This window comes from Panthera pardus, unplaced genomic scaffold (assembly GCF_024362965.1).
Source record: "Panthera pardus isolate Hobbes unplaced genomic scaffold, ASM2436296v1 HiC_scaffold_8, whole genome shotgun sequence".
NCBI lineage: Eukaryota > Metazoa > Chordata > Mammalia > Carnivora > Felidae > Panthera > Panthera pardus.
Window position 1 is genome coordinate 131744569 of NW_026527013.1, and position 144179 is coordinate 131888747.

Genomic DNA, 144179 nt, shown 5'->3' on the forward strand with positions numbered 1-144179 from the left:
CCAGTATCCTGTGAATATTCTTTAGTATATGAAAATCCTTTTAAGAAACTTCCTCTTGACTTTACCTCCCCCAACTCCATAGTATGTAACCAATTACTCTTCACAACCCCAGTGCAGCTCTTTCTGCCCATGGGTCTTGTCCCCATGCTTTAATAAAGTCACCTTTTTGCACCAAAGATGTCTTCAAGAATTCTTTCTTGGCTGTCAGCTCCAAACCCCCCTACCACTCCAAAATTTCATTACATCCACTCAATAAGGCAGTTAAATAAATTATTTCCAAGGTTGTTCTGGAAAATAACCCTTTTGAATCTTTCTGAATCAACCTGTGCCTTCTCTTACACAAAATTCTGGATTGTTTTCCCACTGCTTAGCTATTTTATCTGCAAAAAGAAAAAAATATATTGTTTTATGAGCTAACAAATTAATATTTTAGGACCGAGTAGATCTATTAGTGGAACAGTGATGCAAAAATATGACACCAGGCTTTCTTCTGAACTGTGACAGAACAGTAATGTTAGCTATCGCATACAGTTTTTGAACTAGTCTTCCTTTTTGCATAGATTGATGTATCTAATGTAACTAATTTTTCAAAGTTTCAAAGAACTATTTTCCAAACTATGTAAATTCTAAATTAAAATTGACCAAGCTGAAATTCATTGAATTTTAAAAGACAAAGTGAGGCATATTAAACATTTTAAGAGTTTATTTGAGCAACAAGTGATTGTAATATAGCAGTGCCAAAGAAGTGGCTAAGAGCATTCCATTCACAAGGGCTTGGGGAGAGACTTTCATAGAGAAAAGGTGGAAGCAAAGCAAGGAAACTATTTGATTGGTTGTATCTTAAAACCTAGTTGATGGTTTATTATTGATTATTCTTAGGTTTTTTTTTTAATTTTTTAACGTTTTATTTATTTTTGAGACAGGGGGAGACAGAGCATGAACGGGGGAGGGTCAGAGAGAGTGGGAGACACACAATCTGAAACAGGCTCCAGGTTCTGAGCAGTCAGCACAGAGCCCGACGTGGGGCTCGAACTCACAGACAGTGAGATCGTGACCTGAGCCCAAGTCGGACGCTTAACCGACTGAGCCACCCAGGTGCCCCAAGGTTTTGATTTTGTATTTATTTACAGGCTTAGAGTTTGGTTTGCTTAGTAGGTTGCCATGGCATTAGAGCCACCTTAGTCTAATGGTCTCCTTGTTTAATTAACTTAACAAAAATCAGTCTGTAAGCTCTCTGGAACAAAAGGATCATCTTTATTCTATCATTTCAAACATTATTTGTATTTCTTTAATATTTTTAATGAGGTTTTCTTCAAGCTAGTGTGATGTTTGGAACATATTTCTAGACCATAAAGCGTATCCTAAGCCTACCTCCTAGCAGAGGATTTTGACGATATATGCTCAGAAAACACTTAATAGAACAGAGACATATAAGATCTTCAAGAATTTGAGGAATTCTTGGGAAGCCTGAGGTGTAACATATCTTTAAATATTACCTCCTTTCTTTCACACTAACTTCTTAGTTTTCTCCAGTAATAATAGGAATAGATAAAAAATCCAGAAGGCAATCAAGAAGTCTTCTAAAGTGATTGCATTTTCAGGCAAAGTTATCAATCTAAAAATAGACTAGGTCTACTTCATGGAACTTTCCCAGGTGTAGGAAGAAAATCCCAATGACATTATTAAACACATTGCCTAATACTTTGCCATTCTGGGCGTTTGGCCGTTTGCTCTATGTGGGTATGTTGAATGCCTAAACTAGAAAGCTTTCACATATACAGATAACATCCCATTGAGTTTGTGGTTGAAATAGCTCCCAAATAGAGATGCTCAAATCAGGAATTGTAATTGCATGAAGTATTTTGATCAAAGAGGTGCCAATACAGAGTTAACAAGTCACCAATAACTAAATTGCTTATATTTACAAAAATGTCAGTTTTCTGCCCAACTTTTTCACTGCCACCACCAGACTTCTTCCCTAAAGGCAAGATCTTTTAACATTTTTAGCTCTTTCTTCAAGCATTAACTTAAATATTCCTAAATAATATATTTATATAGCTATGCTTAATTTATCAATATTATACAGAGCCAGCTTAATTTCTCAATATATGGCTAGTTAATTAGTTAATGTTTTTAAACTACTGTATACCTCCCTCCCTCACCTCTGCTCCCTCTTTGTTCTCAGTATATTTGGTTAAACAATACTCAGTGTATACAGTCAAGACTGTGCAACTCTTTTCTTTGCTGAACCGACCAAAATAATGAATTAGAATATCTTTTTCACAAGCTATATTTAATTTTTTTCACTTGCTTAGTTATCTAGGTACTTCTTAATTTTAATGATGAGTGATGCAGTTATCACTAATTTTTTTACCCAGTCTTTCAAAGATCTACCAAATACCTAAAATATTTTTTCAAATGTTCAATCTCATCTGAGGTCCATTGCCTTTCCTGGGAAAGATTTTCCTCTTATATCTTCATCCTCTGTCAAGTTTGGACTGATTCTGTCTCGGCCTAGAATAAAACTGTCATCCTTGGACTTTGACAATTTTCTATGTTGGATCACCCATTACCTAAATCCTAGATTTTCCCTGTTCTCAGTTTATTTCCATATTTTGCTGATACTTACCCTTTATTAGCTTCCTAAGAAAAGATATACTGGGCATATATATTTTTGCCCATGGACATTAGAAAGTATCTCTATTCTACTGTCATACCTGATTGATAGTTTTTGCTGGGTATGGATAGTGTGGCTGGTTATTTTTACCAAATATTAAACTATTTGCCCTCAGAAATTGGAAAATACTGCTTCATTGTTTTCTAATTTCCAGCATTATTCTTGAGGAAATCTGAACTATATTCTGTTTTTCAGTTATTGTTGGTGACCTGTCTTGAGTCCACCACTCTTTGGGTCTCCTTTATTCAGAAAATCTTTATGGTGTCCTGAAATGTCTTATGTGCCCTGTCCTGGGTCTGTTTTCATTCACCATATTTGAAGGAGTGTGACCTTTAGGGATAAAGGCTATCATAGCGAGCTTCACAGGAAGAATCAGGAGCCCCATGGACCTAGTTGCTCTAAATAAGACCACCATCTTATTTTCCATCTCCTGTCATAGCTCATGCTTTTTATCACTGTTTTTCAGGGTTTCTTGGGAGCAATTGTGCTGATTTGCTTTCTCTCTTTTGTTTTACCTTAAGACTGCCTCAATTCTACCTTAAGTTAGTTACCAATCATCCTTCTGATATCCATCTTTCAAAACTGTGTTGGAAAATTTCATTCATTTTTCACCTTTTCTGCAACTTTTTCTTTTTTGTCTAATACTTTATTATTTCTTTACTTTAACTTTAATGGAGTTTGAGTAGTTATAGGAGATAAACAGAAGAAGCTAGTCTATTATACTTAAGCAGATGCTGTAATTTCATTTTTAAAGGGAAAAACCAATGTACCTAAACCTTCCTAATGGTAGCCTTAAAATACAGTACTTTCTATCTAGTCCCCAAATAAAGAGGAGGGTATGAAAACTTTTAAAAGAGGAAGTCTTTTTTTCAATACCTCCTGCCTGTCTTCCGCTACTACTCCTGTACTTCTTGGTATATGCCTCTTCCTTCCTAGCACCTATCTCCACTAAGTTTAAGTTGCTTTCGTTTTAAATAATTTTAAGTTTATTGTATTTCTTTTTTGCTTCCTGGAATGTATTTTCTCCTTTCAATAACTACTTCTAGTAATCTTACTTTATATTGCTTTTGTCTCAAGCAAATGTAACTGTATTTATCTAGTCTTAAGAATATTGGAATGTGTATAATCCACTTTAGAAGGATATACACCAAAGAGACAAAGTGAGTAGTATTTCATAGCATATTTGTAAATATCATTTAGGTGAGCTTGTCATTTCTTTGTTCCCAAATGAGACAGACATCTCAGAAAAAAGAGACCAATGTGTTTCCTCACTTGGCCAGATAGTATACCAATAATGAGAATAGAAATTTAAATATTTGACCAGCAAACTCTCCATAATCATGCATATTCAAACTTCTTTTCTTTTGCTCCCATAATAAAAAAAGACAAACATGATGATAAATAAGTAGAGCCAATATTTCTCACAGCAATAGAACAGTATTTAATTTATACTGGCATTAATCAGGTGTGATCTAGAGTGCTAAATACATTATTCACACAGATTTTTGTGGGCTCTGAATAAATAGAGCATTATTCACACAATGGCACCTTATGCTATTATAAAGACAATTGAGCTAAAAATAAATTAATAAAAGTGCCATGCAAATACAACTGAGTCATGTGGACTTTTTATTGTCTAACACACACTATATAGTAATAATAGACCCTTGTATTTATAGACTGATTTTCTTCAAGGAACTCAAAAAATTTTCTACACATAGTTTTATTTTTATTTTTATTATTTTTTAAAATGTTTATTTATTTATTTTGAGAGACAGAGTATGAGTGGGGAGGGATAGAGAGGGAGAGAGGGAGAGAGAATCCCAAGCAGGCATGGTGCTGTCAGTGCAGATCCTGATACGGGACTTGATCTCAGGAATCGTTAGATCACGATCTGAGCAGAAATCAAGAGTTGGTCACTTAACTGACTTAGCCACCCAGCCAACCCAAAACATAGTTTTAATATGCATGTTTCACAACTACAATAAGACATAAAAAAGAGAAAACAGGTACAATATCAAAGAGGGATTTTGTTTATTCATCACCTCTTTAATAAGGTAACTGTATTTTGTAACAAAAATATTCAGTATTATAGAAATGATTTTAAAGGGTGTGGAATGTTTCCTAAAGCAGCATCTATATAACAAGTTGTGTCTTTAAATGATGAGCTACTAGTGTTAGTGACATACTTTAACTTGTTTAACTCAGTTCAACGATCTCCCTTTTCCACTCAACATTTTCCCATCTCTTACCTCCTAGATATTTTATATTGTATCTTGAACCTGAAAAACAATTGGTGTCTTCAACTTAAATAATTAAAATGACACTATTTACTCCCTTTTGTGTTTCCTGGGCTATGATGGGTATTAAAAAGGCCTAAGAATATTGGGGAGTCAAAGGTCCTTTGATCATAAAGTGGGCATGTGTCACATCGACTAATCTCCACCACAATACCTAACTACCACTATTCTCCCTTTAATTTTGGAATTATTAGTATTCAAGTGAGACCCCCATTGCACTCTCTAATTTAGCATTTGTTGTGTCCAACAGCCTCCAAACCATCAAAACTTCTGCTTCCACTATCTGGTATGGAAAGCATGCATCAGTTTCCTAGTGATTAAATGGATACAGCCAAGGATACTTGAATTTCAATTGTATTTTTGGGACCCAGCAGCAAGAAGCTAAGAGTGGGCTTTTGGAACTAGAAGTTTATTTTGGAAGTAGAAGACAGTTGGACAGGGCTAAGTTGGAGCTACTGCTAAGGCACATTCCCTAGAAGAGGACCAGCATGGGTCACTTCTCATACAGGGTTAATCAGTAATACCCCAAAAAGCAGCATTGCCCAGCAGAGCACTCAGTTAAGAAAAAATAATTTTGCCTTTTCTCTATAATCCATTCTTCCTGATTCCAAATTTAAGAAGCTAGAATCAGAGGCATGATAAAGAGTAAAGTAGCAAAACAATTTTCTTCCCCTTTCCCTGACTCAGGTTCTAGCTAGGAGGAGATAAACTGGATGATGAGTGACTGAGGTTTTAATAACTGTAGATGACTGGGAAGCTAAGGAAGTCTGCTCAGATATTCTTAGAAGATGTGCTGCTCATCAAGGAAATGAGATTTAACTTAGTCCTGGTTGGATGAAAAAAGCAAAATAATTTCATGTTATGTCCTACTGAGTTAAACATTTCAGCATCCTGGTTATACAAATCTATTCAAAGCTTTAGATAGTGAGGCACAGTTGTAGTGATGGGTTATTGTTTTCATTAGTATTTGATTTTTAAAACTCAGAGAAAGCTGGTAACTCATTATAATGGCACAAGTTATAATCCAAAAGGATATTACACCAATATCCTACTACTGCCTGAATATAAATCTCTAACTGCTTACAGAAGTGCCTACATAAGTAGATTCCAACCTTTTCAAATTACCAAATAAATAATTAAGGGCACACTTAATTATTTTTCTAGTTTGCACCTAGTCTTCTGTTCTCCAACCCATTTTGCTTTGATTTTTTTTACTAACTGAACTTTTGTTATTTATTTTTTTACTTGTCTATCAGATATCTCTTCTAAATATTACTCATAATTTTATCCCCTTAAAAGTGATAACATTGTCTATGTTGTTCATAGATATATTCCCAGCTCCTTGCTTATAATAGATATTTAATAAATATTTGCTGATTGAATGTAACCTTTGCCATACATTTTATATATAATTTCTACTAAACAAATGACATTTCATAAATTCTAACTATTTCATTTCCCATTAGCTCACCAGGATTGCTACACAGAAATGATGTCCTTCCAGGCCAGATCAGAGAACCTTAATAAATCTTTGCTTTATCAAGTGCTTAATGTAGAATTTCCCAAGTTGGAAATGACTGCTCAATAAAAATGAGTGATAACTATTGCCAAAATAAAATGAATGTGTTAGATCAAAACTCCATAGTAAATGTATATAAATGCTGGATGTCAAGATGATGATAATGTTAATTTTCCTCAATTTTCACTTTTACCTGGTAATATGAGCTATAATCTCATTTACTATATCTTTATAGATATTAGTTATGATCAGAATAAGCATCAATATCAAGTAGTACATCACTACATTATCATGTTTATCAAGGTCATAACATTGGATATACTATAATTTATTAATCTTTATTTCCAATGAGTTCTTGGAAACAATTCTAAACATTCATGAGAACTATGTTTTGTCTACATTTCTATTTTGTTTTAAATATGGAAATTCTAACATTTTATGGAATTTCATGATACTTTGCACTTACCTTCTGTATAAATCCAAAGCTATTGTTCTTTTTTACATTTAAAATGACTATGAGAATTATTAATATCACTCAAATACTTCTGTTTGACCCTTAGTCTAGCTTTGTAGGGCATCTTCAATTTATATTCAACTTTAATTTGCGAAAGAAAAGGAAAAAATAAATTTGAGAACCTTGGAAAACAATATAATCTCTAATACTTATTTTAATTGTAATGTAGTAGGTGGTAATATTTCTTACACTAAAATCAAGTAAGAAAACCTCTTGACACGAAGTTGAAATATTAAACCAGTCAAGATTCTAACCAGATTCCTACAAGATTCACTTGTAGGAATATGAACTTGAAGGATTTGAAACCTGGTTGAGATGGATCATATCATTCAGAAAGTGATAAATACAACTCACCAGGAAGAAAAAATGTAAATAATCAGAATACTTTGGAGTTCTTCTGAACATTTGTGTTAACTCTCAATGGCCACTAGATGGCACCTCGTATTTGGCAACCATAACAGTTCCTTATTTCTAGAGCTTAAAATAACTATAGCACCAGGTCAGTTCTGACAGAGCAAAAATTAATCCTGCCACGGACATCTAACACTTCCTTGTCAGATATCTAAATTTAAAATGCATGTGATTTTCTGGTCACACACAAAAATATATAATACCTTGTTATTGTTCCCAGGTGTTCTGACTTCTAAAGGAATTGTGAGATTTAAATTTTCTTAAATAGGGTATTTGATTTACATCATTCTAAAGTAGGGATTGGAACCATATTACCCTAAATATGTTTCATTCTTTAAGCATTCATTTTATTTTTCCAAGGCCAAATTAAGTTATTTAAAATTCGTTTTGTAAACTTAAAAGGCAATTGTGATCAATACTACCCTCAAAGGATTTAGAGTCATAGACCCCTGTTTTATTCATTTATTAATTCTTCAAAAACCATTTTTGAACAATATCTATGACAAAAGCATGTGCTGTGTATAGCAGCATCTGAATGTACTACTGTTTATCTTTCCAGAATATTTCATTATGGACTAAGAAATAAAAAATTAAAACTATCCATTTAAATGCATGTCTAATGCCTAATAGCTTATCTAAGAATGGCAGCTTTCAAGTAATTGTAGATTTCATCAGTGAATCCAGAATAATACAATTTAAATTAAAATAAGTTAATTTTAGGGTGAAACAAGAACATAGGTTTGTTTGTTTAAGTGTTAACTGTTACTGCCGAGATGTTTATCTTTTTTCACCTGGTTGTGTATTTTCTTTTTGTTGTTGTTTTTGGGAGGAAGTTTTTTTAGTTTCTAATTTTTTATAGTTGACACACAATGTTACATTATTTGCAGGTATATGACACTGTGGCTCTACCTCTCTATGCATTATGCTATGTTTACCTCTGTCCTAATACATCGTTACTGCAATATCATTGACTGTATTCCCTATGCTGTGCCTTTATTCCCATGATTTATTCATTCCAAAACTAGAAGAATGGTACTCTATTTTCATACTGAGGGACGATTTAGTTGTGATATGGCCAAGGGAAGACAAATGCTCTCTTGCTTTCAGAAATACCATTTTCTCTTGCTTCTTCATTTTTATTTCTTTTATATTGTTTTTATCTTTTCTTATTCTATTTTGCTGGCTCATTTCCTTTGCCATCTTCTTCTCACTCACCACATTCTCTTCTCTTCTCTTCTCTTCTCTTCTCTTCTCTTCTCTTCTCTTCTCTTCTCCTCTCCTCTCCTCTCCTCTCCTCTCCTCTCCTCTCCTCTTCTCTTCTCTTCTCATCCCACATTCCCTCAAGGTGCTCTTATCTATTTCCATGACTTTGGCTCAGAGATAATATATTAGGAATATTTCTCTGTTCTTCCTGTGCAGCTTTCCCTACTGGGCTCTAGATTAGAATATAAATTGACTGAGCATATCAGCTGACTATTTAATAGACAACTCAAAATCACCATATCTAAAACTAAAAATTTGCATCTTCTCGTAGAACCCCCTCGCCCTTCTGAAGGATCCACCCACACACCCAGGCCAGAACCCTGGAGTTCCTTAGATTTCTCCCTTGCCCTTGCCTGTTATATCACTAAGTCCTGCGGCAACTGTCTTTGAAATATCTCCTACATCTAATCCCTTCCCTTCATCCCCTTCATACTTAGTATTGCAAGTAACATTTTCTTCCATTGGTTGGCCATGTCTCTGCCCTTCAATACTCATCTTTGCTCTCTATCTTGACCTTAAACTTGAGATTGACTGAAATACTCATAGTTCCTCTGCTTTGTATTCCTCCAGCCTTTTTACACTGACTGTCCCCTTTGCCTCTCCACTTGCTTGATTCTTATTCTGGTCAACTTGTGTTCTCTTTTCAGGGTTTAGCACACCTGTGATGTTTTCCCTGTAATCACTAGGTAGAGCTGGCCATGATGACAAATCAATATGTTTACTCAATGGATATCTATCTGAGTTTTAGTTTTGTCATCAATAACATGAGAAAATAATGCGCTTATATCATTACATTTTTAAGAGCTACGAAATGAATAAATCACTTATGAAAGTTCCTGGTAAGTAAGTTCCTGGTTAGTAAGTATTTACTAAATATCAGGCATTAGTAATAATAGTATTACTAGTAGTAGTGGTGTTACTGCTCCTATTACTATTAAAGTGCCTTCTGTATCCCAGGTTCTGAAGCAGGTACTAGAAATATATGAATTGATATATATAATTTGCATGTCTACCCTTATTCTAGATACTAAGATCTGTCAGATTAGGAACTGCGTTGTACTTAATTTTGAATATCAAATGCCTGGCTTAATCCCTAATACAGACTAGGATCCCAAGTGAATTAAGGAAAGTGGCATGTCAAAGTCCTTTACCTTGATTATTTCCATCATCATGTCAGGATATCAGTCTCAGAACAGAGTGGATTCTCTAATCTCAATTGATGGCAGAAGTGGGGAAAAACTATCTTTTGCTCTGAAATGGAATGTATAGATTAGAATTAATATACAACCACTGTTATTACTTATGTGCACTATCCATTTGGAGACGAGAGTATAATAGGATCTTGCTATCATAGTATAATCTCGGGATTGATATTAAAGAAGAATCACCACTCTGAAATTCTTTTTTTTTTTTTCCTGTCCTGACAGTAATGACTTTGCTTGAATGTAGCATAAATTAAACCAGTCTTATATCAAATTCCACTTTCGCAGGGAATATAAAATGGGTCATGATATGTAAGTTTTCACTATATTTCACTATCTTATAAAGGTGTAAAGAACTGCATTTTCCAGAAGTCTGAATAGTAGATAATGGTATTGCTTTAAACCATATGTACTAAACGTTTCAAAAGGAATAAATGTGGAGGCTAATTTGATGGTTCCCTTTTTTTCCAGAAATATTAGTATAGTTTCATGACTACTTATTAATAACTGGAAATCTTTATTTTTAATAAAGTACTTTCTTGTCATTTTAATTATGTACTTAAAAATTATCTGATGAACTTTCATTTTTAAATATATTGGTGGCACTAAAAGATTACACAGTAAAAATAATGATGTTGAACTGAAAAAAATGACTTAAGAACTGGATATGGGCAAAATATTAGCATTAACTGCACAATGTGGACTTGAAATGCTACTTTTCCACTGATGCTCCATTTGTAATGCATTTTCTTCTTCTCCCACCCAGTCTTCACTGGTTAGTAGGAAAAATTAAAACTTGAATTACAATATATGTTTTGTTGACTTAAAAATGATCCTACCTATAACTGCTCTAAGGAACATATTAAACTAAAACAACATCTTCCAAATGTTAAAATTAACCCCAAATTAAAATTATGTATTTAGTTAAACATAGAAATGATAAAGAAAAACAAAACACAACAGGACTGCATGGAAGAGAAGAAGAATAATCTGTCTATTGACGTTGTGTCCACAAAACCCCTAATTTTCTTGTCTTGTCTAAGTACCTTATCAAAGATATCAATGTTCTTCTCATTCAAAGTGAGTAAAGTAAGTAAACACCTATATTTCTTTCCTCCCTTCATTAAGATTCACCAGAATGACTCTAAGACATATGAAGGGGGAAAAAAACATAAATGATTCAAGAATGAGAACTTTCCATTCAACTTTATCATCTGATAAATTTTTAACAAGGATTTTTTTGAATTACACAGTAGTATGTAGTATATGTACCTTTTACAGTTAAACATAATGATACTGTAATATTTATTTATTTTAATTTATTAACACTAAAGCAGGGATTTAAAAATTAATAAATTATTTTGTACCAGGTGCTCATAATAATATGTGAACAGTAGAGCAGAAATAATAATTAAATAATTAATATCAATTATTAAACACCAAATATTAATAATATTTAATACTATTATATAATTATATATTATTATTATTCTATAATAATAAATGTATTATTCAAATGGCTAGCTCATTTGAATCTTCTAATGTAAGAAATCAATGTTTTAGTCAATTCAGAAATGTTAGATAATTGAAATGCAGACAACCAGTGTGACCTCATTATATTGAGAAGGAAAAAAGAAGAATTTGAGTTATTCTAGAGTATTATGTCTAGCTCAATCTAAGATAATTATTCTTCAGTTAAATAAATTACTCATGAAACTATCATGATCATAGTTCTGAAAATTTGGGATATGTGCAACAAATGTTCTAAATCACTCATAACCTGCTATGTATGCATTATTGCCTTGCTGAATTTATCTCCAGGATATTGTCTCTTGCTGATTGTGCCAGAGACTCTCAGTTGTCTCCCAAACTTACTTTCTTGCTACAGGAAATGACTTTCCACAACAGAGGTTTGAAAATATCAAATGTCTGTTTTCTCAGACTTCTTTGCAGCAAGGGTATGTGACCCAGTCCCGGCCAATAAGGGCTGAGGGATAGTCTGATTAAGGAAAGGCAGTTGTGTTGTCTGGGAAATACTTTACTTCCTGTTAAAATAGAGATGTGTGAAAATTTGAAATGAGAAATGTTCAAGCATCTTACGATCAGGAGATGATGGCCAAGAGAAACTGACACAGCACTGACATTGTCAAACCAACATGTCTCTAGAAACAGTATGTCTCTAATGAGGTATATACTTATATACTTACTGCATTGAGAAAAAAAGAGGCACTTAGTTTACACCACTTTTATTCAGGTATTCTGTTACCTCCAGCCAAAAAACATTGTAAATGACATATGTTTATATATACAATTATGATCACAGTGTGTATCTTATTTTGTATCTTATTTTTGTCACATAATATTTTATTATCATTTTCTTATATTGATATATTCTCCTCAAAGCTGTTATTTAATGGCTATATAATGTAACATTGTATGAATATATCATACTGAGAATTTCCATAGGCTTCACGAATATTATGGCAAATAAAATCGTATTAAGACTAATACCTTCAGTCCCAGTATTTTTGAAGCCTCACTGCTTACATGAATGCTCTGTTTTATAAAGCAGGGATCTGTGCATGGGCTTCAGTTTTCAGAAAACCCCCTGTAATTATCAGCAGTATTTAGGGTATAGTTTGTGTCTATGTATACTCTTTCTAAGGGGACAATCCATAGTTTTTAGAACATTCTCAAAGAGAAATAATAAGGCTAAAAGTTTAAAAGTGAGCTGTTCTCTTATTCCTTAAGTCTCCTTAAAAGATAATGGAGTGCTTAAAAAATAACAACAATATTGTGTGAGGTATGTAACATGTGTACAAATAAAATACATGGCAAAAGCACAAGACCAGGAGAAAAATGGAAGTATGTAATTACGAGGCTCTTCTACTATATATGAAGAGGTATAATATCATTTGAAGTTACTCTCTGATTACAGATGTTTACTGTAAATTCTAATGCAATAACCAAACCAAATGAAGACCACCAAAGGAGATAAAATGCAATCATAAAAAATATCCTGTAATCTAAAAGAAGGCAGAAAAAGAAGAAAAGAGAAACAAACAACAGATGAGACAAAGAAAGCAAACAGCAAGATAATAGGCTTACACCCAATCGTATCAATATCCAGGTAAAATGGATATAACCTACTCACTCCAATTCAGTGATAAAAGCTATTAGAGTGAATAAAACAGGGAGACCACTAATATGCTGCCTACAAGAAATTCGCTTTAAACATAAAGACATAAATAGATTAAAAATGAAAATGTGAGAAATGTTACACCATTTTGACATTAGTTTTAAAAAGACAGAATTGCCATATTAATATCAAGCAAAGTAGATTTTAGAGCAAAGTTACTCCATAATGACAAAATGGCAGTTCATCAAGAACACAAAGCCATTCTAACCATTTATGCACTTGATACAGAGCCCCAAAATTCCTGTGGGCAGGGGGAAACTGGGAGACATAGGTAAATCCACAATTAAGGACAGAGATTTCAATACCCCACACTCTCAATAATTGATAGAAAAACTAGACAGAAAATCAGTCTGGATATAGAAGACTTGAACAACCCCATCAACTGATTTGACCCATTTGACATTTGTAGAATATTACCTCCAACAACAGCAGACACATGGAATATTTACCAAACATATCAAAAGCAAATTTTAATACATTTGAAAGAATTTTGGTCATACATAGTATATTCTCTAATTACAATGGTCAGAGAACAATCATTAGCAGAAAGATCTCTTTAAAATCCCCCAAAACATAGAAACTAGTATGTTACTTCTAAATAGCTAATTGAACAAAGAAGAAAGCAAAAAGAAAATTAGAGAGTATTTTGAAATGAACATAAAACACTACAGGCCGAAATTTGTGAGATGCTGCTAACACAGTAATTTATAGCACTAAAGGGTTTATAGCACTAAACTACAAAGGTTAGAAGATTGTTCTCAAGTTAGTAACCTCATCTTCCAGCTTAAGAAACTACAAAATAAAATGAAACTAAAACCAAAGGAAACAAAAGAAAATACATAATAATTAACAGCAGAAATCAATAGAATATAAAACAAACAAAAAAAAAAAATAGTAGAGAAAATCATTGTAAACAAAAGATTGCCCTGTGAGAGAAGATCAATAAAATTGCTAAACTTCTATCCAAGCTGATCAGGGACAAAACAGAGAAATCACAAATTACTATCAACAGGAATGAGCGAGGTAGTATCACTAAAGAATCTTTAGATATTTAAATGAAAAAATAAATTATTACTAATACCTTTAGGCCAATATATTAGACAGCTTGGTTGAAATGAACCAATTCCTTAAAAGACACAACTACCAAAACTCATTCAAAAGGGAAAACATGACCAGAATAGCCCATGTCTATTAAAGAAACTTAATTTGTAGTTAAAAACCTTTACATAGAGAAAACTCAAGGTCCAGGTGGTTTTACTGGTGATAGTCTAACAAATAGTCTAACAAATATTTGAGGAACAAAAACGTTGCCAATTCTAAATAAGCCCATCCAGAACATAGAATATCAAAGTATTCTATGGTTTTGGCATTTTCAGATTCTAAAATTGAAAAAAAAAATATATCAACTTCAAGAGAAGAATAAAATTATAGCCATTATCCCTTTTGAAAATTGATTTATACTCAACAAAATATTAGCAAATAAAATCTAGCAATATGTAAAAATGATAATATGTTACCAATAAGATTTATTCCTGAAATGCATGGCTGATTTAACAATTGAAAATGTTTTATTTTACCCTACATAGCCCACTAAACTTTTTAAAGTTTAAATCTAAACTTTTTCTTTTTCTGACCTCATGAACTTTTCATACCGTGGAATCAGAATCATTTTCCATCCATCCCTCAACACTTGGCTATTATGGACCTATCGTTCTAGGTATGGATATAATTTACTATTGACTGATCACCTACTAGGTGATCTACACCTACTAGGTGCACTACTAACAGTATTTTATTTAATATTCACTGGAAAACTAAAAGTGGAAAACTATTATGTCATAGGAGACAAAAATCAGGCCTAAGATGTTAATGAACTTACTTTCCCAGGATGTGAAAGCAACAGGGCAAGGATTTTTATCCTTTACAATTTGTAAATCCATGATCTTCCATGTCGTGGTGAACCTCTTATAACCCCCAAACACATATTTTTCATATTTCTTGGCATTCTCACCTACTGTTCCTTCTGTTTGGAAGGAATTTCTTCCCTTCTACGTTTGGTTAACTTTTATTCAACCTTCAAGAAACAGCATGTATTTAGAGAAACAGATATTATCAGACACTACTAGTATCAGTGTACTTGCTGGATGACAATTGGAAAAAATGTAAGAAGCTCAAATGACTTTTTTTCTACCAAAAGATTCATATATTTTAGTTTCTTCTAAGGAAAAGAAATTAAACTAGCGTGTAGAGAACACATGGAAAAATGGTTATTATAACATTACTATCTTATAATGCTTTCCAGAAACATGGAAATACGTAAGGTACTAGACAAAATAAAAACAAAATAAATCACAGCCAAGCTTAAAAAGAGAGAGAAAGAAAAGAAAGGGACAGAATAAAAGAGAGGGAAATTTCCTGGTGTCAAACCTGAAGGATATAGTCAAAGCCATACACCTATGTAACTGATGCCATGACAGAGCACAGGCGTATCAGACACGACAGAGCTCCAGAGCAGTGGGGAATGAGTTACTTGCCCTTAGATGAGACTAGGAGAGTACCTTTAAACCAGTGCAAGGAAAATAGTTAGAAACAAGTGTGCTGCAAACACGTCACAGCGCTGAAGGCAGTTGCAGTCATGTAAAGAGGCCTTGAAAACAGTCACAACAGCCAGAGAAAGTTGCAAAGTGTCTTGCTGAGTCCTGAATTTTAAAATGATGAAAAACAAAATTATAGTAAAGTAATAGAAATCTAATAAAGGATAGAAATAAAGGAAAAAACAGGGAACAAATGAAAAACAGCCAAATAGAACTTCTAAACGTGAAAATATTGTCAGTGATGTTAAAACCACCATGTTAAAACCACCATGTTAAAACCACTAAACCAACTAATGATAAAATTTTAGCAATCTAAGACTACACAGGGCTTCTTAACTAGATAATGTCCATCTACCAAAAATCTACAGCAAGTTTAAATCAGCAGTGGAAAATCTAGTGGGAAATATTAGTTACAAACTTAAGTTCATAATCAGGAATCAGAAGTCACAAATATTTGGAAACACCTATGCCATAAAGGATGAAACAATAAAGCCAACAACCTGAATTTACACCCGTGGAAACAGAATTAATAGAATAATTAGAATGGGACTTTTAAATAAGTAAAATTACTATCCTCAAAGAGAGTATTATACTATAAAAAATGAGCAGTTAGTTAAACAGAAGCTACTTGATGTTTAAGAAAACAAATCAGCTACTTAATGTTTAAGAAAACAAGTTGTTTAAAAAAACAAACTGTGCCTGGGTGGCTCAGTTAGTTGAGATTCCAACTTCGCCTCAGGTCATGATCTCACGGTGGTTCATGAGTTAGAGCCCCGCATCGGGCTCACTGCTGTCAGGGAAGAGCCTGCTTCAGATCCTCTGTCCCTCCCACCCCCCTCTGCACCTCCCAGCTTATGCTCATTCTCTCTCCCTCAAAAATACGTAAACATTTAAAAAATTAGAAGCAAATATTTTTGTCTTTGTATTTTATGTAAATATTTTATGTTTTAAACAAATATTGCTTAACAAATAACAATTATTTTCCTGGACTAACAAGCTGCCATACTTATTCTATCTTCTATCTTTTACTCCTCTATGGTTTTTTCAAAGCCACTTTCAGCTTTTCAGAGTAGGAAATGAAGAGGGGAAATCATGAGGATATAGAAGAAGTAATAGAATAGAAGAACAAATCCAGCTCTCTTAGCTTTAGTAAGGAGACAATTAAAACCAAGAGTGAATAATTTATCCAAGGTCACATAGTCTCTTGTGGAGAGCAAGTGTTGGGATGAAAAAAAGGGGGAGAAAGAAAAGGAAAGCAGTAGAGAACACCAATTTATCTCACTCTTCTCTCTGCTATCCCAAACCAAGTTTCCAAAACTATAGGGGAATCCTTTCTATAATTCTTAAGTAGGGTGAGTTTCATGTGGGGGAGAGGTTGTACGATTTCCAGTTAAGAAAGACATTCTGATCTTTGTTAGGTATTGATTAAAGCGATTTGTTGTTTCTCACGGTTAAGTGCCATTTATATTACATTCAGTGATAAGGTCCCTATCACTACTCAGAATTTTTCCCAGTTCTATCACATCTGTTCTTCAGGATGGCAACACCTTTGCAGGATGTATAATGTTATACATGGAAAATCTGAGGCAATAAAAACATCATCAGTGTTAAGCCTATCCATTAAGGACCTCTTTAATTCTTACTTTGCTTTTTCTTTTTGACAGATGATGATAAGAAATGATATATTCAGCACCATATTCATAATGAAGGCCTACAGCTTGCAATCAGACACCAGAGAAAATCAGTTTATATTTGATGGCTTAGTGCCATCCTAGGGTCACAAGTGATTATGAGGGTCAAAAAAAAGACGCCAAAGCTATTTCCCAACATGTCCAATTCTTTGCCTTTGTAAGATACAAGTGCCATTCTTTTCATTTATTTGAACTTTATAACTTGTATGTAACACATATCTGCATGTAAAACCAAACAAAGATAACTTATATTCAATTTATGTCATAATTTCTTGGGTTCTAAAATACCTGTGATACCATTTCTGACAAATTATAAACATTTTTCACTATAGTTCCAAATATATTTAGGAATTTGGGTTTTCTTAAGCCTGGTTCATAATTTTTATAAGCCATTAGATAGAATCTTCAACTTCCAGTCCATGTGAGCCTGGCAGGTAACAATGAGCAATGGAAGGAGTAATTATAGTAATAAATGGCATTTTTGGTCTTGAACTTCTTTATAAAACCTCGTAGTTCATATCATAGTCTTTTGGAACAGCAAACCTGGGTCTTCCATTTAAATCTGTGTGATCTTGGCCAACACTTTAATTTGTTAAGCCCAGGTTCCATAATTTGTGGAGTGGGCATAATGATAATAGTACCTACTTTGTAGTTGGTCTGTAAGGATCAAGAAAATAATGTATATATAATATTTGACAAGGTTTCTGGCTCACAGAAGGAACTTTATATGAAGTTTAGATGCTACATTATCACCATCATCATCACTCTAACTGCCTTATTGGAAGGTGGTTACTTCCAATAACAGGATTATGGAGCGTTCAGATGCCTTCCTCTTGGCAGCCATCATAAGCATGCTGCAAAAATGCATGCTCCTTTCCATCCACTTGACAGCCTCACGGATTTAGCTATTATTGCATGACAGTTGCTGATGACACTGGACCTCATGACTTTGCCAATTGCCACAACTGGAGCCTGCTAATGACACTCAGGTTACCGTCCAGTTGCCACCAATACCACTCACACTTATTTTGGCAGGCCTGCTCCACGTCTCCACTAGTGGTGCCCTTCTCACCAAGCTGCTTTCAGAGAAGTCTTGCTCTCTCAATTTTTAAACACTGTTACAGTTCTTCTGTTAGAGTCTGCCTTCCTTCACCTCCCATAACAATGATAAATGAGAAAATGTCTTTGTAAGCACATTGCTCAGAATCTAGCAGAAGAGAGGGACATATTAACAACTGGCTATAAAACAATGTGATAAGTTTCATTTGCTATAGTCTTACTTGCTTTTCTTTTCCTTTCACATGATGTTTATGTTTCTGTCTTTCCAGTTCCCATGTCACAATGATAGGTCAGATCATAGGCTTAACTGTCTAATTGGCCTTCCTGTCTCCCTCCTCCTTTTCATCCAACACATCACTGTTAGATTAATCTTTCCAATGGACTGTTTGACGCAAGAGATCTTTCACCAGTTGCTTAAGAAGAGGGGACTTTAAAGGAAATTGGACTCAAAAGTTTTTTAAACTAGTTGGTATGATTAAATACCCACTGGTATGTGAGAGAGTGCACTTATTACATCCCACCCTCACCTTATTACTTTTTTTCTGAAACTTACAAAAACATTAAAGTGATGGACTCCTCCATCTGCGGAATGGTGCTCTTGAGCTATCCTCCACAACAGCTGGCTCACCAGGATGGACTGCTCAGTGACCAACTGAGATTTAGGCGGGTGGGCAAACTCCTCAGGCCTCCGACTTACAGTTGAAATGAGAAGGTTTCTCTCTTTAGCAAGCCCCTTCCTCCAAACACGTAGCCCAAGACCTTCCGTTTGTGCTGCTTATCAAACTATTGTCTTTTGGCCTAAACCCACTGTTTTATGCTAGGCTCTGTGATGCTAGTGCTTGGACTCCACAAAGAATATTTCTACATTTTACCTCCGTGGTGAAGGCTCCTGTTCTCTGCCAATAGGGGTTACTAGAGAGATTCTGCTAGGTTGCTTTAAGAAGAGTCTTGGTCTCTTCTGTTTTGATTCCTATTCCTCTGAGCGTCATCCTAGCAATGATTCTTCATCCTGATAGTCATGATTCCTTCCTGTAGTAACAGCTGGATCTGGTTTGTAGATTTTCACACACTTGCAAAACCAGATTCATCATGGACCACTTCCTCCACCATGAAACAGCAAAACCAGCAGAATGACACCTCTTCTTCAGACGTTTGGGGTTTTAGGCTCATGGGGACCGTCTTCTATACTCTTGAGTCTCAACTCTATGGAACCCCTCTTCTAAATTTCATTGATTGAAACCACTTCCCTTCTTACCCTTTAGTTACTCATCCCTTAGTTGCTCAGTGACAGCATAGGATTCCCTTTTGGCCTGTAGATTTTCTAGTTAACAAGTTCCTACTGGGTTAGCAATTCTTTATATTAAATTTCTTTGTTTAGATAACTGGTGCAGTTTCTGTTCCCTGGCTGGACTCCTTCCAGTACACCATAATTAGACTATCCATCCGATGATTCTTTTTGCCTCCTCCCAATTTCTCCAGAAAATGTAGAGTGTATGTAAGGTAGGAGTAGGGATGGCAGGAGGCATAGCCTGTTCAGGAGCACCCCCCACTGCACATCCAGTTACACCACACCCATGGACAACTTTCTGTTAGACGGAGAGACTTGGGGATACTACATGTGTTTTTTTGTCCTTCTGCCTGTAAATTTTATCAATGAACCTGCTTTACACCTACACCATATTTCGTTTGTGGAGTTTGTCCCATCTCTGACCTAACAAACAGAAGCAGGTGCAGTATAGACGATATCCAGAATATGTTTAATAAATGGGTAAATTAAAATTCATTAGTTGTTTTAAGAGAGAAATTAAGATAAATTAAGATAGATAAATTAAGAAATTAAGAGAAATTAAGAGAGAAGTTAAGCTCATAAGTGTTTCAGACAAATAATTCAAACTTCTGTTGCTAGTACCAGCTCCTTCTAAGAATCTTGATTAGATCATCCCCAAATGCAGTGACACCTTCTAATAGGCTCTGCATATATAAGTTAATGTGTTGCATTATCGAACTATTTTTTCTGATCTCCAGAAACATCCTTATTACACTCAAATACACCATGATTTTCTGATATTTTCTTCTTCCTTTTTTTTTTTTTTTTTTCTGTTTCAGGGTTGGTACCAGCACTAACTCAAGTAATACCTTCTGAATATTATGATTCCTGCTTTGCAAGATCCTTCTTCCAAGTTCTCAGATCAGTAAACCTATCCTCATTTAATTTTGTTTGCAAACCACGTTTCTTCTTTGTCAGCTGGCTCCCTGTTAGGTTATTTCAACAGCTAAGATGACAAGAGAAGAAGTTTCCTTACTCCTGTTTGCTTGTCCCTCTCTGCATCTCCACAAGAGTTCTTCCCCTGGTAGTGACTGTTGGTTCTTGTCTCTCCCACACTCCCTGAAATAGACTCATGTAATCCCTCCAGAATACTAGCACCAGTTGGCAGGCACCCTTTCTTAGAATTCTGAATTCCACTTTCTGGGGCAGCCTCCTTTATGATCTTAAGATAGACGACCAGCACAGAGCACCAGCTAGATCACTCTCCCTCCACAGAGGTCTGAATTTTAGCTCTGTAGGATCTTTCCTCCATTTTGTTGAGGTACTATCACCAGCTAAGTAACCCACTCTGCTCAAAAGTCCTGCTCCTAGCTCTGCAATGTACTTTCTCCAAGCTCCCAAGGTACAGACCCAGCCAGGCAATATCTCCTTAGCGTTTTGAGTCCCAGCAATTTGGGGTCCCTTCTCTAAGCTTTAAGATTCTAATAATTGGGATGCCTGGGTGGCTCAAACAACTAAGTGTCTGACTTCACCTCAGGTCATGATCTTGTAGTTTGTGAGTTTGAGCCCCGGATCAGGCTCTCTGCTGTCAGAGAGCATCAGATCCCACTTAGGATCCTTGGTTCCCTCTCTCTCTCTCTCTGTGCCTTCCCTGCTCATGCTTGCTCTCTCTCTCTCTCTCTCTCTCTCTCTCTCAAACATAAATAAACATTAAAAAATTTTTTAAAAAGATTCTAATAACTCAACCTCTGCGTAACCTCTGTAATATTTCTCTTCTGTATTGTTTGTCCTCCAACATTCTAAACTTGCTGTTTAGCCAACATTCTATATTAATATTTCTCTCTTAAATGAACTATGTTGAAATTTGCTTTTCCATCTAGATCCTGACTGATATAGTCACATTCTTGGTACCAAATAATGATACCAATATTGCCACAGCTAACTGACAGAGGATGAGTGCTCGTCCCAAGAACTCAGGCCACAAAGCCAGACTACCTTGCTCCATATCCCAAGTCCAACTCTTGCTAGCTTTGTCAGGTTGAGTAAGTTACTTAAGCTCCCTGTGCTTTTCTTCATTTATTTTAATAAGATAATTATGATACCTTCATAAAGTTGTGAGAATTAAGTGAATTGATACATGTAAAACACTTAGAATAATGATTATCAGTAAGTATTAGCTACTATATTATATATTGTATATCTACCCTTCTAGGTTCTTGGCTAGAACCCCCATCCCACCGTGGAATAAGGGACAGATTAATGGGAGAAAAATAGAAGTTTAATAACCTTATACCTTCAGTATACATGGGAGATACCCAGGAAAACTAAGTAACTCTCCAAAATGGTCCAACCTACCACCTTAAATACGATCTTCAGCTAAGGACAAAAGATGTGGGGGGGGGGGGGGGGGGCGGTGGTGGCGAGAGAGAGGAAGGCCAATCATGAGAAGTTATCAGGAAAGGCACAGTAAACAAGGATAAAGTTATGGAGATTTCAGTTCTTGCCTTCTCAGTTGAGAAGTTTCTACAGGTTTGGTCATGCTTTTCTTCCTGGTACACAGAGAGAGAGATCCATACAAATGGATGTTTCCCTTATCAATGTAAATGTCTCTTACAAAAGGGTAACCTCTGGTTGGTTTTCTAAGCTTCTCTAGTGTCTGCGGTTTTAAAAAATAACCAGCTCAAAATAATCCTTGTGCCAAAGAGGCATGTTTTGGGGTGGTATATTTTGCTCTCCTTTAATATATTATTAAAATATTTCTTTATAAAGAGTATGAGTTATGAAAAAAAGAATATGAGTTATAGTGAACATCACTTGCTGAGTAGTGGTGTATACAAAAGCAGGAGAATGAGAGAATAGCAGAAACAAAGGAGTTGAGTCAATACTGTAGTCAGGGTTGGGTATACAGATTGCTTTCAGACCATTAGACCTACAGCATCCTGAATGCAAATGAAATCTGCTACCCATCCTCGTGTCTCTGCATTTTCCTGTCCTATCTTCAAAGAACTTATAATCAATTATACTACAGCGTGGTAACTGCTGGAATAGAAAAACGTGGAGATTTATAGGGTCACAGAAGAAAGGCTGGAGAATATTCCCTGAAGTTATGATGTAGAAAGGGAAACTCAGTGAAGAAAGGGGGAGGAGCATATGCAAAGACATAGCTCAAGAGAGCACAGTCTTTTAGATAAGTGAAAACAGTTATCCTGCACCACAGGATATGTGTGGGATGTGGGAGAAAATAAAGCTGGAGATGTAGACAGATGCCAGATTATCCAGAGTCATGGTTACAAAGCTAAGGAGATTGAAAACCGCAGGGAGTCCTCAATTTAGTCCCTTTCCCATTATCATGGTAAGGCTGAGACAATGCTATGTGTTTTACACACCTTTTCATTTTCCTCCTGTGTACACAGGAAACTACATTTCCCAGCTCTCCCTTTTAGAGCTAGATGTGACTGACTGACTGGGTTCAGACCAGTGGAATGTAGGCCAAAGTGGTATATAATACAGGTGACCCTTGAACAACCATGGGTTTGAAATCTATGGGTCCGCTTATATGTGGATTTTTTTTCAAAAAGTATATGTAAAGTATTGTAAATATATTTTCTCTTATGATTTTTAAATAACCTTTTCTCTAGCTTGCTTTGTTGTAAGAATATAGTATATAATATATATAGCATGCCAAATGTGTGTTAATGAACTGTTTATATTATCAATAAGGATTCTGGTCAACAGTAGGCTATCAGTAGTTAATTTTGGGGGAAGTCAAAAGTTATATGTGGGTTTTTGGCTGTATGGGGATCAGTGCCCCTAACCCCTACATTGCTCAAGAGTCGAATGTACTTAAAAACCCAGGGGTTACTGCTACCCAGGGGCAGGAAAATCTCTTAACTCCCTGTTGCAAGAAAAATTCAGCTGCCCCTGAGTGTGAAGAAGTTAGAGAATCTGACTCCTCTCCATCCATCCTCCACTGATCCTAGGAAAAACCATCTTTTGCTGGGAGGGACTCAGGAAATAAATGTATGCCCAGGATCCTGCACTGATACAAAAGTATATCTAAGGCTGCTGGGGAGGGGCAGGAAATTTATGCTTGCTAACTACCCCACTCATAGAAGACAGTTAGGCTGTCATAGATAAGAAGGAGGGGCACCAGGGTGGCTCAGTTAGTTAAGTGTCTGACTTCGGCTCAGGTCAGGATCTCACGGCGTGTGAGTTCCAACTCTGCGTCCGGCTCTGTGCTGACAGCTCAGAGCCTGGAGCCTACTTCAGATTCTGTGTCTCCCTCTCTCTCAGCCCCGCCCCTGCTCTCTCTCTCTCTCTCTCTCTCTCTCTCTCTCTCTCTCTCAAAAATAAATAGACATTAAAAAAACAAAAGAAGGAAATCTGCATGCTCTCTAGAATCTATGCTGTGTGGAGGGAGCTATAGACTGAATTCCTATGTTAAAGTCCTAATCCCCTGTGTGAGAGAATTTGGAGGTGGGGCCTTTGGGAGTGATTAGATCATGAGGGTAGAGTGCTCATGAATGGAACGAGCACCCATATAAAGAGACCCCAGAGCCCTTCTTCACCCAGACCCCGAGGTGAGGATGTAGTGAAAAGACAGCCATCTATGAAATAGGAAGCAATTCCTGACCAGACACTGAATCTGCCAGCACCTGGATCTTGGGCTTCCAGCCTCCAGAACTGTAAGAAATAAATATTTGTCATCTATTAGCCACCCACCCTATAGTATTCTGTTTAGCCACCTGAAGTGACTAAGATGGAGGAAGCTGTCTGCCACTGAAAGTAAACGAACTAGAACACTGCAAAAGCCCCACCCAGGGGGCTTTGGTGCAAGCCCCTTAGAACACTGAAATCTGCTTTGGTGCAAGCCCCTTAGAACACTGAGGATGGAGGACAGGTAGAACACCTCTTCCTCCATAGAGCCGTACATTTGTGCCTGAGTGACAAGCAACAACAACCTCTGCCTTTGGAGGGCACGAGCAAGGAGAGAAATATGTGACACAGGTGTGCAGGGGCTCCTGAAAGCTGTCCGAAGAGCAGGAACACAGAAAAACTTTTTGGCAATCACGGTCCTTACACTAAACACGGGGCGTAGGTGTCTACTACTGGAATAATTTGAAGCCTGTTCAACAAATTCTAAGTAAACTACTGACCACCTTGAGTCAGACCCACATCAACGGCCTGATGAAAGGAGAGATGAACAATTTCTGAACATAAAGATTATTTACCTTGGTTCCTACTGTTCATTTATAGGAATTCAGTTTTAAGAAGTGAGGCCCAAAAAGCAAGAAAATATAAAACATTTCCAAGACATAAAGAAATCAACAGAACCAGGAGCGCCTGGATGGCTCAGTGGGTTGAACGTCTAACTCAATTTTGGCTCAGGTCACGGTCCCACACTCGTGGGATCGAGCCCCGTGTCAGGCTCCGTGCTAGTAGAGCCCACTTGAGATCTCTCTCTCTCTCTCTCTTCTCTGTCTCTCTCTGCCCCTCTCCCCTGCTTGAACCTCTCTTTAAAATAAAAATAAATTTAAAAATTTTTAAGTAAGTCAACAGAACCAGACTTAGATGTTAGAACTATCAGAGGAAAAATTTCAAGTGACTGTGCTGCTATGATTACAGAGGGCCCACCTGGCTAATCCAGAATAATCTCCCCATTTGAAAATCCTCAACTTAATTACATCAAAGTCCCTTCCACCAAGTAAGGTTACATATTTATAAATTCCAGGGATTAGAATGGAACTTCTGAAGGCAGGTAAGGGAGGCATAATTTTGCCTAATACACCTAGATTCAAAAATTTCAAGCAAACTATCTTTAATTGCATTACATTTTCTCATCTTCCTCTTGTTTGCAGCTCTCTCTCTCTTCTTTTCTCTCTTTCCTTTTCTCCCCCACCCCCACCCCTCTCCCTAAGTGTTCTTCCTCTAAAATCTCTCTTGTTCTTCCTCTCCTCTTTCTACTTCTTCAGCCACTAGGAATATGGTTTATTTTTATTTGTAGGTTCCCCTTCCCTCTATTGCATGTCTTGCTTTTAGCTACATGAATTCTTTTATTTATTTATTTTTTTACTTTTTTCAACATTTATTTATTTTTGAGAGACAGAGCATGAGCAGGGGAGGGGCAGAGAGAGAGGGAGACACAGAATCTGAAGCAGGCTCCAGGCTCTGAGCTGTCAGCACAGAACCTGACACAGGGCTTTAACCCACGAACCATGACATCATGATCTGAGCCGAAGTCAGACACTTAACCAACTGAGCCACCCAGGCACCCCTACACGAATTCTTTTAAATCACTGACCAATTCATCTCTCACTCATATAAAATCTTCTACTGACTTCCTACTGCCCTCAAGATGAAGTTCCTTAGCAAAGTCCTTTTATAACCTGCCCTTTTCTACCACCTTTGCCTCCTTTACTGGCCCTAATTACTCCTGTCCATGTGCATTTAATGTTCCACTTACTTGATCCTGCTAGTGGGATTCCTGAACACGCCACACTGCTTTGCATGTGAGCTTCTGTGCTTTCTGCTTTTTCTATTTGAGGTGCCCGTCGTCTCCTGGGCTATTCTTCAAAAGCCAGTGCTGACTTGACCTTTGACCAGAAGCGCCTCCCCGCCTCCCTTTCTAACAGAGATAACCCTCTTTCCCGTGGTCATCTCTCAGTTTATCTTTTATATATCCTCTTATTGTATGTATAATTCTAAGTATTAATTTACTTATATGTGTTTTCTTTTCTACCCTTTGAGCATCTAGAGATCAGGAAGCATCCATTCATTATCAGTATGTGGCCAGAACCCAGCACAGTGCCTAACAGTTAAAAGGTGCTCAATAAATATCTGCACCTATTATTAGCACCTTTTCAAGATCCATTTTTTAACACCGCTCAGTATTTGAGATTTAACCTTTAACAAGTATCTCAGTATGAATCTCTCTGTCTGGTTTTAGAGAGTAAGATAATTCTCATATAATTAAGACTTCCTTAAAAAAATATTTCCCTTGATGGTAAAATGAATTCTTTCTTTACTCACTTTGTCCTATGATTTTGCCCTATGATTTTGAAGCCAGTGTTCTCATAATAATAGGACTGGATTGATTTATATATCCTGGATGCCAGTCTATTTCTCCTGATTAGATAAATTGGTAAGCAGGTCAGGAATTTGTAGGCCAAGTGATAAACACTTTGGGGGGGAAGTTATAACCAGTATTTATTTATTTTTCTGTTCTTTACAATGTAATTTCCTCTTCTGTTTTCAGCTTCAGGTATTTCTGGAAATCAGAAGACAGTTCCCATAAAACCTGGAAATTGGGAAAATATAGAGCCTATAGAATATGATACACAATATCACTATAATATTTTAAAGCAAGCAAAATATGGATAAAGTGAACACTGACAACAGAATTGAATGGAGAATGAGCTCAGGGCATATAGCAGAGGTAAGCAGAGAATGTGTTGTAAAATGGAAAGGAAAAGTCCTGATTTTGTTAAAAAAAAATTAGAGTTCATAAAAATAAGCATAATAGCCCCTTAAAGCAAACAAACACAAAAGAAAAGAATCAGTAGAAATTTCTAAATGTTTCCTTATACTGCTTCTTTCTTCCTGATTCATGTCCCAGTCACAGGCACACAGGCATATAGTAAAAAAAAAAAAAAAAAAAAACACCATTATTTTCCTTCCACTTGCCCATTCAGACCCACTCTGTAGGTTTATTTGCTCTACTGCTCAGATGAAATTGAGAGGAAATCCTATGACTTTTTGGTCATTCTTAGGTAATAAAAGGTCCTCCGATCACCTCTTGTCACAAAAGGAAAGTCTCGTTTCAGCAATTAAAATGTCTAGTCCGTGTAAAATCAAACTTCATCTGAGTCAGAGCTTCTCCTCACCCCAAGTTGGCCTGCTATAGGTTGTTACCTGAAGGGGGAAAAGGGCCTTGTGGGTTCCTTCTCTATTTCCTCTATTTCCTTGCAAGTCCTTCATAGGTGGTCTAACTTTAGAATATGGCAAATATTGTCTTGGGGCTTTAGCCAAAACAGAGTCAGAAATAGTTCAATTTTAACATCCTGTTGCATATCCTTGGTAGCACAACTAAAACACACGATTTTCATACGGCTTTCAACTCCATATATTGCAAGTTGAGATGGAGAATTCAAGAGCAGGCACTAGAATAATAAAGTAGGCACGTTTACACTCCTTGCAGGAAATACCTAACCCCACATGTCACAATCAACTGTAGTGTTTCCTAAACTTTCCCACCAACTTACCCTGAATCACTGAGAAAGAAGACAGACCTCTGTATGTTATGAGGTCTTAGTCTAAAGAGGCATTTTTATTTATGGTATTTCTAAAGAGATGTGTGTTTTACTAATTAAAGCACACAAACTTTGTATTCTGTACCATAATGTCTCTGCTTATTTTAGCATAAAAAGTATTCATTTTTTTCTAACATTTTCTTAAAATTGTTTCACTGGGGATATACACCACATTTAACCTCTAATTCCGGTTAAATTCTAGCAAAATGTCATATTCCCCAGTTTGATAATCATGAAACCTATGGAAGTAATGGTATTCATGTAATTCTAAAGAATGCTTTCAGATTTAGGTTTTCTTGTGTTCCCCTTATTAATATTAATATCAATGGCCATTCAAGCTGTTTTCAGCAGAGGACTTTAAATTCCTACTCAGGAGTGAGCAAACATTTGTTTGCAGTAAACATATTACTCAAGTAAATACCTGGACCCTTTTACAGACCTTGTTTTTTTCCTTCTAACATATCCCATTACAGTCTTTGATTAGTCTTCAATTTTGGGAAGCACTCAATTTAAAACAGAAATAAGAATATCTTTGGAAAGGGAAAGGAAACTTTAGAAATATTACTTGCTTTACTAGGTCAAAAGAAAATTGTTCCTGCAAGAGAACCAAGCTAAAAGTAGTACTGAGTGAGAGTACACTTACAAACATATTTCATGTCAGTTGTCCTGCTATTCCTATTGTGGATTCACTTACCTACCAGAGGTGTCTATAGTTTTTCTACCTATAACTCCAACTATCATGGGAACAGGGGACTCCTTGAACAACTCTATATGCTCAAGCTGATACTCTGGTGAGAAAGATATTCAAAGATAAGTAGAAATTATTCAGCTCTATTTCAGTTCCAAAAAAAAAAAAAAAAAAAAAAAAAAAAGTACTAACTTCTGTCATTCCGAGATAAATAGCCCTGAAGAATTATTGATGAAGTTAATACCACACGAGGAAGTAAATGCTGTATGACTTAGCTGCAAATGTAGATAGAGTCAAAGAGGAAGAACAATAAGCTAGCTTGCTGGTTCTATGTTCAAAAAAGCAACAAACTTCAAAATTCATGAGATTAAGCCTGGAACTAGTGATATTGGTAGTTTATCATAGTGAAAAGTGAACTAAAAGTCTAGAACAATATTTTCAAAGTTTGAATCTCAGAACTTTCTGTATCAGGATCACAAGTGAAGATGGGGTTAACCAGCTTGTTCAAATGCAGATTCTAGGCCTTACACTAGACACACTGAATAAAAATTTGAGAGTTGAAAACTGCCCCCAGGAGATCCTTTTTGATATTGAAGCTTGAGAATAATTAGCTTAGGATATAATGGATGATTAATGTGATGAGGGGGAAACTAGTAGTAATAGTACAAAAATTAAATAGTTTACAATTCTGAAATCTATAAAGCTTTGAAAACCAAAAACCTTTGCTTTATTTCCTTAATTATTTTGTTGTTTGTTTTGTAATATATTCAGAGATAATTCCTAGCATTATCTCTATGTATTTTTGGCAAAAATTTGTGCAATCGTGTATATGTTTATGTTAGATCATGTATAGCCTCTATTTATCCTACTTTGCATGCATGTTTGGATTTTACTGTATGGTCACTGTGGAGTGCCCCAAATGGGGTTGGTATATGATATAAGGTAGAATGCACCCTATTCTGAATTCAGAATCACATTTGACCCAAAGAATTACAGATAGGGGGATGGGTACCTCCAGTTGTTCAAAGACTTTCTTTCCTTTCCTTTTTTTTTTTTTTTAATTAGTTTATTTATTTATTTATTTATTTTAATTTTTTAACGTTTATTTATTTTTGAGACAGAGAGAGACAGAGCATGAATGGGGGAGGGTCAGAGAGAGGGAGACACAGAATCTGAAACAGGCTCCAGGCTCTGAGCTGTCAGCACAGAGCCCAACGCGGGGCTCGAACTCACAGACCGTGAGATCATGACCTGAGCCGAAGTCGGACGCTTAACCGACTGAGCCACCCAGGTGCCCCTAGTTTATTTATTTTGAGAGAGACAGAGAGAGAACAAACCAGGGAGGGGCAGAGAGAGAGGTAGAATCTCAAACAGGCTCCTTGCTGTCAGCACAGAGCCAGACGCAGGGCTTGAACTCCCCAGCCGTGAGATGGTGCCTAAAATCAAGAGTAGGCCACTTAACAGAGTGAGCCACCCAGGTGCCCCAAGACTTTTTAGTTACAAGAAAACACTGCACCTAAATGAGCCTGAACCTACAGCAAATACTAAAGGGAAAATCTGTGAAAGGCAAAGGAGAGAGGGAGAAGGAGATATGGGGAGAGCCTTTGGGCTACAGTCAGTTCTGAAACCTCTGGATGGAGAGCAGGGAGGAAGGAGGCGGGAGTGGGGTGTGCTCCAGATTGCAGAGCATCTCTGAGAAGTCTCAGTCAAGGCAATGTGGAGTCCCTGACCAAAATCTCCCACTAGAGGATTCTTGCTTTGGACAAAAATGGCCTGCCTCTGGTGCCCCTGCCATGCTTATTCATTGGCTAGGAGTAGCCTGGGCATTAGCGTGGCCTCAACATGAATATCTGTACAGATCTGAAGCTACAGCAGCTAGTCTCACAGCAGATTTTCTTTAATAAAATCTGGGTGGTGTACCTCAGTGGCCTCCACAATTCCTGGCTTACCAGATGGAGCAGAGTAGCCCAGAAGCCAGGAGCTTCACTTAGGATTGGAATATTGCAGCAAAATATACTTTGTTGTTGTGTAAACTTCTGTTTTGTTGAGTCTTTTTGTCTCAGACTCTAACTGTATGCTAGCCATTGCAGTTCACATTTCTAATGGTCTTTACCCATATATATTTGTCAAACCATTTGTCCTCGTTTAAGATTTGGAAAATATGATTACGATAGGTTAAATTTTTTCTTCTTTTTTTTGACCTATGATAGTCAGCCCTGAGGAGAAAAGCTATCAAAGGAACTGTTGGGCTCTAGATCTTCTGGAGAAACCTTGAAACATTTGACTCTCTGCTCCAATTCACATCCTGTTCAGTCCATTGCTGTTGAGGTCAAAACTGTCTTGGTTAACAAGGACCATAGCCAAGTGGCCCTGTCCTCTGCCTCTCTGACTATCTCCTGAGAGAAGCCTGACCTGGAAGAACCTATTTGGTTGCTATAAACCAACATTAGTAAACAAAAGTAGATTCTGTAAAATTTGTTACTAACCCTACCAATTTGGGTGTTTCGCATATCTTCAGAACCCAGCTTGGTCTTTTCATTTATAACCAGATAATGTGGAATTTTCCAGATAAGTCTTATGAGATACTGATAAAGGCCATTGTTTGACAAGAATAGAAGGATAAATTAGGACTCTGTGCTGACCTCTGTTGATAAAATACATAGAAAATCTGTTATGTTTTTGCCACGTCCTTTCAGAGAATAGACATTTATAGGGCCAATTTTTCCTTTCTTTTCCTTTCCTTTCCTTTCCTTTCCTTTCCTTTCCTTTCCTTTCCTTTCCTCTCCCTTTTTTCATTTTCTTTTCTCTTTTCTTTTCTTTTCTTTTCTTTTCTTTATAAACTGTCTTGTTAATAGTGTTTAAGTTCAGCCTTGCTTTTCCTTGTTTCTTTGCTGTTTCAATATAGTGATCACCTTGAAAATCAAATATAAAAAATTCCTAAGAACTTAAGTGTCTGTTATTCTGGTTTCCATGGGGGCTCCATGGGTTTCAGGTATAAGAAAATATGGGGAAAAATGTTCACTAGTCGGTGCCCTTGCCTCAGAGTTCAATTCTAGTTGTTCTCAGAGATTTTACCATCACACTCATTACTTATTTATATCTTCCCTCTTTTTTTCCACTTTGCAGATAATTGCTACTTAATTGATACTGCCTCTATGCAAACCTAGTCACAAGACACACTGCTAAATAGAGGAATCATTAATCTGCATGTATGTTGTAGATTTCCTTAAAAGGTTGGCTGGAATAAGCAAAGTCATTAGCAGTTTATTTGCAACAGTGCACTTATGAAAAGCTCTGTGGAGAACACATCAACAGTCAATATGTAACTGAGCAATTAACACGGGACTCCTGTACTTTGGGGTGTTAGCATGGGAGTAAACAGAAGCAGATGTGAAGTGTTTGTACTGTTAGCATGCACGGTCTGTTCTGACATATGCAAATACCACTCATGCTTACAGAACCCGCAACCCCTATTGTACCGTGACCTTACTGATGAAGCCCTATGACAGAAGTACTTCATTTGCACTGGGTGCTATTAATTATTAACAGGCCAATACCACCTTTCCTTGTTATTAGAGCTTTGCACAAAGCCAGGTAATAAAGCATCACAAACAAGTTGATAACACTCTGGTTCCCAGCTTGCCTTGACTACTGCTTTCTTGCCAGAAGAGAAAATAAAGAACAATTAAGGACAGAGAGAGAAGAAAGGGTCTCACAAGACTGACAGATGGGATCACCTGTGCAATCCAGACATGAGTTTAAATAGTTTTTTCCATGGGACTCAGGTGAACCCTGTGATGATCCAGTGGTTTCCATATGAAGGCAAGAGAATTCTGGTTTTGGGACAGGTTTGTACATAAGGACTTGATTTACCATTTTTCCCTTCCTTGACAGGGAGCTGGAAAATTGTTGCTGACTAGAACAATTAAAATTGGAGGGAAATGACATGACTTTCTTTCCTGTGTCTTTAAAGGACGTGTCATAGGCCTCACCTTTCATATCACATGCATTCTAGAAAAGAAAGCAACTTTTATAGTATAAAATGTAATTCCTTCCTCTCACTGTCAGTAAATGCTGAGATTTCTCATCGTTAAAGAAATAGTCAGTATTCCTAAAGTCATATATCCATCTCAAAAATGGTAATACTTCATTAAAAAGACAACTGCAAAAAGATTATTCTAGAGCTTTGTTATTCTGTAAATGGGCATCCTACTCATGAATGATTTGACAAAAGACACGTGGTTGATATTAACTAGTTAGAATTTTTTTTAATTCTCTAAATTACAATACAGTATACTTTTATAATGGTGAAGAGAAACTTGCCCTCAATTCATTTTATAAAGAGTATTTTTTGTCATCATGCATTGCTGGATATATGCATATATTCCATACTTCTAATGTTTTCCTATGACTGAGCGAGATGTAGTTTAAGTGCATCCCATTGGAATGAATTAATTTGAACCATTAGTGCATTCTGCTATAGATATCCTGACATTTACTTTGATCTTACACCAAAACCCTGGTTTTCCATTATGTTTTTGTGTAAGCATCTTACATGGAACCTGACTAAAGCTATTAAGGTAAGGGCTGAAACAACATATCTTAGAGTTATTGAATTGAAATTTTATCTCCTCTATAAAACTTAATCAGCTAAATGAAATGTGAGGCAGATTGCTCACTGTTCAACTTCACCCTATAATGCGGTTCTCATATTTGAGGGGAAATCACAATACTAAATCCTATGCACAGTGTAAATCTTCATTTCTCATAACCTTAACAATATTGTCTCCATCTTTATTTAATTTAAGTACAGCCCATATTTTTCTAGGTTTTTAAGTCGCTGTCCAGTATAGGGCAGGTGTTTTTGCTAGTCATGTTCTAAACATACTGAGTATAATATTTAATACAATAAAATCTATTTTGTTTATTTAAAAAGTACTTTAATTTTATGAATATAATCCATCAAATAAGAAACATTTTCCATGAAGAGGGTAAGAGGTAGAGTGAAAAGAAGTAGGAAACTAGAAAAGTGAATAAAGATTCATGTTGTGAAAAATAACTTTGCTTTGAATGCCTTAATCTTTAAACCGGCATATGGCCCAAGAGAACAGGAGTCCTGAAAGGAAATGTTTATTATCCAGGTGATATATTAACTATGGTGAGATGAGATAGATTGAAGCATTCTGAGTCCTGGAATTAGGTGCCCTGTTCCTGAACTGTGGTGGAATGTATAGAATGAAAAGTGATAAGAGAAAATCTCCATGGGTCTTTCATGTTTCTCTCTGTCTTGGGAGCAAAGCCTTTTGTTCTAAGACTGAATTTTTAAGGATGTTTGTATAGAAACAGCCTTGTAAGATAGAAATGTCATTTCTCTCCAGAGGAAGAGGCAGATTTGCTTGCTGTCCAGTATAATAAAGATAATGTCTCCCTCCAAGGCATATTCAGGTGTGCCTACTGCCCATTATAAAAGATTTGGGTTCCCAGGTTCAGAGTTCATCTCCTAGAGCACAACCTACTGCATATGCAGTTATCATCTAACCCTCTTTATTTGCTCTGGGAGAGCTTGGTCTCAGTTCTTCAACACAATATATGTTGACTTCCATGCTGGTTGCTGTGCTATGAGTAATGAAGTTCTTTGGGTTGGAAAAAGGAGTCTCACATCTATGACGAGCACCCATAAAATTGTGGCAGGCTAACACACTAGCTCCCAAGTAGAGTAAAGTCTCAGACCCATCACAGATCTCAACAGTTTGGTGGTGGGATACTGACAAAGATACACTTTCTGGAAGAGGAAAAGTTAGGGCCTTATGGGGAAATTAGTGGTATTTGAGAGAAACCCCTAGGAATTTTACCTATAGTAAACATAGCAATCAAATTGTATGGCCAGCCTGGCAGTAAATGGTCCTCTGTTTTCTTACCTCTTAATGAGGAAGTATTAGGGAGTTGTTTGTAGGCCAAATGCCAGGAAGTAGTCTCACAGACAGACACATGAATGGTGGCCTGATTGTTGCTAACTTTTCTCCTATGTTGAAGGAGGAGGATTCCTTGACAATACCGCAGTCAGTCTTAGGTCAACCCCATTGAAACAACTAGCAACTAATACTATGAGTCATCCTAAGTAAATAGAATTTCCAACCCATTTCAGATAATAACTAAAGAGTGTCCACTCCACTTGGCTGAAAGAAGGATAATCCATGAATAGTATGGGCAGGATCTAGGCAAATTATAGAACATTGGCTGGTTTACTAAAGAGATGAAGGGATGAGAAGCCAGGCACTTCCTGCTTGTTAAGAAAAAATGGCAACAACTGGGCAGTTTCATGGCTCAGTCTCTCCATAGTTTAGCATGACTAACTTAGTTCCATTCAGAGATGACAGTAAAAGGTCACAAGGTTTTTTTTGTTTTGTTTTGTTTTTTGTTTTTTTGTTTTATTTTGCAGTGGGTCATGGCTGCACTAAGGGAAATTAGGCCCTCCCAGGGAGATTTCCTGGACACATAAATTCCCTTGAGAAGCCACAGGTGAGATATTGACTAGACTTTGGACTCTTGCTTCCCTCATTGGGCTAACAATACCAAAGGAGTTTACTTGCTGGAGAATGAAAAATTGACCCAAAGAATTTTAGATAAATTTTTGTAGTCAGCCCTGACACCACAGAATACTCCCTAACCTTTCTACTGAAACTGGGTATAAACCTAAGGTATACTATTTTGGCCATGGGATAGCAAATGATACAGATTAAGATAGATTCCATTTAAAAGGATGACTATTGTTCAGGGGTGCCTGAGTGGCTCAGTCGGTAAAACGTCCGACTTCACCTCAGGTCATGATCTTGCAGTTTGTGGGTTCGAGCCCTGCCTCGGGCTCTGTGCTGACAGCTCAGAGCCTGGGGCCTGCTTCAGATTCTGTGTCTCCCTCTCTCTGTGCCCCTCCCCTACTTGCACTGTCTCCCTCTTGCTCTCTCTCTCAAAATAAAATAAAATAAAAACATAAAAAAATTAAAAAAAAAAAGATGACTATTGCTCAAATCAATCCCAAGTGAATCAAAGTGTACAAACCTGAAAGCAACAATCTCAAAGCAGTGTGCCTAGGGCTACCGAATCAGAGGGTCCCCAAAGTTGAAGTATGTGTGTAAGTGATGATAAACCTGGTTGATAAAGGCCTTTGGTGAACCACTAACATGGGAATTTTGTTTGGTTGAGCCATGAAAAACCACTGTGTCACTGGAGACCTACAGTAAGTGTGCCTTACTTAATAGCACAAGAGTACTCTCACCTTCTGCATTTCCTTTCCCTCCCTCCCTCACTAGCCTGATCTTAGCTGCTTTACAAAGAAAGATAATTAGGGAGAAAAGCTAAAGTTTCCTTGTTCCCAAGGGGGACTGAAGTCCATACCTATTCATCCTAGTAACATGCAGAACTTTGGAGAGGGTAAGGACCTAAATTTTTATAGCTCTTTTAGGTACAGGCAGAAAGTTACTGTCCTATATGATCCTAGGGTGAGGAAAGGGATGCCCAAATTCAACTGACAGGGTTTGGGAAAGGTTTGCAGTGGAGAAAGGAAGTTAAAATGAACTTGTGGATTGGACTCTTTGGGTTATTTCAGTGTACTATATTGTTGTGGCTTCCCTTGCTGAATATATAATTGATATTAATGTTTCACATGCTTGTACTATGAATGTTCATAAAGTCCTAGGGGGATTTTTCTGATCAGTAAGAGCACATCTGGAAAAATGCTAGTGGGAAACATAAAATTCTTCCTATCATCTCTTTCTGACATCTCTGCAGCCTAAAATAAAGCTACTGACTATGTGCCCTGAGTGGTGCCCTGAATTCACAGAGTTTCCCCTAAATATCTGGGCCTAGTTCATTGATGATTCAGATTAAGCAGAAACCTAGCAGTGTCTACTGATCAGCTCTGGCTCCTCAACCTTAGTGCTGGCCATACAGAACCAAAAATGACTGGTTGTTCCTCTCTGTGGGCAGAGCTTAAGACACTTTCATAGCTTTAGCCTTTACTACCCTTGATGAACCTACTTATAGATTGAAGGAATCTTGGACTGTTGCCTAGATGTTTGTTCTGCTACTTGTAAAACTATAGTCTGGAAGAGTGTAGGAATCTTTTTGACAGACTGGCTACAACTGGTCCTTGACCCCCCTCTTAGGGTTATCCATGGCACCTTACCACTATTGACACTTTTCACGTTATGAGGTTGCCTTTCCAGTCCAATCAGTCAACTCTGGCCACTAATAGGTGTCAGGCTTTCAGCTTTTCAGTTCATGTGCAGTTTGACAGTCATGCAGCTCTTATCACAAAACCCAGTGAATAAGGGGTGATAGCAAGGTTTTGGTTATCTTCCATGTACTTGACCATTCACAATCCTCTGATATTATTGATTTTTAGAATGGCCTCATGAAACATTGACTTCAAAGCTCTCTGACTTTAACTCCCCACCTCATCCTGGTCCACACAGTTTAAGGACAATTTGGTCACTGAATATGGCTATCTACATAAATGTTCATTGTACTTTGGCCACTTCCTGGATAATTGTCATAATGATCAGGACAAAAGGGGGGTTATATAGATCTATTTTGCAAATTAATATTTCTGAGATATTCCTAGGCATAATGACTTTTTTTGTCCCTAAAATCCACCTCAGGATGGCCTGATTGGTAACCCTCTTGGTGGCAGCCCAGCCAAAAGGGGACCTAATGAATTCTAACTTAATTTTGGTCAGCCACTTGGCTTATCTGATTGAATAACCATGGGCTTAGAACATAAGGATAATAACTACTTGGTCAAGTGCAGTGCTTTAAGTTTCCTCCGATAATGGCCAATTTGTCAAAGTGGGGAGCATAAGGGTTTTGATAATTTTTATAAAAATTCCCATGTCTCTCTTTCACCTGATCCTTCTGTATGAGTAGGAGATGGTTAGAAAAAAGGTGAAGATATAGCTATACACAGATTTTGTGGTAGTTGAGGGAAAACAGCATCTCTATTCTCTGGGGAAAGAACAGTTCAGACACCAAAAGGTATGAGGGAAAAAGAGCATTAATAAATTCTTTCTTTCATAATCACCCCTGCCACTTTATTCATGGGGTAAAATATCTTGTGTGGCTCTCCTAAGTTGTTGCAAACACTTTGAAAAACTGACTGCTAGATCTGCCATGCCCTGTCAGATGGGCCTGACCAAGATATGATTGCTCTTTCCTGGAACCCAGCTTAAAAAACTATGGAAAAGAACAGATTATGGTCCCACCTCAGCTAACAAGCACACAAAACATCCATCAACACCTCGGGGTACTTGCCTTTCTCCATTGCTGTAACTGTCAGTCATTCCATGGGACAGATAAGTGACACCTGGTTGGTGCTGTGGACAAATAGGGTGGGTCAGAAGAACTGCCTGAGAACTAGATTAAAAAATTCAAACAGAACCAGGAATTGTAAGGGTTACCAGCCAGTGGGAGGCCATATTTGATTACTGTCAAACTGGGCTCACAATTGATGTAAGTACTACTGATGGAGACTGACAATTAGAGACAACATGTTTTTTCCACGGACACCACACACACCTCTATGACTATACTCTCTGTGTTGAAACCAGACATTACCTTGCCTCCCTCCCCAAAATATGGTGACTTGTGCCTAAGGGGTGGTCATAAGACCTTCAAATGTTTAAAGAAACACCACCAATAGATTATTTTGCCCTTAGATGACTTAAAGATCTCTCAAAATTAGCCATCCTTGATTACCTGGGGAAACTTCTGGAGGGATTAATGCTACATTATTGTGTGTGCCCTGGAGACACCTTTAATAGTCATCATCTAATTAAAAAAGCAGCATGAAATTTGTCACTGGCATCAGCTGAAATGATTAATCACACCACTGGTCAGGGCTGTTATAGAGGACAGATTTTGATCTAGATGTAGCCATATACCTGAATTAATGCTTTCAATCTAGTGAGAAAGTCAAAATACAGCCTTGAGAAAGCCACCTGGCTTTCTAAGGTAGATCATGATGCTTTTGTGGGATTTATTCAGCTGGTATGGTGTGGGATTTGGGGGGCTATGGTTAATGTCAATCCTGCAAGCTAGCATCATCCTGCTGCTTAAAGTCCTATGGATATCGACCTGAATTAAATTCTATCTGAGACAAATTGAAAGAATCTGGCCCCAGCCTCTGTTGGTCAGATCAGAGTGGCTGATGCAGTCACATACTCATGGGAATATTTGCCAGAAGCCAAAATGGCTTAGAAACAAAGGATGAATTTTGTAGGAAGACAGTTATCCATGGGTCTCTCACATTTTTGCTTGTCTTGAAAAATGAGTCATTGACTGCCTTTTGCTCCAAACTATCATTTCAAGAATGTTTGTCTAGTGAACAGCTTTGAAAGATAGAGATAATGTCTCCATCTGGAGCAAAGAGCAGGCTTGCTTACAGTCTTGGAAAATAGTATCTTTCTCCAGAACAAAGGACAAGCATCCTTGCTCTCCAGTATAATGTCTCCCTCCAAAGCCAAAAGCAGGCACATTTCTCAGCCATGTTAGAAGATCCAGACTCAATAATCTCAGGGTTTCTTTGCTCCCATGCAACCCTTTGCATGTTCAGGTGTCATATGGTCCTCTTTGTAGGTACCCTGTGGACTTGGAGATAATTACATGAAAATATGAAGAGCTTTATGCACAAGGATGGTCTTTGGAACATTGTTTATAATAGTTTGTAATAGTAAAGATTAGAAATTTTGTCATATATATATAATGCAAAATTGGTAGCTATTAATATGAGCTATTAAAATTTGCAGGCATTTCATTTGATATGTAACTATGCACAGAATAGTTAAGTGGTGCTATAAATGGTAAGAGATGAGGCTGAAAAGGTAGGCAGAGGCCAGATTTAGAAGGAATTTAAAAAGGATATAGCAGGAAACTTCATTGAAGGGACTTAGACGATCATATTTTTGTAAAAACTCTGAAAGTATATACAGATGACATTGAAATCAGATCATTTAGGATGTCCTTACAATAATCTAGGCAAGAGATGGTAAGACACTGTAATACCACCTGGCAGTAATAATAGCAATGATGGGATGACTTCATGAGACACATCAAAGGGGAAATTCACAGGATTTGATGAATCATTGGATGACACTATGTGAGGCAGAGAAGAAAGGAGGCTGTGAGTTAATGGAAGGTGTTAAAAATGACATCCAGGGCAATTGTGATTATCGTGAGAGATGGAATCTGGGAGAATGAGCTGGTCTAGTTTCAGTTACTGGGGAAAAACAGCCTTCCATAGGAACGTGTTGAATAAGCAGGTGGATATGTCCTCTAGTATTAAAGGTGAAGAGGGAGGGCTGTGGTGGAGGTGTAGGTTTGGGAGCTGTTGATAGAAAATATTTCAAATTATGGTACAGAATGAGGTTCCCCAGCGAGATCATATGAAATATTACAAAAATCCCCAAAATGGAAATGTACAAAACAACAGTTTTTTTGTAGCCAATGGGAGAGATTTAGAGAACAAAAGGAGGGGTATTGAATCTAAAAAGTGAGTTTTAGAACAGATGACAGTCCTTAGAGAAATGAAGCCTCTCTTATTGGCACTCATTATCATCTTAAGTCATTGTTTCCATGGACATTTTGAAAAACTCAATGAGAGTACAAAGAGATTTATGGTGAAAAATTGTCAATGGGAAGTATAAATTATATATCTTTTTAATTCTCAAGATACAACACTTTTCTTTTGTAACAAAAATACCAAAACAAAACTCTACATTATCTTTTTGGGTAGAAGAAATGTGTAGGAGAGAGTTATTCTCGGGATAATTGACTGAGGGAAGATGTATTTATCTTCCTAGAAAACGATGGCATAGATTTTTAAATGTCTTGAAATTTGTCTGGTGGAAGGGGAAATCCACTGACCATGCCCATCAAGCCACAGATGAATGCTTTTAATTCAGCCACTCTGGTTCTCTCGGACAGGTGGGAAGAGTAGGCTAGGAACACAGATGTGTGTAACATATCCCTATGTCAGCAGGGTGGGAGGGGGTGTCTCAAGATATATTTTATTTCCTCTTTAAAAATAAGGTTTTTTTCTTCTTTAAAAAATAATGATGGCCAGTAATAAAGAATATTCAAGAGAAGTGCCAACTATCATGATGGGTACCTTTGCCAATTCTTTGCCCTGCTAAAAACCTGAAAAAGAGTATTAAATTTGGTATAGGATTACAAAGACTGCTCCTTCCATTCAAGTGATTAGAAACATGGAAGGGAGTTCTTGAAAACACAACAAAGCATTAAAAAATTAATTACAAAATATCTTCCCTTTCATACTCTCTGCTTTTCCATCCTCAGCCCGACCACCACTAGCATCTTGCAGAATTGAAAGTCAGAACAAAGGGGTGAGAAGAGACCAACAGAACACAAGACCTGACACGTCTGTGAAGAATGACAGGTAAAGGGGTTGCCTGTGTTATTTGGAGGAAGGTTCATTATAGGATGGTAATTAACATTATCCCTCACACCGGTAAGTTAGAAGAAGAGGGGCATACAATTCCTCTGAATTATTTCATAGTCTACTAAGACTTATCCCTTCTGTGCCCTCCTGACAATTTGTGCAATGTTCCCAGATTCTCTCCTCATCAATTTTCTTCTTGTTTTTTTAAAGAGAGAAGCCCAAGTCATTTTCCAGAGCTAGTTCTTTGTGCTTACTATTGCAGATTGCCTTAAAAGGTATGTGCCGGGAGACTGTACATATTAAGGACAAGGGAGGCTCACCGTATAATCTATGCATCACATGAAGGATTTATAAAATAAGAGGCTATTTATAGATGATGATCTAAACTCTCATCACGTTCTTTTCCCTCCCAGAGAATCCCACTTGGATTTCTCTCCTTTTTTCCTTCCTTGCTAATTGAATCTTCCTTTTTTAATGTTTCTTTCTATTGTCTTTTCTTTGCTTCCTTTGAAGAGAAAGTTAGGTTTTTGTTCTTGTTTTATCCCTTTTTATCTTATTTTCTATTGAATAGATGGTCTGTTGTTTTGTATCTCACCACTAAGTTGGGAAATTCTCCACACCATTTATTTAATGAACTAATTACAATTCTTCTGACTTTAATTTGGTCAATTACAATTTATGTTTGGTTACCTCAAGTTCCTAGACTGACACAAATTGTGTCACTTCTAGCAGCTACAAATGCCATTGAAAATAAAAATTTGGTGTCGTTCCAATCAGTCAGCTCTCCCTTCTCCTTTTTAATTATTTATTTTATTTTTAAGGCTCAAACTTCTGTCATTATGAAGAGGGTTGTTCATTATTCCAAAAACTGCTAAGAACAGGATTGCTACCCAAGCAGAAGAGAATCTGTTTTAAGTGGTGAGACATTTGGGTTGATTGTGGAAGAAAAAGGTGCCTCATATTCTTCCTTCCCTAGTAGAAATGCTTCTTTTTAGAATTCTCAGACCTGGTCCTTATTCACATTATTCTCAAAATAGAATGTAGTGACATTTATAAAAGGATGAATAAATTCTACTTTGTTGCTTTACACCTAAATACTTCAAAATTTAAACACTTCATGAAAAAAAGATTAAAAGTGTATCTATTAACACTAATGTACTTACTTTAGTGGATTCCAGGCTGTAGGATGTTAAAACAATAAGATTAAGTGTTGAAAGAGTCATTCTAAATATTTATTTAGCCCCATCTACCTATATCACTGTAATTGATGTTTCTCTGAGATACAAAGAAAGCACATTTCAATTTGATTCAACAAATATTTATTAAATTACTATTATTGCCAAGACACCGTGCTAAGTACTGCATGGAATACAAATATAGGAAATGTAGTCTGGTAAAAGCTGGAGTTCAGTTCTGTTTATCTCAGACAAGATTTATTGAGCACCTAGGTACCATGCAAAGTATTGAAAAATACAATAAGTTTTCTGTAGGCAAAGAAATGTATAGCCTGGCAAGTTGGGGTTGATGAATCCTTAAAATTCAATGTAAAATTGTGTGGGTCAGTGGTGTGTGTGTGTGTGTGTGTGTGTGCACATTCGTATTTTTTCTGAGAAGAAGGATACTATCTTCTGGATTCTCAAAAAGTTCAGTGACACCCCAAAATATTAAAAGTCATGTGTGCAGTACAGAGTAGATTCTCAGAGCTGTAAGAGAGATCCAAACAAAGGACTCTTTCGGACCCTGGTTCTTCAGTTGCCCACATGGTGCTTGGAACTGGGCTATGTGCTGAGATGACCACTAGCAGAGGATTTTACAGAGAAAAGGAAAAAGGTCCTCAGAACCAGAAGGAAATTTTAAACGTTACTGCTAAATAGAGGGATATTAAATGTTATAGGAGAGAAGGGAATCGTCAGTAAATCCTGGAACAGAGGCAGCAGGCTTTTGGATCCCTGAAGAAATACAGCTCTAAGGAGCCATGGAGGACATGTAGGGCTTAAGTAATTAGAAACAGAGGACAGTGCATGTCTGGTTTGGGGAGATGGCCTTAACAAAGCTACAGTTCAAGGAGTAAGCAGGAAATGGACAGTGATTCTTGATGTTTCTGGATGCACCCTGAACTTATGGAATCCTGGATCCAGACTCTTTGGAGTCCAGTTGTCCTTCAACTTGGCTTTAACAGTTGCCACACCTGTTATACCACTGCTGGCTGAGCCAAAAAGTAGAGATTTTTGTGTGCATAAATACACACAAAAATTCTGTTTGTATACAGAAACATGCAGACATGTTAGTGTCATATATATATATACACATATGTATATATATATATATGTATACTTGTATATGTATATATATGAGCGAATATATATATGAGTGAATATGTATATATGAGTATATATACATATATATTCATCTCTTACACAGCTTTTCTGATCACCATTCATTAACATATTTTTGAAGAGCTTACCTTTTGCTAAGTCTTGTGTGAGAACTGAAAAAGAAAACTAGCTCCCATGATCAAGGAGCAAATGTTCATCATGTGAAGAGAGAGAGGGGAAGTATTGCAGCAAGAAAGGCACAAATAAAGGCAGAGAGGCAGGTCACCTTATGCCTCTTCCTGGAAATGGCAAGTATTTCATTTGAACTGTTGTTGAAAGCAGAACCCATCAAAGACTGAATTTGATGAAGTAAGACCTCATGGAATACAGTGTATATCATGTTCAGAAGCTCAGGTTTTAGATACCAGGGAACCTTTGAAAGAGTTTAAGCAGAGGAGCAATATAATTAGATTTAGATTTTAGACAATCTCTCTGGCAGCAGTGTGGACAGTAAAACGGAAGATCAGGACAAATTTGCACAGTATTACAACAGATTAAGCGATAGAAGATGTCACATAGATGAGAAAATGTTAAAAAGTGAAATCAGTGAGAATTGGTCCTTTATAAGATGTGGGAAATGAAGGAAAGGGAGGAATCTAGGATAACTACTAGGTTTACAGTGTGGGTGACTGAATAGAGGATAGTTGTACTCAACAAAGCAGAGAACACAAAGGCAGGGAAGGTATTAGCCAAATTATGATCAAATTACTTGAGACAGGTTGAGTGTGAGAAATCTGAGGAGGTAACACAGTGGTCGCTTTTATAAAATGAAGCTTGGGGCGCCTGGGTGGCTCAGTCGGTTAAGCGTCCGACTTCGGCTCAGGTCATGATTTTGCGGTCTGTGAGTTTGAGCCCTGCGTCGGGCTCTGTGCTGACAGCTCCGAGCCTAGAGCCTGTTTCAGATTCTGTGTCTCCCTCTCTCTGACCCTCCCCCATTCATGCTCTGTCTCTCTCTGTCTCAAAAATAAATAAACGTTAAAAAAATTTTAAATAAAATAAAATAAAATAAAATAAAATAAAATAAAATAAAATAAAATAAAATAAAATAAAATAAAATAAAATAAAATAAAGCTTGAAAAAGACCTCCAGATCAGGCCTTAGCAAACTGGGCCCAGCAAGCCCTATGTGGCCTATTACCTGTTTTTGTACATCCTGTGAGCTAACACTAGTTTTGCCGTATTTAAATGGTTGAAGAAAATCAAAACAAGAAAAATATGTTGCATTAACTTGCAGGGCTGCAATTAAAAAGTACCACAGACTAGGTAGTTTAAATAACAGAAATTTATTTTCTCACCACTCTGGAGACTAGAAGTCTGAGGTGTCCGCAAGGTGATGGAGGGTTGGTTTGTTCTGAGGCCTCACAGATGGCTGTCTTCTCCCTGAATCTTCACATGGTCTTCCTTTTGTATCTCTCTATCCCAATTTCCTCTTTTTATAAGGGTACCGGTCATAATGCATCAGGGCTCACCATAATGACCTCATTTTCATTGAATTGCCTCTTTAAAGACTCAATTTCCACATTCAGCCACATCCTGATATACTAGGAGCTAGGACTTCAACATAAAAATTTGGGAGGAACACAATTCAGCCCCTAACGTATGTCATCACATGTGAAATTTGCATGAAATTCAAATTCCAGGGTTTTATTGGAACACAGCCATGCTCATTTGTTCATGTCTTATCTATGGCTGTGTCTGTGCTACAACAGCAGAGTTGGGTAGTTGTGACAGAGACCGTATGGACTGCCAGACTTAAATTGTCTACTATTTGGCCCTTTCAGAAAAAGTTTGCCATCCTCTACTCTACATAAAAGATGGGTTGGTAGCCACAGTTTAGGGCTTGTGATAGGAGTGATAAGATTACTAAGGGGGAGTGAGTTGTGTGAAAAGAAAGAGGGAAGAGCGCCCCTTAGGACATAAACAGGTCAGAGAAGGAAGAGGAAAAGAAGCTTCCAAGGTAATTGGGGACAAGAATGATCACAGCTGTCAGAGAGAAAGAGGAGCTGAAATGTGCATGTTGTGTTTCACAAAAGAGGAAGCAGCAAAGAAGACATCCACGTGGCTAACAGACACATGAAAAAAATGCTCAACATCACTCATCATCAGGGAAATACAAACCAAAACCATGATGATACACCACCTCACACCTGGCAGAATGGCTAAATTAAAAACACAGGAAATAACAGGTGTTGGTGAGGATGCAGAGAAAAGGGAACCCTCTTGCACTGCTGGTGGGAATGCAAACTGGTACAGCTGCTCTGGAAAACAGTATGGAGCTTCCTGAGAAAGTTAAAAAGAGAACTACCCTATAATCCAGTAATTGTACTGCTAGGTATTTATCCAAAGATACAAAAATGCTGATTCGAAGGGCCTGCCATTTATAGCAGCATTAGCAACAGTAGCAAAACTATGGAAAGGGCCCAAACGTTCACTGACTGATGAATTGATAAAAAAGATGTAGTATGTGTATATGTAGAGATAGATAGATAGATAGATAGATAGATAGATAGATAGATAGATAGATAGTGTATATGTATAGATAGATAGATAGATAGATAGATAGATAGATAGATATACAATGGAATATTACTTAGCCATCAAAAAATGAAATCTTGCCATTTGCAATGACGTGGATAGAGCTAGAGTGTATTATGCTAAATGAAGTAAGTCAGTCTGAGAAAGACAAATACCATATGATTTCACTCGTATGTGGAATTTAACAAACAAAACAGATGAACATATGGGAAGAAGGGGAAAAAAAAAGAGGGAAAAAATAAGACACTCATAAAAATAGAGAACAAACTGAGGGGTTGTTGGAGGAAGTGGGGAGGAGGATGGGCCAGATGAGTGATGGGTGCTAAGGAGGGCACTTGTTATGATGAGCACTGGTTGTTTATGTAAGTGGTGAATCACTGAATTCTACTCCTGAAACCAATATTGCACTGTAGGTTAACATAAATAAATAAATAAATAAATAAATAAATAAATAAATAAGGCAATGAACAGTGGCAAAAAACCACAAGGGTTCTAATGTGATAGAAGCCAGCATTTCGCATAGGAGGAGCTGGTAAATTAAAGGAAACACTATAAAGATGTGAAAATAATAAACATCAAAAATGGCTTTTAGGTTTATTAGTGATCTATTTGCTTTGAAAATGCAATATATATAAATAAATACTTTATTTTAATATTATTACTATTTTAATATTTTTATATTTTTGAATAAAGCATTAATATATATTAATGATATATAATGTAACTTATATATTTAATTTTATAAATTAAATTTTATAAATGTTTAAAAAATGTATCACTGAAGTTTTGCCTTTCATATGAATTGCAGAATGTTTCCAAGAAAATAATCAAGTGTGTAAACTGTAAGTATTTATATTTTGAAAACATTTCTTGTGAAATTGTCTCTAGAATAATACTTTAATCAGTGAGTAGTGTGAGGTAAAAAGAACAATTTCAAATACATTCTAAAACCATATTCGGCACACAGTTTATTTTTTTTTATTATTTTTTTTTTACTTATAAGCAAACAAAATTTATTTCTTGCAGTTCTGGAGGATGGAAGTCCAAGATCAGGATACCGGAGTGGTGGGGTTCCAGTGAGGGCCCTCTTCTGGGTTCCAGACAGCTAACTTCTTGTATCCTCAAGTGGTAGAAAGAGCTGGCTCTCTGGCCTCTTATAAAGGCACTGATTCCATTCATGATGGCCGCTGCCTCATGACCGAATTACCTCCCAAAGGCCCCACTTCTAAACCCTATCACACTGGGGGTTAGATATCAACCTATGAATTTTGGAGCGAGGGGCCACAGATATTCAGTCCACAACAGTAATTCTTGGAAGTTTAAGCAAGATAGTTTTAGCTGATTTATAAAACTCTAGCTCTCTTAAAAAGTCAGGAAGAAATTAAGACATATTTTTTGAAATTATTTCTTCTCTTTGCTCCTCATTATGTTGCTTTCTTCTCTTCTTCATCCACTCCTCTGCCCTTATTTTTGTCGATGTTGTAAAATTCAACTTTTACCACTAATTAAATCCATTAGGAGTTGAAAAGGCATCCCAGCTGTTGGATTCTTTTTTTTTTTTTTTTTTTATGTTTATTTATTTTTGAGAGAGAGACAGAGCGCGAGTGGGGCAGGAACAGAGAGAGAGGGAAACACAGAATTCAAGGCAGGCTTCCAGCTCCAAACTGTTAGCTCGGAGCCTGACACAGGTCTCAAACTCACAAACCATGAGATCATGACCTGAGCTGAAGTTGGATGCTTAACTGGCTGAGCCACTCAGGTGCCCCTAGGTACATACTTTAAAGAGCAAGATGTGTAGATATTTCTGCCTTGTCACATTTACCAGAAAAATACCAGACTTCCATTTCACTTCATGCTGAGAAAATTGTTGTAGTTTGTATTTTATTCCTTCAATGTTACTATCACATCCTTACTTAGTCCTTCTTAAAACAAACCAATCTCATATAAAGAGTGGATCTTACTATAAACTTCCATATTTTGTACTATTTCATATTTTATGCCTTGAATGAAGTTATTCAAAAAGAATGTTGCTGAGAATTTTATCACTAATAAAGAAGGGCATTTGAATAGAAAAGAGCCATACCCATGAACTAGTGGTTTAAATATTATGATTAGATTAAAACGGATGCACCCTTTGTATGCATTAATTAATGAGACTAGTGCCAAGGACCTATTTATGCTTATAAGTATCACTTACTATCAACAAGAAATAAACTCAAACATAAATTCAGACCACAGGAGCATGAGCATTTCACAAAAGTACTAAAGAAAGAACTGTCACTAAAATTTAATACAGTAAAGACAAATACATCATGGACATAGAGAATGACTATTGTTTTTTTTTTTTTCAGTGTAATTTTATTACTAATATATTCCCTGCACCTCTTATATTTACTCTTGAAAATTATTTTCCTCTATTATTTTTTATTATTTGGTTATTGTCTTTAAATCTGCTTATTTTCTAAAAGATTTTCAAGCCTTTCTGTATTTCTTGGCATATTATTTATGTATTTCCTAACCAATGTTATTTATTTTCTAGCATTTTGCTTCTTAGGAAAAAAAATGTATTTTGAAGGCAAAGATAGAAAATATTCCAGAGAACACATCCATCTGGAGTAAGTACTTTCATGCACATTCTAATATTTGTATTGGGCTGAATTTCTAATTACTTTATCATTTCAGGAGCAATGTAACAGAGTGGTCTGCACACACACAAAAAAGTATTTCCATTTTGAAGACCCAATTCTCTATTTAGAAATGGCTCCTGCCTATTAAAGTACTAGAAATAGATTTTTCATTAGATTATTTAAATAAATAAATCCAAATGCTAATGTGCTTGGTGTTTGTAGCTAACATAAAAGCATTATTATAATTGCTAAGATAAATACTTCTTCAGCCATATTCTTATTGTACTTAATGACTGTCTCCTTCATAGGAAAACGCTTGATTTCAAAGCAAAAATTTTACATTTTTTAATCCTGTAATATCAAGATAAATTTCCTATTTAATGTCTTGACATTAATTTTACCATGTGGATTAGTTTTAGTATCAATCCTTTAAAATGTGTTCTCAGTGAAAGCTGTTTCCTAGAAAATGAGATTATCATCTCTTTGGTCCTAGACAATTGTGTTAAATGGATACACTGTTGATACAACTTTTAGTTGCGTTTTGCTTTCAGGGGGAAAAATACTCCTAGCTGTAGAGGGACCAAAAAAAAAAAAAAAATGTGGTTAAAATAGTCTTAATACTGTCCTTCCACTCTAATTATTTCGGTGTTTTGATTTTTGAAATGCTATGCTTTGTTTTCTTAGAATGTGGGTACAGATATTGAATCCAGCATACACTAAAATCCCCAAAAGGAAAGCAAACATTTTATGAGAACATAGTGATTCTTCATCCAACCAAAATTTACGGAGTGTGTGCTCAGCTTAGAAAGCATTAGTCAAGACTGAACTCAAACTTCCCTGTGGGAAGCGACAGCTAGTCACTATCAATTTATACTCCTAACTCATTAGGTAGAGGGGAGAATGTAAGCCTAACTTTTGCCCAAAGTGCAGCAGGGAGAACAACTGTAGTCTTCAGCCTACTTTCCAGTTAATCAAGGGTTAAGTCCAGAAACACTGGAAAAAGACTAAGTAATCTGACTTTTTAACAAGTATCTTTACCATTTGCCAAAGTTTTTCAGAAATAAAACTTGTCAGTTTCTACATGTATTACTCATTTCTTTCTTTCCTTATTCCTTTTGTGTAAATCATAATCTAGAATTCAACAACGTCTTGTGAGTTATGTATTTTTGGTTGATTTGTTTGCTTATTCTCTAACTGTACCCTATCCGTCAACACTCCACACACACATGCTACACTAAGACTGCCAGGTAGCCAAGCAGAAGAAAGAAGGAAAGAAAGAAAGAAAGAAAGAAAGAAAGAAAGAAAGAAAGAAAGAAAGAAAGAGAGAGAAAGAAAGAAAACAGTCTCAGAAACTTGTTTCCTAAGTTAAGCAATATTTTCAACTTTCCTAAAGATGTTTTCTTTCATCACTTTTTGATGAAAATACCATATGTCCCCATGGCTCACATAATAGAAAATGTAATCATATACATCTGGGCAAGGTGAAGAATGCCAAGGCTGACCCAGGAGCCAAATTATGTTACCTTAATCTTCCACACTTAGTTCAGGAAAAAATGTTAAAACTTAATAGGGTCTGGAAGCACTAAAATGGTTCTATTTCATAGAATTTGGATTTGTAATTTTAAAACTTTTTCCAGTTTTTAAAAAGCTACCAATTAAGCTGCTAAAATTCAGAGGGTTTGTGCTTCAATATAACCTCCCCCCACCCATAATTTAATTTTCATCTGAGCAGTCAAGAAATATATACACAGGACCTGGGTGAATTATGAGCTCTGCCTTTTTATTTTTTTTTTTCCATTTACAGCCTCCACACTTTTCATCTTCCCCAACCCTATCCTTCCCCAACCCTGTACTTCCCCAACTCTATCCCTAAATTCCTTTCCGCTGCTGATAGTCTTTTCCATTTTGATATAATTGCATACTAACTGGGTCCCCTAAAATTCCAAAGGCATTGTCACATGATCCTAAATATAAAGGACTTGATAGACTGTGAACAAAGCCATTTCTCTCCTTAAATATACTCCAGTTATCATCTTTATCTCTAAAATAAAGTTTCTGTCTATATTGGTTATTGGGTCACAGGAGAATGGCTAGATGTATTTGGAAGGTGTGTTTGGGATGGTACAAACAAAATTATTATGGAGTATCATGGCCAGTGGTGGTGATAAAGGGCATCCCAAAGAGTAGGCAGTCTTCCACAGATGGCAGCTGAAAGTAGGGCCTTTAGGGCTGCTATGCAAAAAGAAAAAAAAACAACAGTGATTTCAACAGTGAACCCCGAGAACCAGGGGTTGACTTGCAATTGGGCTGTTTCTCTTGTGCTCATTCCCATAGGTGAGCAGTAGCAGGGACTTTTATATTTAAAGAAAGATTTTGAGGGGACACCTGAGTGGCTCAGTCGGTTGAGCATCTGACCCCCTTTTTTAAAGTTTTTATTTATTTTGAGAGAGGGAAAGAGAGAGTGAGGGAGAGAGCAAGTGAGCAGGGAAAGGGCAGAGAGAGAGAGATGGAGAGAGAGAATCCCAAGAAGGTTCCGTGCTGTCAGCATGGAGCCTAGAGCATCCAACTCTTGATTTTGGCTCAGGTCATGATCCCAGAGTCATGAGATTCTACCCTGTGTCGGGATCCACTCTGCGAGTGGAGCCTGCTTAAGATTCTCTCTCTCCTAAGGGCACCTGGGGGGCTCAGTTGGTTGAGCGTCCGACTTTAGCCTCAGGTCATGGTCTCTCAGTTTGTCACTTTGAGTCCTGCATCAGGCTCTGTGCTAACAAACATCTCAGAGCCAGGAGGCTGCTTCAGATTCTGTCTCTCTCTCTCTCTCTCTTTCTCTCTCTCTCCCCCTCCCCTGCTCATGCTCTGTCTCTCTCTGTCTCTCAAAAATAAACAAATGTCAAAAAAAAGAAGATTCTCTCTCTCCCTTTTCCCCTCTCCCCCGCTTGCTTGCTCTCTCTCTCTAAAATCAATTTTTAAAAAAATTTAAAAGATAGGTTTTGATTCTTCCATGCAATTTTGGACTTGTATATGAACAGCTGGTATATGACAATACTATAGTAATTTCTTAGAAAATTATTTATACTTTAATATCTTAAAAATTATATTAAAGTTACTTATTTTGCTATATATAGTAAATTGGAAGAAATAATTACAATGTGATCCTTGACTTCAAATAGCTGACAGTCTTGTGAGGTGGAGGACTGTATTTGCCTCCTGTAATGCATGATGAAGAGAAGAGGTTTAGACAGTGTACTAGGTCAACATTGAGCAAAGCTTACTAGTCTTGACTGGGCACATAGAAAAGCTTTATTAAGGTATCCGCCTTCATATATAAAACGTTACATTTTAATTTTAAAAATATTTCACAGAGTAGCAATTCATGCCACCGGAAGTTTGGAAAATTTTTGACAACACAAAAAATCTGAGTATATACCTTCAAATTCATTTTGTTTGGACCAAAACATTAATCAGTGAAGTTTTACACAAAGACTATGTGATATTACCATTTTTTCTTTCTTCCTCCCATTTCACATCTCCTCTCCCTTGTAATCTCCAACACTATCGAGGCTCCTGTTCCCAAAATTCCCTTGCACTTGGTCACCATCTCCAAACAGAAGGAAAGGGCAGGACTCTTCAGGGAGAAAATGGACAACAATGACATTTAGGGGTCAAAAAGCTTACCTGAAAAGGTGGCTTTGGATCAGACCATGAAAAGCACTGTCTGCCATATGTGGGGGAATGAATCTTACTTAACTCTGTAGGTGTTTCATTGAAGAGCTTTAAGCAAGACACGGACAAGACCAGATCTGCATTTCAGAAATATGATTGTAACAGCACAGAGATAGGAGAATAATTTCATTAAAGCACAAGAGAAGCTAAAAGTTCTGGAGGGCTGATCTAGAAGGATTTCATTGTTACCTCTTGGCATTAAAGAAGCCTGTATTAGTTTGCTAGGGCTGCCATAACAAAGTACCACAAACTGAGTGACTTAAACAACAAAAACTTATTGTTTCAAATTTCTGAAGTCTGAAATCAAGTTGTTGTCAGTGCCAGTTCCTTTTGAGGGCCATGAGGGAAAGATCTGATCCAGGGCTCTGCCCTAGTTTTATGTTTGCATAGTTCTCGCTGTATGTCTCTATTCAAATTTTCCCTTCTTAAAAGAACATCCATCCTATCAGATTAGAGTCTATCCCATGGCCTCATTTCTGACTTGATTCCTCTGTAAAGATTCTATCTCCAATAAGGTCGTATTCTGAGGTACTAAGGCTTAGGATTTCAACATATGAATTTGAGGGGATACAATTCAACCCATTCAACAGAGACCAATAGACAAGGATTAAATAATTTGTTTGCAATCATAGGGTTGATCAGGATTAAAATCTAGATCTTTTAACTCTTAGCTCAGGATTCTATCTACTATACTAGAGGTGATGCAAGAAAGCACTCTGTTGCCAGCTAGCATTGTGGTTTCAATAAGGTAACTTCTAAAGTGCTGATATTGCCCATAAAGAATTAGTTATTCACAAAGGGATTGACTAATGTCTTGAAAAAATTTTAAATGAGAGTCCTGATTTTAGCAACCAAATTGATTTTTTAATAGAATTTAGAAAGCAGAGTTGATCTTCTTAAAGCAAATATCATGAGGTAATTCAAAGTACTACACGCAAGCCCTCGCTCATGCAGTATTGTTCAGCATCGTCCAGTGATACTTTCATACAAATCCCAGGATCACAGTTTGTGAAAAAATTAGATGGGATAGGTTGTTTTTTACAGGTTAAGACTCCACTTTTCTTTTATATGCAATAAGAAGATAGCATTTTTTTTTGTTCATAATAATGTTATAAAGCTTACATTCAGAACAAACTAGGACAAAGGACTAAGTGGAGATAATATGGAGCCCAAGCTTGGGAACAAATCTCGAATTTTTTCCCTGATGTTATGTCAGCTCATATGATGATTATATAAGATTTATATGAGTGGTGCTCATATGCTTTAAATCATTCAACAGATAGTTACAACCACAGATAATTCAAATTATTCATTATACTAAATCATTGTACCATCAAATGGAAATTTGTTTAGCACTACTAAAAAAAAGTTCATTTGCTGAAGAGGTAGAACAGTTTTATTAATTGTCAGAATTTTGTTATGCCACAGCCATTTATCCTTTGTTTATTTTGCTAAGAGAAAGTATAGAATAACATTTAATTAGTAAGTATGGGGCTATACAGAGATGTCCCTCAAAGATCTTGGAAATAAGTGAACTTGTCCACAGAGAAGTAAATTTTAAAAGCAACAAGTAATAAATTGGTAAAGATATAAGCAGTCACTGGAAAGAGACAAGATGACTGATAGGCCATACAACCAGGCTTACTCCAGTCTGATTATACACATGTGCATTGCACATACACGTACACACACACACACACACACACACACACACACACACAAAAGTAATGTGTCCATCAACAAGGAAACTCATCAGCACAGAAATAGAAAGAGAGTCATATAGGCTGCTGCTAGAAGTGCCCATTCAAACACTCTGTATGGTAGAGAAAGAGCCCTTAGCCATCAGGTATCTTCAATCCAAATGGCAAGGCTATTCCTCCAGTGTAGATGGATAGAGGTGGTGATAGCTGATGAACTTTACTGATTTCAGTGCCATTGGCAAACCCCTTACTTCGTGAGAGGGGAGTGTTAAGACACCTTAGTATGAAGCAATTCCATATTTAATTCATTTAACTCTTTTTGTTCAGATTCTACTCTGAAATAACATCTTCTTGATTATGATTTAGTTTTAACTATAGAGCTTGATTATAGACAGAGAATACAATACTAGAATACAATTGAGTATTCTAGTCCCATATGATTGTCCCCATTCTAACTGCAAATTAATACATTGACAACCTGGAATTAGTCCCTCAAACTTTCATGCATCCCAGTTATTCTACAGAATTTTCTTAAAGCTATGTTTAGGATAATGTTACAAACTTCAAAGAAAATGGGCAACTTAATCTTGACTTTATCAGGTTCTTTCTGGCTCCAGGAGGCTTTCCCTTAGATGACAACAGCATCCCGTATTTCTCTTTTCTGATTCATTTCTACTTTAGGCAGTAAGAAAATGTTCTCACCACTGTTTCTATGAAGTTTTTCTCTTCCCCTATTCTTAAGCAAGAGAAACATGTCTAATTGGCCTAATGTCAACCATATACATTATCTAAGTCAAAAATCATTCTCTTTAAAACACATACAAATTGTTACTTTTAAGAACTTAAAAGATTTCATTCAATTAACACTGAATCAGTTTCATCGTAGAACTAATATTGTACCCTATGAGAAATACAATTTGCATTCCATTAGTTCATATTCTTAAAATGCTTCAAATGGAAATGTCTTTGAGTGTTAAGTATTTTAGCCTCCTGAAGGCTTGTTATTCATCATTAATGTTTCATCAAGAAATGACTTTTTTATAACCTAGTTTTAGAATTCCATCAATAAGTACAAAGCTTCACAATAGGTCCTTGAACCTCCATTCTCAATAATAAGTAACAATTATCTCTGTGTTTTATACACATTATATGGAATTAGAGCCCCCTGTAGAGACATTAGATTAGGAATTATGAAACCAATGTGGCATGCAGTCATTGTCCTGATATTTTCAAACCATCAACAAAGAATGGAAAAAGGGGCATCCAGGCCCTGACCTACCATGTGGGACCATATTATGCAGCAGGGTATCTCTATGAGAGTCACTAACTAGACTGCCTGTGTAAAGTTAGATAAGGGGTAAGCTTTATGCTGAGAAACTCTATAAATAATTATGCAGTTCACCAAGCAAGGTAACACTGCACCCTGCGGGGTCTGAATCAGATGACTCAGTATGTGAAGAAAAATATTTGTATTTAACTGGAATTTAATTTAGTTTCACATCCTCACTATAGGTTAATGTTCCTTAAAAGTAGGTCACTAAATTGGTAGTGTTTTGAAGTGTTAATTTCTTTTGCCATGTCTGTCATGTCTGTAGACCAACTTTTGTAGTTTATAATGTAAATCCATACTTACCCAGAATAAGTAAGTTATTACTTAAGGGGTTAATTCTATGGTGATCAATAAAATGGCTAAAATAAAGACTACTGTCTAACTGATAACAAGAAGATTTCAAGTAAAGGTCCTTCAAAACCTAATTTAATGAGAAGGGATTCATATGTAATTATCTCCATCATTCTTTTTTTTAAATTCTTTAATGTTTATTTATTTTGACAGAGAGACAGAAAGCGAGCAGGGGAGGGACAGAGAGAGAGGGAGACACAGAATCCAAAGTAGGCTCCAGGCTCCAAGCTGTCAGCACAGAGCCCATCGCGGGGTTCAAACTCACGAACCATGAGATCATGACCTGAGCCGAAGTCTGACACTTAACTGACTGAGCCACCCAGGCACCCCATCTCCATCATTCTTAAATATGTGTTAATAACTGTCCCTAAATAATTATTTTCTGAAGTTAAATATATATGTCTCACTTATTAATTTGTTTTATCTCAACGTTTCTTTCTTTCTAGAGATTTTCCCAGAACTCTTCTGATCAGCCTGGATCCAATTTTCATAACTCATCCACACAGTGGATGGTGGGCATTTATATTATGTCTCCTTAGAAGCAGACATCGCCCTACACAATCATCTAGAGCTTCTTGCAGCCTTGAAAGGTACATCAATTTTTGCATTCATCAGAAGAGTAATCTTCATTGTTATTTTTATTGTTACCTTATTAATTTCTCCCCATTACTCCTAGTAACCTCTAATTATAGAGCCAGGTAATGCTATGATAAGTTCTGCTGGTTAATAAGATGTTTCTAATCCAACTGACGAATGTCCTCTGAAACACTTGAGCTCTTAAATTAACCTGATAAGTCATGCTTCATAAGAGCCAGTAAATATCCCAGTTCATTTTGGCAATCCAAGGAGATTTTTTATAATCTGGAAAAGGTTAAGAGATGCAGCTCAGCTTCCTGGGACAGTATTTGACATCCACTGACCTTACCTGAGGAAAAGCTATTCTTCCCTAGAATCTCAAGGCAAAGACATGATTCATTCTGTATCATTAGGCTGTGTACATATAGTATAGAAAAGCGTGTTGGGAAGAGAGAACTAGTATTTACTGAACAGCTATTTTATAATAGCCAGCAAGTGATGGAGTTTTACACAGGTAGGCTTATTTCATGCTCACAAAAGTGCTACAGTAGATAGCATCAACTTATCAAATTCATTCCACAAATAAATATATATAGTTGATAACACTCTATTGTATAATGAAACTTGCAATGAGAATAGACCTAACTCTTCTCATATACACCCAAAAAGAGATAAATATGTGAGGTGATGGTTGTACTAGTTAACTAGATGGTGGGGAGGAATCTTTTCACAATGTATACATGTATCAAATTACCACGATTTATTATTATTATATTTGTTCATTATACCTCAATGAAACTGAGATTAAAAAGGAAAGGAAGAAAAACTCAGAGATAATAATATCTTAGCTCTAGGAGAAGAGAGATTTGAGCCAGGCTCTTTACGCTATGTAGCCTCTAACACAGTGGACTACATAAAAATAAACTTTTATTTGTATATCAAGACACACACACACACACACACACACACACACACACACACACAACCACCACACCAAAATAAAAGACAAATGATACACTTGGACAAAAATATTTGCAATTTATGTCCCAAAGAATTAATATCCTTAATACATAAAAGACTTATAAAAGTAGAGAAGAAAATAATCAACAACACAATAGAATAATGGACAAGAGATATGAGTAGTAAGATCACAAAAAAGAAATCAAGGCATGTGGCTCTCCAATATGTGAAATGATGCTCAGTATCACATGTAATAAGTTAAAATCCACTGAGATATATTTTCTCATCTAATAGATTGGTAAAATTCAAAATTTTGTTATAATTTACTAGTCATGCACAATCTAGACTCTAATGGACATATAGCCCATTTTCATAAAAATGTAAATTTATAGGAATTAAAAGAGAGACATGGAAAGGAAAGGTTTGGAGTAAAAGAAGGAGAAGACATACATCGATCAGTTGCAAAATTTGGACCTTATATGGATCTGAACTTGAAAGAGTTAAAAACATTTATGAGACAATTAGGAAAAGTTGAACAGTGGCTAGATGATTATGAAAAGAAATTATTGGTGAAATATTTGGTAAATATTGATAAAAAAATTTATGCAGGATAATGGTATCATGAGTTTTTTTTTAAGTCCTTATATTTTAAAGAAATACACTGAAATATTTATGAATAAAATGATACGATGTTTGGCATTTGCTTCACAATAGTCCAAAGCAGGCAGGCAGTGGAGGATGTAGTGGATTTTGTAAACCAAAATCAACTATGAGTTGACCATTTTTTAAGTTAGATGATAAGTTAATTATATTAATCTCTACCTTGTTACGTTATTGAAATTTTCCATAATAAAAACTTTTTTGGACTGTCAAAGCAGTGTATGTTAAAAATAAATATAGTTGTCCCTCTGAAGCTCAATTTACTATAGTGTATATCAAAATATTTTTGTGATAAAAAACTGACAAAGTCTCTACCGAACCCTGAAAATCTGAAGACAAAGACAAGGTTTATGTTTTTAGGATTGCATAACAGACAACTTCTAGTTCAAGATGAAATCCCTTGTTCTTTCACGTTCCCTAGCAATTTCCCAATGGCTAAGACAAGCTCCCTAGGTCCTCTTTTCCTACATTCTTCACGCTTCTCCTCCTTACTTTCTGTTTACTTACTCTGGGCTCCTCTCTCAGCAGCCATGCTAGGAAACTGAAAAATTTTTAAAAGCACCTTAATTAAATTATCTCCCTTTTTCTCTCCTTGTTATTTGAGCGACTGCCCTAAGAATCATCTTTCTACACACAAAGTGACCTGAAATTATTTGCTTTAAAGAGATCTTTCCCCACATTTAAATCAATGCTCTGTGCCATAAGTATATGGATTTATGTATTAAATAGATACATATTCTCAAAATCTTAGTTTTTTAGATATAGTCATTGACCTATACCGTTCATATTTCACAGCAACAGTTTGCTAGGAATGCATTATATTGTTTATATTTAGATTTTTTTTAACTTATAAAGACTCGTTTACTGTTAGGAAAAATATACATGAGGATATACATCAAATATATATGTATATGTGGAAAATATGTATTTCATCAAAGAAACAATTATCTTTAAGTAGTTCTGAATGAGAAAGTCATCATATAACATCTAACAAACTTGTCATCTTTTATGCTTTAATTTTTAAAAATCACTTTATATTGTTCTCTCCATTTTGTTTCCTCCATCCTCCCCCCAAATGTAATGCATTGAGACATTACAACTACACAACTTGCAACTTATTGGAAAATTTCTGTATGATTTTATAGTTAAATTTAACTTTCTGTAGCAACTTTTGTACTGTGCAGAATTATTCATAACTGCCATATCAAAAGTCATCCTTATTATGTCAACAAAAATTTATTGAGTTTCTGACAATACAGAGGCACCGCCTCTTTCCCCTGTATCCCTCAGGACTTGGGCACAGAGCCCCGTCTCTCTCTCGCAGTGTTCTGGTATACAGTGCAACTCCAACTTCCCCTGAAACTTCCGTAGTTCGGATCCAGAAGACATCTTTGCCTCTTTTCTATGTTTATTTAGTACATGAAACCTCTGACTCTTGGATTCATGCGTCTCAGAAGTACACCATTCATTTCTGGGTAGCTCTTCACTTGTTTTAAGCTTGGACAATTTTTTTGTATAGCTTCTGGAAAAAAGTTTAAAAAAATGTGTTCAAGGGAAGATCCTCAAAGCCCAAATGCAAGCTCATGCACTAAACTATTGCTTAGTTAGTTATTTTTTTTTTAAGTTTATTTATTTTGAGAGAGACAGAGACAGCATGAGCTGGGGAGGGGCAAAGAGAGAGGAAGAGAGAGAGAGTCCCAAGCAGGCTCTGTGCTGCCAGTGCAGAGCCCAATGTGGGGCTCAAACTCATGAAAGTGTGAGATCCTGACCTCAGCTGAAACCAAGAGTCAGAGGCTTAACCAACTGAACCACCCAGGCGCCCTGCTTAGTTTAAATTCAAGTGACGTCCATGGAAAGACTGACTATAGATAGGACAGTCATTTTTAGAGGAAGCTAGAAACAGCATCATAACTTTTGGGAATGGCCAACAATTAATTTGCTTCCATGATGTCATATGTACAATATTAGGTCACCTGGTAAGTGTTGGAATACATTTTTGCTACAGTGCAAGGAAGTTTCTTTTCACCATATGCACCTTAGCCGATTAGTTATCAAATTCACTAGTGTAATTAAATGTGAAATAGGAAAACACACCTAATTCCTTTTTCCTAGAAGCAAGTTCTTTTTGAGAAATAGCACACCATTAAGCTAGTTGGTTTGGAAAAGACTCAGTAACTTTTTATTTGAGCCCTCCCAAAGACAATAGCGACATTATTCCCCATGGTTTAGGTTCTTTCCTAGTTCCTCTTATTCTGAAATTTCTGATTTAATGCAAAAGCTATGTCACACATTTTAGTCCTGAGGGAAATTACTGTGACCTGTTTCTTTTTTCTTTTTTTCTTTTTTTTTCTTTTTCTTTCTTTTTTTTTTTTTTTTTTTTTTTTTTACTTTCTTCAGGGAGTTTATTTTTCTCCACTTCCCCCTTCCCCCAATTGTTGGCTATTTCTTACCAGCTACACTCCTCTAAATCCTGTTCTGGCAGGGCATGCCAGCTGTCTACTGAGGATGCATCTAATCTTGGCCCCTGTCTGTCATTTGGCCTTTTTAAAATGGTCCCAGTTAAACATGTTGTGTAATAAAAATAAATAGGTTTGCCTCCCTGAGTGCTATGACTCACCCTCATTAAAGCCTCTGCTGCCTTAAACGACACTGATTTTACCTTTCTCTTCAGAGTAGAAAAGCTAACATATGTGTGCTTTGCAATAGAATTAGAGCCAGAAGATTCTTGTATTTTAGTTAATCCACATTTATGGATCACATACTATATGCATCAACCAGGAACGTGCCAAAAAAAAAAAAAAAAAACCTGCATAAAGTGCAAAAAACAAAAAAAAAACAACAAAAAAACCCCAACTCTACCAACTATTTCATCCCGGTATATTTAGATTTAATATCAACAACCTGAAATCCACAAATCTTTCAGGAGTTGGTATCTCAGGAATTCCTTCAGCTTGCATTCTTGGCTTTCACAACCCTGAACAGAATATACATATTTAGTTGCTCTTGCCTTCCTGTGGTCCTGTTCTCCTCCAACCCCACCTGCCTGCCTACCACAGCTTCTGCTGTTTCTGACAAAAAGTCCTAGGTGCTGAATACCCTTCTGCAAGTTTCCCCTCCATATGTCCATCCAGATTGCTGTAAATAGTGTATGCATTATGCTTGAGTTCTTTGAAATTATAAATTATTAATACTAGCTGGAAAATATTAAATAGTTATCTCTATTGTGTTGTTCAGGACCTGTCTGAGTAATTGGCTTTGTAAAGGAATGAACATGAATCTGAGGGAGAAAAGATCTACAAGGAATTTGACTGTCTTATGTGTTCCTATGATATGTTACGTAGTTCATCCTAGGAAATTTTCAGACATATTATTTGCATGTTATACACAGATAAGCAAGAAAACACTGCCTAGTAGTATTTAAAAGTTAATACCAATTAAGATGCAGATGGAACTTTTCTTTGAAAAAGCACCTTGTAAAGCAAAATCATTTTAAGCAAAATCAACCTATTTGTAGTTTTTTCCTAGTATTCATGTAAATGTTGCTACCTTAATACCATGAATCCCTGGGTCTATTTGGGCAAATCATTTGTTTAAGTAGCATGCAGCAATCCCAGACTGTCACCTGCCAGTTGTTACACATCAAAGCCATTAAACAGTCCTTTCTAAAAGGAGAGTAGAGAGGCTGATAAACAGTTTGTATCAATGGCCAACCTCACACACTTAGAGGGCAAAATTATAGGCCTTTAAATATGCCCACCGGAGAGTATATTAAAAATAAACAAATAAAGGAAATTCTCAGTTATAGCTTTACATGTTAAAGGTCAGTCTTCTTTAATAGAAACTTCCTTTGTGGGCCAGTGATTCTCCCTGTCCATTTTTTGTTTTTGGGTTTTTTTTGGGGGTGGGCTCTTAAAGCACTTTCTTTAGAATAGAAAGTTAAAATTCAGGGCACCTGGGTGGCTCAGTTGGTTGAGAATCAAACTTTGGCACTGGTCATGATATCGCAGTTTGTGGGTTCGAGCCCCACATCGGGCTCTGTGCTGACACCTCAGAGTTTGGAGCCTGCTTTGGATTCTGTGTCTCCTTCTCTTTGCCCCTCCCCCACTCACGCTCTTGTCTCTCTCTCTCAAAAAGAAATAAACAATAACATATATATATATATATATATATATATATATATATATGTTAAAATTCAAGGTGAACTCTTACCACATATTTTTCATGAAAATAGTTATCTCACCAGGAAGAAAATTGGTCATGGTTCTAACTAGTTTCTCAAACTGTTTTCCCAGGATCTCTGGAAAACTTAGAAGGAAAGAAGACATGCAACTTCAGGGTCAAAATTTCCACAATAGTGTTTGAAATTTGTTTTTTCATTTTGATGATAATCTTTTTAAAGATACCAGTTATAAAAGTTATCTTTTGTGGTATACATTTTATTTTTTAATTTTTTTAAATGTTTTTAATGTTTATTTATTTAGAGAGAGAGACAGACAGCGTGCAAGCAGGGGAGGGGCAGAGAGGGAAGGAGGGAGACACAGAATCCAAAGCAGGCTCCAGGCTCTGAGCTGCCCGCAGGCTTGAACTCACAAACCATGAGATCATGACCTGAGCCGAAGTCAGATGCTTAACTGACTGAGCCACCCAGGTGCCCCACTGTGGTATACATTTTAAAGAAAAATATGTTTCCATAGGTTTAGAGGTCTGCAAGAAGTTTATTTTTTACCCCTCTTTTAAAAGGGGTCTATACCATGACTCAGGTTTGAGACTAGCTTTGGTTAAGGAAATGAACAAATTGGTTCCTACTATGTAACAGAGCAGCAGAAACTGAAGAGAGAACAAAGACACATGATGGGAACTTTCAAAGGAAAGTTGCACTCAAGAAAGTTAAACAAGGAAGGCTTTATTTAAGACTGTTATAACAGGGGTCATTACTATTGCAATAAGGTAGAGAAATTGAACTCAGTGTAGGGGAAACAACAGAGGGAAGAATTATTAAGCTCTGTAGCACTGGAAAGTACTGGAGAGCATTAAGGGGGAAGTTGGTCAATGTGATTAGGCTATCTGGTTTGCTAACTGGCGCTTATTCTAGACTGATAACAAATTTAAATTCCGAACACCTAGCTCAGTACCTTGCACAGTGAAGAACACTCAATGCATTTTCTCATGGCAAATGTTAATTGCGCCTACTCTAGTCCCACCGTATACTAAGCATTAAGATAAGACAGTTTCTGTGCATTAGCAGGTGACAGTAAAGTGGGGAAAAGAAGCAAATAAACAGGTTTTCAATAATGCAGCCTGCTATAAGAGGACATAGAGGAATACATGTCCCTCTGATTTAATACCTATAGGGACTCTAGCTTATTGTGGTTGGTGCCATTCATTCATTCATTCACTCATTCAAAATACAGTTATTGATCACCTACTATGTATCAGACACACTTGTAGGTGTTGGGATTTAGCAGTGAACAAAACAGACAAGAGTTCATAGAGTTTATATTATGATGAGTGGGACCTACAATAAACAACCAAATATGTAAGGCAATGTCAGAATAATGGTAAATACAACAAAGAAATTAAAAAGTCTGGAAAGAAGAAAGAGAGTAACAGGAAAGCCCTACTTTAGGTAGGGGGTTTAGGGAAAACTTTTCATAAAGGCAAGTTGTGAGCAGATTTTAGAACGAAGTAAGGAAGCAAGTCATGCTAGTATGTGAAGAACAACACTTCAAGCTGAGAACAACAGCATATGCAAAGGTCCTGGGACAGGAGCATATTTGGCATGTGTCACAACATCAAGAAGGCCAGCATAACTGGAACAGAGGGAGCAGTAAGAAGACTAGAAGGAAATGAACTAGGAAAGTTGGCCAATGGCCAAATGATATAAAATCTTGTAAAAACCATGGTAAGGACTCTGGATTTTATTCTAAGCATGATAGGATGCCAATGGAAGATTTTGAGCAAGAAATCAATATGATACAATTTTACTGGATTTGCTCTGCACTTGGGGGGAGGGCTGGTGCATTAGATAGGCAAAGATGTCTGGCGATGGCTGACTGAGTTTACTCTGGAAAGATACATTAGAGCTAAGTAAATAAATTCAACTGGGTTTAGAGAGTAGAGAATGGAGTAGAAAATTGCAGCAGGCAGAGGCAGCAGCATGTGTAAGGTTTGGGGACAGGAGTGATGATAATATCTTAACTGGGCTGATTTACCCAGTAGACAGTACTAGACGCACTGTGCTAAAGGCCAGTGAGCTTTCAAAAGATGGCAAAAATGTTTGACACCAAAAAAAAAACAAAACTTTTTTTTGTTGTTCTGAAATAGTAAAGGGGGAAATTTTTAAATTAAGTGGATCAATAATTATAGCAAAATATAGTTAAAAATAGAATGTAGACTCCACAAAAGTAGGAACTTACCTATTTTGTTCACCGAAGTATTTCAGGACCTAAAATAGAGACTAGTCTGTAGTAGCCACCTAATAAGTATTGAATGAATTAATGAAATTCATTCCATTTTATAAAATGAGGTATTATGTCAACCAGTCAACCACAACTCTGCTCAAATCCTAGTTTTTTGTAAGCTCCTTTTCATGTGGAACGTGGGTTTGCTGTAATATGTCTGATAAGATGTAGATTTCCAAAAGGAATTATTTCCAGGCCTGTGTCTTTAAAAGAGTCTGTGTCCTGGAAATCAGCAAGTAGTTAGTATTGCATGAGCTGGTGGCATAGTAAGGAACAAATCTAGAGGCATCAGCAGGAGCCAGGCTGTGGAGGGCTTCGTAGTGCCATAATGAGAAGCATCAACTTCATCCTGGAGGGAATATGGAGCCATTAAAAGCATATTAGGAATGGAAGTCAGAGTCAAATGTTAAAACAGGCACTCTGGTTTTCACTCTGACAGTGGATTTGATTGAGATAAGACTAGTAATTGACTGGAGACAAGGTAAGAAGATGGTTGTCTCAATCTGAGGGTAAAATGAAGATAGATTGATCTATAAGGTCATGACCCTGGGAATAATGAGAAGGGAACTGACTTAAGTCTATTAAGGAGATAATATTAGTTGGAATTGGTAACTAATTAGTTGTAGAAGTAGAAATAGGGAAGCGTTGTGAATGATTCTCAGGTTTGTAGCTGAGTCATTATAGATGGAAGGTAGTGCCTCTCCCAGAGAGGAGGAGTAACAGAGGATATGCTTATTAAATTAATTAATTGATTGATTAATGAAAAGATGTTTCTAGTCCCCCTCCAAAATTTACCATCAATTTTACCTTGGGTAAATTACTTAAATATCATTTCCCTTATCTGTAAAAAAAGGACAATTGTATCTACTCCACCTGCCTCATAGAGTTGGTTTGAAGAACAAATATAATATTTTCTAATATAAAAAAAATTTACATTTTACACATAAAAATATTACATAAGTTAGAAAGCATATTTTTAAGAAGGGGCCTTCTTGAACTCACCATAAATATATTTTTAAAAGAATATTACAGGGGCGCCTGGGTGGCTCAGTCGGTTAAGCGTCCGACTTCGGCTCAGGGCATGATCTCACGGTTTGTGAGTTCAAGCCCCGCATCGGGCTCTGTGCTGACACCTCAGAGCCTGGAGCTTGTTTCAGATTCTGTGTCTCCCTCTCTCTCTCTGACCCTCACCCGTTCGTGCTCTGTCTCTCTCTGTCTCAAAAAAAGTAAAATAAACGTTAAAAAAAATTTTTTTAAATAAAAAAAATAAAAGAATATTACAAATGCTTTTTCATCAGTGTGCTTTTCCCCATCTTATCCGCAGCAACACTGTCATGCATTTTATGTTTAACATTTTGTTACTTAAAAAATAGTTTTCTTTATATATGCATATACTTCCAAACAAGTTATCACAAAGTTTTTCTTGTTCTTGAGCTTTATGCAAGTACGTCATCTAGACAAATGTACCTTGTTTTTATTCAGTAAATATTATGCCTTCATTATTATTACAGAAAATTTATATATAAAAGCAAGAAAAAACTAGAAACAATACAAATGTCTATCCACAAAATAATAAAATTATGATAAATTCTCCCAGTGGAATATTATATAGCAGGAAAAAATCATAGCTAAATATAGTAATAGAGAATATGTATTATTACCTTGAAAAATTGTAAGAAGGTATGCAAATATAATAATGCTTTTATGAATTTTATATAGTTAAAAAGAAAAGTTTCTAAGGAAAGTCTATCCTATTACAACAACACCTGATAAGAAGTTAAATCACATTTGATAAGAATTTAGCAATTAAGAACCAAGCAGGAGATTGTTCATTGAGAAGATAGATGCTTTCTTTTGAGCTTTTGTTTTTACCTTTATGTTCTCCTACTTAGAGGTGCTCAGTGATCACCACCACTAACTGCCAGGAATGCCTGCTTTCTTGAACTCTAAGGCCTAAGCATGTATTAAGAAATATTTTTTGTCTGTAACAGGGTTTAGGAACTAGCCAATCTGTTTATTTTGTCCCATTCAGACAAAGGCCAACTTTATTAAAACTAAAACATTACCTGACTCAAATCATGGAAGACTTAGTATTTTATTTCAATAAGGGAGGCTTCTCTATTTCTGAGGGCTTTTTTAAACATCAAGAATTTTCGTATGCCCTAAATTGGATTCAGAGCTGTAGAACTTATTTTTTAAGCTCTATGAATAGATCTAAGTGTTGTAGTGCTAGATAATAAATCCTATAGAATCAAGTTATTAAAAATATAAACGTCTATGGCTAGGAATTATTCTATTTGACTTATATCTTTCCTTCCTGTATCCTCAGTATTTAAGGAGTACAATAGTGATTCCGAAAATGTGCCAATCCAAGTCAACGCAGCTTTGCTTCAACCCATATCCATTATAAAAAGGTAAAGTTTTGATTTTTGGCAGGAAGGCAAAGGAGGAAGTCTTGTTTATGCTTCCATCTCAGTACGAGCAGTATATTCCTCATCTAAGACATAATTTTCAGTTTACTACTACTACAACACTGCTTCATTTGTCATCTCTGTATCTATCTATACATACATCTATGTAATACATACAATTATCATGTATCACATTATGATTACAATTATCATGGCTCATTTAAGTAAATATTTTCTTTATTCTGGTAATAGTTGATACATTTATAATTTATTCTGTGTCTAAGTGCTTGACTGTTAAAGCCTGCAGCCTGTTAGGTGAGGACTTATATCCACATTTTGCAGATGAAGAAATTGAGACCCAGTGAGTTAAGTAGTAAGATCAAGATCACACTGTTCCTACGTATTATACCTAGGGTTCAAACCCACATGTCTGGCTCCAGGGTCCATGCTCTCAACCTTACCCTATATTGCCTTTTACTAAACACCTATATGAAATGAAGCCATTTAAAATGTCGGTATAGAGTTAGGCTAGCAACCCAACCCAAAGATGTTTCGAATTTGCTTAGTAGCTACTTTGAAAATTAATCTTTGAAGTCTTTTTGCCTTCATCAACTAGGTATAATTTTTTCCCCCATTAGTACTGCCATTGAGGCTATGACCTCTTCCAGCTGAAGACTACTCTTAACTATTTCTACTCTCCTGAACATTGTTGAAAAGATACATAAGAGTGACTGATGCAATTAATTGGCAAATTAAAAGAAAGTTTTGGTAACTGGGTGCTTCTGATTGAAATTTTGCTCTTGAGAAACAGTAACATATTTTGGTCTGCATTAATCAAATGAATAGCCTGTATTAATCTATTTCATTGGGTAAAAAAAAAGTTGATCACTAATTTAATTAGCTTAGCCTATCATTTGTGCCCTTTGGTCATAAACTATCAGAGATTATTCCTGTGATTATTTTAACAAGGTCTTTGAAATTTGAGTACATAGCATTCTCATGACACTATAGTGTTGTCTAAAGGTGCAAGCACAAAATTTTATTCAAATATGAACATTTTGAGCAAATACTGCAGTGTATTAAATTGTTTCAATACACTTAAAAATCTAACTAAATTACTAATTCCTATTGAAAACCAGTTTACTTGTGATGAGCACTGGGTGTTGTACGTAAGCGATGAATCACCAAATTCTACGCCTGAAACTAATATTACCACTGTGTGTTAACTAACCAGAATTTAAATAAACACTTGAAAACCAGTTTAAAGGGTACAAAGTTTTCAAATGAAGAAACATTTAAAACATTTGCTACTGAGTACAAAAAAACCTTAGCATTGGTGAAATATAGTCAAAATTTAATTCTCAAATTATTTTAATGGAGAGAAATATGAGACAATCATTTGTGTGTTTCCTGTTTATTACCCGGCACTTACAGATATAAAACATATGTAAGAGACGTAAGTCAGGCTCCTAACCCTCCAATCTCTGTGTAACAAGGCTGGGCCACTTATCACAATGGTTCTGTTCATTCAGTTAATATTTATGGACCACCCATTCTATAAAAGGCACTATACTAAATGCTCTGTAATCACATACTGCATGCATATGATATTTTAAAGTGCTTCCAACATTCGCAAGTATTGTCATGTTTTGAGTTATGAGGTACAGTTGGCAACATTGGTGTCCTTCTTATCTGATTACAAATGTAGAAACTGAGGCCCAGCAAGGTTAATTATACTACCCAAAGTCACAGAAGTGGTGAGGAAACAGGCTACAGAAGCAGTAATGGTAATAAAAAGGAGAGGGAATAGAAATAGCCCATCAAATGGTTCTGCTTCATAAAAGTCTTTATTTGAAAGCAGTGTTAAATGGTGTGGTCATACACGGAATACAGACCAAACTCACTTTTATCATTAAGGGTTAAGATTTTTTTGATTGATACAGACCACGTTCCAATAATAATACTGTTTTTAAATATAGTTGGTATATTCTTATATCATACTTTTCTCTCTTCTTGCTTAAACTTAATTGAAAAAACAAGCTTCAAAAAGGCACCCTAAGAATAAATAGGGTATGTAATGAGCAACCATTATACATGATTTCTTCACTCATGTGGAACTCCTATAACCCACTAATGAGTTCACCACTTGTGAGGTACTAAGGCCTTTTGTTTCAACTAGGTTAATCATATTTTATGACCAACCATTATGTCTCTTCTATTCATGTATACTACTATTTCATCACTAGGTACAGTATTCATACTTTATGGTCCAATTTATTATTTGGCTGCATCTGAAAACCGAGTCTATATGAATATTTTATTTGATATGCAAAATACACTAAAGTTACTGTTACCTTTATAAACATATTATAAATTGTATAAAAAGGCATATTTTATTTATTTATTTTTTAATGTTTATTTATTTTTGGAGGTGACAGAGACAGAGTGTGAGCAGGGGAGGGTCAGAGAGAGAGGGAGACACAAAATCCGAGGCAGGATCCGGGCTCTGAGCTGTCAGCACAGAGCCCGATGCGGGGCTCAAACTCACAAGCTGTGAGATCATGACCTAAGTTAAGTCAGATGCTTAACTGACTGAGCCACCCAGGTGCCCCTAAAAAGGCGTATTTTAGAAAAATAAGAAAATTGAATAGGAAGTTTCTAAGCTTTCCCATCCTCGATGTCAGCATACTAAGCATGCAGAAATTTATTTGGCTCAGTGTTGATGGTAATAATGTCTACTATTTATTGGGTACCTTCTCTGTTCCTTACTCTTTATGTATACATTTATATATTCATTATTTCACCTAAATGAATCTTTAAATTGGACATATTACAATAATTATCTTGATCTCACAGCTGAGGAAAGTGACGTTCAGCAAGGGTAAGTAACTTTTCCATGTCAGAAGGCCAATCCATCCTAACACATTGTCTGCTACATCATAGCTTTTCCCTACCCCCAGTCCTTCCATCCTTTCAGACCAAAAAGCTGATGTTCTGTTTTAATTCCTACTCCATCATCTCTGCAGCTCATTTATTTAGTTATTTATTCAACATATATTTATTGAATACTTACTACAATCCAGGCGTAGTTTTAGGAACTGAGGACACAAAGTTAACAAGACAAAGTCTCTGCTCTCAAGCGCTTAGAGACTCAGGGCAAAAGCAGGCAATAGGATATAAATAAACAAGATAATTTCAGAAAGTGATAAGTGCTGGGAAGATAAATAGAGTGAAGAGATAGAGAATCCAGGAAGGGGGGCTGGTGCGAGTGGAGAGTGTCTATTTTAAATTGGAAGACCTTTCTGAGGAAGTGACATCTGAGCTGGGCCATGAATGATGTGAAAAGACACCAGGTGATCTGGGGCTGGGTATTCCCAGTGGAGAGAGCACTAAGTGCAAAGGCCTAAGGCAAGAGCAAGTTTAGCATGTTCAAGAAATAGCTAGAATGCCAATGTGGCTGAAACTTAGTGAGCTGAGAAGAAAGTGGTAGTATGAGATGGGGCTGAAGAAACAAACAAACGCCCGATCCTGTAGAGCCTTGCGGGTCCTGGTAAAGAGTTTGAATTTATTTTAAGGGCTGTACGAGGCCACTGAGGTATGTGGAAATGTCCTAGCCTTATCACTGCCAGTTTAGCTCTTGTTTACCTCTAGCCACCTTCCATTATCTTATTGTGATGAAGCAGCTGCCTCAACTATCAATCACCCTCTTAGAATCTCTTCTGTCTCCTGTGAGTTTACCTGACAAATTTCACCTTTTGGTACTGATGCCAGAGTCACGTTAACTTAGTGCACACTTTGGATGCCTTGGAACTGCCCTGAGCATGCTCTACCATTCACTAAAATTATCTTTACTTTCTCTGACCCAATGCTGATAGTCCCAGCTAGATATCAGAGAAACATCAAGGGGGTGAAGGTAGAGATAATTCTCTTTAAAGTGTGGCAATCTGACATCACTTTACTAAGCTCTGTAAGAAATGTTCACATTTTTAAAAGAAATTCATATGAACCCAAATGAGCTTTTAATCCATAGAATGTCAAGTCATTTTAATAAAGTGACTTGGGAATCACCACATATACAGGTGTAGCCAGGATTAGTTCTTCTAAATTAATTCTGCTTTTCAAAGTTCTATGACTTTCTTACCTCTGACCAGTACTTTAAAACTCCAACATTTTTCCTACACTTACTCTCTTGACAGTGGTATTGGGGAGGAAGAAACCAATGGGAGAAGGGTATGAGGATGACTCAGAGGCAACTTTTTTTTTTTTTTAAAGAGAGAAACAGAGCATGCGTGAGTTGGGGAGAGGGGCAGGAGAGAGAGAGAGAAAATCTTAATCAGGCTGCACACTCAGTGTGGATCCCAATGAGGGGCCGGATCCCATGACCTGGGATCATGACCTGAGCTGAAATCAAGAATCAGATGCTCCACTGACTGAGCCACCCAGCTGCCCCAGAGGAAACTATTTTTACGTGAATATTAGTTTTAAGTTAAGGATTTGTACTATAGGTATATGCACATAAGTATATACTTATGCTAAGTAGATATACAAACCATTTCTAGAGAGAATTAATTCTAATATATAATAAAAGCATTGATATTAATTAAAGTTTGCTTCCCAAGTTTGTTAATAAAAATGATTCCAAATGATTTCTGTGGTTTTGAAAAGTAGTTATAATATTTCTCTAGTATATTGCCCATAATTCAATCAAACTGGTTAAGGGAAAGCGATTGCTTTATTACACATGTATTTGAATGTAGTGGCCTAGTAATTACTTTATATTTTTACGTAAAGACGATCCTGTAGAAATTTTCATACATGTGAGATCTCAGAAGTTTAATTTCTCCTATACCTAACCTTAGCAAGCAGGTTCAGTGACATGGAAATCAAGAAAGAGAAAGACATAGGACCCAAGAGAAGTGGATGCAGCCCCAGAGAACAGTGAAATGAGAAACAGAGAATGAGACAGTGAAATGAGAGCACTGCTAGGCAACAAACCTGGAAAGCAGTTAGTCCTATGGTAGCAGGAAAACTAGAAAGAAATTTTTGGGGAAAACGTTATCTGATAGAATTTTTGATATGACAGAGCATTTGAAAAAAATGTATACAACAAAGACAGGTAGTGTAAGAAAAGGGAAATGCAAAAAGTAACACCATGAAAACCAAAAAGTAAAACAATAAATGAAAAGAAATGGAACTAGAAGACTTGGCTCTATAGTGCACAATATTTGCAGACTAAATGCTGTAAATATTCTTCATTGATTTAATTAAAACATCTACATGGTTATTTAGAAGAATGAGTGAGGGAAGGCATTAGGGTCACACATCGGTTAAACTCTCATCAGTCTTCTCAGGAATTGAATAGATGTCTCAAAAAGATAAATCAAGAATGGTCTGTGTGTTAATAGAGATGAAGTATGCTATCTCCACTGTTAGAAACAGTTAAGAGTTAAAAGTGCTTCTAACTCTCAAGGTTATTATCACTAGACTCCTGTCTCCTGCAATGTCTTCTGAAGTATATGACTTGAGTCTGTCCTGCAGTGTATCTTTATGGCATTTCTGATGTCCTTCCCATTTGAAGAACTTTAAAGAATCACTGATCCACAGTCTTATTGCCATATTGTCTCATTCATTCAAGAAATATACTCAATACCTGCTATATATATATTAGTTACTACAGTATGTACTAAAACTATGAAGCAGTAAACTTAATACTGAGAGATTGTATTCCTTTAATTAATTCTACCTTAATTGTAGTACATATCGAAGAAAACAAGCAGAAATACAGTTTGTGGCATTTAGGGAACAGGTTCAAAGGTGCCTTTTTTTTTTTGAACCTCTCCTATGTGTATGTATGTATTTGACAAAATAAGCAAACCAAAAGAAGCAGAGATAAACAAATAAAAATATTATACTTCCTACTTCTTTCTTACGAAGCATTATTAGAAAGTTTGTAGCCTAGGGACCACAGTTTTAGTTACTTTCTTTATCTATTTCTGTCAGTTACTCTCTTCAGTCATCACATATGCTGTTCATAAGAAAGAACTTACTAACAGAGTAAATTGTTAGAAAACAGTCTTGCTGATATTTCTAAAATGCAGTTTGGATCACATTAGCCGTCTGTTTAAAATGTCCAAAATTTCCACTTTGCCCTCAAGATAAAATCTAAGTGGTTCTTTCTCTGTATCTTATCCTCCCCTTCCCTTCTCTTTCTTTCCCTTCCTTTCCTAAACTAGTCAGTGACAAAGCCATCTGGTGAGGCAGAGTATGACAGGCATAGAGGTTGCTCAGAGTGAAGAGTCAAAGCCCAAGCAGAGTGAGTAAGACATCTGCACAGACGTGGGGACAATCTGGTATTGAGTGCCTGAGTCTGATAAGGGTGAGATCTCTCTCAGGTAACAAGGTCCAAGTAGAGTGAGGAGAGCATCCACACAGAAAGGGAAATGTAAATTATAGATTAGTTATATACAGGAGGATTGATCAAACAAGTAAAAGATATTAAGGAAAATAGGAGTCGATTTTCCCAGTGTTTGAGGGGGGAGTTCCACATACACAAAGAGATGCAACTAGAATGAATCCAGTGGCACTGTATTATAATTGCAGGTGTGAAGTCTGGTTATGTATTGATGCATTTACATCCCAAAATGCAGTGGTTTGAAACACAATGATCATTTTGTTATTTCTCATGGTTTCTGTGTCTCAGGACCTTGAGAAAAGCACATTGAGAGAGTTTATCCCTGGGGATTCAGATGGGAAGACTTGAAATATGGGCCTTACTTGGCACCTGGGGGCTAAAATCATCCAAAGACTCGCTCCAATGTCTAGAGTTCCATGCTGGCTCTTAGCTGGGGTCTCTACTGAGGCTATTGCTGGAACGTGTACACCTGCCCTTTCTTTGTGGCTCTCTGATTTTTAAAAGGATGATTCCTGGGTTCCAAAAGGACCAGAAAGAAGCTGTATAATCTTTTAAGACCTATATTGAAAGTCCCTTAGTCTCATTTCTGTCATAGTCACAAGTGTTAGCTTAGGATGCTATAGCAAAATACCAAAGACTAGATGGCTTAAAAAACCAAAGTTTAGTTTATTTTCTGACAGCTTTAGAAGCTGGAAGATCAGATCAGGATGCCAGCATAGTTGGATTCTGTTAAGATAGCTGCCTTCTCTCTATGTTCTTACATGGCAGAGAGAGATAGAGAGCAAGCTATCTGGAGTATCTTCATATAAGGGAACTAACTGCATGATGAGTGCCTTACCTTCAAGACCTCATTGTAACCTAACTAACTCCCAAAGTCCCCGTTACAAATACCATAACACAGAGGGGCTAGCAGAACATATGAATTTGAGGGGACACAATTCAGTGCACTGAACTCCAATTCAAGGTAGGAGACAGGCATAGGTCTCATTTTCACATGGGAGAAGCATTAACTTTATATTGTAAAATAATTATGTAGTTCATATGGTATAGGAGACCTTGTCATGGCCATCTTGGAAGATGAAATCTGCCAACTTATATGTACATGTATACACACATATACATATATGCACATACATATATGCGTATATGCATATTCCCTAATTCTGTCTAATGAGAGGCCCGAAGAGAATAACTGTGCCCTACTCAACAGCATTGAGTACATCTAGAAACCAAATCTTGACTTGCAAATATCACTCTTCATTCATTATAGGGAACTGGGGATCCTTGGGGAAATAGCTGATTCAAGAGCTAAGGAAAGAACAAGATGATTTTAGAACCAGTTGTTGTGACAGAAATCAAAAGAATGATGAAAGATGCCAAAAGGATACAGGGATCAGCTTAAAGGAGCTCAGTTGGCCAACTCTGGAACCATTTGGACATCAAAAAATATAATGAAAGTAACTGATTATATAACCCATTGGATTAAATATAAAACCTTTAGTGAGGAATGGGATATGTACATAGTTTCAAATTACCTCTTCGTGCAAATATGATTTACAAAACTAGAAAAGGAATTTCACAGTGAGGAAGTCTGACACACACCGTCTTAATTAAGTGATTAAAGTGATCATCATTAAAGGGACAAATTAAAATTTCATACCACCTATTAGGAGGCAATGAGAAAAGTGTGGCCCCCTCTTCTGTGATATTCCTGCTGAAGATGCATCACTTGAATCAAATCATGACAGAAAGCTAGCCTATTACAGTGTCAAAGTCAAGGAAAGACTGAAGAACCGTTTCCGACTGAAGAGGACCAGGAAAACTGGATGCAACATGTGGTGCTGAACTGCATGTGTTGCTGTAAACAGCACTACCAAGACCATGAGAAAAGTTGAATGGAGTCTGAAAACTACATTACAGTCCTGTATCAATGTTGATTGTTTAATTTTGAGATTGTATTATGGTTAGGTTGGAAAATATGTATCTATGCATTTAATTTTTTTTTTTTCAGAAAGACATAGCGAGCATGAGTGGGGGAGAGGCAGAAAGAGGGGGAGAGAGAGAATCCCAAGCAGGATCCATACTGTCAGCACAGAGCCTGACATGAGGCTCCATCCCATGAACCATGAGATCATGACCTGAGCCAAAATCAAGAATCGGTCGCTTAACCAATGGGGCCACCCAGGCGCCCCGGAAAAGTGTTTTTATTTGTAGGAGACACAGAGTAAAGAACTCACAAAGGGTGTCACATCAGCAATGTTCTCTCAGGTAGTTTGGAAAAAGAAAGTTTTGTTGTTGCTATTGTTCTTTACTTGTGCTTTTTTGTAAATGGGAGATTGTTCCAAATTATATTTTTAGAAATGACACAAAGCTTAGTACACATTCAAATTAGTTAGCATCTTATCCACAAACCTTCCAGTTTTGTGTGTTACCTTATATCTTCCCACTTCCCTGAAATAACCACATGCTTTAGTTCCAGAGCTGGTCAAGCCTCCTTCTCATCCTTTTACAGGAATACTGATACCTTTCTCTTCTCTCTCCTAGAAAATTTTTCGTTATTCTTTATGACCCACTGAAATGCTCTCTCTGTGGAACCTTTTCAACTCTTTTGAACACAGTTATCTAGGCTCTCTATTCCCATCAACTTTACACATTACTCTGTGGGTATTGTCTGTAATACAATACCTGTTATGAAGGAAAGGCCTGCAATATATTCATCTTCCTATTCCCAGGACTTCTCACAATCCCTAGAACATAGAAGCAGCTCAATATACTGTATTGAATGAGTGAACACTAAATTAATGGATAAGGTGTTGGAACTGTTTGTTAATATTGTGTTCAAAAGGAGTTCTGTTATAACACTTAATCTTATATATCACATAAGCTTGTGAACATATGATCTTTGGGGGAGTTGTAGTAGTCCTGTTATATATGTGTTACATTATATATCTTTTCAGATTATTATTTTTGAATAGAATGGAAGTAAAGAGAGGGAGAGAGAGAGAAAACAGGGAGGGAGGGAGAGAGGAAAGAAGAAAGAGAGAGAGATTAGAAGGGAGGGGAATAATTTTGAGTTTGGGAAATCCAGTGAATTAGTAAGACTTATCACCTCTAATATCTGGTTAGCACAGCTGCTTGGGCATAGTGGACAGTATACTTACGTTAGGGTAGACAAACCTGCATGTAACCTCCAATTCTGCCACTTTTCAGTTATGTCGTGTTGGGCAAATTAGTTAACTTTGATGATTCTCAGATACTTCATCTTTTAAATGAAAATAATACTGTGAACTTCATAGGTTCGTTGTGGTGATTAGAGGGAACATTTTATTTTATTATTTTATTTTTTTAATGTTTATTTTATTTATTTCTGAGACAGAGAGAGACAGAGCATGAATGGGGGAGGGCAGAGAGAGAGGGGAGACACAGAATCCGAAGCAGGATCCAGGCTCTGAGCTGGCAGCACAGAGCCCGACGCGGGGCTCGAACTCACAGACCGCGAGATCATGACCTGAGCCGAAGCTGGACGCTCAACCGAATGAGCCACCCAGGCGCCCCTAGAGGGAACATTTTAAATAAAGAGTTTAGCATTATGCTGGGGATATTATGAGTCCTTAGCAGGTGGTAGCTCTTATTTTTATTATCCCTAAGTTTTGATGCTCCATATTCTCTAACTGATAAACTATCACCCTGTTGTACTTGATCAAGAAGTTAATACACTAGAATAAATATTTGAAAGTATGAAGCAGCAAAATCCTCCTTCTAAAATATCTCATAGTTTTATTTTTTATCTATAAAAGTGTTTATGATTACAGATTTTGCTTGCAGTTTGGTTATTTTCCTAGGCAATTGTATTTCCGGGTGAGTTGTGTATGAGAATAGACAATTGGACATTTTGCACATGTAAAGCATCTTCTTTGGTTTTGACAAGATAAGAGGTATATTGTGCTTAGTTCTTGGGATCATTTTCTTACTTTCCAGACAAAAGGTTTTCTACTGCTAATCTGTCAGTCTTAAATCTCATGGGATATGCTCTCTTCAACCCTCCTCTCTCTTGTTTTTTGAGTAAATAATTATATGATGTGTTCTTCCTAATGCATACATTGCTTTAAATCAAAGCTCTCTACAAGAAAAATTTACATGGAAATGAATCACATAGTAAGTATTAATGGTGTTTTGAAATAATAAACAGCAGCTATAATGGCTTTTAGTCAAGTCAAACTAAAAAAATAAAATAAAATAAAGTAGGTTACTGAGTTCAGGCTGATGTTATTTTTCACATCACTTCTCTTAGACTTAGAAAATTCATGAGGAATAACAATAAAATCTCCCAAACTGGAGGCAACAAAAGATTTCAAAGAGTAAGCCCAAGATATCACACTTCTAACTTTAAGGTCATGGAGAGTGAGAAACCTAAGCATAGAGATCCATTCAGGGTCTGCCTTTGCCTGTAACCCCCAGTGTTACATGTGAATTTCTATGGTGGCGATGTCCACATTCCTCACATGAATTGCTGAAGGAGTTTCTACATACCACCTCCTTCAGTATTCACTCTAAACAAGTCAACAATCACTCTTCACTCTTTAAGTTTAAAGAACATTCTTTTTATGTGCGTTGAAAAGTGTTGTATAAAATTGGAAATTTCCAGGGTGTTGTTTATGTTCAAGGACAGATTTAAACAATGAGGAGGCTTTGATTTTCCAATCAGGCTTGGAAGAGTCTCTGAAAACAAAGACAACCTATATCCTGTATGAAGAGAAAAACATTAGTTGGAAAAGGCTGTGAGTTGATGCATCACTGAGCGCACATACACCAGTGTAATTATTACTAGTAAGTCCCTCTTCTCATGCTCTACACCTGTACTGCTGGGTCTTTGACAGTGCTCAAGAGCTACACTTTGCTCTGTGGATTGCAGAGGGCACCTAACAAGCCACCCATATTTTGGAAGCAGTGAGCTGGAGGGTTAATGAGTTGCTTAGGCCCCCTCCTTTGAATGACTATTTATTGATTCTGACAGAGGCATAAGGAAGTGAATGATAGAGAGGAGAGTTGCATACCTCATCTGGCTCTCTGCCTTAATTTGTTTGTGAAAATGAATTAAGACTGATGGCAAATAAGACCGTGCAGGAAAGACAGGACACAGAAAACTATAATGGTCACAGAAAGGGAGAGGAGCGACTAAAAAAAAAAAAAATCCAGTTTTTAGCTGGGTGCTATTTTTATAGTCTAGGATTTTAGGCACACATAAGCTATTTTAATATCATGTGTATGAATACATTCACAAAGTTATATGCAGTTTACAGCCTTAAAAACAAGGTTTTCCTAACTTGCAGCACAGTAAGCTCGATTTCGTGTACCTGGGTCTGAAAAAAAATCAGATTGCGTTCTTTTAGTCACGTACATCATCACCAATAAAAGATTTTTCAGGTGTTCAACCACAATGGCACCCTTGTTAAAGATGCATGAAGTCAATGGAATAGACCCTATTTCTCTACCGCTGTAGAGGCTCTGGAGGTCTGTCAGTGATAAACATTTGTCTGTCACTTAAATGAGGCATAAATGACTCAGAAGAGAAGATATAATTAACATGCGGGGTGGGGGGGGGTTGTTTGTTTGCCTTCTTGTTTGGTTTTGTTTTGTTTTTGACAAGGCATGCTGTTAGCCAGACCAAAATTAAGGTTAAGAATGCAGTGCTGTTGGAACCCTCTCATTCTATGTGGTCTTTAGCTTCTCTTGTTGATGGGATAAAAATTAGAGTGAAAACTCCAGTCAGCTGGGCTTCTGTGTGGCTATACTCTTGTATTAGCTTCCTAGGGCAGTTGAAACACAGTACTACAAACCGGGTGGTTTAAATTAGCCAAAATTTATTGTCTCCTGGTTCTGGAGGCTAAAAGTCTGAAACGAAGGTACAGGCAGGGCCATCCTTCCTCTGAAATCTGTAGGGGAGAGTCTTCCTTGCCTCTTCTAGCAGCTGGCTGTTTGCCTGCAGTCTTTGGTGCTCCTTGGCATGTAGACACATCACTCTACTCTCTGCCTCTGCTGTCCCATCGCCATCTTTTACCTGAGTGTCACTGCCTCTGTATTCTCCTCTTCTCATAAGGACGCCAGTCATATTGTATTAAGGGCCATTCCACCCCAGTATGACCTCATCTTAACTGATTACCTCTGCAAAGACACTTCTAAATAAGGTCACATTCTGATGTACTAGAAGGTTAGAACTTCAGTATATGGTTTTGAAGGACATGATTGATTGATTTCCATGTGTATGTATGTATTTATTAAAGTTTATTTTGAGAGAACACACACACACACACACACACACACACACACACACACACGCTTGAGTGGAGGAGGGACAGAGAGAGGCGGGGAGAGAATCCTCAGCAGGCTCTGCACTGTCAGCTCGGAGCTCAACTTGAGGCTCAATGCCACCAACCACGAGATAATGACTTGAGCCAAAATCAAGAATCTGTCACTTAACTGACTGAGCTATCCAGGCGCCCCTGAAAGACACAGTTTAACCTATACAATTCTCAATTGTTTTTTCCCCTAGAACAAATATGTTTTGGATGATTTATTTACATGTAAGACAGTGAGAAGTACATCCCAGTGAGGAACAAAATTGTTAAGAGTACTTAAAGTTAGGTTGAATTTCACGGAGTCTCTTACCTTCAGTCTTATTACTACATTCTTCTCCCTTCAACAGATTTTAAAAATTTTAGAATGTTTGAAAAACAGAGTTTCCTAGTTTCTGATTTGCCTGATGAATTTTTTAAAATAAGTTTAAATTAATTATTCTCTTTTGCCAACTGCTAAAATTAATCTTCTGCAAAACTGCTAACAAATCAACAAAGTTTCTATAAACCTCTCAATCTATCTATGATTCCAGTTCTCTTCAGACAGACCCCAACTCTGGTTATAAACCAAATGCCAACTATGTGCCAGGCTCTGGGCGGGACACTTTTCCTACAACTCTCCCTAAATCCCATTATGTTGGCATTATTCTTTCCATTTTACATATAAATGAACAAAGTAATTATAGTTATGTGAGGTCAGTCACTTCTTATAAAGTGTTAAATGCAGAAAACCCACCCTTTTGAATTCTCCCATGTCCATATAAATGGCTTGACTAACTTTTCCTCACTGACTTGGCTGGTTGTTTGGCATTATGTACAGACTGACCTGTTACTATTTAAACTTGGCCTCTGCTTATTACAGAGAGGGAAAAAAAAATCACCCTGAATTTACCTTATGAAAGATATTTTCCACTAGTCTTTTTGAAGACTGGTAATTGTTTTTCTGCTTTTTTTAAATTAAAAGGGATATAATTTTATTTAATTGTAGAGCACAGACTCAACATTTGAACCCTTTATTAATATCACAATACAATGCATGTGTTTACCTGGTATAACCAATATTGAATTCAATGCAATCTACAAGCATTTTTTATTTTCATATTAATATGGCAACTTGATATTTTTAAGACAATATCCCTAGTACTGGTCAATTTACAGGAATGTGAGGCAATAATTGACTTTGTTCTAATGGTAAGATTAGCTTTTATTCACTGAAAGTTCCTTTCTTTTTTTTTTAAATGTTTATTTATTTTTGAGATGGAGAGAGCGTGCATGTGAGAGGAGGAGAGGGGGAGAGAGAGAAAGAGAGAGAGAATCCCAGCAAGCTGCACACTGTCAGTGCAGAGCCCAATGCCGGGCTCGAACTCACGAACCATGAAATCATGACCTGAGCCTAAATCAAGAGTCGGATGTTCAACAACTGAGCCACCCAGGCGCCCCTCCTCCTTTCTTGACTCCCCATTCCAATCATCTCCATCTGTGATTTATCTCTACACGGCAGCAAGAGAAGATTCTGTTAGTCCCTACCTGAAACGCATTACACATTAAATGAGACCCAAGCTCCTCCTCGTGGTTCATGAGATGCAACCTGGTCTGAACTCGTTTCCTTTGTGCTGCTGCTTGTTACTCTCCACCCTAACTCGCTTGGGGTTAATTTCTCATCAAGAGCTGGTTCTTTCCTTCCCCGGATCCTCCACTCGCACTGTTCCCTCTGCTTTTCCATGGCTGTTCCTCCTACTTATTCACGCCTCAGCTCATATTTGGAACATTTCTTCATGGATGCTTGCCTTGCTTACTCTATCCATTAGATTGCCCCATGTCATTCTCCTTCATGTCACCTTCTGCTCTGTTTATTTTCTTATGAGCACTAAACACCCTTCATTGTTTGTTTACCTGTTATTGCTAGGTCCCCCTCTAGACAGTTAAGCTCTGTGAATGCAGAGAATATATCTGTTTTGTTAACCACAGTACACTCAGTTTCTACCTCATTGCCTGGCACGTATTAGGTGTTCATTAAATATTTATGGAAAAAAATGAATAGGCATTTAATACTTGGTTTCCCCATGAAATCTTGGTACATTTTTAATAAGTTTGGTTTTGGCAGTCTGCTTACTATTATATGGAGGGAAATACCAAGGTATGGGATGTTTTGCTTTTATGTTTGCTTTTTGTTATGTATTTGAGTGACAACATTGATTTTAGGAGTTTTATAGCTAATTGGAAGCTCTTCTAAAGACAATATTCGACCATATTATACTTCCATCACTATATTCAAAGGGTAACAAAAATCATCATTGTCCTGTGTGTGCCTCATACTTGACATGGGTTAATTGGGAATATAAAAGACAAAGACAAACTTAATACTGACTTCCAAAGCACAAATTTAAAAATATATAACTATCCCTCCCAAAAAACAATATAAGACATTATGAAAAATGTTTAGCTATAAAAATTATTCATACCTCTCATAGGTTGCTGGGGAATTTTAATGTTTATATAAGTACTACAAATAATGACTCAATTATATATATGAAATGGTTGAATTGGTGGCTACTCTCTTTATTACCATCAGAGTATTAAAACTGCATTTGTTTAAACCATTAATGTGATACATTATTCTTTTAAAAAATTCCCCATGATAATTGTTGGCTCTTTTTCATATCTCTTCAGGACCCAGCCCATAATGATGTCAAATAGGCACTCCATACATATTAAACAAACGAGTAGTCATTAAATACATGCCATTAAATTGAGATCTGAACTATTCGTATCTGTTTTGTGACCTTTCCTAAACATTACCTTCACCCTGTAGTATAATGCCCAGAATTAGGGGGTTGGGGGCATGCTCCTCAACTTTGCCACTTATTGCCACTCAGCTACCTCTTTCTATAACGTTACTTATCTCAGTGGGAGCTCCTGAGACTGCATGTGCAATACTTCGTACATCTTAAGCACCCAGTTAGCTGGTTACTGAAGCTAATTATCAGGCAGACTGTAGAACAGATGGCCATTTGTGGTCTCTTCTAGCTCCTTAATCAAATAACTTCAAACACCTCTTAAAGGCCTATCTGGACACAGTCTTCTAGAAATTCTAGGTAATATGCATAAGGTAAATGTGTTCAAAATTAGCCCAAAATACCAAAATATATGCTTGATTTTTTCTATCTGTAACAAAATTTCCAATGTCAATGAGGCAATAATAACAAGTCTCATTGGAGTTACTGATACATGTTATGCTTTGGCATTAGCTAGCCATATTCTAATATGCAGTGGGTATCTTTCATCCACTTACACTGTACTTCTTTTCTTTAACTTTACCTGTAGGGGTCACTGGTGTCACAGGGCAATCTTCCTCTCTGTTGAGGTTTTGAAGGGTAATTACCTGCTGACAGGTAATGTATTATAGGAATAAGGTAATATATTCTTACGATTTACTATTCAGTAAGGAATTCATTAACATAAAGATTATGACCTAGAATATACCCTTGGGAAACTTTCATGTTGATATGCTTTTATTTGGAAGGTGAGTCACTATGTTTGCTAGTGGAAAATAGTTGACAGAAACTTCATTTTTAACTTACTTCTTATCGGATATAATTATGGGGTTCAGTCAAATGACAATGAACCAAGAAAAAAAAGTGAATCATTCATTTAAAATTTATTAAATAGATATATCCTTGAATATCATAAAAGGTATGATTGTCATAAGAAAAATGCATTATATAAACTTAGTTAATGAAAGTAGCTTTATACATTTTATTAGGTATGTTAGTAAATTCTAAATAGTAGCCTTCTTTTCATTCAGGTTGTTAATATAATAGAGACTATAAGAGATGCTTTGCATCAATTATTTAGTTATAAGAGTGCCAATAAACCTTAGCATCTGATAATCTAATACAAATTCAATTTTTGTATTCATATAACTATTTCTTTCATATATGGTATTTACCTAAGTATCAAATAAATAATCTTCAAATAATAATTTTTAATTGGTGAAAATGACCCAATTAGACTTATTGTTGATCTGATTCTTTTCTTTGAATAAATGTTAAGATATGGAGTTTAGAGACAAATTGGACTAAATCCAATCCATTTCCTTTTCTAAAACAAAAATTAGGTCAGCCAGGGAGACACCGTCAATGTAGAAAGTCTCCATGCAACTGCTGACTGGGGAGAGTGATCATCCACAGGCAATCTTACCTCCGCTGTGTTGGTCAGAGAACAGTACAGGGAATTCATTGCTGGTGTGTTTGTTTTTTTTGTGGGGAATAAACTAATTAATGGGGCCAAAGAAATAAAGGAAGTTTGGTAATTTTCCACTAAAGTTTAGAGTAGCAATAAAATCAATTCAGAGAGCTTATTTTTAAGAAACTGATTTTTTTTTTTTAACTCAAAGCTGAAATTGGCAATGAGACCATCTCAAACCCATAAGATAATTGTGTGACTCCTTGATTGTTAGAACTGGATCCATCAGGTTTTTGCAAAATTAAAATGGGATTTTAAGAGTTAATTTTTTAATTCCTTGGAAATTTCTTCATAACCTTTCTCTATTTCACAATGAAAGGCAAACACTATCTTGAAGTTGAAATGCAAGTGAATTCTGGAAAAAAAATGTATTTGTACTAGAACTGCAAATGTTTGACAGAAATTGGAAAGTGGCTCTTTAAAAGAAACTCTCAGCAGGAGAGCCATAATTAGTTTTGAGGATTACTTCTAGTGGCTTCTCAGACCAACAGGACTTTGTTTGCCGTAGCATCTTAAGGTATCTAGGGGACATTTAGGCTTCAAATATCAAGGGAGATATATTTTACTGTAGTCCAAGGAGCAATTGAAAATATATGTGAAAGTCACAACAAAAGCTGCCAAGTAGAAGCCATTTAACTTTATATTTTTCACAATCTTAAAAATAATCTTTGTGTAACTGTCCCATACTGTATGGATTTGTATATTTATTTTTAGGAAAAAAAATCCTCTTCCACTCTTGTGGTATATATTCTGGTTTTGGAGATAAGATATAAAAATAGCACAATAAAAATTAATATGAATTTTTTAGTTTACATAGCAGGGATTAGGAAAACAAATCATCATTTTAATTTTATATATCAAATTTGTCTAAAAGCTGAATCTGGCAAATTTTTCAACTTACTGGAAAAGTACCATAATCAAAGTATAGAACTTCATACTGCCATTAATGAATTAAATAAGTAAATATTTTTTGAGCCTATGTGATATACCAATTTTTGTTTAGATATAAAAGTATAAAATGTGGTCTTTCAATTTACCACTAGTTGAGAAGAAATGCAAGTAAGGTAAAAGTAATGATCAAAATATAGTATCTATGTGCCAAATGAATGGAAATATTAAAAATAAGAATTTGCTAAGGAAAGATATTCATATCTGCCAACCACCGTCATGAACAAAAATTATTTGTGAGAGTTTTAAGCACAAAGTCAAGCACAGAAAGTCCATGACTTCTAGAAGCTGGTGATCATATATTTATTTTATAGATGAGGAAACAGAGGATCACAATTGTAAGGGACTTGCCCGGCGACACACACAGAAATCAGTGATAGAGTGTGCTGGTAGAATTATGAAGGCAAAATGAACTATGGCAACAAGCCTGAATTGGTTTTCATGCCTATAGTAATACCTCTGCCCTCCTGCCCTCCTCTTTATGCCTTGCTCCCAAAATAATCTTCCAGAAATGCCTTTGATCTATCACTGACTTGTTTAAAGACCTCTTCAAGTCTCCATGAAATCTAAACTTCAGGCTGCTTTCCTGCCTTTTTTTTTTTTTTTTTCCCTCACTGCCTTCCCTCCCTCTATGTAAACTAAACACAAACCAAGCTATTCTCCAAAAACATTCTGAACGTTTTTAAAACATTCTGCCTTTGTGCATACTGTCTTTTCACCCTGTAACGCCTTCCCTCTTATCTCTTCAACTGCAAGCTTATCCATCCTATGTTCTGCTCAAAAAACCACCTCTGGGGCCTTCCTTAATCTTTTCCAGTTGGAATTAATCTCTCCCATACTAAGCCTATTATACCTCTGGGGTATATATCTATTGCTCCTACAAAAATTGCAAGTTCATTGAGGACTGAGACCTTCAATTTCTCATATTTGTATCATCTGCAGTACATTGAATAACTTACACATAGCCACAGAGAAGTAGCAATGACATAGCAGTTTATTAGTAATAATAATAAACATAATTAAAATATATAACTTATATTAGGCACTTACCCGGTGGCAGGCAGTAACCTAAGTGCTCTAGATGGAGTCAGAATTTGAAGCCAGGCAGTCGACTCCAGTATCCTTGTGTTTAGCCGTGTAGGTTCTGGAGTCAGCTGCTCTGGACTGAATCCTGATTCTACCACTTACTAACTGAGTGATCTCTCTGTGCCTTGGAGCCTCATCTATACAATGAAAATATTAATAGGGTCTACCTCGGGTTTTAAAATAGATTGAGTTAGATCATTTGCATTAAATATTTAGGGTAGTGCCTAGCACATAGCAGTGCTGATTAGTAGTTAACTCTATTTATTATAGTTTTTTCTAAGTATTTATTGAGTTAAATTAATTCAACCCTCTTGGGTAACACTTCTTACTTTCTCACCTCCTATCAAAATTCTATTCTAGCTTTAAGGACCTGCCCATGAGCCAACTCCTCTGTGAAGTCCTTCCCAATGTCATCAAGATTATTCTTTCACAGTATGGTACTCTTCTAATCTTCTACTACATCTAACTATAACACCTGTTAGTTTCAGGAAATAATTAGGATCAGCTATGGTTAGCAATAATGTAAGAAATAGCTATGGAGTTACCAACTTTTTCTCATGATAACAGAGAAATGATTATCTAACCTTTTGTGTTTTGACCCACCTAAACATGTAAAAACTGTTCTTGTGGTAGGCAGAATACTTTCAAAGACCTGAGTAGGAATATTTAAAACAAAAACTCTACACTTAGTCACAACTACAGCAGAATTCTAATTTATAAATTGGAAGGCACAACCTCTCAAGGTCTCCAGGTAGCGTTAACATATGAAAGATGAAGTGTTTACTCAATATGCTAGTAAAATCCCAATTTAATTCAATATTTTCCCATACAAGAATTGTTTTGGTATCTGAGGAACCATACTCAATTTTCTAGGTTATATCAAAGCATGTTTTTGATGAGGTAATACATAAAGATGTATTTTCCTATAATGAAAAGTAAATATGTAGTAGGCATTTTCCCCGAATAAGATGAGAGGGATTTTACACTTGTCAGGACTTGATAGCTTGTTAGGTCAGCTATACACCATGATGTGGTTCAGGAGAGCAACACAAATAACCAGAGGAGTGGTTGCAATGTACTTTGTTATTGCTGTGTTTTGGTCATGCCTTTTGAAATTGAAACGTGACAAGTAGTCTAAATTAGTCATTGACTAATGTGGTTTTTAGCACTAAAATAAGTTTTTATTTCTTTGTCTAGTTATTTAATGAGAATACAATAGGATTATTCTATATTTTGGTAGCATCATACTTCAGTGAGATCATAGCAAACACTAACCAGTCCTAAAATCTTTTGAGATGATGTATCTCTCCCATACTAAGTATTTAAGTATATTTAAGTATCTGAGATCATCTTAAGGTAGAAAAGACTATCATTAAAATGCAGGTGGAAAAGAAAAAAGCTTAGAAATCCAGGTTGTCTCTCTCAGGCCTCTCAAAGAGATTATGATCTCTTCTACAGACCACTCTCAGTGTCTCTGCTACAAGCGTGGAGACTTTGAGAAAAATAATATCAACTACTTCAAATGCACGTACCAGCATTCCATAACAAAGGTGGTTCGATTCCATTAGTCATTTGAACATAGACCTTTCAAGCCCTAGGGAATTCTTGGATTACAATGAAACAAACATTTTAGCAAATGTCTCGGAACCTGTAATAACAAATCACTTCCTTCTCTTTAACATAATAATTTTCAAACATATTTTGAATTCCATAAAAGGATATGTGGTAGTATGATTTACAGATAAATCATAAATATTTTTGAAAATTCAATTTCACACAGTATCTCTGATCTAATTCTAAATTCTTTAATTTTGAAATTTCATTAAGTTTTTTAAATTTTAATTCCAGTACAAACATAAAATTCTAAATTCTTTTTGATTAATTTCTTAGCACTCATCGAAGAGAATAAAAGACAACATACTCAACCAAGATCTGTTGCTATTGACAAATCAAGCCTTCTAAACAAAGCCATTCTTAGGGCTAAACTATGCTATGAGATAATCATCATTATGATGATTTTGAACAGCTATGATAAACTATGCTATGAGATAAACATCATTAAAACAGAGACAGCCAGTACACATATTTTTCCTCTCCCTTTAATACTCTTTTTGGCTAATACACAGGACTGAATTTTTCTCCCACCAAGCCCCACTCCTGCCATTTCCTAGGACATGACACATACAATACTCAGATAAATACAAACAACATTTGATAATGTGACTCAAAGCATGTTCACAATTTGAACCCAACAATTGGAGTGGAGCTCCCTTTCTCATGAGAAAACAGACTAAAACCTAGAATGCAGGTTGAACAAGCTCCAGGTCCAAGAAGAATAAAGACATAGCCTTCCTGCTAAGAATAGCACAAAACAACCAACTGACTTTGCAGTTGACAGAATCTGCAATGTTTATATTACCCCCCAGCACAGAAGCCCCCAAATCTGATGATAAGATCAGCTGCATGTGAGGATCAAGAAGCCAGGTGAAAACAACCACAAATTAAGATCAAGACAGGGAGAAATAAACTCAGAAAAAGAAAGTGACAGTGAGCTTATAAACAAAAATTCTAAAGCACATAAAGAAACCAAATACCAAATAAAGCTAACCTAATCAAGAATTGGCATATTCATTCCAAGCTAAATTTATTTTATGAAATTTTCCAATAAAGACCTTGAATATTTATGTTTATGATTCTCAAATTGGTAAATGGAAGAATATTTGTTTTTTTTTAAATGGCAAGGAATTATTTAAAAATACATTTAAAAAATTCTGGGCATGAGAGGGAAGAAATTCTATACATTTAAATAAAAACCATGGTTATTAAAATTTGAAAAATAATTTCTACATTAGAGTAGAAGAGAAAAACAGTGAACTGGAGGAATAATTTAAGGAATTCATTAAGAATGCAGTATAGAGGGGCACCGGGGTGGCTCAGTTGGTAAGCATCTGACTTCAGCTCAGGTCATGATCTCGAACTCTGTGTCAGGCTGTGTGCTGATAGCTCAGAGCCTGGAGCCTGCTTGGAATTCTGTGTCTCCCTCTCTCTCTCTGTCCCTCCCCAATGCAATATAGAGAACAAAGAGGTAGAAAATATAAAATATAAACTTAAAATAGCATGGTAATAAGTAAATTCAAATATATTAGTTAATAAAATACTGTGAATGGCTCAAACTCACCTATTAAAAGACAGATTACAGAATGGATTCTTTTTAAATATAGCTATAAGTTGCTAGCAAGAGGTATGATAAAATGATGGGGAAAGCTGTATTTTGTGAATGCTAACCATAGGAAAACTACTACAACAATATTAATATAAAATGGAATAGAATTTAAGGCAAAATATTAATTTAAGGCAAGATATATCATGGATAACAATAAAGGAGAAAATCCACTTAAGAAATGCTAGCAATAATGAACTTATTTGTAACTAAGAACTAAAGTATTGAAATACTTAAAGCAAAATAGGTACAATTGCAAGAAGAAATGGATACTTCCGTAATATTAGTAGATTTCAAGTAATGCTGGTTGAAGCAGACTAAATATTAGTAAGAATATGGTTTTGAACAGCAAACTTAGGAAACTCAACTTAATAAATATGTACAGAATTATATACCCAAAAAATACATGTGTACATGGAATAATAATTAAATTGATAATGTAGTAAATCACAAAGGAAGTGTTATCATAGTTCAAGTAATTGGCAATAAATCATATTCTATGACATAGTCTAATGTAATTTGACACCAATAATCAAAGATCACAAAAGAATTATCCTGTTAAATGACACATTCTTATGTTAAATAACAGTGGGAATTACGGGAACAGGAAATATTTAGAAGTGAACGGAAAATTTTACATATACATGTTTTGAGATATAGATAATTATTTCAAAACCAGTTCAATGCAGTTAAAAATGCTAGGTTTATTTCATAGTATTATATGAACTTTTTTTTAAGAAAAAGGATTAAAAATAAATGAGGTATACATTCATCTCAAAAAAACAAGGAAAATTGGGGTGCCTGGGTGGCTCAGTCGGTTAAGCGCCAACTTTGGGTCAGGTCATGATCTCAAAGTTCATGAGTTTGAGCCCCGTGTTGGGCTCTGTGCTAACAGCTTGGAACCTGCTTTGAATTCTGTGTCTCCCTCTCTCTCTCCCCCACTCACACTCTTTCTCTGTCTGTCTCTCTCTCTCTCTCAAAAATAAACATTAAAAAGTTTTTTAAAACACAGAAAATAATTAAAAATAATACAAACTAGTTGTACTAATAAGAGTTATTGCTAAATGCATAAAAGGACATGTAAAAATCAATAGTGTTCTTATATATTATTGGCATAATTACCAAAATATCAAACTAACAACTAGTAGAACTCGTGAGAGAGTTCAAAAAAGTGGTTGAAAAAATGGCATGTAGAAATAAACTCTTTATAATTATAAATTATATATCAATAATTTCCCAAAAGAAATATAATAGGAATAATATAATTAATTCACAATAGCACCAAATTCATAAATCACGTAGGAATAAATCTAATAGTAAATGTGCAATGTATTCATAGGGAGTATTATAAATCATAGTTGGGAACAAAAATGCACTATTCTTATGGATGGGCTTAATATTTTCACAATGTCAATTCTTCTCCAGTGTGCATATTCAGTAAAATTCCATGAAAAATCAAGTTTTTCATGAAATTTCACAAGATCCTATAATTCAGATGGAAAAGCAAAGGGCCAAGAGTTGTAGAATTATAAAGAACAAAGTGTAGGAACCTTATCCCACCTGATATCAAGATCTAGTATAAATCTATAGTAATTAAGATCTTACAGGAGGGCACTTGGGATGAGCCCTGGGTGTTCTATGTAAGTGATGAATCACTAAATTCTACACCTGAAACTAATATTACACTGTGTGTTAACTAACTGCAATTTTAGTAAAAACTTAAAAAAAAAGAAAGAAATTAGGGCCTTATAGATCCACAAAAGGAAAAAGAGAGGCAGAAACATATTCATAAAAAATATGAGAATTGGTGCATTACACATTATAAATCCCTACCTAATCTTGAGAACCTGGAAACATTTCCTTTACAGGAACTCCTCATCAGTCTCTGCCTCCAGTTACTGGGACACAACGGACTCTATCCGGAATGAACGTCTTATCCAGACAGAGCAAATGAATTTCTCCCTTCTAGGAGATTAGAACTGATACCCAGAAAATTCTAACTAGTTAACATTTGGACATTTATAATCAAGATGTAAGACTGCTATTGGAGAATACTGTTTTAGGAATCATACACACACACACACACACACACACACACACACACACACATATATATATATATATATATATATATATATATATATATATATATGCCAAAAGATAAAATCCACTGACCAAAACAGAAAAATGAAAGACAAAAAACAAAACAAAAAAAAACCCCTCCATTTCTGATGGCTTTTCATGTCCTGGCTTCTATTCCTATTGATGCCTATTTTCACTTCTAGCCCTGGAATAGTTTGTCTTTTTTCCTTATGATATGTTGTTCTTTTTTTCCCTTAAACTACTTTGAGGGTTTTGGTTATTTCCAGAGAAAGCACTTTGAGTGAATGAGATTGACTATTACCAAATTTACATGGGCCTTAACAATTAAAAATGATGATGCCCAACTTTATAAAATAATAGGAGCTCTACACCTTCAATGATAGAACAGCTTTATAGATACATAGAATTGACCCCAGTGGTATTTTTTATGTGAGGAAAGAGTATACATAAAAAGACCAGTATTTAAAAACTGTTCCTCTATGTCTTATGTGGGTAAGGTTGGGTTGAAGTCAGTAAAGGCAGAGCAAAGGTTTTAAGGCAACTATGCTAGCCTTTGTCATTTATTCAGCATGTACATATTTTGTGGTCTTAAATTGTGATAGTAGTTCCTTGGGTAATATTGCCAACACACATATCCTAAGCAGAAGTGAAGGAAATGCTGATCTACTGCCATTCACAGTCTTAGCACAGAACACCTATGTGAAGTCAGGCCAAAAGTTAAGGTATTGCAAAGGCCAGAACTCGATGGAGAGACACTGGTTCTGCCTTAAAATGTCTTTGTCTCTCACTGAATATCTTGGGCTATTTATTTATATTTTAATTTATTTTTGCTATTCTAAAAATTTTTTTAAATGTTTATTTATTTTTGAGGGTGGGGGCGAGGGGCAGAGAGAGACAGGGAGACAGAGGATCCAAAGAGGACTCTGGTCTGACAGCAGAGAGCCCAATGTGGGGCCCAAACCCACCAACTGTGAGATCATAACCTGAGCTGAATTTGGACACCCAACTGACTGAGCCACCTATTTTTTTCTATTGTAATGCTATTGGCCTACGCCATGTTTGTTAAATGCCAATAATATGATCTAATTTCTTTCCAAAAATTTTTTCTTCCTCTTACAGATAATGAGCAGAATGTATACTCATAACATAGCTTACAGCAACATATGCTATTACAATTTTGAGTAGAATACAGTGGCCATCACTCCTTTGGCAAAAGTTTCTTCTATCTTCATAGTTCCACTTTGGCTATCCTGGATAATGGAGTTATCATGTCCTGAGCCCTCTGAATAGGGTATAGGCTATAGTATCTGGTTCCACAGTGTTAAAATTATCTTGTGTCAGAAATGTAAATGACTTCTTTCCAGTGGTTTTTGACCAGTGCATTCTTTTAAAAAGTTCCTGCTTTTTGTTTTTTAGTCATTTGCCTCAGCATACTGAATCTGAAAAAAATGTTAGACTTCTTTACTGAGGCTGATCAAGAGGTGGTATATTATATTATATTCTACAACGCTAAGGACAAGAATTTTACAAGCTATAGAGGTGTTCATATTGCAAGCTTCTACTTTTATTCATGTGACACAGGGTGATTTACACCTACTAGCTAGAATATTTTGTTGGATTTTTAGGCTGACCTTACCATTTTTCATTCAAATTGTGTAACTTTTGAAAGTGAAAGGAGTACTATTAATAATTACACTGGGACATCAGGAAAAAATAAGCACTATATCAATCACATCAAGATGTATCTTCATTGTAGTTATTATGTTTGTAAAATTTAATTGTAATGAAGTATTTGGGATTTTTACTGTGGTTTTCGTGATGCATAAAATTATAGAGTTATAAAGATTCCACATCTCTGAAATCCAAGAAGCAAAGTGTTTATAGGACCAAACATTCCTTCCTTTGTGCCACTTCTTTTCCTAAATATTACCTCTGTTACTGAATTGGTCACAAGATACTGCAACTGCTGGTTTATATCTCCATCCCCTTTGCTATACTCAAGCTAGGTAAGACCTGGGACAGGTGCATTTCTTGTGGCCTGGAAGGGAATTGATATATATTTTGTTAAGTGAGGTTATTTGATTCATTGAAAAGAACAGAATAGTTTTAGGAAAATTTTTTTTAAGGAGCATTAATAAAGATACGATTATCTGTGGGGGCAGCTGTGTGGCTCAGTCGGTTAAGTGTCCAACTCTTGGTGTCAACTCAGGTCATGATCTCATGGTTCTTGGAATCGAGCCCTGCATTGAGCTCTGCACTGACACTGTGGAGCCTGCTTGGGATTTTCTCTTTCCCTCTCTCTCTGCCCCTCTTCTGCTCACTTTCTCTCTCTCTCTCTCTCTCTCTCTCTCTCTCTCTCTCTCTCAAAATAAATAAATATACTTTTAAAAAGGTATAATTATCTGTGGAAAAGATGGTGTGTTACAGGTAATGGACTTATATACTAGAATCACACCCTGTAGCTTGCTAGTATATAACTGTGATTCATAATATAATTTGGTATATCTGGATTAAAGGAGTAACAGTATAATGGTTAAGAGGGTCGACTCTGAAGAAAGTCTACTGGAGTCTGACTCTAGACTTTGCCACTTACTAGCTGTGTGACCTTGGAAAAACTAGACTCTCTGTGTATCTGTTTCTATCTGTAAAATGGGAGAATAATAGTAAATACTTCTCTCATGGACTGGTAAACATAAATGAGTTGTTGCACACAAAGAGCTTAAAAGAGTGCCCAGTTATTGTAAATGCTCAAGTGTTGGCTATTGCTCTGTTGTTATAATAACAATCGCCCTTATTATAATAATTATAACAGTGATAAATATTATTATTGATACTGTTATTATTAAATGATGAACCTCACATGCACAGATCAATAGAGATACAGGTATAGATTTATACTCAAATATCCCGGCTAACTGGGTACCAAGCAAGAATGAATTTTTCATTCCTGTAATGAAAAATCAACATGTTGCACTTAAATATTAATTTAAGGATGGGAGTAAGACCAGGTAAGCCAAATAATTCACATGGGAGAAGGTAACTAATTAAATTGAAATCTATAAGATTTACCCCAAATATTGAAGACTATGAAATAAATATGAAGGATATTTATAATCTCTTACCTTTACTTCCTATTTTCCTTTCCAACTTTCAAAGAAGAGAAATGTATTTAAAATATTTTCACTTATATCTGCAAAGGTGGGAAATAAATTATCTTTTCTTTAACCTTTACTCCCTTCAGAATGTTTTCACATGAACATGGGGGACTTAAGTGCATAATGAAAATGACAATTGAATTTCCCCAAAATTCATGGGAATACTTGGAAAGTGTCATTTAATGTATAGAAAACATGGTATCAATACCAGTTTTAGAATGTATGTATAAACATGATTTAAATGTGTGGTATTTTCATAAATTCTCCATGTTAAAATATTTTATAAATTGAACATTAAAAGCCTCCTACATAAAATTATTAAAAGTAGATTATGGTTTATTTCAGTGTTTACAAAGAAAATGTCTAACCTTTTATTATACTGATTTTTAAGCACTACCTCTTTGCTGCTTGATATTATGTTTTATAGTGTCTTTAAGAAATTTTAGATCTGTTTTCACTCAGAACAAAGTCAACCAATACATGGCACTGATGAATTCTACAATACAGTAAATGTGTATCTTACTTAATTCTTAAGACACTAATTGCAGATGGTCTCAAGCTGTTGTGTGACCTCATACTACATTTCCAGGCTATATCCTGCTTTGCTTTAGACTCTGCCTCAAAAATAGACATATTTTTGTGTTACCGTTTTAATTTCGTATCTAATATGATAAAATGAGTGTCTTCAAGGAAAGGATAATACCAACTGCGTCACTACACACTGTTAGCAGATTATGTTCACAGCCATTACTGTCACTTATCAGATGTTCGAATACCATGCACACATGCGTGTGTGTGTGTGCGTGCTTATGTGAGTGTATTTTTGAATATATGCAATATATTCATATATAATATAGATTATATAATACATATTACTCTTTTATATGTTAATAGGGCAAATGTTTTCTTTTAAAAAAAATCCAGTGACTATTTTTGCTGGTTGTGCTATTTGCTTCACCCGAAAAGTTGACATGCAGAACAGGTGTGAAATTGAGAGATCAGCCGTTTTCAAAGGGCATGGCAGCAGTTCAGAAGATTGAGTTTCTTACACTTTATACCTTGTGATGTTTGTTGGTTTTTAAACTGCTGCACTACTTTATCTGAAACCAGGTCTTGTTCTATCAATTTTCACATTAGCCAGTGAATTGAAGTATGCATTATTATTCTTTTAATATATAATCAGTATGTTATTTTCCATGAAACAGAAGGAAGGGGGTGTTTCTTGTGCTAGGAAGAATTCACAAATACAGAAAATCAATTGAACTCAAGAGAAGTGGAAAGAAAGGATTGTTTCTTTCTTCCCCACATCCCAAATCCACTGCATTGCTCTGTCTTCTCATTCTCTTGGCCCCTTTCTATTTGGTCTGTGGTAGTTTACTAGGCCATCCCAGCTTTGTTCTGATAAAATTTATTCATTGTGAAGTCAGACCTCAGAGTAGTTTGTCTACGTTTTAGAGATAAGATAGACAGGAGACATTGCTGCAGTTCAATTCTATCCACAAGTATTGACTGAGGGATTCCCACGAACAAGACCTTATGAGGTGATGGGAGGGAAGAAGAAGCCATTGTCCCTGTCCTGAACAAGCAGGCAGTCCAGTTAGGATAATTAGTGAAATGCCCACTGCATGCAAGAAAGTTAGCATCATAAGAGATCTAAGAACGAGGAGACTGCACAAACTGAACTGGTAGGAGACTTCAAAATGATTGGGGCTTGAGGTGTACGTAGAAAAATGTGCAGAGTTAGATAGGAAGAATAAAGATATCTGCAAGTGACCTAGACAGAGGGGTGTATATGAACAGCCACAAAGGAACAGATGTGCATGGCATGTCCTGGGGACAATGTGCCTTGCTTTCCTGACGGAGGACTTAAGGCAGAGAGTAGTGAGGAATAAGGCTTCATGGTTCAGGTAGGGTGATAAGGATGGTGGGTGAATTCCAACCAAGACCAATAACTTGATTAGGCATTGGATGAAATGTGCCACAGAATCAGAGTTTGGAGGCATCTCAGCCAAATAAAAATGAATTCACTGTAACCCACTGTTGATTTACCCATACCACCCTTTAGTATCATGAATATAAAGAATTGGGTACATTAGGGGAAAACTTAGGGAATTTTCCTTAAATTGTCACATAATATATTGTTTCATGTTGAAAAATGAAGGTAATATATACGCATTTAGCAAATACAGAAATAACACAAAACAAAAATGCTGAACTTGTTAAGGAGTTATTTGTTTAATAAGTTTTTAGCATAATACAATGATGACATTTCTCAAAAACATATGATCCTTCGAAGCTCGGCTAGTGAAGATTTAATTTGCTATTTAAAGAGGTTTGGGTAAAGTTATTGCAACAGATTAATGACCAAATCTATTTTTAAAAGACAAAAAGTAGATTATGTTGCTATGATTTTTATTATGAACTGTTTCTCAAAATGGAAGAAAAATAAGTAAATTCATTTAAGTAAATAAAAGTAACTTTGTTAGCTGGTCTCTTCACACACAGGTACCACTATGAAGACCGTGGAGGAGCATGGCCTCCCAATATTTCTTTCATACCTTGTCGTGGAATCAAAGGTGACCCCATTCTCAGTTCCACAAGAACTGGCTGAAACGGGATTCAGATAACAAAAGACAACCCCCATTACATTGTTCAATTTCTGTATTCACTCTGTAAAAATTTGAAAGATCAGAGACCCTGATGACAGAAACCAGTGGATGAATTGGCCCTGGGGGTGACAGTCCTCCCGCCTGCTATTTATTTCTCCTGCTAGTTTTTTGTTGTTTTGCTATGTTTGCTTTTTTGGTTTCTTTATATGCAAAAATCAGCCTAATACAAAAGGCAGCAAGCCTGGTGGTATGAGATAATATTCAAGACAAAAAAATTGTTAAGAAAGTCCCACGAATACTATTTGGGAAAAATAGTTTCTTTATTTCCCCAAATTTGGTCTGGATATCTTTAAGTTTTCCATTTACCCAGCAGACTGGCTTAAGATAACAAGCAAAAATGATCCTGTTTCTCTCACAAAATGGTGACAGTCACTGTTTCATTATCAAAATATTAGAACTCCCCAGGGAAGCATGACTGCATTAACCCAATGTTCTTGAATGTTGAGGAGTGAGTCATATCATTGACTCATTTCCTTTTACATGGAAAAATCTATTGGGATATTGATGGCTTATACAGATACGATTTTTTTAAGACCGTTGATTCTACTACCTGTACTTGCTAACTAATTTTTAGAATATTCTTTCTAATAGAAGCCCAGCAAAATAAAAGGTGGTGGGGATTTATCACATTTCTTAGCCACTTTAGGAAGTAGATGTGTAGTGCAGTTCTCTTTGCTTATTTTCGTGCCACACCCTCTTTTGGCCCTTAATCAATACTCGCGGGTGGGATGGGGCAGGAGACATGGTGAGGGCAGCTATGCTTATAAATATGACCTTACCATGGTGATTCACAGTTGAATCTTTATTAACCAGAGGCTACCAGTTTTTTCTGAGATCCACTTCTGTTGCTTATCATAATGCTGTGATCAAAATGGGTTGCAAAAATCTTCCTCTCCACCTAGCAATACTTTCCTAAGCGTTTATGGTTTTATTTCAAATTCTTCATAAGAAATGTTTGGAAAGTCAGTTAAATCACCAATTATTTCTTCATTGCATGCAGAGAAATACATAATTAAATATTTTAAATTCTTTCAAACTTCTATTGTCATATTACAAATATGCATGAGAAGGTTTAGTAAGTTAATGTTACCAAAAGTCAAGTAAAAGAGATAAAAGAAATTACATTCTTTTATGTATAAGGGAATAATTACAGTTCAGGCACCTGTGTTCATAAAGTAATGTAGTATTCTTTGCATTAATAAGATATGGCATATTGACTGAAACTCTTAAAGGTAGAATGCAAAAACCATGCCATTAAGATCTGAAGAAATACTAACCTTATTTCCACTGTAATTTAGACCTGTCAACAAAATTATCAGGATAGCAGTTTTAGAGATAATATTCTAGGTACAGCCTACAGTGTTCCACTTGTATTTATTGAAAATGTGCTTTCTCAAGCAATCAAATATTTGCCATAAGTTCTACTTCAGGATGTTTGTATTTGTTCAACTAAAAAGTTAAGGTCAAGCATTCAGTTTCAATGGGACTTGAGACAAGCACACAATTAAGGATTTGGAAATAGTTGTGTATCTAATGAAAATTAGGGAAATGATTTACTACCACATTAAAGTCAGTTTAAATGCTTCATTCTCATTTTTTCTTCCCATAGATGCATGTTTCTTAGAACTGTGGGATGAGATAATCAGGTTTTACTCATTGAATTTACCTTTACAGGTAAATAAACAGATTATCTTTTCTCTTTGAAGACCAATGTTACATGCTCTAGGAAAGAAGTTCCTATGAAAAAGAAATCACCCAAAAGGATTCCCTCAGTGTGACTCTCTTCCATATTTCTGGCCAAGTCAAAAGTATCAAACTATATACCCATGCCTCCTTCTGGAAAATTAGCCATTCAGTGTATCAAAGGAAGTACTTTGCCATAGACCAGAGCACAGGATTTTTGCATCTAGCAGTCATTCAATAAATGGTTGTTGAAATCTTGTATAAAAATCTTTGCATTACCTTTATGTGATCAAAATGATTAGTTCCATGATTTCACATACTTAGCCATAGATAATAACTGCAGCCAATGTCACTGCTATATTGGATATTGATTTCTCCCTGAGTAGATTTCTAGATCTACTTAGTTGCCTATTTCAAACTTGAGTAATCGGGGTACCTGGGTGGCTCAGTGGGTGAAGCGTCACACCCTTGGTTTCAGGTCATAATTTCATGGTTTTGTGAATTCGAGCCCTGCCTTGGGCTGTGCTCTGGCAGTGCAGAGCTTGCTTGAGATTCTCTCTCTCTCTCTCTCTCTCTCTCTCTATCTGCCCCTCCCTCACTCACACTCTCTCTCAAATAAATAAATTAATTTAAGAAAGAAAGAAAGAAAGAAAGAAAGAAAGAAAGAAAGAAAGAAAGAAAGAAAGAAAGAAAGAAAAGCCTGAGTTATTATCTGATATATAACCTAATGGTATTATAACTATCACCAATGGTTAGTTGTTCATTCTCTATATGCACCTTGGGAAATAACTCATTGTCTTATAACAAAAGCGATTAAAAATTTTTTTGAAGACAAAAAAATACTACCAAGTAAAATAGTTCGTTTGGAAATCTTTTTTTAATTATTATTATCATTTAATGCTTTATGCTTTATAAGTACAAATTCATTCTGAAGCAATGCTTGTACAACTTTAAAACCTCGACTCTTGAATAATTGACATTAAAATTGTTCAGCTGTGTTATGCTTTCTCTTTATACAAGAGAAAAACATTGCTTAAGGACGGGCCACCCACAAAATTTTGTAGATTACAAGATTATCTCCCAGTTGCTTCAGTCTCTGTCAGATTCGGCTTATGAGTGCTCTTTGAATGTGTGAAGGAGGTAAAAAGGATTTGTGTATAAAGTATTCAAACAAACGAGGTCTTTCTTTAAGTTTATGCATTTCAATATACATGGGTATTGTTCTTAAAAATATGGAATCAAAGTTGAAAGATTTGATCTATCAAAACGTGCTGATAAATGATACAGTGATAAATGCAAATTTCATGGTCAATACCAAAAGACCAAAAAAAAAAAAAAAAAAAAGTCCTCTGCCATTGTTCATGTTTTATCTATTTTTTTTTTTTTAACCATAGAGGGAAAAATACTCTCGGGGGGAAAAATGAAGCTTTACTGCAAAAGAAATGAATGCAAGAAATGGCACTTTAAGTAGTGAAGAGACGTGAAGCATTGCAACTTCATAGCCTGCTAAGGAGCAACAGCTGTACCTAATTTCAACTTGACGTGCTTCAGATCTCATATTCATATAGGCATTTAATGATCCAAACATAATGGTCCTATATAGAATAATTACTTATATGAAGGAGCAAACTTCATACGCATTCCTTTTTAAATGATCCTTCAAGAGAAAAACTGCACTGGGTCTTTGAACAATGAATAGTCTCTTTCACCAATCCAAATGTTTGGGGCTAAAAAGCTTATCATTTAAGAGAAAATAATAATAGTGGTGAGGTTACTTCTTTTTGACAGACTCTTTTTGTCTCCCCCCTTCCCAGGATAGCCAGTACAATGAAAAAAGGTAGAATGCCAGGCCAATCATCAGGTCATACTGGTAGATAGTTACAAGAAAAATCAGAAACAAAAGGAAATAAGGTATTTTAGAGTTGGTGTATTTCGAAATCAGAGATTCACTGCTTTCACTTTGACCTTCCTGGGCAAGGAGACTAGCAGAAGAAGAGCTCTCGGATTCCTTGTCACCTGAAGAGCCCGGTGATTGTCCAGAGTTGAATCCTTCTTTTCCATGCCTTGCCTCTTCCATGTTCTCCACAGCTTCACTGACGGAAATCTTTGGCCATAGAGATTTTTCCTCACTGCATTCTTCTTGTTGAAAAATCTGGCTTGTCAATCTTTCTCTGCTATTACCTGATGTCACTACTCCTGAACTTTTAGAAACTTCTTCAGGTGTAGACCCAGGATGAGGGTGCTTCTCGGTACCCGGGATTTCACTTGTTGGATTACAATTATATTCTGATTTAGTAGAAATAGATTGGAGAGTCATGGTAGTAATTATATTCTCTACAGCAGTTGCCTGTTCATGAGATGGCACTGAGGTTTTAGCATGGTGATTGGAAACGTGAGAGCCATTCTGAGAAGCTCTATTAGTGTCTGAATTTAAAGCAGAATGAATAACAGCTTCTAGATCCGTTCTCTTTGATGATTCTTGGACCTGTTTATGATCTCTGTTTTCTGGAAATGTTTTTTTGTCTGTTGGTAATATTCCCAAATGTAAATCCAGTTTTGAGGCTGCCTTTTGATTGCCTGTAATGACCTGTAAGGATTCTTCTACAGATGTGATATTTCCAATGCCACGTTTCTTCCTGTCATGTGTCTTCCTGGGATTGTACATAGATACGGTTTCTTCTTTCTCCGTTTCATCTACATGTACATTACAAATACCCAAACGTGACTCCTTTTCAAAATCATTGTCATAGATTACACCTCCTGTATCTCGTTGACAAAGGGTATAATGTGAATCATCATTTCTCCCTTCATGTGGATCAAACGCTGTTGCCTTTACCTCGATGGGCCTGTCACTTCGTGCTGTCTCTTGAGGTAGCTTAGCAATTATTGCTTTTTCTCTAGCAGACATGCTTTCTAGAGTACTTTCTGATGTTGTCTTAATTATATAAGCTGTACCTGCTTCTGCTCTCTCAGTAACACCATGATCAGCTAGAGAAGACAGTTCACAGCTCACTGTTTCTTGGCAGGTAAACAATTCTTCCGTAGGAGTAGCTTTCAAACTCCTTGTATTATCTCTCTTTCCCCACACGTCTTCACAATCTGCTTGTTCCTTGATCTGTTCTGTTCTATTTGTCTTACTCTCTCTCGCTTTTCCCTGACTTTCCAGAACATTCCAACTTTGTTTGTGTTGTGCGTTCTTATTCTGATCTTCAGGATTAATCCAACCTGATTTTTCTTCTTCAACTTGGAAAAGACAATCATTCCTCAAAACTTTTCCATTTCTTCGTGAACAAACCTGATCAGGCATCCCTCCAAAAGTGCTGCTGTCACTAGTCAAGAGACCATGCTCTGGAGTTAACCCAGCTTCTTCCCGACTTAGACTTATCCTTGGTGAATGAAACGTATCTGCTCTGATTGTCTGGTCGGGAATTGTGGTGTCTTTACTCAGCCGAACGGCTAGGTCTCTGTTACCAGCTCCGGTCCCTTCCATACTTATTTCAGAGTGGCCCTGCTTCCTTTCTTGGTCATGTACGACTGAATGAAAATTTTTGCTTTGTTTTTCGTTACCACCTGAATGTGTTCTTTGCTCCCCCTCCTCAGTCTTACCATTGGCATGATCTTTCTTAGAAGATCCCTTTCCTACTGCTTCTTCTGAATGGAAATCCAAACAGAAACCTCTTCTTAAACATTCCCAATCTTTCACTTCAATTTTCTCAGCTCCTCCTTCATGTTTTTTATTGAGATTCTCTGTGACTAGTTGATCTGAGGAGGGGCAAGATATTTGCACTCTGCCTCTCGCATGGGCTGGATTAGCATTATCATCCAGTACTTCTCTGCTGCCCATGTGTAATTGCACTAATTCATCACTACTAGTATCTCCCAATGGTGGCTTGATTTCTCCTATATCTGGAGTAATTGTCTCTGAAGGTTGATGACTACACTTACTTCCTGAGGAGTATTTTTCATTGAAGTAAAAATCTCCCTTGAAGGAGCTTCCTGCTGATGAACTTGGAGACAAAGGCCTTTTAAACATGTCAGTGTACACTTCACCATGGATTTGCTTCTTCTCTAACCCCTCAGCTCTATTTGGAAAATTGACCGGATCTATCGCAAATGTATTCTTTTCATCTCTGGAAGCTGTACTTCTTATTAAGCATTGATTTATCTTAGGGGATAAAGAACAAAAACAAAACAAATAATGACCAAGTGATTTTAAATATACAAAATGAACTCCATATATTTCATTAACGGGGCTAGCAATTAACCGGTAGGTTTCCTTGGCTCGTTTCATTTATGGATTTTGTATAAATTCTCAAAGCCGGATGTTTTGGGGGGATCCTTGTAGGCTATGACTTGGGAATGAGATTAATAAGAAAAGGGACCAAAATTAATCACTCTCCTTCCCAGCTTCCAAATATCACATTGTATTATTCAACTATTCTTGCTTGTCATTGCACTTTCTCCTCACTTAGGATATACACATTGATAGCTCCATGCTAATCAATTAGAGAGCAGCTTCCTGGGTGCCCCTTGCTGCATTTACACTTGCTGTAGGTGCCCCTATTACAGTTTCTCTTATTAATATGTTTTCTGCAAAGCCTCTGCAAACTATTAATAGCAAAACGTCACTCAAAGAAAAGTGAGGGAGTTAATGTCTCTGCAAATTCTGTTTTAATGACCCTCTGCCAACTGGTACTCAAATGTATTTGAGCTCTTCAGTGATGCCAACTGTCAGGATTTAACAGTGAGATGCCTGTGTTTTTTTTTTTTCTCCTCATAACTGACATTTGCATGATCTCAATAATTATATGCAAATCTTACGTTTTCCCCTTCTTCTCACATAAGGCTCATGTTACTTGTCAACTGCACAGCTGTCTTGTAAGCCAATGCCTGTGGGTTCCACAGATTTGGTTGTATTTCCATCTATTATAGAGCTTCATTGTTTTATGCATTAACGTCAGCATGGAGCAAATTAGCATCTAAATTACAGCTCCCTGTTCATTTATTGGATGTACAATCTCAGTAACTTCTAAACAAACTTTTATATTTGAGTCTGCTCATTGTAATGAGGTGTATTGGTGAAGTATGTGATTTTTCAGGGCCCTTTCATTATATTCTGTGGTTTGAAAAAAAAATGGCGATGTTAACTTTCAGCTGGTGAGAATTCTCACAATGGGTGACAACTTTGTAGTTTCTTAAAGTTGGAGCAAAGTAAATTGCATACTTTAGTGATGCAGCTTCCATATCACTATAGAAAAGGTAGGAAATGTAGGGAAAGAGATGAGCTCTATTTCTTTTCTTTTCCAGCTCTGACACTTGAAGAGGCAAATGTCATTTTAATCTTAGATGATTATGAATCCATGTATCCTAATGATATGAGCTCCAACCAAATACAGTAAAGGATAAATTGCATTATGTGACTCATTTACTCCCATTTCTTCCTTTGTGATAAAAATGCTATCTAAACCATCCCCCCAAAAATTCCAAATAGATTGAATGTTCACCAAGTGTGAAATTTATGATAACAAATTTAATACTAAATTGTACAGTGCTGGATTTGTTTCCTGTTTAAAAAATATAGCACAGGCTATTTTCTCCTCATTTGGTGATTTAATACTTTCCAACAACATAGAACTGTGAGGGTCTCATAAAGATGGAAGTAAGTTTTTAAAAATGCTGCTAAATGCAAGAATCACACTTGAAGAGCTGGACAGACTCTAACAATCATCTAGTCCAGCCCTCTCATTTTAGAGATGAGTTTATGCTAAGTGTGCACTTGTCACAAAGATTAGAAATGCACATCAGGATAGTGCTACCTCTTCTGTAATTCCTACAAACTATTACTCAGAGCCGCTGGTAAAGAGATAAGAAATGAATGTCATTAATTTACCACTGCAGAGACCAGAAGCAACATACTGAAATCAAAGTGCCTTGTTGATCAAGCTAGAGATGCGAGGACAGAATAGGCTGTGCTTTCACATTTGCAAATTATATTAGTTGAAACTATCGAAAGGCAGGCGTTGCAGCATCTTTGAAGCATAAATGGATTCATCGTCTCTAATACCGTGGCAACCAGAACACTTACCATCAACTCTAATTCTATTTCATTATGTTCATCATGTTCCCTGTTTACGTCTTTTACATTTTGATTACTGGTTTCTGAGTCTTCCTTGTCTTCATGGGAACAAACAATTGTTGGGATGTAGGTATCTGCAAAGTTAATACAATTGTATCTATGTGAGATTATTATCATCATAGGCTTTAACAAAAGACACAGACTTTGTTTAAAAATTAATTTGAATAAATCAAATAAAAAATAGTACCTGTAATCTTTGAATTCTCAAAGTCATTCTCATCTGAGGTCAATAATGATTCTTCTTTACTGTCAAATTTAAAACAAAATGTTATACATGTTTTCTGGGACTACATCTTCTAAGTATTTTTTGTACAGGGGGAAAGTCAAACAAATAGCGAGCCAAATAAGTATGATATAACCTTTCATATTTTCTTGCGTTACTTTGTATGCTTTATAAATAAAATTGATTTCTTAGAATAATTCAGTAGCAAATATTAGTAGTAGAAAAATTTAAAAACAACTTCCATAATGCTATATTTCTAAATAAGATTGTGTTGCCTATATTAAAACTTACATAACCAAAGTAAAAATAAGTGTAAATGTTGATTATTCCATCATTCATGAATTTAATATTTGCAAGTGAGAACATTTTTCTCTTGGTTTAAATGCTAAAGTTTTATGAACTGTCAGTCCATTTGTGGTCATGGAAATTGTTTTTTAATGTTCTAATGATTAATTTTTTGTGTTCTACTTTACTCAAAATTCTTTCATTTGGATGGATACAACATTAACTCTCCTTTCAGGAAAGGAGAAAACAACAAACTTACTAAAAAACTGAAAGGCAGCTAAACTTATACTCAGTTTAAAGACTTTATGTGTGTATTGCCAAAGGCTGATTTTACAACCAAGACTTCAGATTGCTCATATGAAAGCATATATTTTCTTTCTTTAAAATTATTTGGGTTATACTTCCTTTATAATAATATTCTGCATTGTGATTAAGAAAGGTAAAAATATTTTTATTTCAAATGTACTCCATTTGTAGTTTTATTTGTGGAATCATTAGGATTTAGATTTGTCCATGACACTCAGCAAGAAAAATGTTACTGAAAAAGCCCATTTTGTGTATAGCTATGTCACAAGCCAATCTATCAGAAACGATTGGCCCAGTGTCCACATTTTCTTGTATTGTCTCAGCTGAATTTTCTTCTAGTGACTTTTCTCAATGACTTTTCTTGAATAAAATGCACGTAGAGAGTTGGCAATGTCTGATAAAGTTGTATAATACAGTCTACTCTTCATTACGTGGATAATGTTGATCCAATTTCCAGGAAAGCCAGTCTTTTTCAACAAATCATGAGAAAACTTCAAATTCTTCCATCTGGACTATGCAAGAAAGAAATTCAGTTTTGTATATATTTATGATGCTTAATTGTAACTTCACCAAAAAGATTTGGTATTTTCCAGTGGGCCCATTAAATAAAATAAAGTTTCTATATAAATATAGTATCACTGGAAAAAATATAACATTTACATAGTGGATACTGAATCTATAAATCTGTATCGTTTACTGAGGCCAGTAAATATGCAAAGATTTATTTTTATGGAATTTAACTGCAAATTGATGCATTTTCCTTTCTCCACACACCTAATATATAGGAGCTGTAAAAAACCCAAACCATTAAATATCATTTGATTGTTCTTGCTTCCTCTTTATTCCCATAACAGTGTTGAAAAATCTCATTTGTAGAGGGAAAATCATAGACATTTAAAGCCTTCTGTTTTTTACTAACCAAAATGCTCTCAATCATTTTTCTAAATTAATTCTCTAAGATAATTCAATTTTTTAAAAAAATAAGTGCATCAAAAGGAAATAAACCTGCTTCTAACTCATTTTGGGGATAATTAGTTACTAAACTGTGTATTATTACACTGGTGTCTTACAAAACATGTAAATACAGAAATATGGGGGGGTGTGGATCTTAGATTCAGGAATAAATACAAGAAAGAGAAGCTGAACTACATGAAATTTAAATATTATATCAAATATCTATGCAGTAAACTAATAGAAGATGTGTAAGACTCCTACAAGGAAAAGAATAAAATTGTACCAAGAAATACTAAAAACCTAGAAAAATTGAGAAACATACCATGTTCATAGATAAGAAGATATATGAAAGTATTCTTTCCCAAATTGATCCACAGATTCAATCCAATTCTAATCAAAATTCCACAACAGTCTTTTATAAAATTTGAAAATATGATTTTAAAGAGAACAAAGGACTGAAGAAAGAAGAAATATTTCTGAGAAGTAGCTGTGAGGAAAACTTGCTCTACCTGATTTCAAGAGATCTTATGAAGTTTTAGTTACTAAAACAGTTATGTTGTGGGTGCCTGGGTGGCTGGTTCAGTTGGTTAAGTGTCTGACTCTTGATTTTGGCTCAGGTCATGATCTCATGGTTCATGAGCTCTAGCCCCATATCTGTGCTGATAGCACAGAGCCTGCTTGGGATTCTCTTTCTCTCTACCCCTTCTCCCACCCGTCTCTCTTTCTCTCTCAAAATAAACAAACTTTAAAAAGACAGTTATATTGGCACAGAGACAGACAAAGATTGAGAGCTTAGTAAAGATTCTCACATATCTATAACTTGGGTATATGACAATCATAGTATGTCACATAGCAGGTAATAAGAGATTTCCCAATACATGGAGACAGGGAAAATGACTATTGTTATGAGAAAAAAAAATGAAATTGGCACAACCTATATTCAGAAATCTACTCTGGATGGATGAAGATCTGAAATGTCAACAACCTTGAAATTCTTAAAAAATTTTTTTAATGTTTATTTATTTTTGAAGGAGAGAGAGACAGAGTGTGAGTGGAGGAGGGGCAGAGAGAGAGACACACACACACAGAATCTGAAGCAGGCTCCAGGCTCTGAACCGTCAGCACAGAGCGCAACGCGGGGCTCGAACTCACAAATGGTGAGATGGTGACCTGAGCTGAAGTCAGACACTCAACTGACTGAAACACCCAGGTGCCCCAGCAACCTTGAAATTCTTAATAGAAAATGCATGTGAATATCTTATGGACTTCAAAGTAGGAAACATTTTCTTAAGAAAAAAAGTGGCTATAAAAAGGATTGTCAGCCTAACTATATTGAAATTTAAAACTGGTTCATTAAAATACATATTTATAAGAGAAATGTATAAATTACAAACTAGGAAAGAATGCAAAATCAACACAAGTATCAAGACTACATAAAGAACTCCTACAAATCAATAAGAAAGTACAAACATTTCAATAGAATCAGGGGAGAGGGACAGACATTTCATAGAAGAGAAACTTCATATAAGCCTATAATATGCACATAAAGGGGTAGTCAGTATGGTTAGAGAACAGAGAAACGTAAATCAAGACCACAAGGAGATACTCTTTTATATCTATTTAATTGATAAAAATTGCTATCAACTACAGAATCTTGAAACAACCCAAATGCCCATCAACAGAAAAGTAGACACAAAACTATGGCATATCACAAAAAAGAATATTACATAGCACTCAGAATTAATAAACCAAAGATTCATACAACAATATGGATAAATCTTAGTAACATAACATTAAGTGAATAGTCCAAAAACATTACATCAGAGGATGTTCTTTTTTATATGCTAAAAACTACTGAAATAATTTGAATACATATATGAAGGAAAACAGAATATACTAAAAAGCTAAATAATCAAGAAGGCTTGATTTTCAAGATTATGGTTATATTAGGTGGGACAATTTGGGGTAAGGAATGAGAAAACGAGATGGTTAGGAGTTGGTTATTGTTTTGAGTGGTAGTTTTGCAGGTGCTTATTACATTATTTAAAATATCTACTTAAACTCTAGTTTCAGATAATTTGTTAAGACAAATGAGTTGCTCTTTTGATTAGAGGATGTCTATAGATCAAATCCCACTCTGAAACTCAAAGTATCAGTCATATGACCATTACATCTAAAGAGTATAATTAAAACAACTTTAGAAGAATTGAGGAGAAAGACAAGTTGATGATGATAGGGCTAGAAATATACACAATTTTCATAGAAATGAAAAGCATTATTGGATGTTTCTAGTCTCCCTTTTATGTTCTCTGAGCCCTTTGTAAGCGGGCAAGTTTCTTATTTATTTGTAATGCCAGTGACTAACACACTGCCTGGCCCATAATATTGGCATAATAAATGTTGTTCAATAAACGCATAGCATCCTTTCTACTCTTCCCTGGTCTTTACCTTTTTGTCTTGACAGTGCAGAGCTTGCTTGGGATTCTCTCTCTGCCCCACTCCCTCTCTCTCTCTGTCTCTCTCTCTCTCTCAAAATAAATAAAAATAAAACACTTTTTTAAAAAAGGGCCATTGATTCTTCTAGAAGATATTTTGATGACCCACTCTCATAACTTCCAATAAACAGTGGAAAATTCAAGATAAATAAACTATAGCCTTTTATTTCTAGGAAGCTATAATGTAATGACTAAAATAGGTGCATCAATAGGCAATTATAATCATAATAAGTGATAAATATTATAATAAATTATAGAATATTATACATATTCTCTAAGACAAAAAAAGAGAGGACAGAAACAATGAGGTTATTCTGTGGGAGAATCATGGGATTTTTTACAAAGGAAATAACATTTTGAGTTACTGAGTTATTGAGAAAAGTAGGAGCCTGGCAATGAGAGAAGAATGGCAAGGTCATTCCAGACAGAGGCAATAACAAGTGGTAAAAGATTTAAGGGTATTTAAGGGATTTAAGAAGGCACAAAAGAACGAGACACGTTCAGAAATGAAATGTTCGGATTGTTTGGATTGCATTTTTTGGGGGGGGGAAGAATGCCAAGGAACAGAACTGGAGCTAGTTTGAGTACGTTTTTTTAAAGTTTTTATTTAAATATCAGTTAGTTAACACACAGTGTAATATTAGTTTCAGGTGTACAATTTAGTGATTCAACGCTTCCATACAACACCTGGTGCTCATCACAACAGGTGCATTCCTTAATCCCCATCACCTATTCAACCCACTCCTCACGCCCCTATCTCCTCTCTAGTAACCATCAGTTTGTTTTTGAGCATGTTTTAAAGGGCTTAGCATGCGGGGAAGCGGATCTGAGTTCTTTAAGCATGTTTTTAGCCACTGCGGGCATGGTGGGTAAAGGGAATTCAATGGGAGAGAGACATGGTCAGATGTCCATTTCAGAACCAGTCTCTAGAGGTACATTAAGGGACCTTTCTAAGGAGAACCTGGATAGAATGAGCCATGGTGGGGCAAAAAGACTAGCCATGAGATGACTACAGTATTTCAGGCACAAAATGATGAGGGTTAAAGGCGATGGCCAAGAGGAAAGAGGAGAGGAATGAAATGCTACATCCTTTTGATGTAGCAAACAATATGATTGTTGATCAATTCCTGTAGATAGATTTAAAAAATGACTAAAGCTAATGCACTCATGAGATTTAGAAATCTACTATTTTTCCTCCTAAGACCTAAGTAAGGGAGAGTTAAGTCTGGTAGTTAACTGGGGCTCCTGCACTACCAGTCAGTACGGTGTTGAATTAGTCTCCAGGGTGGTTTCTGATCTCTTATGGGCTGGGTGATCTGCTTCTCAGGTACCCATGAGAAGCACCTTCCTCTCTAATCTCACATGCTTAGATAGGGGACCCTCAAGTTATGCTTATTAGTTTTCTGGGTATTATTCTAGTTCTTCACTGGGGAAAAAGAAAATGCCTCTTCATCCATTCTGTTCACCTGGGCCCATAATATTCTAAGTAGTTACCAGTCAGCCTCTAGGTTGGAGCCAACTTGTTTTGCTAGATTTGGGCATTCTATCTTGATGAATTTCTAAGGAACTAGAGATCAAGCTCATAACGGAACTTTAAGCATGCCAGTTGTTCAGGAGCCCTGCTGCCTTGTCCTTCTCTTTTCCCATAAAAACTATAGCTCTTGATACAACAACAGTTCCCCAAGTCTCCTTTCACATCAGAAGCACCAGGTCCTATCTCTGTAAGTTTTAAATTAATAGACCTGCACATGGAGGTGGGGTGGGGGGAATGGACAATGATATTACTGGTAATCTCCTAAAGTGATCTCATGCGAGGCAGATTTGCAAACCCCGATATAGACGTGGTGTGTGTCAGTGCACGGAGTCCATTGGGTCTTGTTGTGCAGGTGGCCCCTTCCCTAGTGATAGGCAGTGGAGAGAGTCATTCTTCTGCTTTCGTTGGCCCTCCTGGCCCCAAACCCAGTTCCCTTACTCCGTGTTAGTTTGATAAGACTTTGTAACACTCTTTCCTACTATTTAGAAAACACGTATGGGTAAAGAGAAATAAAGGCTAATGCAGAGGTTTCTAGTTTCAGAATTCCAAAGGATGGAACTACCCTCACCTGAGATGGAGAAATCAGGAGGCGAAGCAAGGGTGAAGGAAAGCAGATGGGTTTCACTGAAGGAAATGTGTTAGGCTTAGAAAGCCTTTGGGCTTTTGACAAAATGGGAAATGAAAATTAGTTCTTATTGAGTGAAAAATGCCCAGATTATGTTTCTTTTACCTCTCATAATACCATTGCACAAAGGCTTGCAGCATCTTTACATTTAAAAATTTTCCCCCACTTCAGAGAAATGGGATATAGTGCTGAAATTTTATGTGATGGCCTCAAGTAGATAATAAATATGTTTTGGATGTGTAAAGAAATTAATGATTTCCAGTTAATGATCCCTATGAAATGTAATAGTAACAAAATATATAGTAATCCGTATTCATTCATTCAGTCAAGCATCATTTAACAAATGTTCGAGTGCCCACAAATTTCCAAATATTGTACTAGATCATCACAATGAATAAGACCGAGTTCCTGCCCTCAAAGAGCTCCCAAACCCGTGGGAAGACAGATACTTTTTACACAAATCACAGTGTAATAAGTGTGTGTTCAGTGGGGTGGAAGATGGGGTAGAAATAGTTTCCAGGAGGATCTGGCCTCTAAGTTGAAAATAAGAAGTAACGCTAGTTAGGGAGGAGGGGAGTGGCAATTCTAAGTTTAAAGTGTCATGTACAAGTATGTTATCAGTAAAAAAGAGCTATTTTAAATATGTCAAGCGATTTAAGATACAATATAGGAAGAATGAAAGATCAAAACCCTAGGTATCAAATAGTAGTCAGCCAGTTCAAGAGGCACAAACTTAAAATCCTAACAATGCTTCTTAAAATGTGGTTCACTGAGCGCCTTCAAAAAATGACCTGGTACTCATTACAAATGCTGCTTTGAAGGCCCCAAACCGGTTCTGAATCAGCATGTCTGGAGTGGAGAGTTGGAACTGCATTTTTTAGTAGAACTTCATTTTTTAGTAGATGTTCTAGTGTTTGAAAACATCTAGTCTCACTGCTCATATAAGGGCTGCAGGAAGACACTCTAAGAATCCAGGAAAGTGATGCAGGAAGTAGCTCCTTATGTCTCTGACTTTTCAGCAAGTCCCATCCAATTCTGTAAGGATGGCTGCAGCTCTATGTACAAAATAACTGTTTATGTATCACATATACCCAGAAAATAAGTACATTGGAAAACAGACCAGTCTAGGTATCTTATAGAATAAAATGATGAAACATCGATAAGGTAGAAATTGAAAGGTATTTGCAACATATCTAATAAATTAACAAGAAAACAATAATTTGTGTTTATGAGTCAGCAGTTAATAACTCACAACTTGAGTCAGTTCTACAGACGCTCAACTTCTTAGCCTCATGTAACTTCAGAAATGTTATCCTACTTTTTTTTGCCAAACTCCTCCGATTCATAGGACCTCAGTTCTGTAAGAGGCCTCATACTTGGATAGTCCCATCCCATCATATCATAGACAGAGAAACTAAAGCCTAGTGAAACAATATGGCAGAAGTCACGCACACTAACTAGTAAGTAAACTAGAACTATGTTCAGATTTCTTGGTCACCATGCCAATGTTCTCTCACAGAGGGTCAAACCAGAGTGAAAAAGAAAGGCTTGGATGCACATCTCATTCACCACTTACTAGCCATGTGACTTCAGACATGGTACTTAACCTCTCTATGCCTCAACTTTCTCCAAAATATTGCCTCCTCTTTATATAGGGCTATTATTTAACATAGTCTCAATATGTGTAAGTGTTTGATAAGTTTATTATTATTATCACTACTGTGTGGTAAATATGTTTTATAATACCATAGCACCCAAGTCCCATCTTTTTCCTTTTACTTGGACTTACCTGTATTTTTTAATGTTTACCCTATTCTCTCATATCTTTAATTCACAAGCTACTTTCAAGAGTAAAATTTGCAACCCATGATAGCATACTTGCTTAGTTGTTTTTAGTGTGCCCTTCTTAGAGGACCATCCTCCAAAGAAAAATCACCAGATCTTCAGTGAAAGTAACCTTTTATTTAAAAGTGTCCTCTCCAAATACAGTGTGCATGGGAATGTTAATTCACACTTTGTTCTATCACCCAGTTGTTTTATTCAGTGTCAAGATCTGGGCACTGAGTTAATGCTACTGCAGTTTCTGGGTATATGGACCTTCTGCTTTAACACTGTCAAAATGTAGTAGGTTTTGTGTAAGTAATCATACGGTTTTCCTAAGGTCCTGTAATGCCATTGTGCTCAAAGTTCATATGTCTCTTAAAATAGGAGTGAAACGTCTCGGAGACCCATTCCACACAATCTACGTCTGATGTGATGGAATTACCTAACCAATCAGGGTAAATGTCAGGATTAGGTTGTAGGCAGCAAAAGTGTAACTCTTTTCCAAGAGGAATAAAAAAGTTGGCATAAAAAAGGATCACTTCCAAAGTGAATCATGACTTGTCTCTGTGTCTCCTTAACACTGCTTGAAAATGCTTGGCATTGCTCAAAGAGAATCAAACTTCCACTCTGAGATAAACAGCTAAAGAGTAAATAAAAGTTGAACTGAGAAGTTCAGCCTGTCCTTTTGTTCAAAGCTGGGGACCTCATTTTATTTCCTCTATCATCCTCCTTTAAAGAAAGAAAGGAAAATAAATGAATGGAGAGCTTTTAAATTAGAAAAAAAAATATGTACCTCAATTGAGATTTTTTAAAAAAGACACTTAAGAAGAGTACATTAGCCTTGACATTGGCACAGACAAATGGCTACTTCTAGAAATACCAAAAAGACTTTCAGACATTTTTATTTTAGCCATTTCTGAACTAGAGGAAGAAAGGAAGCAAAAGCTTGTACTTAATGAGAGGTAAAGTTTGTAATACATTAACTACTAGTGCTTAATATCTATTCCTTTGGTGTTACAATACCTGGAGTCTTCTCTTAATCATGAATAAAACTGAAAACAGAAGCGAAATATATGATCAAAAGAGAGAGAATTAAAGAGATAAATTTCTAATTGTGCACAGACGTATCTAAGGAAAAACATTTAAAGGCATGATGCAGAAGGGATTTAGATTGAAAGACGAGTTACGTTCAGTTCCTTGATGATAAAGAAAGGACAGTAAAAGGAAGACAGCTCTGCATTATTAACAGGGATTGAAAGAAGCAGGAAATCATCTTAAAGAAAAACTTCAAAATTTTTAAATGGCTTTATATTCCCTTCGATGCTGAATCTGGAGATGAATAACTAATACGGTAAGGAACATGGTTTTTGTGGACATCACATTCCTTATCTTTAAAGCGAAAGCTCTGGATTAGATTAGGGATATCAAATACAATACCCTCATGCTGGCCTCCCTCTCTAGCATCCATGGCAAGCACTGATAACGCATCAAGGGATTTCCTTGCTGAGACTCCACTGAGCTCCACGAACCTTCTCCGCACAGCCTGGCATCCACCACCTGTCAACCCCTTTATTGTTCAAATTGGAATGAATTTGCTCTTCTCACTTTTGCTATTAAGTAGCATGCCTTCCAGTTTTAGAGTTCTATATTTATATAAATAATGGGAGTATCTATGAATATAATTTTGACATGTTTAATTTGGAAATTTCTTAAACTAATTAAAAAAATCAAAATGCTAGAAGAATCAGTAGAAATAGCTGTTAACCTAAAATTGTAATACAGTCAAAAATAAACTTTTGATAAAATCTTATGACCAGCAGTATCAGTTCAAATTGATAGAAATCCTACCTGCACAGTGTGTGAGCTCATCTTCTATTCTTTGTAATAAAGATGACAGAATCATGTATTTCCACATTATTTGGCTTTTGTCCAGGTAGAACGTTTCAAATAATGGAACATTACCAGTATCAAAACTGGTTGGGATAAATAAGTGTATTGGATAATACGTAACATATAAGCTAATTTATTACTTTTAAAATATAATCGTAAACCATGGCAAACCACATGCCCCTTGCGTAAACTCTAGTAAACTGCTCAAGCATTCAAGAAACTAAACACATACCATGACATTAGGGAGCAGATGGTTTTATAGAGTCATTTACCTGTTTTCCATTTACTACATTTCTGAAAATCTCTACTTCTATTTCTCAGTTAGAGCATTGCCCATTGCCTCAGTGCTTGATCGTGAATATGTACTGGAAACAGTGATACTGTGCCTTCTTGATGCGGGAAATTTCAATAAGTGAAAAACATACTTTTGCTGAAAAATTCTTTGTTAAGTTTCTTTTCCAAAGTTTCTTCATTTTGTCACTCTTTTTCCTACTCAGGATTGCCCCTTCAAATCTGCTTTGTTATGTCAAAGCACTAGGTGCTTTTTTTTTTTTTTTTCCTTGCTCACTTCACCTCACAGGAATCAGGACAAAAACAAAACAAAACAAAACAAAACAACAACTACTTAGATTTAATTCTGTGATGGCATCTGGGCAACATGTGCCATTTTGTGGCAATGTGTATTTTCTAAAGAGGTACTAATTTGTGAGGATCTAGGAGGATCTTGGAGGTCCAAGTGTGAACCAAAAATTGTAGGTCGCTTTGAGAGGAGATGTAATTATAAGTAGAATCCATGAATTTTAAGTGAAGAAGGCTTATAGGTAAACCTGGCCCAAGGGGGGGCCTCTGCCACGTCCTGCCAGTTATACTCGTTATACTCCACTGGGGGAGAAATGTGAATGTTTGTAAGCGATAGGTACTGGAAAAACTAAAGAATACACATCAGAGAGATTTCAGAAAATATTCTTAAACTTACTGGCCCACAGTCCTTATTTCACTTGAGTTTTAAAGGAAGTAATTGTCACCCATGGAGAAGGTGGGTGACAAGAAACTAGAGATTATTCAGCTGAGACTCTTGCTACTTCAGAAGTCTGACATTCTTCTTCTCCACAATTCCCCAGCAAAGTGAGTGCTAAGAGCTTTATACCATCTCCATCTTTCAAAAATTATCAGAGTGTTGTCATGTGAATTTTTTTTCCAGAAGATACTAAATTGCAGGCATTATTTTTTTCATAATGATACTGATTTTGTCTCTGGTGGTGTAAAAAGTCATTATGCACAGAGTCCTGACTACTGAGCCAGCTAATTGCAGTTTAAGAAATTCTGATTCAACGTGTTTTCTTTGTGGAATCTACATGTAAGCATTGCCTAAGCTATTTGGTTTGTTAAATCCAGAGCTTTGACATCCCAGCTCTATAGCATTTGTGTTACGTGTCGTTTGGAAACTGTTTTAAGAAAAAGCAATTTCGATCCCTACAGTGACCAAAATATCTCTTAAAAGTAAATAAAATAAATGTGTGAAGCACTGGAAAAATAAATAAATAAATAAATATTTCTACAGAAAAAAAGAGAGAAAGTACTTTAAAGTGTAAATCGATATATCCAGTGTATGTTTGGAAGGGTTGGGAGACGGAGTCAATACAAAGGAGCATGAGACTTCCAGACTTGAAAATCCAATCATTCCAGAAGTGACACCTCTGGGAAGGAATTGTTGCGAAGTAAGGGTGATGGGTATGAAGTCAGAGCACCAGCCTGCAACTATTCACCTGAGCATCTTTGCCCTCAACTGTGTCTCAAGATAGCAGTGTTGACAAGTAGTAATTCATTTTTTTTTATGGGGAACAAAGTGCTAAGAAACTTCTCCAACTTTTTTCCCAGCTTCTGTCCATTCCTGTCTCCTGACCAAGAATTTCAAGCATGTGTCAATACTCTTTCCTTCATCTGGATAGTAAGTTGGGTGAGATGGTATACAGTTCAGTAGAAATACTGAAAGAACAATTCTGCAGTATTTCTTCTAGGAGATCACAGGTTTTATGTTTGTAAAAAGTCACCAGATATCTTAAATATAATAACTGGGACCAACAAAAGCAGAGGCATGACAAAGCAAGTTAGAAAAGTTCCAACACACGGTGCCTTCCTGTGACTACCTTTGTTAAATTTAAAAGCTATAAAGTCATTCTTAGCTTGTTTCTTCCTTGCTATGGAATTATACATGTCTATTTCCTCTATGTTTTTAATTTTTTATATATTATCAGCCACTGTTTTTTAGTTTTAATGAGTGTTTATGATATGAAGTCCGTTGTAATTCACTTCCATTCTCAAGCAATTCAGTTTCACCAACATATTTCCAAACTAGCTCTTCTACTTATGCTAATCACAGCAGAAATTGATATATCAGGGAAAAGAGAAATATGGTAAATTGGGTTGGATGGTTTATGTTAAAATCCAAATAAGAACCCTATTATCCAAGTGGATTTGTATTTAGCTGCATTTGAAAAGTTTTCCAGGCAGACTGAGTAAGGCTTAAAGCATTATTTCTAAATTTAATGCTTTTGTGAACTTACGTCACACATTAAAATCATCTTAATGCACCTTTTTGTCAATTCTTCACAATAGTATTACAAAAGGAAGGAAGGAGAGGATACATTTAAAAAGCAAATGAAAAAGAACTCAATGGAAGCCTATTAGGCTACCTGTTGATGAGCATGTAAGAGAGTCATTAATATGCGGCTCATTGACATGATAGGCCATAATGACTCCTCTAGGGACGGTTCAGTCTATTGTGTCAGAGACTAGTTAGGGATTCATTAACGCGAAGACTCGTGACTTCTTAATATGCAAATTATTAATGCAATGCACTGAGGCATCCCTCACAAATGTCCACATTTTGCATTACATGTTTTTGCCACCCTTCACCCACCCCTTTTGTGAACTATTTTCTTTCTTCCATCTTCTGTTGCGGATTTCTTCACAAAAGATTCTGCACTCACGTGGCATCTATCACTTCACATTCAAAGACCTCCTCCCCTTCAGCCCATGTTTCTTGGATTTAATGCAGGTTTACATATACAAATCGCTTGAACATTTTGAATAAAGCAGTAAAAATTCAGCATAAAACCTGATTTGAGATATTTCTCCAAGGTCAAATTGGTTTTTGGCTAAAGGCAGGGCAATGTGAACAAAGTCGTTGTTTTTAAAAAGTGAGACTCTGAAACATGAATAGTATCATTTGTCCTGAAAGTGGGAGGGGAAACAGAAACAGAGAGCTGAGAAAAGCCCAAGAAAGAAGACACAAGGAAAAAAAAAACATTTAATTAAACCAAGAAGAGTAACTATTCATACCAATGTAATACATTAAATGAAGAAATGGATTTACACTACTCAATGTCTAGCATACAGCAAGTAATCAGTAAGTATTAGCTGGTATTATTATGTTGGCATTTTGCATGTTGCAAAAAGTTGAAGGTACTATCCACATTTCCTATTGAAACAATACGAAAAAATATTATGGAGTGAAAGTTGTTCCATCTTTGTCTTTGAATTAACATACCACAAGGAAGGGATCAAACATATTCTTTATTCCTACAGCAGAATTAACTACAGAATTCATGGAGAGATACTCAAGTATTTTTTGAAACTTATCCATATTTCATGTATAGAAAATATGTTATAATATACCTTGTCATGTGGGACTTTATATACTACCCATATTCATTTTCTTGCACTTTATTACTCTAGCCTTGTCTAAAATACAATAGCTTCTCTACTGCATTTCAGGAGAAACAGACTCTATTTCTAAATTCCATAAACCCTAAACTCTGCAGTGGGTCTACAGAAGTCTGTTTATCATGAAATTCGTATTTCCATAAAAAATCAGTAATTTTTTTAAGCTAACAGCTTATAGAAGTATAATGTGTATATAAACTCACCCACTTTAAGTGTACAATTCAGTAATTTTTAGTATATTTAGCATATTTTCAGTACATTTTAGTATATTTAGTACATGATGGAGTCGTGCCATCACCAAAACCTAATCTTAAAACATTTCCAACACCCCAAAAAGAAAGTTCATGTCCCTTAGAATCACTCTTCATTCCCCACCCCCAGCCCTGGAGTACTAATCTTCCTGTCTCTATATATTTGCCTAATCTGGGCATTTCATACAAACACATTTATGCAGTATGTGTTCTTTCGTGTCTGGCTTCTTTCACAGCGCATCATGTTTTGAGGCTCATCAGTGTTGTAGCCTGTATCCGTTCTTCCTTTCTTTTCGTTGTTTAATAGTATTCCACTATATAGATACACCACACTTGGTTTATCCATTCACCAGTTGTTGGGCATTTGGGTTGTTCCATCTTTTGGCTCCTGTGGGCAGTACTTCTATGAACATTTACGTATCTGCGTGGGCATATGTTTTCATTTCCCTTGGAAGAAACCTAGGTGTGAAATTGCTGGGCTTGTGATAATTCCATGTTTCACATATTGAGAAACTGTCATATTATTTTCCTTTAAAGTGGCTGTTCTATTTTATAATCCCACCATTAGTGAGTGCATGAGGGTTTTAATCTCTCTATGTCCTCGCCAGCACTTGTTATTATCTCTTATCCATCATAATCATTCTAGTGGGTGTGAAGCAATACCTCACTGTGGTTTTGATTTGCATGTCCCTAATGATTAATTAGTTGTCTACTGTTTTATGTGCTTATTGGTCATTAAAATAGCTTCTTTGGAGAAATATCTATTCAAATGCTTATTTCATTTTATTTTATTTAATTTCTAAAATTTATTTATTTATTTTGGGAGAGAGAGAGCGTGCAAATGAGGGAAGGGCAGAGAGAGGGGAGGGCAGCGAGAGAGAGAGAGAGAGAGAGAGAGAGAATTCCAAGCAGGCTCTGCACAACGGGCTCAATCCCACAAACCATGAGGTCATGACCTGAACTGAGACCAAGAGTTGGTCGCTCAATTGACTGAGCCTTCCTGGCACCCCTTAGTTTATTTTAAAATTGAGTTCTCTTTTTATTATTGAGTTGTAAGAATTCTTCTGCATGTAACTCACTTACTAGATATACGATTTGTATTTTCTCCAATTATGTGTGTTGCCTTTTCACTTTGTTGACTGTGTCTTTTGAAGTGCAAAAGTTTTTAATTTGGATGATGGCTGTAATTTTTATTAGCCCTAAAGTCTTTGCTACCTTGGAGAGTTCCTATATAGACTTTATTTGATTAAATCTCTTTAGGGAAAAATATTATTTTTAATATAAATAATCTTTATTAATATAATTATCACAAGCAACTAATTATACTTCACATTCTCACTAATGCTAATTTCAATACCAAATGCTAGAAAACATCCGACAGTCATTGGTCCTACCTAGGTTCTAGTAGTTGTAAACAGATACAGAAATGATCCAAATGAATATGTAGATTTAAGGAAAGAAGTCCAACTGATTTAGGAAGCCCACAGTACAAACATCATGTTATTTTGTCTGGAGCCTACCATTAGAAGAGATAGAGTAAGCATGGAGGAGTTCATCAGTGCCAAGATGACTCTCCCGGTTGAAGGTCTTTGGATCCCTGATTAAATAGAGCAAAGTTTATTACTAGGAAATCCTAAGAAGATGAAGTGAGAAGGGCTCAATAAGATAGACTATGGTTGAAGATTAGTACAAGAGCAATATGGTGCTTGGAAGGACTAGTTGAGAACCTGATATGAGTCAAAAGGCAAGGAGCAGGTGACTAAAGAAGTTGGGCCACAGACTGGGATTGCTGAAGGAGTCGGGTGCAAGAGCCAAATTCTGCTGAGATGCAGCCACATTGCCAAAGGTGGTATCTCGGCCACACTTTCAACAAGGCAGAGGAAGATTCTGGAGTCAATACTCTGAAGAATCGTACTACCAAGTGGGCTTGAAGGACTCAGTCCATCTATTGGACATCATGCTAATTCAGAATGTCAGACACAACTCAGTGTGTTTTCGATGGACAGATATTTAATATTTGCTAGACATTATACTAGAAGTTAAACCACGAACACAAGCCAAGATTAAACAAACTCTGCCTTCATAAAGTTTACAGTGCAAAGAAAGATAAATAAAACCAGCAGTTTAAAAAATCACAATTGTACCATTCACGACTGGGGAAGCCTGGGGTCCTACAGAAAAAAATACTAGGAGCACTAACCCAAACTCAAAGAGGGGAGGGAGCTGGGTGTGTAGATACATGGGCTTGCAAAGAGAGATCAGACTGGAGGAAGAGGAGATCCTGCGATCTGATTACAGACACTTTTTAAAAGCTTGATTTTCTGATTTATAAAATACACAATTCTCAAAAAGACAACCTTGTAAAAGAAAACTTCTAAAATTTACTTCATTCTAAATGGTAATTAACTTTATCTTTAACATTGCTACTATTACTTAACCCTCTCAGGTGCCATACCTGTAAAAGTGTTACTTCGTTTAGATTTACTTTCTTTTCGTTTAAACTCTATTAGTGGATACTGAGACCAAATGAGTTGCATTTTTTTTTAAAAAAGTTAACTCAGAACACCTGTGTTTATGTCTTCAGATTATACCAGTTATTCTTAATCCTGGGGCATAACAGAAACACCTGGGGAGCTTTTTAAAATTACCTGTGCCTGAGCCCAGCCCCCGACAAGTGCAATTCGTCTTTGTCATGGCGCCTACGTATGGGTGCCTTTTTTTCCCCCTTTCCTATGTGCAGCCACACTTGAGAAACCCTGGTTTACGCTACTACACTGGCTGCTCTGTGAAGGTATGGTTAGTGTGAAATTAATTCCTTCAGTAAAAATACTTGGAGTTTTCATGGGGTGGAAAGAGAAGACAGAACATATAATCAACTATACTAGCATTAATATAAATTTTACACAGGTTGTATTTCTGCTACTGTTATGTCTATAAAACAATTTTCATTCATCATGGAGATTGCCCATCCATACTTCAGTGAATCTAAATTTACTTATTTTTTTTAACTGAAAGGAAAACTACATGTTGTTTAGGGTAAGAAACATTCATAATTTCTACACTAAGAACCATATTGCTATCATAAAACTGATAGTGTTTGTAAAATTTTAGACCCAGACTAGTAAAACAGTGTTGAAAAAGGCAGAACTTTCAATTTCATAGTTTAAATGTAAGTTTGTGGATAATGCTAATAGCTTCATGTTTTTGGAGTTTATCATATGTAAGAGAATGTCTCATGTAAAAATACCACAACCAGGTATATTCTGGTCTTCTTTTTTCCTGATATGATACGCAAGTGAAGGCACTTAGAAGATTATACTTGCTGTCTTTGAGAATCGGCATTTCGCAATGGTTTGCTTTGTTTGTATATGTATGGTGTTGATTTTATGAAAAAAAAAATTCTTTTCACATGTCTCATTTTATATAAACTTATTATGCAAGTTTGTACAATACTATATATATATGATACTAGTCGTCTATAATCAGGATAATCAAAATATGTGAAAGTAAAAATGATAGGTACAATTATTTAGTGCTTTTAAATTCAAATAACTCCAGTGTTAAATTTCTTCTTTGTTTAGATTCACTATAACACAACTCTATCTTCACTAAAACAAAGCTGCAACTTGGTCCTTGAGTGGAAAAGATGGACCTTTGAAAGATAAGATATGAGAATCCGGGCAGCCAGAAAGCAGCCAGGAAAAGGAGAAAGGGATCCTAGAAAGGTATGGTGTCAAAGAGAAACTGTTTTCTCTTTACTGCACGCTTCCCTTTCTGTCACAGACCCTGTGATGAGGTTGTGACTGGTCCTGTGGAAAATATGCCCAAGGGTCTATAGGAGACATAAGTAGACAAAAGGGAAAGGTCCATCACTTAAAATCGCTTCAAATATTCCCCCAGCTGCTTTGTTCAGCATGGGACTCTGTTCCCCCAGATTTCTTCATGACTAACTCTCTTCAAGTCTCTGATCAGTTGTCATTTCCTCAGCGATGTGCCGTCTTTACTAATTCTTCTGATGCCGCTTTGCGTTTTATATTCTCAGCTGCATTTGCCATCTTCTAACATAACTTACTTATCCGTTATGTTAATTACTTATTAGTTTTCCCTCCATTAGAATGTAAGCTAACCAAGGAAAGAGACTGTCATTTTTTCACTAATGTACCCTTGCTGTTTCGAATAGTATCTGGCATGTGTAGTATGTGCTCAATAACACTTGTTGAATGTATGAAGACCCTTGATTGATTTCTCCAGTCACTAGTGTCTTTTGTTTGTTTATTCTCTATCCATGCACAAGCTGAAGAGCACAGTAAGACCTTTGCTACTGATATTCTGATTTTTTTTCTTTCAGGTTAACCAAAACTCATACTCTGTCAATCTTGAGGTCACTGGTGTTATAGAAGGGACCCTACTAGGGTAATTTCCATATGCCCAACCACAAGGATAAATATTGAGACGCCTGGACTAATCTTTCTCACTCAGTTAAAACATAACCCTTAGATTTTAAAGGAAGAATTTGGATCAACTAATTATAAAAAGAAAATTTCTCCAGGCATGACCATGAAATAGGTTTAGAAATATCTAAAAACGTGTGCCATCATACATATCTGCTTTTTATATTAAGGATGACCTATAGCAAAATGAAACAACTAACATTGATAACGAGAAAGGAATAAAACCTATATTTAACCATTCCAATAGTAAAAATGGTAAAGACACAGTAAAAAAAAATGGTTAATAACATAAAAAAGATTTTAAACCATGAGACACCCAAAACACAAGCAGAAGTGTAATGGTGTCCATAAATGCCATAAGCAGTTTTTCAAGGCAGTAAGGGATCTTCCATAAAACACGATTAGTAGAAACATGTTAGGAGAAAAAAATGAGGGCAATTATGCTCAACATTTACAATTAAATCAATATCATTTCATACAGTTAGCAACCCAGTTCATACTTTTCATTTATTTATTCTGAATACTTTCTGAATTAATATAATTGAAATACTACTTTATCTTTGAATAGGGAGACTCAAGTTCAGATGTTCAGCCTAGCAAGAGGGCACAGTTCATTTTCAAGTTTGACTTTCACAATTCTGTCCATTCTAGGCAGTCTGATTGACCAACAAAATCCTCCCGTTGTCCTTCACACTGTCTTTTCCACAAATATTTTTTACTCTATGTAAATACTCTCCTGCTCCTCCTCCACCTACCGGGGTTTACCGTTTCAACGTCAAGCTCAATTCCTCTGAGATGCCCTTCCTAATGAGGGCAGCCTACAAGTACAGTCCTTTCTGGAATGCCTATTGCTCCGTGTCTCCATTGATTTTCTCCGAGTACGTCATTCCATTTGGCACATACTATGTTGATAGCTAACTCTTCAGGTATATAAATATTATCCCTTAACCAAATCCATGCTTGAAGATAGAAGCTACCTAGTAGTGTTCTACATAAAACAAGAACCCTCTTATTTCTTTATGAATAAGTGGCTGCTTGAGGCATTTTGGTTCAGAGCCATAGCAGATTAGAGAGCTTAAATCACAAACCTGACTTCTCTTAAATATTTTCTGGACTTGATCAAATAGATCCCTTTTGCCCAATTTCTTATATGAAATGAAGTGGTATTGCTGACTACAATGTATAAAAGTGATCTAATGGGAGATAACTTTATATCACTATAGAAATGTGATAGATTTAAAACATATTCTTTAAGCTTATATAATTAGAAATTTCTAAATGAAAGGACAAGGTAACTTATTAAAGTAGTAATATCATAATATTAATATCATAGAATTAAAGTTGTCAGTGTGATATAGTCCATACATGATATGAAAGTCCTGCCTCGTTTTGTAGCCAAGTTCTAACTAATGTTACAGATCCTTAGGTACAAAATTAAAAGAATGAAAGGAATTTCATCAAAAATTACCATAACTGGCCAAGGAATTCCCTAGGAATTAGAGAAACACACACACACACACACACACACACACACGCACACAATTGACATTCATAATCATGCCAACATAATTTTGAAAGGGGTTTCAAAAAATTAATTTCCTTAGAGGTTACAATTCATCACAGACCATTATATTGGACTGTACTAAAAAAAATACCCCCCCAACTTTCTCAACAACGATGCCTTACCCAGAAAATGTTTAATTCAGTCTCACAAATAACATTTTCAGTGGGAACCCATCTCCACCTGTACTTTGAAAGTTAACTGGGGGCACCTGGGTGGCGGCCTCTGTTATGTACCAGACTGTTGATACCGGCTTGAGTCATGATCTTGCAGTTGTGAGATGGAGCTCCCTGTTGGACTCTGTGCTGAGCCTGGAGCCTACTAGAGATTCTTTGTCTCTCGAAATAAATAAATAAACATTTTTAAAAAGTTAATTGGGAAACAACAAGTTTAAATAATAAAACTTTAATTTCTACCTAACTGCACTTAAAAACTTCTTATAACATAAGAACTATTTACAAATGCCGTGCGTTCCCTCCCTCAATAATACATTTTCACTTTGGGTCAAGACTTTAGGTTTTATACAATAAAGTTCTTTAAAATATTAGGAAAATTATAGTAAAACTCTTAATGAAAACTATGGGGTGTCAGTGGAGGGTGATGATATAAGAACTAATTACTGTGTCAGTGTAGGGGGAGCATATTAGTATTTGTGCCATAAAAATATATAATTATTTATGCTAGTTTCCTAAGATAGATGTTTGTTTCACAAATCTTACTGTCATAAAACTCTAATTTTTAATGTTTAAAAAATTTTAATTAAAACTTTATACTGTCTGATGATGACCGTACTATTTCACTTTGAGCTTGTTAACATTTTCAGCAAGTATTTTCAAGGTATTTTATGTTCTGCAAAATCAGCAATTAGCTATAAACTAGAAACTTTCCATTGCTTAAAGTTTTCAAAAATTAAAGCTCTTGCCTATAAGAATCAATGCAAATGGGCCCCTGTGTTATATAGTTTCAAAACATCTGCATACAGGAATATGGGAAGTCTTCCTATTCTTCCTGTAACTTTTCTTTAAATCTAAAATTATATCCAAAAAATGTAAATAGTATTATATAGAGTGTAGCAGATCCATCACACTACCTTTGTAGGTTTAAGGTTAAACATTTAGATGCATTGCATTAGTCCCCTTAAATATTTTTGGTTTTTGATTTCATGTAGGGGAAGACCAAGATTGCAGTCCCAAGACAGAGCTGAAAGTGCCAAACAACTTAATACAGTTGAGCTTTAGGTACACAGGAGGCATCCAGGAGAGGCAAAAGGCCCAGTCAAGGGAAGACAATAAAATAAAGAAAAGCTAACAGGACAGCAGGCAGGCCCAGAATCCACAGGTGTCAGGCTGAGGGAGCAGCACACGAGCAACAGTAGCACTAATCTGAGTATTGGCTTCGGTCCTAGCCCTGGCAAGAAAAAAGAATGAATGACCCAATTCTGATCAGTAGACATACAATATCTGCCTTCGGTCTTTCATTACTCAGCCTGTTAAATTTTTCTGGCTCTGGTCCCACTGGTCTGGACTGTGGTATAAAGAAAGTCAAAGGCCAACCAATGAATATTTATTTTATTTGAGATAAGATTATTTGACATTACTTCAAAGTAATATTATGGTGACTCCATGAATCAGGTCTTGGGAAGACTTGGGAAGACTCAGGATAGAAAAAAAGACCATCATAGTAGACAATCCCATAGTAGACCATATTAATTTATTTCTCAATTGTTGAGAAAGTTACTGCAGAGACAAATTTGCTTTTCATCTGTTGTTTTTTATAATATGTATTTATAGTCTTTATATATTCTATTCTTAATTTTTAAAGTAATTTTTATTTTTGATCAAATACACGATCATTACCTCATGGCCATAAAATATAATATGGATATAGAATCAATAGGAACCAGCAAAAGAGAAATCAGTTCTTCTGTTTTTTATTTGCATGACAGGGATGTTGTCTTTTATTAAGTTTTTTATATGCGTGGCAGGGATGTTGTCTATTATTTTAAACAAAATATAAAATAAAGGAAGACGAGTTATGATTTAAGGAGTAATGTAACTTTGGTGTGAGACATCAAGGGAATTAATTTGCCACCTGGATATCCAGATGGAGATGTCCAGAAGGCATCTGAGTTTTAAAGATTGTGAAAACAATAAACGTACTCATCATTAAACTGTAACAAGCATAATTCAGTCTTCAATTATTCAGAAGCTGCTTTTGGATTTTACTAGGCCTCAGGGTTATCAATGAGAAAACCAGTTGCCTTTAATAGATATCTTTAAGAGCTTTTTATATGCAAATACTTTTATTAGTTACAGTGAGGAATCACGCTTAGACAAACATATCATTCCTGGCCTCAAGGAACTTGCAGTCCAGTTGGGAAGATGACACACACACGAGTTTTTCTTTAAGTACAGGAAAAGGCCACCACTGTAAATGCCACCTTTGTAAACATTGTGACTAAACAGATACCGAGAGCCCTATGACAGAAGTCCTCTTCCTTCCAGACATACAAATATATGATAAGCAATAAGTCTTCTGTTAAATGTTAATTTTTCTGTCTCTAAATAAATTACATCAGATACAAACATGGTAAACAGCAATCCTTTCATTTAAGGAAAGCTGTTTCCTTTTGTACCCTAGAAGCAACTACTCCATGAAAGAATATGGCCAGAAATATTGTCATTTAAAGGAAGAATAACAAAGAAATATAAGGCCAAGGGGCAGCTGGGTGGCTCAGTTGGCTTAGGTCATGATCTTACCGTTCATGAGACTGAGTGCCAAGTTAGGCTCTGCGCTCATGGTGAGGAGCCTGCTTGGGATTCTCTCTCACTCTCTCTCTCTCTCTCCCGCTCTCTCCCTCTCTCCCTCCCTCCCTGCGCCTTCCTTGCTCTCTTTCTCTCTCTTAAACTTAAAACAAAACAAACACACAAATAAAACCCCAAAGCAATATAAGGGCAAAAGGGATCCTATTTGAACTACATGAGTTTAATGAGAATGGTAAACAAATGTCTTGAATGTCCATATAACGAGCATTATCTAAAAATTTAACTTTGTTTGCCAAAGTTAGCTTTAAATGAGATATTACTAATACAGAAAATATGCACACGATTAGCAAACATATGATCTATCTGAAGAATGTCTTTATGTATTACACACACATATACACAAACAAGATAAGGTTTAAGTAAAAAGCCCATAAAAACAGATACGTGTATGTATATGTTTCCACAAAAAGGAATTGAGTCAAGAATAATTTGAATATAGATGGACAGTATTACTTCTGCTCGCTATGTTCAATTTACTAAATAAATTATGAACTGGATTAGCTTTCCCAGTCCTCTGCATATGTTCATTAAAGCAAATAGCACACACACACACACACACACACACACACACACAGTCAAGAAATTTAACATCTATTCAGATGAATTCTGCTTGTAGACATTGTATTAACCTTTCTACAAAAGGATACACTTAACAATTTAAATTTCAGCTGGCTTAGACTACATTTGACTTTTATAAACCTATTCAAAATTTCTTTTCATTGTCTTATACAGTTATATTCTTGAGTGAAATTTTATTAAAATATTAGATATCTATAAAATAGTGTACATAGCTATTCTAAATTATTCATTATTTGTCTAAGATTCTAACAGCTATCTTTTTAGGTAGAATTGAGAAATACACTGAGTAATCTTCTGAAATACCTCTAACTTTGTAATTTTGTAAATTAAGTATCTTTCTCTTCTGTGACTCCCATAGGAAGTACAGTAATAATAACAATCACTCCAGAACTCAGAACTCAAAGCTACTAATGGCAGGATCGGGAGAGCTGTTTAGCAGCCTTCTGTTCCCTGCCACACCTGAAATGTTAGTGCCCACAGTGCCATCCTTGGAATAGTGATACCCTTCACTCCTTCGGAAAATCTAGTTGGTGAGGAGGTTTTTTTTCTTCTTTGATTTTTGCATTAGAATACTACCAACTAGTTTAGTAGTTTACTAGTTAGGCCTGCAGGGTAACAATCTAAAGCTGTTAGGTTACTTGACAAAGAAAATAGAAATCAGTCACAGAAACCGAGGAAACAAATGGCAAGATTAAAGACCTAGAACAATATGAATGGGACATAAAAGACAAGGAATTCCTGATAGAATACATTACTGAAGAGCACAATTTCCCGGTAGATGATTAATAAGAGAATATATAACCATTCGGCCCGAGTAGTTTTTGGCATAAGTCTGCCTGGAAGCAAAAGAATTAAGCGGTCTTTTCTAAAACAATACGACTTGTTGAAAATTACTCAGAAATCAAGTGTGTTTTAACATTGGAAACAATGATTGTAACTTTATTTACACCAAACACAATAGAGACCTACTTAGAATATATGTGAAGATTATATTTTCTATTGCACCTGAATGTGATTTTCAAAATCTGTGCAATGCTTCTATTGGTAAATACCCAAAAGATTTAACATATGACAGTACATGATAAAATCAGCTGTATTAATCCTCAAAGGGAGATATTAGTAAAACGTGAGTATTGTTCCCAGTTTCATTTCACACATGGCTTATGAAGCTGAAATTTACCTACACATTTCTATGTGATTTGTAATTGTGTATGGACATCCACAGTAATTTTTAAGAATGAAAATAACCTTGGGGTTTTACTTAGGAAGTTATAGTCTATTTGATTTGTATCATAGCTTAAATCTGTAAAACAAATCAGAATACCATCAATGTTAAATGGACTATAAAATCTGTTTCACATAATTAAGAAAAGGGCCTACTATTTGGCATGCTTTACAAATCTGAATTGGGGGATATTTTGTCTTTTTTACTACTACAGATTTCAAAAGGGGTAAATAAAATTCAAATCCACAACCACACATAGGACAGTCATTGTCTTATGACAGTTTGAATCCCATTTCTATTTGTGACGTAAATGGTACTTATTTGCAACACACCCCATTTTCAGACCCTTTCACTTGAGGGGGAGAGAGTAGCAAAATTTCCTGAGACAGATTTGTTTAATGTACAGTTGGTCTCTGTCACTAAACAATGCCATATAGCATTCCAATCTAGCAATTTCTATTTTGTCATAAAATCTTTAAACAGCAGGGTGATATGATTAAGCTTTCAAAACCAGTTATTACTTATATAATAGATAATAACACTACCATGGCATTTACCCAAGTAAAACTATTAGAGAAGCAGAATAAAAGCCTGAAAAGATCCGAGACATATGTCCTGAGGAGATTTTTTCTTTTTTATATAGAGGTAGGGTACAGAGAATGCTTTAAAACAAAGAAATGACTGAAATGCAATGGTATATAATATATTTTCTTAGAGGAAAAGAACTACATAAAATTCAATTTCATCTTCTATTCATAGGTATAAAGTGATAAGGTGAAGTCGTGTGCAGGTAACTTTATTTATTTAGTCCAAAAGAACTATTTTAAGAACTACCTTAAAAAGAAACACGTTGTAGTTTTTTGTAAGTAGTGTTCAACTTATGAACAGGCAATCCAGATTTTTTTTTTGTAACCCAGAAATTGCTGGAATTTGGAAATAATTTTCCTCATAGCAGCAGTGGCATCAATATTGGTGTCCCTGATTGGTGACCAAAAGCTTATTGAATCTATAATACAACTAAAATTGAAACTCTTTGTATTAGCCTGGGTCCTGGCAGCAGAAATTATTATAAGAAAAAAAAGCATGCCTCCATTAATCCTGAGCATAGAACTAGCCATATACAAGATTTATAAAAGTGGAATTTATCAGGGTGCCTGGGTGGGTCAGTCAGTTAAGTGTCCAACTGCAGCTTAGGTCGTGATCTTGAGGTTCATGAGTTCAAGCCCTGCATCAGGCTGTCTGCAGCACGAATCCTGCTTCAGATCCTCTAACCCTCTCTCTGTTATCCTCCCCCACTCACTTTCTCTGCATCTCTCTCAAAATAAATAAATAAACTTGAAAAAGTGGAATTTATCACCAATGCCATTTTGAGTGCATATAAAGTATCAGCAACTGAGACAGATGCTTGTATATGTTAACTCATGTATTTCTCATAGCACCTCTGCCAAGTAGAAATTATTATCCCTATTTTGGCCTTAGTGAAAAGGATGAAAAATATAATTTATCCAAGTTTGCACAGTTAGTAATTAGTTATACTGACAGCTCAAATCTGCCCGACTTTAAATGGTATGCTGTTTCCATTAGGCCTCATTGTTTATGGAATCCACCTTTTCCCTCCAATACACACATACAGTCCAGACCCCCCCCCCCCCCCCACCGAGTCCTCTTGCCTCTATGGAGCCTTTACTACAACTCCGTACACAAACTTGCCTTGTATCCCATAATGCTCTCTGCTCTAAAATTATCCATTTCCATTGTTTCAATCCACACTTAAAGCCCCCTTGTGCAGCTGACTTTAATCAGGTGTAAGATAAAGATAGTCCCTTCCATCCTAGATGTGTCTGCATTTAAGGAAGGGAAGTGTGTGTGTGTGTGTGTGTGTGTGTGTGTGTGTGTGTAGAAGTTTCAGGCATGGTTTCAAGGTGAAGTGTCAGAGCGTAGAAGACCTTTTACGTCTGCCAGGGCACTAAGGAGTCGGGCCCACCTCAGGTGTCTGCTCCTGAGGTCACTTCCCCTATATTATTTCTGTTGGGGTGTTGGGGTAAAAACTTAGAAGAGGGACAAGAGCCACAGGCAGCAAAATTGGAAGAAGGTGGAAAACTAAATGTCCCAAATTATAATCATTTTTTCTTCTTGGAGCCTTATTGGCTCAGAATGCTTGGGCCCTATCAGAATTTGCGTAGACTTGCAGATGGGCTTTGGGTGGGAAGTAAAGTCTCATGGAGATCCAGAGGATCCATGTAAGAAACGGGATCCATAGTGATTTCCTTCAACCAGAGCTTCAGAAACACCTTGAATGATGAGACTCTCATGTTCTTCTTCTCTCAGAAAAGGCTCCAAAACTACTCCATGGAATCTAGGCTTCTAGGGCTATGGGTTTATACAAAACCAGGAAGCCACAAAGCCCTGGTAGATCTCCAAGGAAACTAAGCTACTTGGCTCCTTGCTGTCAACCAGCTGGCAGCTTCTAAACGGTCCTCTTGACAGGTCCTGTGCAGCTGCGTTTTATGTTTCCATATGGCCTTGCCAGGGTCCCCCCCGCTTTAACCAGACCTGGCTTCCACAATTAGTACGGACTCACAACAAGTTAGTTATGGAATACATTAAGTCCTAAAGGCCTCATGGGGCTATTTACACCTCTTTGGACTATTTCCAGGATCCCAGATTATACTGTAAGTGTAAATTAAGGAAGTCTCACGATCCAATGGGCCTGACTGGAACATGCAACATTACCATATCTTATGCTCCATTTTCCAATGCTTTTCTTGGCTTCATTTTGACGATTTTATACCACCCTGAAAGGTAAACTCTCTGTAATCTTAAAATCATGCTTTAGAAAATATTTCTCTCTTTTCCCTTCTTGAATGTGCCTTATTCTATTCTCGGGTACAAAAATTGAAGACTGATCAATTTTCTCCTTTGGCATTGAAATCTTTCAGGAATTTATTTGCATTCACCTGGCCAAGTTATAAATACCATCCAACACCTATATCATGCCATTTCTTTACTTAAAATAATAAATTGGGTTCACTTAATAAAATAGAAAACCAGATGAAGTCAGTCTGTGTACCCAACAGTTGGGAACATACATTTAGCAGCTGGTGGGGGAACAAAAAGGTCACTCCTCTAGCCCTTGCACAAGATCAGTGATAGATCACATGTTCTAGAAAACATGAAACATAATGTAAATGGTTCTTACTTTATTTTTTATCCCATCGTATACCCAAAGAATCGGAGCTGATGGTCTCTCTCTTTCCCTTTCTCTTCTCTCAGCCCCTGGGAGGCCTTTTCTTTGGGGCCTCTCCTCATCTCAGAGTCATGTTTGCAGCCATGTTTTTCTCATGGATACTGGTGTCTGACAACACACAGGTCCTTAATAAACACTTGTTGAATGAGTTTTGGAACCTGAACAAGGTAGACTATGAGGTCTAGAGAAATCATACAAGTCCAAGAATCAGGAAATTAGCTGAACAAGATTTGATAATCATGGCGAATATGCTTCGCTTTTGATGACTACTCTGTATGTGGCCAGCACTCTACTAGAAGCCTTAAAAGTATCTAATTTTATGGTAATTGAATCATCACAATATCAGGCATCATTACCCCTATTTTACAGATGAATAAACTGAGGCGCTGAGAAGTAAAGTAATATGTCCACAGTCACCTAGCTACTAACTATATATTTTACTGGGATTAATATGCATTGTCTGTTCAATGCTGAAATTCATGCCTTTTTTTTTTTTACCCCTTCCTTTCTGTTCCTCCATTTTGTCATCTAGTAAATGTGGAAATTTTAATACTCATTAAGAAACCCAGTTTCAGGGTGTTTCAGATATAAGGTGACACATTTCTCACGAAAATTTGCAATTGAATTAGTTTTGTTTATTGATTAAAATCCTGCAACAGACAAAGGAATGGCTCTCCAAAGCTGAAAAGTTGGGAACCCTGAAAGGAAAGTCTTGGTATCAAGACTTTGGGGCAGGTTGAGCCTTTCTAGGGTTTTTGAGATCCACCTAAAGCTAAAGTTAGCCTTGTCTTTTTTTATGCTGGTTAACATTTACTGAAAACTTACCATGGCCAGACACTGTGCCATAGAAGTTAATATGTATCATGCCACAGAAATCTCAACCCCTAGAAGATAGTAGTACTACTGTTATTCCCAATTAACAGATGAAGAAACCAAACTTAACTTGCCCAAAGTCACACAGCCAGCATGGTAGAGCTTGGACTCAAAGCCAGATATGTTTAACTCTGAAGCCTGTAATTTTAACTGCTTATGCATGCTATTTTTGGCTTATTTATCTCTGTAAATTTAATGTAATTTATATCAATGTCATTTATTTCTTTTGGTCATTTATTTTGAAATAAATCCCAAGGAATGCAGATCAGAAATCTGCTTAGTTTGTTTGCTAACACATACACCTGTGGCATATATGTGGTGACACTTATCAAGTATCTCATGATGCATGACTTTCCGTGCAATTAAATACCTTTGGGTCACTCTCAGTCACATGCCTGAGAGTTACAAACTCTGCTTTCCTCTCCCTCTAGATATTTCTTTCTGTCAAAGTGGATAGATTAACAAACATCAAATAGACAGCCATATCAATGTAGAGATTTTCAGACTCTGACCTGAAAAAAATCTCCACAGGAAAAGCATAGTGCCTAGGGTGATTGACATAACAGAAATCCTACCTCACTAAATGTGTTCCCACAGTTCATTCTGTATTTATTAGAAGGAATTATTGACACTTTCAGAAGATACAATCTCCAGGACCCTGATAGGAAATTAACTTTGGTTTTAAAAAGAATTGGAGCTAGATGTTACTGTCTGCATCAGGACAGTTTATTTTCACTTTAACTCTGAGTTATATAACACAGTATTATCAATTGCTTGCATGTATGGAGCAAAAATCCACATAAATTTCTCTTCTGTATTTATCCTATGGAAGAAGTGCCCTCCAAATTAAGCTATGGAGGAAGTGTGGAAACACTAAAAACAGCAACAACAACAACAACAACAACAACAACAACAACAAACCTATCTAGATTCCATAACTCTTTGAAGGGAGAAGGATATTTTAGAAGCTATAATTTTTTGATCAAATAAGTATTAGTTCACTCTTATTTTAGCCAACTACATGTTTTGCAAAATAACACTAATAAGGTGTGCTCTTTTTCCCTAACTAAATTCTTCACAATGAAATCCAACTGCAATATTCATTTAGAAATTTGATAATGCTCTCTTGTGTGAGTTTTAGGAATATTTGAAACCCCATTGCATATAAATTATATCATGGAAAAGCTGTATAAATATTCTATTACGGCACATGCTGTTCTAAGGATCTGTCAGGATTTCCTTTATACACTCCATTTTGAGTGGTATATAAATCAGATGTAAAAATTCATGTTGGACTGAAACTCAGCACAAAAGGCCTCCTCCAGAGGCAAATGCTTTTTTCAAAATGTGGTTTGAATTATGTTGGTCATTTTTAAGTTATAGAAGTGCAGAAAATGTATTTGTGGTTTTGAAGGAGAGAGATTTTTTCCATTTTTATAACTCATTAGGAAACTTTACAGGCCTTTAGACCATTTTGTGGTTTAGTTCTTCTCAGGTTTTTCCCCAAAGCAATATTAAAACTTGAATGGTGTCCGCTATGAATCCAATGATTACTGTTCTGAATACAAATGTGTGTATGGATGTATATAGTTATACATATCTTAGACTAGGAGAAGTTCCAATAATATCATAACTGGGGTGGAAGATTAGACCTATCAGTTGCCCTTTTTTGTTCTTGGTTTCAAGTCAGGGTTTATCTAGCAAAAGAATCCTCTATCTATACCATAGTTCACTGCTTGTATTTTTAAAGCTGCATCTTAAACTTCAGAAAATACCTTGGACTTAAACACTGCTTCTTCTATTAGCATGTTGACAATAAGGTTGTGACCTTTCTAAATTTTGCTTTTCACTAACAGAGAGAGCAAGTTGCAGCACATTTAATAGATATTGTAAAGTATTCAATGTGCATGTTTGTGTATATAAATTACTTTGTTAAATAGTGTTGAACTTATTTTGTCTATATAGGTAACATGTTGCCAAGTAATTTCATAAACATCTAAGTTATTATTTTAGCACATGTAGAGATTATGGTTATACTATTCTCTTAACAACATCAGTTAAAATCTGAGAAAGTTTTATTTGGACTGAGAAAGTTGGCAAACTTCTCAAAGTGGAGCAAGCCAATCTTTCAAATGACTTTAAAGGATAATGAAAATAGAAATATTTTATATGATTGAATTGCTTCCACCTATGTTATATTTAGTTCATCAATGTGTTAGACTAACACATTTAGTGTTATTATTTACTATCATATAATAAATCAAGACATTAAAGCATAAAGAGGTTAAAATTTTTCCAACGTTATTCCTTATATTTTTTATTAAATTCCACTTGGAATCTCAGTGTCTTGATTCCTAATACAGTTCCCTCTTCAAATTACACTATTTCTGGTGCAATTGTGAGAATCTTTAGGTCTAGTAACAGTTAGGATGGACCACCCAAAGGACAATCAAACATTTGCCTGTGACTTGTGGAGCAATGTCGACTTTCCCACTGAGACACTTGGAGGATCAGAAGGAATCTATCTCCTCCTGGATGTTTTATCTACTAACCTAGTGTCATGGAAATTAGCCAACTCTACAGTGGAGACAGCCGAATGCAGTTTTCTTTATTTTTTCATATTAACAGGAGAGCAGGGTTACTAATGAGGAGTCACATCCCAAATCTCTGATCTATAAAGCTGAATCTCCTTATTTCTATTTGGGTCATTTTTTTTTTTTTTAATTCTGCTCCATTTGCTTTTACTAACTTATGCTACTTTGTGTTCTATAATGTTATATTTGTTTATAATTATAAACTTTCTATGTGATTCATACATAACTCATATACTTTTGTCTTTCTCTTAGTTTGTCGTTAAAGTCATCACTGTTAGGATTTACTTAACACGTATCACTCCAAACGCCCCTATATGACTTAATCAGTCATTAAAAAGTTTGGAGGGAAGCCTACAAATTTCTGAGAACTAAGAGCATATTGAAACACTGTTTTGTGAGAATCAGAAATGTTTTGAAGTATGGCATAGACATTTAAAAGCCACTGAAAGTAAATATACTATATATGTCAAAAAGAAGCTTTACATGTTAAGAGTCTACATTCCATGGTTGAATTTAACAATTTGTAAGTCATTAGGCGGGCAATATGCACATTGTACTCCCCTGCTTCTCCATTTATTATATTATACCCATATTTTTCCTTGCATTTGGAGGAGAGATAACACAGTGCTATTATTTGAATAGCACTGACGTTGTTAAAGCCTAGCACCGTTGTTTTCTATATAATGAGCAGTATATTTTTAAACAGAATGGCTATTTCTTACAACACATGAAATGAAGAATGACATAAAATACTTTAAGACTATGAAGAGTAATGAATGTAAGACATATCCTTACCTTGATTTTACCTTTAAGCAGCCTTTTATTTGTCTATTAGGAACGTCTTCCCGTGGTTTTACAGGCTCCGGCTCTTGTTCTTTCTTTTGACAAATCAGTATATAATTTGTGCCATTATTATTTGACCAAAACGTACCAACAGAAGTTTCGTAACGTATACAAAACTCAACTTTACTGCCATCTTTTTGGTAAGGGGGAACCAATAAAATCTTAAAGGAGAACTGATCAGTTTCACCATCACATGAATTTGGGACATATTCTGCTAAAATGTCATAATGTGTCTGCCAGTCATCCAAGGACATTCTCACATAAACTAACTTCTCAAAAGAAATATTCAAAACTCGAATAATGCCCTTCATACTCGTAGACCCAGGAGGATACTCAGTTGACTCCAGTATTGCTTTCTGTACTTGAAGTTGCTGCATAAGATCTTCTTTTGAAGAAGGCAACTCAAAGAGTGGAGATAAAACATATTCTTCTGTGTGGAAAATGTCCTTACTTAAGTCAAAACTGGTTGAAACACTCGGTAAATCCCAGCAATCAAATTCTTTGACAGACACAAGATTGAATCCAAAGGTGTCAGCGAATGAAACTCTTCTTGTACCTGAAGACGGAGTGCCCAGGTACATATCTTCAGAAGAATCAGAACCTCGTCTACTAGGTTGAGGGGAGAAACCAGGTTTGAAGGTAGCTTTAACTTCTTCATCTTCAGAAAGAGAATCAGACAAATTAGGAACTTCTAAAAAGTTATCTTTGCTAATCTGACTAGGTTCTTCAGAAGACTCCATTGGGCTCTCTGGTATCAAATAAGAGAGAACTGTACAACTAGTAGAGGCTGATATTTGAGATACTGAGGCTTAAAATAAGTATAATGTTACAGTTGACATTGCAGAAAGGAGTCAGCTCTATAAATAGGTCCAATGGCGTGTAAACTATGCTAGCTCGCCTCCAAAGGCCTTTAATATGATAGCATCCATGTTACTCTCACCAGTATGTTTCAGATTTAACTCTCAGTTTTTAAAGTTGCATTTGTTTATGAGCTGAGTTCTAAAAAGACATTTTAAATCATTTTTTACTGTGTTGAAAAATCTGAAGCTTTACAATTAAAAATTGTTATAACCAGTTGATCTTAAAAATAAAAACAACCACAATACTAATATGTAGTTTGAGCTAAATCAATGTATTGGAGCAGACAAGGGCAGACGGAAAAAAATAAGAACATTTGTAGAACTGGAAAAATCCAGTGCCTAATAATAATGGTAGCTACTATTTAACAGGGCCTTACAGTGAGTGTAAAATGTGAACTATAAAAGGGTTAAATAGAGGTGCTGGGAGTTCTCAGGAAACATGATTTAGATGGAGAAGGCATCATTTGAAATAAAGCATGAAGGGTAGGTAGGATACAGACATGCAGGGTTGGAGTGAAGCGGATTTTCCAGGTGGGAGAAATGGCCTAAGCCAAGGCCTAGAACAAATAATTAGTCAAATCCGTTATTTTAAACATTAGTGAGTTTCTTTTAATTAAGCTATGGAAAAATACACACAAGTAATATGTTATTGACTTGAAAATATATGTGAGCAATGGTAAGCCTGGCCCAGGAGTGAAATATTTATGTAGAATAAAATGTTCATCTTTGGCAAATTGCCATTTCATGCCCACAGAGCAGAAGTTAATACCATGAAATCTTGGAGTTTGATGTGAGTTTTAAAATGTGAGCAGCCTTTTTAGACCACTGAATTTTTGTGTTCGTGTAAAACCCACTTTGGGGATGACAATCAGGTAAATACCTATTAAAAAAATTAAATATGCATAAGCTTTGGCCCTGGAATGTTCCAGCTAGAAATTGCCTTATCAGTACAACCTAAGTATACAAAGATAAATTTGTGTGTGTGTGTGTGTGTGTGTGTATTCATAACAGAATTATTTTAAAACTCTAGAAACTATCCAAATATCCATCAACAAGAAAGTAAATACTGGGACACCCATACAATAAAATGTTTTGTAGTCATTAAAAGGCTACAGTAGCTCTTTATATATTGATACAGAAAGATAACCAAGATAAATAGCTAAGTGAGAAGAGAAAGTGTGTACAGATATTTGCACAGAAAATTCCTGGAAAGACACAGAAGACATTGTTAGCAGTGGTTATCTCTGATCATAGAGGTTGAGGGTTGTAGGGTAGAGGAGACTCTTGACTTGATAGTCTTCTTCTGTACTCTTTGAAATATTAGACATGAGCAAGATCTTTCGCTATCTCTTTGACTCAATGAGTTAAATTAAAAACATAAAAAAATATATTTTCAGCTTATCTCTTTTGAGAGACAGAGAGAGCAGGGGAGGGGCAGAAAGAGAGGGAGAGAGAGAATTCCAGGCAGGCTCCCTGTTGTCTGCATGGAGCTAGATGTGGGTCTCGAACTCACTAACCATGATATCATGACCTGAGTTGAAACCAAGAGTCAGTTGCTCAACTGACTGAGCCACCCAGATGCCCCTCAATTAATTAAATTGTGAGAGGTGATTAATTAAAAAAGGCGGGCTGTCCAATAGCATTTCTTTAATATCATAGCTTTGTAAGTATATTATAACTTATTGGACAATTTGAATTGCATAAAATAGTGGTTCAGGAAATTATTTTTTTAATTAAAAATGAGTAGGATCTAGAATAAGGAAATTAAGTTATTTGGGCCTTACCTTACCCATAAAACAAGAAGGAGTGGTAACCTCACGGATTGTGCAAGAATGGAAAATGGCTATGGAAATGGCTATCCTTGGCAAAGTTCATGACCATAAACTTTGAGTAGACATAATCCAAGTTACCTAAATATATCACTAGGTATTCAAGGAAAATAGTAACAAAATAATTTAAAGAATTAGTCAATAATCCTTACAGTCATGTAAACAATAGAAGAATGAAAATTTATAGATACAATAATATACAGAAGTAACTTAACTATTGAAGGATGATAAGCAGAGACAGAGATAAAGACCCATGGGTTGTATTCGGGCTCTGCCACTTAGTAGCTGGGCAACGCTCAGAATTTTGCTCAAATTTTCTAACCCTCATTTTCTATAACTGTTATGCAATGTTAACGATTAAATGAGCTGTGTGTTAAATGTCTAACACAAAACTTACTGTAATAATAGCAGGCATTATTTTTATTTCTAAATATGCTATGGAAGGCTGATTTCTAAGATACATCAATAGATAATAGATTATAGAGAACCTACATATAGAATATTAAGTAATAATTTGTAATTTGTTTGATTTTGTCTTTTTCAAAGACTATAATATGTAACACTTAACTCTGTAACATAGTTTTATAAGACACAAAATAGCTCTACATTAGAAAACGGGCTTGTTATTTGAGGTAAACTTTTCCCTTCTTAAGTTGTCTCTTTACACAGAGCACTATTCCCTTGATCTGTAGTAATCACTGCCTCTCTTTAGGAGTCTATAACCTTCACAAGATTGGAGACAGTTGAATGTTGCTCCTTAGTCACTTAGCTAAAGCCCGGTGATTTCATCCTTTTAATCTCTTCTCACATGTCAGTCCTCCAGCACTTTTTTATCATTTTGTTACTCCTCTAGGAACTCCTTCCAGCTTGCCCATAGTATTCTGTTAATCACAGATCAGGTGTCTCTGGAGCAGGTACAGAAACACTACCGGTTTCAGCCTTGTGATTTCGTATTTGTATTCAGTTAAAATTCACATCTCCTTGCTTCTTCTTAATATCCTAGGTCAAACCAACGTCCCATTTTCTCATATTCACTACTACTTCAATTTTAACATGACTTTTACCACCCTGTTCTTCAACTGTATAGGCATACCTTTTTTTTTTTTTTTTTTAACAAACTACAGCTCGAGTTTTCACATATTCCACTTCATACTTATCAAAGAGTCTCAAAGTCACCTTTAACATCTGTATCAGTCAGGATCCCAGTAAGTGGGAAATCAATGTCATGCTCAAAATAAGATAATTCCAGGAGGGTTTATTTACAAGGATCTATTTATAAAGTGTAAATGCAGAAAAGCCACAGGGCTAGTGCAACAAACTGGGAGCCAGTTGCAACAGCGTTGGTTACCTTCCCTCAATGGATGAGGAAAGGGGTAATCATCAGAGCTTGAAAGCAAAGAGCACCATGATCTTTGGTTGAGGGACACAGCCAGCCAAATATGACCTTTCCAGGAGAGATCTAGAAACAAAAATACACTTAATTTACTTTTCTCCTTTCATATGATGTCCTACCAGAATTAGGCATTGGCCAGAGGCTTTGGGGACAATTACAGTTCATTCAGGTCAGTCTCCTGGTGCAAAGAAGCTGGGTAGAGAAGGGTGAAAAAAGTGCCAAATGGAGCTGGAGGGACAAAGGTATCAGAGATTAAAAGTTTATTATTAAGTTATCATTATGTGCTTATGCACTATATTTAAGCATATATAATTTAAAATACGTATGTGTGTTCCTCTTGCCTTATACATAGTCTATCTCAATGCCAACTGAATTCTTATTCCCTGATAATTTGTTGTCACAGCAAAATACTCAAATATCTAACATCTGTAAACTCTGATCCGGTGAGGGTCATAAATAAGAAATACTGAGTTTATCCACAGATGGCAAAGAAAGAAACCCTCTTTTCTGAGATTATAACTTTGTATCTGTTTCCCTTGTTGTCATAAATCTTTGCAACTTAAACTCAAGAGACATTTTGTCAAAAGAACGTGAAAGAGTGATTTTCAACCAAGCATCACTGAGAGGTGTTCAGATGACACAGGTTCAGGTGCACCATTAGATCTACTGAATAAGAGCTTCCAGGTTGATGATACTGCACAAGTGATTCCGGTATAGATCGGTTAAGGTACATGATCTGTGAGTCTGTGGGCCAGAGAGACAAGGACTTGTGTTCTGGTTAGAAAGAATCATAGCTGTCATCCCTCAAGTATTAGGTGTTTTTGTTTTTGTTTTTGACATAGAATCTATACAATAGTTTTATTTTAAAAAAGGCATAAAAACTTAGTAGAGTTACAGAGTAGCAGAATTTTAAGGCATTTAGAAATCATGTAGGCTAGTCCCTTCACTTTCATAAAGGAAAATGGAAGCCTGGAATAGTGAAAGCCCCATCATTTAGTAACCGAGCTGGAACTTGAACCCAGCTCTTTCTTGCTTTCTGTCTGGTGTTCTCCATATTATCCCATACATACACCAACCTTTAGCTTTACAATTCAGAATTAACAAAGTAATCATTTTTTGAAAAATAGTCATTAAAATTCATTTGTTCTAGATCCAGTTTATTTTTTAAAATCAATTAACTTTTGTGAACTTTCTTTTTTCCATTTGATGAAAGATCTCCAGAGTGTCCAGATAATTTTTCTTCATGACAGAGTCACTCAACCTTTTTTAACCTTTGCTGCTTTGGGTAAATATAATATCTTACACTGTCCTCTCTCTCCCTCGGAGACTCAGCTATACTCCTATTTGGGAATTACTGATCTAAGTTATAAAAATGAATTATATGATCTTTTTAGAACTAATATTGATACTTGGTATTTTAAAGGACTATTAGTTAAAGGACACTACTTCAAACATAGTTTGAGACACAGATTGGCTCATCAGATGCCAATTACTGGAAAAAATCCTCTGCAAATGTGCACATCTACCAACAGAGGACACGCAGATAAATCAGCAGAAAGTGGAAACTTTGCCAGGTGAAGATAAATTTTTAAAGGTATGTGTCATTTATCCCATGGAGAGATGAATGATTCAGTGTAGGTAATTGATCATGTTACAGGAAAAGAGTTTGCCACCAAAGGCAGCATCCTCATTCCTTAGCTTAATTTACAAAAGAAAAACTAGTATAATATTCAAGCGCCAAGTGCTTATTTTCTATGGATTAGATAATGTTCTTTAAACTCCTTTGATTGAAATAAAGACATAGAAGTACAACTTTAAAAAAAAATCTACAGTTCTAAAGTTGTGAAGCAATCAAGCATCAACCCCTTCATTTTACATATAAAAACATCAAAATCTAAGTGGTCAACTGGATTCTTAACTCAGGTTGGGGGTGAATCCAGTATTAGCCCTAGAAGAAAAATAGATCATAAATTTCTCAAAGACCAGTATAACTTAATAATTTCTTAGTAAATTATTAATTGACCTTTATGGCTCTTCTCCCATTTGAGTCACTTAATATAGCCAAAAATGTAGCATCAACCAGGAGTTTCTCCTGAAGTTCTAAAGATATATATTCACTTTATGCAATGCTTGGCACAGTTTTGGATGAGGATAAATAGTTAATGCTTCGGTAACAGCTTAAAGAACCTTAAACTGAATTTGCCATGCAGGGTACAATGCCTAACAGCGTTTAACATTCTAACAAAGTCAGCAACATTGTCAGCATTACTTAGTTGCCTCTACTGCACATATTAGTTTACCAGGCTAGGAGCTTGAAACCTGTGATCTATTGACATTGCAGGGTAAGTGGATGGAAAACAAAGGATCTGAAAATTCTCTGCAAGTATATGTTAAATTTGTGCGTGTCTCCATTTTACTGTGTTGACTATACCAAATTTACTTCCTGGGTCTCTGAACCAAATATTTAAGAATTATTGGGATCCACAAATGACTTGACAGTCAGGAGGAGGTAGTCCTGTAAATTAAAAGTAGAACATGTACCAGTCTGTCCCTTTCATGCACCTAAAGTTGGGCACAAATCGAATCAGGACCCATTATAAAAATCTCTTTGCTATATAATATGAAAAATACATGATGATGTTTATGTGAACACATACACATATTATGCATATCTAATTTATTTAGGGGAGAAATAAATAGAACTTGCTCAATTTTTCATAAGGCACTCCTGGAACAGTGAATAGATATATTTAGCATCATTTAAAATTTTCCCTTGGCACATCATCTTTTACCAATAGAGTAGTCAACTGTTTGGGATTATTTTAGATTTTTCTTAAGAATAAAAAAAAAATCTGGACATAATCTCTTGCTTAACCAGTAGTTTAGTCATATATATTTTTAAATCATATAACAAAAGAGTTGTC

At 36.0% G+C, this 144179-nt stretch overlaps 1 protein-coding gene and 2 long non-coding RNA genes across 5 annotated transcripts; 1 reads left to right on the forward strand and 2 right to left on the reverse strand.

Moving 5' to 3' along the window:
- Nucleotides 1-4426: 4426 nt before the first annotated feature.
- Nucleotides 4427-86171, reverse strand: LOC109248401 (uncharacterized). 2 transcript variants are annotated; one of them, XR_008420626.1, is made up of 3 exons: nt 85861-86171; nt 9836-9935; nt 4427-4571 (listed from the first exon to the last, which is right to left on the reverse strand). It is a non-coding gene; the product is annotated as an uncharacterized LOC109248401 (long non-coding RNA). The 2 variants fall into 2 exon arrangements; XR_002072038.2 differs by lacking the exon at nt 4427-4571 and adding an exon at nt 8700-8856.
- On the forward strand, nt 46815-75998 carry LOC109248400 (uncharacterized). Of its 2 annotated transcripts, none has more exons than XR_002072037.2 (4): nt 46815-46895; nt 48593-48668; nt 56231-56374; nt 75276-75998. It is a non-coding gene; the product is annotated as an uncharacterized LOC109248400 (long non-coding RNA). The 2 variants fall into 2 exon arrangements; XR_002072036.2 differs by lacking the exon at nt 75276-75998 and adding an exon at nt 66771-66917.
- A 13413-nt stretch (nt 86172-99584) lies between the features above and the next one.
- PPP1R3A (protein phosphatase 1 regulatory subunit 3A) lies at nt 99585-137967 on the reverse strand. Its single transcript, XM_019418069.2, has 4 exons — nt 137126-137967; nt 105050-105108; nt 104812-104936; nt 99585-102891 (listed from the first exon to the last, which is right to left on the reverse strand). The coding sequence occupies exons 1-4, from the start codon at nt 137911-137913 to the stop codon at nt 100498-100500; spliced, it is 3366 nt and encodes a 1121-aa protein (XP_019273614.2). The 5' UTR covers nt 137914-137967; the 3' UTR covers nt 99585-100497.
- Nucleotides 137968-144179: the final 6212 nt, after the last annotated feature.

Coding starts and splice junctions, on each gene's coding strand:
- PPP1R3A (XM_019418069.2), bottom strand. CDS start 137,913: ATGGAGTCTTCTGAAGAACCTAGTCAGATTAGCAAAGATAACTTTTTA. Junction 105,109..137,125: donor TGCTTAAAGGTAAAATCAAG/GTAAGGATATGT, acceptor TAAATTTGACAG/TAAAGAAGAATCATTATTGA. Junction 104,937..105,049: donor TGAGAATTCAAAGATTACAG/GTACTATTTTTT, acceptor TTAACTTTGCAG/ATACCTACATCCCAACAATT.